At 48.6% G+C, this 138148-nt stretch overlaps 2 protein-coding genes, 2 long non-coding RNA genes and 2 pseudogenes across 5 annotated transcripts; 4 read left to right on the top strand and 2 right to left on the bottom strand.

Moving 5' to 3' along the window:
• Positions 1 to 18514: 18514 nt before the first annotated feature.
• On the top strand, positions 18515 to 20106 carry LOC144148917 (uncharacterized). The gene is made up of 3 exons (XR_013318104.1): positions 18515 to 18653; positions 19475 to 19628; positions 20074 to 20106. It is a non-coding gene; the product is annotated as an uncharacterized LOC144148917 (long non-coding RNA).
• Positions 20107 to 35501: 15395 nt separating this feature from the next.
• On the top strand, positions 35502 to 39875 carry LOC144149721 (uncharacterized; annotated as a pseudogene).
• On the bottom strand, positions 38351 to 45874 carry LOC144149720 (actin maturation protease-like; annotated as a pseudogene). Its single transcript, XR_013318350.1, has 2 exons — positions 45784 to 45874; positions 38351 to 42955 (listed from the first exon to the last, which is right to left on the bottom strand). The product of XR_013318350.1 is annotated as an actin maturation protease-like (transcript).
• Positions 45875 to 49776: 3902 nt separating this feature from the next.
• Positions 49777 to 55560, bottom strand: LOC144148866 (uncharacterized). The gene is made up of 3 exons (XR_013318085.1): positions 55230 to 55560; positions 52004 to 52061; positions 49777 to 49913 (listed from the first exon to the last, which is right to left on the bottom strand). It is a non-coding gene; the product is annotated as an uncharacterized LOC144148866 (long non-coding RNA).
• Positions 55561 to 55779: 219 nt separating this feature from the next.
• LOC144148713 (structure-specific endonuclease subunit MUS81-like) lies at positions 55780 to 118257 on the top strand. The gene is made up of 12 exons (XM_077680232.1): positions 55780 to 56126; positions 62120 to 62192; positions 66829 to 67130; positions 70564 to 70656; positions 71992 to 72080; positions 75193 to 75414; positions 80151 to 80367; positions 94750 to 94866; positions 101389 to 101562; positions 105542 to 105645; positions 113291 to 113359; positions 117945 to 118257. Exons 1-12 carry the CDS (start codon positions 55989 to 55991, stop codon positions 118009 to 118011), a joined length of 1665 nt encoding a protein of 554 aa, XP_077536358.1. The 5' UTR covers positions 55780 to 55988; the 3' UTR covers positions 118012 to 118257.
• Positions 118258 to 118400: 143 nt separating this feature from the next.
• On the top strand, positions 118401 to 122219 carry LOC144149719 (uncharacterized). Its single transcript, XM_077681375.1, has 3 exons — positions 118401 to 118609; positions 119749 to 119934; positions 122114 to 122219. The coding sequence occupies exons 1-3, from the start codon at positions 118401 to 118403 to the stop codon at positions 122217 to 122219; spliced, it is 501 nt and encodes a 166-aa protein (XP_077537501.1).
• Positions 122220 to 138148: the final 15929 nt, after the last annotated feature.

Below are 138148 nucleotides of genomic sequence, written 5' to 3'. Positions count from 1 at the left end.
ACCTACATTTTTTTTCTTAGATCAACCAAACGACCTTAAGTACATGATGCTAACAATGAATCCAGTACTACTAAATGCTCCCAGTACATGTTAAGTGCACGTGAAAAAAGTGAAAAATTCTTCTTCAATTTCTTGATACAAAACGAAAACTAGTGTTTATTAATAAGCTATTTGCCAACACAGCCTACGCATCACAAACTTTTCCCTGACTGTTCCCACTATACCTGCTTCCAAACTGCCCCTATTGCCATATTATATGAAGTTGAGGTTTAATGGCGCAGCAACCTTTCGGTTATAATGCGCCAAACACAAGGTAAGAACTAAGAAGATATCAATGTCAGTTAAAAGATTTGCTCAAAGTATCATAAATATAGAAATGATTATTTTTAAAAACAGTTCCGTGAGATGAAGTAGCTACAACTGGTGTAAAAAGCCAGTGTCTCTGAAAAATTCAAGAACTTTAGTCAAAGGTACCATTGGTTCATCACCAAGTAAAAGCATTGGGTGCAAGGGTATACAAAAGATGTATAAAGCTCTAAAATGTCTAATGGACAACTTATTAGGATATGTAGTACAGTAAGAGGTTCTCTGCAGTGCTCGCGAATGGGTTCCTGTTCCTTTTTCAAAAGGAAGCCATGCGTCAGCACGGTAACCTATACACAGCCGGCACAAAATAACCTCGAAGAAACGATCTCGTTGTCTACAACTTTTCCATTCAGATACGTAAGGTTTGATTAGATGTAGTTTATTTCTGGTTTGTTTATCCCATTCAGGCTGCCAGTACAACTTCATTGACTTTCGTATGCTGTTTCGAAGGTCCTGGTAGGGAAGCTTTAACTCTGTTATTTCAAGATGCTTGGTCTCGTATGCTGCTTTATCAGCGGTTTCATTTTCTGGGATGCCGATATGGCTTGGTACCCAACAAAGGACAACTCTGATCCCTGCTAATGTAAGGCAGCACAGTCGGTTTTTAAGCTCACCTACAGCTGCATTCTTTGAAGGGACAAGGGAGGTTACAGCATTAATGGCACTCAAAGAATCTGTAAAAATGGCCGCTTTTTGTACTCCCTTTGCTACATCTTCAACAGCTGAGGTTATACCAAGAATTTCCGTAGTAAAAACGCTACTCTCATCAGCAATCCTCTTTGCTACTGTCACCGGTGGATTGAAAACAGCAAAACCTGCATGACAGGAGGTTTTTGAGCCATCAGTAAAGTATTGACAATAGTTACTGTACTTGTCTTTAAGTTCGTGAAATTCTTGGCGCAAAATTTGGTGTGGAAATGTCTTTTTGTCGTATTTTAACAAGGATAGATCACATCTGACGGCCCTGTGGTACCAGGGGGCCACAGCGTCAGAAAAACTCAGAAGGTTTGACGGGCACATCTTGAACGAATACCGAGACATGTATTCCTCCAAACGAAGGGCAGGAGGGCGGACCACTCTGGGCTTGTTTGCATACAGTTTCTTGTACCTATTCTCAAACACTTCACCAGCACAGGGATGGTCCTTTATACATGCTGTTTGGCTACATATACTCCACGTAAGTATACTTGACGGTACTCCAGGGGCCATTCATTGCACTCAACGTAGAGACTGTCGATGGGTGAGGTGCGATATGCACCCGAGTCAAGTCTGAGGCCCAGATTGTGTACTGGGTCGAGTGAGGTGAGGACAAGCTGGCGGGCTTACCCATACACGATACAGCCATAATCAAGACGAGACCGAACCACCGAGCCATAAATTCTTAGCATACATGTGCAGTCTGCACCCCATGACTTGTGCAACAAAATTTTCACTATGTTCAACGTTTTCATGCAGGTCATTTTGAGCTTCTTTATGAGCTCCAAATGTCAATTTCGAGACAAATGTGACACCTAAGAATATGTGCTCGCGGTGTACTGGAACGGGTACATCCTTGATTTTTATATCAGGGTTGGGATGCATACCTCGTTTTCGTGTAAAGCACACACATGCACATTTCTTGGGAGAAAAGCGAAAACCATTTTCATCCGCCCATCGTTGTAACCGATTTACCGCAGTTTGGACCTGCCTTTCACAGATCGAGAGGTTACAGGAGCGAAAAGCGATCTGCAAGTCATCCACATAAAGGGAGTACATGACTGGCCGGGGAATAACCTTTGCAAAGAATTTATCTTGATGGCAAAAAGGGTCACAGCCATATTATATCAGTATACTTACCACACTCCACCATTTCCTTTGGACCTGTGCTACTTTTGCCTTTTATGAAAATGTCACCCTCCTTTCAACAACCGTAGAAATCTTTATGTCATAGATCCCCATCAACAAGATCCAGACAGACTTCACAAAGCAGCTATTTATTCACTTAAAAACAGCATAGTTTCAGCACTGTGGATACCAATACCACTCCCAAGACTTAAAAAAAACAATAAACAAACACAATTTATCACAGTGTGCATGACAAACTATACTTTCAAAGCTCATGCTCTCTTCACTGCATTTAAAGTCGTGCCTACTTTCCTAATTATCCACTCCTCATCTGAGGCTTTCCCTCATTAACAGTATAACAGTACTACTGCTAATTGCTGGTGACTATCTTTACTGTGCGATCATTACAGCCTTCTGATGGACCATACATGCTTTGCACTGCACTGCACTTACAAACGCAATCCAACAACACCCTGCACTATGCACTAGAGCAACTGGTGGCATATGCAGGAATTTATTTCGAGAGGTACGGAATCCGTTTTCCCCAAATTGGAAAGAGAGGAGGGAGGAGGTTAACAAAAGAAAAGAAGGAACTCAGGAGAAAAATCATTAACAAGAAACTCAAACTCAAAATTCTTCAGGCACTGCACTGTGCATAAAAAATTATGAAAAAAATACCAAGAATCAACAAACTCAAGATTAATACATATTCCACTGAAACTTATATTGCTTACGTGGTTTGAAAGCGATAACCAGCATTGCAAGACAAATCCAACACGAGCACTGTTTATTTCCTTTCCATGGCTGCAGCCATTTTGGTACCATTCATGTTGATGCTGACAACAGCGGTGACGATGACAGCGACTACGGTCACTTATTGTCTTTGATGAGACGCCCAAGGCTACCACTTTCAGAGTAAACAAACTTTGGGAAATAAATGTAAAGTTAAATCTGGATGTAACTAAGTTGATAAAAGTTCGCAATTTTTCGTTACATGCACGTTTCGTGAATGAAGCAGAAACGAAACAAATATGATAGACATCAGTGAAAGTGAACTCGCCCTTCAAAAAAATTATTCCACAGTGAAAAACTGCGCAAGTTGCACCTACTGCTTTCACAACAGCTTAAGCACTATACTCGGTTATGGAGTTAATACACTTATAAACGACTCCAGTTACGACAAACAAACTGCGTGAGAAAAGGCAGACGATATCACGCATTCATATCAATCCCTTTCCAAACGTGCGCGCCCCTTGACATCCAGGTCCTTCGCTTAGGCAGAGTGATACCATACATGAGCTATTGCTGTTCTTTACTTCTTCCCAAGTATAGTAGGCGCTCCAATCTCATATGCAACACCCAGCATGGTTTCAGAAAAGGACGAAGCGTGATACCTTGCTCTCCGTCCTGCACCACGACCTGAGTAGCACCCTCGATAGCTCCAAAGAAGCCGATGTTCTTTCCCTGGATTTCTCCAGTGCATTCGACAGCATTAACCACAACCTCCTCATCACCAAGCTGCCAGGTTTTGGCATAACTGGGACGACCCTGCAATGGATAACAGCCTTCCTCACAAACCGCCGCCAGCAGGTCCACTACCGGGGTGCTACTGGTCAGTGGCACAATGTGAAAACGAGCGTGCCTCAGGGATCCGTGATTGGGCCACTCCTATTTAACCTGTACGTCAACAACCTTGCATCCGAACTTCAATCAAACATTCTAAGAGACGCTGACGACCACATACTTTACCGCACTATCCATACCACCAAAGACCGGCAGATCTTGCAGTCCGACCTCATCATGATTTCCAGATGGAATGATCGTAATGGCCCGTTCCTCAACCCACGCAAGTCACTATACCTTCGAATATCTCGCAAACGAACACCGGCGGACGTGTCCTACATGGCCAATGGCACACGCCTGCAGGAGGTCACCGAGACTGAGCTCCTTGGGGTCTGTTTTGATCGAAGCCTGTCTTTCAGACCTCACGTAGACTATGTCTGCAAAAGAGCTAACAGGCTAAGGGGGTTCATAACCCGAACGTCAAGGGCCATGTCACACCATGCCTTCTGTGCGCTGTTCACAGCCCTTGTACTTCCGGTCCTGGAATACTGTTCCACCGTCTGGAGCCCCCACCAGATTGACCTCCAAAAGCGGCTCGAGTCGGTTCAACGGAAAGCGTCGAAGACAGCGCTTTATATCAAGGACCGGGCAACCAAACTTCCCTACGAGAGGCGGCTGCAGACCCTGAGGTGGTCTCGACTTGACGGACGCAGACTATTCTCCAGGCGGGTACTCCTCTACAAGTTTCTGCACTGCAACTGTCCCATCCTGGAGGGTTACCTGCGGTGTTCAAGATGGGACCCACTGAGAATCGAGAAGTGCCTCGCACCCACCACCAGTGCCTCCTACTCCCTCTTCATCCAAGCCCCTGAGCTATGGAACTCCTTGCCAGTCGACGCTAGGAGGGCCCAAAGTGTCGGGGAATTCAAAGACTTGGTGCGGTACAGAGATATGTGACCAACAGCTCTGCACCTCCCCTCACCCGTATATACTACTGTATATATAACTATAACTCCCCTCATCTGTATATATGTTATTATAATCGTTTTCACATGTCCTACATATTAATATACAGCTGAGGAGGCAGCCAGCACTCTGGTGTACGGGCTCCTGCCTTTTGGCTGCCTCTGGCTCTCAGCTATATGGAAGTTATGCCAATATGCCAAAGAGGCGAGATAACTTACCCTGTATTCACAAACAAAACTTAGGTATCACTTTTGCCATATGCTGAAAGGGCGCCGTTTTGCGAATTTCATGCTCTTTCCCACGCTCAAAATTGTTGAGAGGGTGTTAGTTCGGATACTGCACCGGGCAGCCACATTCTCCTTTCTTGCAGGCTGACACGGCATTTAAAATTGTGATTTCAACTTGAACAGACAAAACTTTTTGTTTTCTGGCAACAGAACTCAGTGCCAATCGATACCACAGATAGCCATGAAGACGCGCCATTACACACTGATAGGCGGACTTAGGACCTCTAAACTTAATTCTCGAACCTACACTGAACTCACACAAAAGGCTCGGTCGGATACAGTGCAGGTGAAAAAAAAGTGAAGAGCAGTTACTTTTCCCAACTGCTGTGGTGACACTCTACACAACCAAAACCAGAAGTGGCTGCTACATTGCTGCATTAACCACGGGATAGCACTAGTGCTCCGTTCATCATCATCATCGTGACAAATTTCGTTTTGAGGAGAGAGTAGATGTTTTCGTAGCTGCTGGCTTCACACAGTAGTGCTGGAATTCGCTAAATTAGTGCATTTCTCCGGCCGATTTTTGAGTAAAAGTGATAAAAGCAAGGACTGATGAGCTTAGTGACTCCGTTATATCGAGGTTAACCCGTACACGACTTCTTCACATGCAGGGCGAAAAACATGGGCTTCAGTAAAGTTGGCAATGGGGAATAAAAAAACTTTGTTAAATACAGGAATCCCTTACACAGGTTCTTTACATCTATGTTTAACTGTACTCTACAGCACCTTTGGTTTGTTTCATTCATGTTCGGTTTTTCCTCGTAAATATTGCACAATGGCTGGTAGTGAGATCCGACACGAAAGCCACAAGATGCTGCTGTGTATAGCTTACAACATACGACACCCTGGATCGAAAATATAGGCGGGTGTCATGAGCAACCCCTTGAAAACCAGGTTTCGGTTTCAAAAAAAATGAACAAGATAGGAGAAGCCCGGACCCAAACAACAGGGGCCAGTCCTGAGAAGGGTCAATTGTGAACAGAAGATGTCAAGAGACAGGAGCCGAGGGAGTGCCCACCACAGAGCATGCAAAGGAAGATTGCGATGGTCGGAGACAAATGTGAGCTTTCTGGCAGAGAACTAATAGCTGACATTGCTTCTCGTACAGCCTCTAAGTTCACATATGGAACAAAAGCAACGATGGCAGATGCTGTCCACTGTGCCACTGGGTACGAGGAAAAGGCCCCGCCCTGTCTACCCAGACACAGTACACCCTGCACGCGCCAATATCCATGACATCCTGAAAGGCAATTCTGAAGGAATAATGGACATCCTCTCAATAGAATGGTCTGCGTAGTTGGACAGCTCACTGAGTGCTCTATTCTGGAGATAACAAGTAGAGGTGTTGAGGTGTGCACTGCAGTTGTGCTCACCAATGTGAGGCTGAAAATGTGGTGTCAAAGGACCAGAAGACAGGGCTACCTGTCGGGTGCTGCAAAGATGACCTCCATTACAATGAGGACAGCACACGTCTCATCACGCAAGTCACTGGACAGTCTATGGTGCGTTCTTTTACATCAGGAAGGCCCGTTCAGGCTGGGGAAACTGACACCACTGACAGGGAGGGAAGCTCTGCAACGAATGCCACATGCACGTGGAGATTAAAAACAAGCAACAGGGACCTAGCACCACACCCACGGAAGGCTGATGGAACAAAACCCACATAGATGCCAGAGCAGGCCTAATCGGCATCAAATGGAATTGGTTCGGCTTGTTGCGGAATTCCTAGAGAACAACCTGGCAAAGTAATGGCCCGCCCCTTAGGATGCACCTGCAACGGAAACACCGATGGCCAAAGGAGCCCACCACCACCCCCATCTTTTCAGCAGGCCACAGACACCCCCGTGGAGCCCCCAACCAAACAGAGCGGATACATTCTGGAAAGGGAGTGAGCAGCTCCTACTGACCTTCAGAAACACTGAGCACGGAAGTGTTACCGGCGACACTGCACAACGGAAACAGTAAACACTGGCTTGCTAAACATGCATGGAGCGAGGAAAGCATCAAAGTGGGAAGAGTTGTATGAAATTCTTGACCAGGAGGCCATTGAAATCCACTCTGTAGCTGAACTGTACCTACCCAGCTCTGAGGAGTCTGCAATACACAGCAATTGAAACTAGACCGGCTGTGAGAAGGAAGTTGATTGCAGAGGTGGAGGGGTGGGCGCGTTGTGGCGACACAGCAATGCATGGGCATGATAAGAAGGATCAGGCCGGGAACATCTATGCATCGCCGGAAATATCTTCAATATACTCACGATCGTTGGTGTTGTATACAGTACAACCCGCTGTTACGTTCCTCACCGTTGCATTTTCCTGGCTGTTACATTGTTTATCATCGGTCCTGGCATAGCTCCCATAGGATATAATGTATTGTGAACCCTGCTGTAACATCGCAACTGTGGGCCCGTTCCCGTATATGCATCGCAACCTGACACTTTGACACTGCTTGGGCACCGCCATTTTGGATTTTGATGAGTCTTGGCCCTCTTTGTTACTGAACTGGCTACAAGAAGCCGCAAGCAAGTTGCAGAGGCCATCACTAGATGGACTGTTGTGATCGTTCAAGAGCACCACCCAGTCGAAAAACACAACAGGAATTTCTGTCGCACAACAGAAATTTCTGTCGCACGACAGGGATTTCTGTCGCACGACAAGGATTTCTGTTAGGACTACAGGATGATCTGTCGTGCGACAGGAATTTCTGTAGTACAACTACAGAAAATCTGTCGTACGACAGGCATTTCTGTCGCGCGACAAGGATTTCTGTTGAGACTACAGGATGGTCTGTCGTGCGACAGGAATTTCTGTCGTACGACAGGCATTTCCGTCCCACAACTGGAATTTCTTTTGGGAATGCAGGATGGTCTGTTGTGAGACAGGAATCTCTGTAGTATGACCACAGAATGTCTGTCGTACGACAGAAATTCATGCAGTACAACACACATATCTATCATGCGACAGACATTGTGTAGTCCCACTACAAAAACCTTTGTAGTCGAACTACAAAATGTCTGTCGCATGAGACATTTCTGTTGTACTACAGAAATTTCTGTTGTGCAACACCCTGTACGCAATACACAAATTACCTGTTGCACCACAAACTGTCCTTCAGCCGCTACATCTAGCATTCCGTAATTACTATTATTATCTGCCGTGCGACAGACCATTTTGTAGTCCCTGCATATTTTTATTGTGTGAAAGATAATTTTAATAGATTCATTGCAAAAGTGTCACATGACAGACCGTTCAGTATTGCAACAAAACGCCGAGCTGGAAAACAGCAACGCGGGGACCGCATTTTCCAGAATTAGGAGAGCGATGGAATACGCGGGAGACAACGGAAAGCACTGGAAAACGCCGCACTGAACGACAGCAACGCGGGGAGGTTGCTGGAGAGCATCGAATAACACGGGGACATTGCCGTTGGGGACAGGGCTTCAGCCAGGACGAACGGGATAGCATGAACAGAATAGTACGGGAAAGTGTGGTGCCGCTGCTTGGCTGGACTTGGGAATGCCGCGCGGGGGTGGACTGGTTGTATTCGAGCGCCGCAATTGACGCAGACACTGCGAAACTTGGTGTTTGCGGCCCGTGCGGTGCCGCAAATTCCCATTTTTTTAGCGTGCGCTCCACGGAAACAATGGTGCGTGCAAGTGACGGTCATCTCGTTCAATTGCATTGCAAGCGTCTGTTGTAATGAACGTTTGTTGCATTGCTGCCAGTAGCATTGTGGCCGTGTTAAAAAAAAAACCGTCGCTACAAATTTCCAATTAACAACGCAACTTAGCACAAATCACTCTAATGTTGGAACATCTAAGCGTAGCCCCATAACCAAAAAAATGGATACATAAAGAACTTCGCAAATTCCTCGGCTTCTTTGAGTGAATTGCAATTGCATATATTGTACTGTGGACAATCTTTGATAAAACAATGAGGCAATAAGGGTAGCCCGTCGGCAAAACGGACGCATAAAGGACAATCAAGACGTGCTTTTTGAAGACGTGGTGTAATAATTGCAGTGCACATTCTGACATGTATTTCGGGGTGTCCTTGAGAGCACCATTGTTTCAATCTGCGTGCGGTTTTATTTTTTTAGCGAGCAATTTGTTTATTTTAACGCGAACCATGTGAACAATCAAGCCTAAATAGTTAAAATAAGATTTTAAAACCAGCTAACTAGTTGCCGCTACATGTGTGAAAAAAAAAAAAAAGAAACGGCGCCAGTGAACCGGTTGCATTACCAAGATGTGTTAAAAATAAATATAGAAAGAAAGAAAACGCAGGCCTTCGCTCTAGCCCGGCCCTTCGGAAGAAGTTCGGGGAAGCATCGTCACCCCTGAAGGCATGTCGCGCGACAGCACTCGCGGTGTGGGGAGACCACAATACGAAGAAATGGGAAGGGTACGGAGGGGTCGCGTTAACAAGTTCTCGTGAACGGCCGGTTCCCTCCTTACCCTTCTTTTGTTCCCTCCTACTTATCGTCTTTCCGTCAAAATTTGGCGGTGGCTGCGTGGCCGAGTGGCTCGTTCACATTTAACATCGGCGCTTTGCCTAGCTGAAGTTACGCGTAACTTTTTGAAAAAACGTGCATCTTATGTCTCCGCGAAGTATCAGCAGCAGCATTTGAAGCTTCGGAAGCTGTGGTAAAAGCAAGATTAGTGGTCCGGATTTCAAGCATCTCGAAGTGAGGACTCCTATTCGCCGCGAGCTCGACATGTAGGTGGCGACAGCGTCGCGCTGCTAGTGTGGATGCTCCGCTGAGCGGTCCGTAAGAATGCACACTGTGGGCGCGCTTCGTGCTTTTTTCTCGCCGTATGTGCGTACGAAAGGTGCAAACAAGAGTGGTATGCTGTAGTTCGGTTCCTCAACGTTCAATGTATAGCGGCAGTCAGTTTTCATTACTACGCCAAAAAAAGCGACGGCTCATCGGGAATCTCAGAATGGCCGTAATTGTGACAATGAACTTGTACGCTGTGGCTCGTAGCAAGCTCGATCTTTCCAGACTATGGCTTTGAACCTTCAATAAAAGCATAAATAGAAACAAATCAGGAAGCCTCGATCTCTGAAAGTCAGTTTACAACGGCAATCTCAATCGCTTTCACTGGTAGCATGACGCATTCTTGCATTTGTGGGGTGCCCTGAAATGGTAACACTACTTAACTGCCCCAAAATTCTTTCTAAGAGCCTACGATATTTTTGTGTGTTCAAAGGGCAACATAAAATTACTGAATTTTGATCAGCGCAGAGATATAAATGTAACCGCTCTAACGGGTCTTTTAAATTAAATTTTAGCGACTCTGAGGGAAGGTTTGATGAATAACGGTTTCAGATCATTTATTTACGGCTTTCGTCGCAAGTGAACTTGCGACTTGAATTGTCAACGCACGCAGTACAGTCAACATCTCATGTTTAGCTAGGTTTTCGCAAAGTGACAAGCAGGTTTACAGTGTGCAAACCAAGCTTCTGGGACCTCACAGTGAGCACAAATTTTCTGTTACGGCTGCTGTGCTGACCATTTCCGTTCCTTTTAAAATCTAACAGGTGCCTGCAACAGCGAGATGTGTTTGCATTCTTGCGTATAAGGTCGCTTACGAACCCTAAAGATGGCAATAAATGAAGTTGCGCTGTTGCAGATGTAGTAAAACATTTCCTTTCTATTTCTCGTTGCGAATCAGCGCAACGGATTCCCGGTAACTACTTTGTTTTGTAAACTGAATATCGCCTTTGTCTTGGTATTTAATTCTTGAGGATTGGTTAAAAAATGAAAATCTGTGCGTTTCTTTTTTTTTTTTCGGGAAGAGAAGGGGGGATTCCTGCCAACGTTGCAAGAGCAGAGAGAAGAGAACGCATGTAACGCGAAAAGCCAAACTATGGTTATCAGTATTACTTACAATCGAAACTACACTAGGCGTTGTGTTCTGTAGCGGTGAAAAAGCAGCACTTTAACACGTATTTTCAAAATTAATTAACCCCCCCTTTGGTCCGAGATTGTCCAGGAATTGCGGCTCGCCTTTTTCAAAAATGTATTGAAAGCAAGCATTGCGGGAAAAAATTAAAAAAAAAACAGCGAGTCATGGCACACACCCCTCACACATGTGGGCAACAACATGCATTATATTACGCGTTTTCTCCTCTTTCTTTAAAATTAGGTCCACCTTAAGAGGTTAAGACGTGACCATATAAGCATTTGGTTATGCTGAGTGAGACACGTTTCTGGACAACGTGATTCATGCCGGATTTGAAAATGATATATATGAAAATGACACGTACACGAGATGCCACATGACAGACGCAAACTCACAACTGCTTACTTTTACCGAAAAATCCCCCCTAAATACTCTTGCGCATCCATAGAAAATATTTTAAATAATACGTAAAATTACCAACTCGATGCAGTTGAATGAATGTTTATTCCTCCTCCTCAGTGTAAACAACGACTGTCCAAAAATGGTATTTATTTTAGAAATATACGGGAAGGACACGATCACACAGGCGCTTGCTGGTGTAAAATACGTGTCCAGTAATGTATGGGCGATAGCGCACGGGTCATGTGCAGTGTAAATGTTTTTGTTTGTTTCTTATTTCTATAAGGACACAGCGCAGTTTTACAAGGGTGTGGAATTTGCACGCGTATGCACAGGTCTTGTTGCTTCTTACCCGTTTCGCGTACTAAACTTTTATCCTTTAAATAATCACTACGCCACCTTCAAAAAGCACCCTTGGACATTCCCGAAACGGCAGACGACTGCACTCAACAATCGGAAAAGTGCAAGGTGTGGAAGCAATGTTCACACTCAAGCGAAGATGACCACGGCGAAGATGTTTCGTGGAATTAAACCAGCGCATTAACCCTCAACGGCCGCTGACTATTGCGTTTCTAGAGGAAATGCGCAAGCAGAAGTAACTATGTCATTGCTTACTGCCAAACGAGCACACATATTGGTTGTTTTGTCGTGTGCAGCACGCGTCTTGCACCGCACGCTACGTGAAAAAGCAGACGACGCGAGAGCGCCATCCACACTAGGAGCGGTTCGTCCCGCCGCCGCCAGGGGCCGACTCTGTTCGCGCTCGGGGCGAATAGCGACGACTAACCGTGGTGCTTGGGATTATTGGCACATTGATGCGAGTGAATACGACGAATTTCGCAGGCAGTGTGATTTCGCATACGTGCGATGTGCTTCGACAATCGACTGAACTTGCAATGACCCCTGCGTGACTTCGGCAGGTATCGTGCGTGCATACTCTTCGAGATAGTGCAGCACCACAGAGACGTGCGCTTTTCGCGACAGGATACACTGCCACGTTTTGCTGTGCGAATGCATTGTCAACGGATCAAGGTTCACCAAGGCAAGCATTCCAGCTAAAGATTGACTTTCCATTTTAATTCTCTCACGTTGTCCCGCGTTTTGCTGTTTAAATAAATCAGGTTCAAGAAATATTTGTTTGCTTGTGTTTTAATGGTCCTAACTGATATAATGAACGAATTTTCGAACGGGTATTGTCCATGCTCGTTTAATAGTTTTTTTCTATCCGGGAGAATAAATTTGCTTTCATGAACAGATTGAGCGTCATTGACGGAACGCGATGATGGGACGCGATTTGGCCGTGCTTCAGAAGCACGGCCAAATCAGCTGAAAAGTGCCCAAATGAGTCTAGCTAAATTTTGTAGCGCTACTTAGGTGTCCCTGAAGGAAGGACGTCTGTATTTCTTGTTAACAGCTACGCGGGTTTGTAATTACACGGCTATTAAAGAAAAAAGGCCTAGCGTGAGCATCGGCCACGCTATTCGCTGGAGACCGCGTGGTCTCCGGCGTGTTCTAGCGTTGCGTTCCAGCGGCTGCCGGATCCACGAGTTTCCGCGTGTGCACGAGTTTCCGCGACAGCACATGCATCAGGCATGTGGAATCTGCGTAACATCAAACTTTTGTATTGCATGCATGAATGTACCACTTGTTGCATTGCTTACATTGCCTTTTGGTACAGCTTTCTGAAATCAGTTATTCACTAAAAACAATTTTAAGCTTGTTCCAGAAAGGCAAGAATTCCCCCAAATGCTTGTTTGTTGGTAATATTTTTATTGAAATTGCTATGCATATCCTGCATACTTCAGGTACTTAATAGAAAAAAACATCACGGGAAGTAAATTTCTTATGCAAAACAAGTTGAAATTCGAGACATGACAGGATTTACTACGAAAACAGACATTACAGGATTTACTACAGACTGCAGAACAGGATTTACTACAGACTACAGAACATAATTTACTACAGACTACATGACAGGATTTACGACAAACTACAAGACAGGATTTACTACAGACTACAGGACAGGATTTACTACAGACTACAGGACAGGATTTACTACAGACTACAGGACAGGGTTTACTACAGACTACAGGACAGGATTTACTACACACTACAGAATGTCCAATTCCCTCACAGGATCATTCTGTCGTATTTTTCTGTTGTGTTTTTCGACTGGGCACTCACGCACGACGTGCAGTCTGTCTAGCCACGGCACATCGATCGTCCGCCAAGTGAAGGGTGCCGGCCTGCGGATGCTAAGCCTTTCGGATATGGCACCTCCCTGGCCGAGAGGACCCCGGCGAGAGAACGAGCGACTGAGAGGAGACTCCTCCTCTCCACAACCTGTCTCTCGTGTTGGTTTCTTCCGCACACCCGGAGAATATCCCTCCTCCCCTTCCTTCCTTCCTGTTCCCGGAAGATGAGCCGACGACGGGCAGCTACTTCGGCAAACTCGGGCAGTGCCGAGGATGCCAGCGAGTGGCAACGTTGGAAGCGCAAGTCGCGGAGTGTATGGTAGCACTGGCACAGAGGGCATGGCGCGGGGCTTGCGAGCAACTCGATAGCAGCATCGCTGACATTGAGGCACAGTTTTAAAAGCTCGAGGTGCCTCTTGGACCAGGCTGGACCCCAGTACGGCGAGAGAAAGCCTCGTCTCCTCTGGTTACAGCTCAAGCGCAACGGGATATGCAAGCGGATGCGACCCCCCCAAGATCCAAAGCAAGCCACACCTTAGAGTGCCTTAGAAGAACCCATAGAGTTTCTTACAATATAACTAGAGGGGAAACTGGCGCTGCGATCGTACGCCTCAATGGGCGTGATGGGTAATTGTGGATTCGGATTGGCGCTTGATGGCTCCTGAAACTTACTATGGATTGCAGGCAGTTTCGTTTTCGTTTTGGATTTGCATGAACGCATTTGCCTAGGCGGGGTGTTGGGAGGAGTGATCAAAATACGTTTCTCCTTGAACTGCATGCCTCGCGTGCACTGACGCCGCCCTGAGTGGAATGTTTACAACCAGAGTTGCGAATTGGGTGGGTTATCAATGCATTGCCGCACAGCGAGCACGAAAACACAAATGACGGCGCTCTGTGCGGCGAAGTTGTCTGCTAATTAGGAGTTGCGGCGCTCTCATTCGGCACAGCAATGTATTGTCGAAGCTGACGACGGTTGCGAATCGCTTGGAACAGCCAAACCTTCCGTGCGAACGCCGGCTCCTACTGCGTAGAACAGCAGCACCGGCGGCTGATAGGAACGCAGCTTGATGTATGTCACTATAACTTCTCAAAAGGTATTCGGTTTCTTTTTTCTTATGAGCATAAAAATTATCTTACTATTACAAACCACCAGCGCCGAAACTTTTACAAGTAGTTTTTAAAAAAAGTCCGCGTCCTGCTGTAGTTGGCGAAAAATGGCAAACCTGCTCCACAAACCTTCTCGACTCCGCGTCTGCTTTTTATTTAAACGCGCCGTTTTATTTCGTACAAAACCGTTTTTCGTCACTAACTTTTTTGTTCGCCATGTAATTTGTAAACGGAGAACCGGGCAGTAAGAGCTTTTTTGTCAAAAAACACAATTTGCGCAGCCATAAGCCCGTTTCGATCCTACGCAATCCGGTTCCAAAACTACCCATCATTCCCATTGAAGCGTAAGCGCCGCTGCCATGTTCGCGTTGACACTAGCGCCAGTTTCCCCTCTAGTTATTTGTATGAAACTCTATGAGAAGAACCCACGCAAGGGAGCGGCGATAGGGACAGGGTAGGGCAGCAGCAGCAGAGTGCGTCGTCGGGCAATCGGCCGGTGATTGTAGTGTGTCGGGTCTTGACTAGATGGCGCCACGGCGACCATCATGATGAGGTTTTAGTCGATTCGGTGTGGCCCTGCTGCTACCGCTCAGCCTTGCAGCCCAGTTTCACTGCCTCGCGCGGGATTTTTGATTTTCCGGTATGGCTTCGATGACGGACGTTCCACTAAACACTTCTAGAGCAGCAAAATGGTGAGTGTCTGCAGCATACTACCCCAGAAAGACACCGTGGCCAGGCAGTAGGCCTAGGTGCGGCGCCACGAATCGAGGAGCACTGCATTTGGGGAGCCGGCTTTCTCCCAAAACCAGTCCTCGCCGTTCCCCCGCAAACCTGTTTCCCGTGCCGCCGTCTCCGTGCGCCTGCGGATCGGCGCTCTCAGAGAAATGGTGAAAACTACGACGTGGGAGGATGATGACGCGCCGCAGGTGCAGTGCGACCAGTGCCGCAGGTGGGCGTACCTTGATGAAACAGGCTTCAGGACTCTCCGGGATGCCCGAACGACAGGAAGCTTCGTCTGCAACATTTGTTCCTCTAGCGCTGCTCTGGCCCGTAAAGTGGAGGCCGCGGAGAAGGAGGCAACCGAGCTCAGGAGAGTGGTAATGCAACTGCAAGAACAAGTTCTGCAGTTGACCGCCCAGTCCCGCCTCTCCGTAGACAACAGTTCTGAGGCGGAGGCGACGATTTCCAAAGGGGACCCGAGGCATGAGACACCGGATATCCTACAGTCACCGGATCACACATCGCGCAGTGGTCGTGCCGATCGGGGGGTGCGATAGGGTGAAGTGACACCTACGGAAGCTCCCAACACTCTTGACGTCTCTGCGGGGCCTTCTCTTGTGCCGGCCGCGGACAAACCTGATGGAGATGTAATGGAAACCCCAGTCGTCGAGCAGCCTGTTCCCCTTGTTCTACCTGCGCAAGATGACTCGGCTACTGGATGCCTGCACTGTTCACAGATAGGCGGCCGAGAGTCGCAGAGCCACAATGATGCCGGTGCAAAAATCGATGCCAGCTCTGTGTCACCCCTGTCACCGGCATCCAAGCAACAGCCGCAGGAAGGAACGCCCTCTTCCCAACAAAACCGAGCATCGAGGTCGCATCCAGGCCCTGGTGACAAGTGTATCTTCCCTGCTCAGAGTGTCGACCATGAGGTCACCATTGTCGGGGACGGAAACGTCGGCGCGATTGCGGCATCTGTACAAAGAGCGATCGAGCTGCCTAAAGCAGTGGGGTGTATGTACCGGAAAGGGAACAGCTCAGTGGCAACAGCCATGGAATCCATTGCCAGGTACGACCGCAAAGCTCGGCCAATTCAGCGATGCTACGTTGTACACGTCGGGCTCACCGAAGTGATGAAAGGCCAGCCCGAGCAGGTGACGTGTGCACTGGATGGCGGCACAGACCGCTCGACCAGGTTGCTGGTATGCTCCATACCTGATGTCACCAATCAGGGCGAAGAGGTACGGGCCGCCGTCATGCTTGCTAATGCCCAGCTGCGAAAGTGGTGCAAGCGAGCCCGACATAGGTTCGTCAACCTGAACAAAGGCTGGGTCGCCACGATGTGGGAAAAAGAGGGCGTGCGCTACAGTCCTCAAGGAATCAGCTTCGTCGCTGAAAGGATCTGTGAAGCTACTCAAGGTTTTTTAGGTCATCGATTCCACCGTGGCCGCACAACGGCTCAGAAACCGCAGTCTTCGCAAGACTCCAAAACGCCGAGGAAGCATCGCAAGTCCCTTGCGTCACCAGTGCACAGGGCAACGCAAAACGACCACAGCGTCAACGCACCACCCCACCCCCAGCACCAAGTAGAGTACCAGGCTACTCCCCTCTGGCCACTGGCGTTCCCTTGGGAAAGGTCACCGCCCCCCACCCCTTTTGCACCTGTGACATTACGGGTTCCCCATGGGTTAGGGACAATACCCCGGCCCCATCCTCCTCCTCCTGCCCAACATTTACCTCTACCGCAGTTGTGGCCAACACCCTCGCAGCTAACGGGTCCACCCAGTGCGGGCTTCAACCTGTTCCGACTGGTCGGCGACTTCGTTCGCCACCACATGGCCCAACAGTGCGGGCAGTGATCAATTAAGCTGCAGCGAACCCACCGCAGTCGTCGACGCGCACATCGTAGGTGTGGAAGAGTAGGCTTCCTGAATATGAACGGTGCCCGGCATACCCAGAAATGGGCAGAACTGTATCGTGCTCTTGAGGAGGAAGGCACGTCTGTTTATGCAGTAGCAGAGACGCACTTCCGTGATGAAGAGCAACCGCCCATTCACCAGGACTGGTGCTGGACAGGCCAGAATAGGTCGGGAAATGATCGCAAAGGTGGAGGTGTGGGCTTGCTTTGGCGACGCGGCCTCCGGTGGAAACGTCAGTATGGGGAGTGCCGTGACCACCTGTGGGCCGTTGGTGAAATTTTGGGTGTACCTACGGCAGTGTGCGTCTTGTACCTGTATGTTGTATCAACGCACCAGGCAGCTAATGCGGAACTGCTCGCCTGCGTTTTAAATGATGCAAGAAAATGGGCCAAGGACCAAGAAATAATCATTATAGGCGATTTCAATGGTCACGTAACTGAACTGGATGGATTCACCGATGCAAATGGCAGGTTGATGTTTCAGTTGGCGGACGACTTGCAGTTAGCAATCGCCAACCTTGGTCAACGTTGTCAAGGGCAAATCACCTGGTGTGCGCGTGGCAGTGCTACAACCATTGATTATGCGTTGGTGTCTCCCCGTCTCACTGGCCTTCTCCAAATGTTCTGTATTGACGAGCCTGGCGTGCACAGCCTGGGGAGCGATCACAACCGCCTGTTGCTTCACTTCGCGCATGGTGGCCAGAAGAGGTGCGACTACTTTCCACGTGCCACCGCGGGTACGCACCTGCCAGACCGGGCCATGGAGACAGTCACCGCAGAGTTTGAGACCAGCCACCGAAGAAGCGAGGCAGCTACGTATCATGACTTTGTGGCAGTCCTACACTGTAAAAACTGGCCGTCACTTTTACGGCCAAGTGACCGTGATTTTTGACAGGAAGTCGACGTAAATGGTGAAGACTGTTGTTTCGCCGTCAACTCGATGGGAGAGGGAATAGAACAAGGAGCGAAAGGAAACAAACAAACTGACTTCAGTAATACAGCACTCCGATTGGCCGCCCAAGGCGGCTCTCGCAGTCGCCGGTGGGGCCTTTTGCTTTTTCTCTTGTTCGACGCCGGATTGTCGAAGAACGCTTCCTTTGTAGGGGACCCTTCCGAGAGGCACCGCTCCCTGTTGCTGGGGGGAGTGGGGGTCCTTCCAGGGACGCTTCCTTTGTCTCCTGTCGCGGCGGCCGCCGCCGCCCGCGCGATCGGGGGAGGAGGAAGGAAGGGACATTTTCTTCTGTTTTCGGAAAGCGTCTGGGTTGCCCTCCTTTCCCATGTCGGGGGCTCACACATACTTCTTTGAAACTGCGACGGAGCAAACGTCTCTTTTCTGGTCTCCTTCAGCAAGCAGCCATGCGCGCGGAGCTGCAGCAACAGAGCAAGTGCATCTGATAGCGGTAAGTGAACGATTTACAGCATCAAGAGATTTTTCCTTGCAAAAAAAAATAATAACTAAAATCTGCGAACGCCATAATTGTGAAGCAAGTTCAAGTGTGCAGAGTATATTGGCTCGAATACTATGAGGACCGTCGTGTCAGAAACTGGAACCGTGTTTCTGCATCTGTAGCTTGAACAGGGCAGCACGCTCGTCGGTGCGAGCGGTCGGCGAGGGATAACTGCGCCGTGAGAACGATGACCACCATCGCGCCGGCCGCTGCACGGCCAGGAGCTTTTACTTTTTCTAGCACTTTTAATTGCCCCAAAACAGGAAACGCGTTTGCGTTTTGATGAGTTTTGTCTCCAACTGACACAGTTTCGAAATGTCGACTTGGCAAGAAATGGACGGGAATAGACAGCGGTTGATTTCGGCACCGCAGTAGGCGGGCATTTTGTTAAGTGCACGACGAGTATGTATTGTTGTAATATAATTTTGCGCGAAACAACGCTTTTGATCGTGCCCGCGCACCTGCCGAAACTCGGTAATAAGCAATGACTTGTCGCTTGTTCACGCCGCAGCACTGTTTCTGAAAGTTGGGGTGGGGAAGGGTAGGGGGCTGTCGACTCTTTCATCGGGTCGTGCAAAGGGCAGAAAGCGAGCAGACTAACGACTGCTTAAACTTTACGGGCCAAAAGCTTCTGGACACATGTAAACTCTGCGCGTCTTTTTTTCTCGTGCGTCGCCTTCTTGTCCAAAGTACGTATAACTGTTACTCGCGATCGTTGCATCGCTCCTTCAACTGCGACGGTACGTAAGTGCAGTAATTTTGTCGCCATGCAGGCTCGAAGATGGGTGGACTCCAGCGGGTCTTCATAGCAGTCGACGGCACCACAATACTGTGAAGCAGGAAGTGTCACCCGTCATCGTGGATTCTTCATGTTCAACGTCTGTTACCGACACGGCCACCCTCACTCTGACGATTGAGTTTGCAAAGGTAAATGAGTGTGGAACAACTTCATCTCGATAACGGTTAAAGTTTTATTATCTTTCTCATCGTTGCGGCCACGTACTAAAGAAAGCTACTGTGACTTTCTGGCAGCTTCCTTTGTTCTGTGGTGACACGGCGCAACGTGGCTTATTGAAATGTGGTTGTTATTTTTTATCTTTTTACGCCAGTTTTATGCACATACTACGTATACCAAACTTTTTCCATTTAACTTTTGCACAGCTAGTATTCTTAAAAAGTTGCTGTCTTCCTAAAGCTAACGGAAAAGATGCTGTTTCGATTGGATTAACATATTGTCATATTTGTTAGCATTGTCCACCACCTGCTTTTGCGTAGGTTGATCCCTTTTTGTTGTCTATTATATGTAATTTTGTCCAAATACCATTAATATCATGTTCCACCTAATCACAATACCAACTGTTCTATTTTTCAGGTGCTGTGGCCAATGGCTTTTCAGGAAATCAACAGGAAAGCTACAAGTCTGCTGTGCATTCCTGCATCCATTCTGCTATGTACCATTCTGCAGCAATAAATACGTGAGCACTGAAGCTAATCGTCGTAGCATCTTTTATCAGTTACTGCCCGCAGAATGTGAAAATTGGGCAGTTCAGCCGAAGACTACATTTTACTTAAATTTGACGTCTAAATGACGGTTTGCTGTGAAACACTCAGGCCGTCATATTGACGGGCCATTTGTATTTCATATTGACAAGGAAACGTCAAAATGACGTAATGAAAAAACGTCAGCCCGTCATTTTGACGACAAATTTGTATTTCAGGATGACAAGTAAGACGTCAAAATGACTAAAAACGCCATCATTTGGTATTGACGACCACCCGTCAATTTGACAGCCAACCGCTTGGAAATAGAGCTGCCAGAACTTTTCCGTCATTTTGACCAAATTTTTTTTACAGTGTACGCTCCATTATGCAGCAGCACATGAGCAGGGCACGCGGATCCAACCAACCAAAGCTGAATCGTTGGTGGCAAGCACGTCGCGCTGCAAACCGTGACCACCGTAGTGCAGTCAAAGCAGGCGACGCCGAGGCGTCAATAACGACTTGGCAACACTACCTGACGCTCAAACGCAGGGTGCAAGCATTAGTGCAGTCTAAGCTTGCCGAGCATAACCTGCGCTTGCTGTAGTCTATGCGGGAAGAGGGAAAGGCTACATCCCAAAAGTTCTGGAGCTATGTTAAGAACTTAGACCGAAAAGACGAGCCCCCGCAGCAACTCAGGGATTCCGTGACGGTACAAGTTCCCAATATCAAAGAGCACCTGAATCAGCACTTCACTCGCTTGTTCGGCTCCATAGATGCTGATTCCATCAATGTCGCACCAGCTGCAGATGAAGTAGTCATGGGTACCGGCCCCTTGTTAACCCCGCATGAGGTTGATTTAGAAGCATCGCAACTCCGCTGGGCGTTCTCCAGCATAACAGTCGACCGTGTCTTGGCTCGACTCAGCTCGCGTACGGCCACCGGACCGGATGGCTTACCAGCGCGACTATTGAAGTGCTTCGGGCCAGCGACACGAGAACAGCTGGCGGTGCTGTTTACCGGCATTCTGGAGGGTGAACCCATTCCTGAAGAGTGGCATCACGGACGGAAGACGCTTATACCCAAGCAAGGTGGTCAAGCCGATAACCTGGAAGACTGTCGACCCCTCACATTTACCAGCGCCATGTACCGCATCTTCATGGGCGCCCTCAAGGATTGGCTGAGCGGGTGGGCCGAGTCCAAACGGCTCCTGACCGAACTTCAGAACGGGTTTCGTCCAGGCCGTCGTCTAGACGATAACCTGTTTATACTAACACAGTTAGCCGCAAACGCGATCAGGGAGCAGCGCTCTTTAATGTACTGCTTTCTGGACGTGGAAAAGGCGTAAGACACTGTCCCCCATGCCCCCCTTTTCCAGAAACTCAGTCGTCTCGGGCTTCCGGAAACGCTGCTGCGGACAGTCCAACGAGTTTATGAGGTCAACACCATCAGAGCGCACTTTGGTCAGACTCAGTCAGACCAAATCCCTGTAACTAGGGGCCTCCATCAAGGGTGTCCGCTCTCTCCACTTCTGTATATCTTGTATGCCACAAGTATTGAGCGAAAACTGCTCCAATGCGGTCTCGGTTTTCGGCTCAGGTACAGCACCACTGGGGCGGACGAGCAATACCGCCTGCCAGGGCTTGCATTTGCCGATGATCTGGTACTTATGGCAGAGTGCTCGCAGGAATTGCAGACCCTGCTGGACATCTGCTTCGCTGAGGTAACACAGCTTGGACTCCGGTTCAGCGCCAAGAAGTCTGCGGTTCTTACCTTCGCGGGAACCAGCGGAGACGCAGCAGTTACCCTCGGCAGGGAAGAAATCAGCATGTGTTCGTCTTATAAGTACCTCGGCATAGTGCTTTCTGCCGGTGCTTCTATGCACTCACACCACGAGGCAAAGGTGCATCAGTCTGCCGTTCGTGGCCAGTGCATTCTTCGCCGCCGAAGCTTGTGGGGCTGCAACCGTTTCCTGATGGTGCGTGACCTGTGGAAGTTGGTGCACGTACCGGCTCTCACGTTCGCGAATGCTGTGGTGTGCCTCTCAACGTCCACTCGGCAATGGCTCGAGAGACAGCAGCGCGCAGTGGGACACACCGCTGTAGGATGTCACCGGTATGTGGCCAATGAAGCGGTTCAGGGAGACCTCGGCTGGTCGTCCTTTGAAGCAAGTGAGGCGGCTAGTAAGCTGTCGTACCGCGGTCGCCTCCAGTTCATGCATCGGGAGCGCTGGGCGCGACGCATGTTCAAGTATCTGGCGGCGACTTGCATCCGCACAAATTGGGCACGCCGCGTGTACTTCTTGGAGAAGAAGTATGGCTTCTTTCGCGAGCCTGTTTCTGTGGACACTGCCACAGCCTGGACACCTGACACGTGCCGTTGAGTGCGTGAGGAAGAGGAGGCGATGTGGCAGCGTGCTGTGCGGGAAAAGCCCACTCTAGCGGTTTATGCGCAGCACAAGACCTCGATCGGTGGCTGCCAGCTGTACGACAACAGCTTGGGGAGTGCGCTGCTCTTCGAGCCTCGTGCGGGAGCCCTCCGTGCTCTCGTGCGCCAGAAAACGTTCGATGACCAGGTGGCCAGTGTGGTGTGCCGTGCTTGTGGCGAGGGGGACGAGTCTGCCGAACACTTGATCTTAAGCTGTGCAGGTCTCGGACACTGTGACAATATCCGCGAAAGTGGTCCGCCTCCGACCCTGCAGGAAGCTCTCGGCTTCGGGGACGCCGACGGTGTGGTGGACGTGCGCACTGTTGCGCGTACAAAGCGCCACCTGGAACGCTGGTGTGCGACGGCAGCCCAGGGACGTTAATTGTACATTCTGAGATTCTTCGTTATGTTATGCTTTTTTGCTTTTTTCTTGGTTTCTCGTATGTGGCTGAGTGTTGTCAAGTGTTTCTTTTTGGTGTGCCATATGTTTGTGTCTCGTTCAGACCGCGTTATTGTCGTTATGTTTGTCATGCATTTCTCTTTCTGTTTGCCCTGGCTAGCGTGTGCGCGGCACACCCGCCCGATTCAAAAGGTACAGCCAAAATATCATCATCATCACTTAGGTTTCAACCATCACAACCCACAGACGATACCGCCAACAGCGCCATGTGTACAAGTGCGGGCGCTGTAGTAACCAGGACGAAGCGCCACCTAACACACTGGTGGACAATGATACGCAGCTGTCCGAGAACATAGGACTCTGCCCTGTGATCGGACTGTTGCTTGTTCGTTTTTTTTTTTATTTGTTCATCTTTTTTTGTATTGGGTGGGGTAAATCGCATGGAGTAGGGTTCTGTGGGGGTACGCATTTGTCTGTAGTCCTTGAAGGGTGGTGGCTTCTGCTCTTGTTAACTGGGAATACTGGGAATGCAGAGTCGGGAAGGTTCTTCAACCTTGACGGTACCAGATGAGATTAATCACACCTTGAACGCCACACTGCGAGTAGCTTGGATGGTTTCGTTGTTTGCCCAATGCCTGATGTGGCAACGAAGGGCGCAGAGATAAGAGCGGCAATGCCACTTGCCAATGCAAGGATCAGAAAGTGGTGCAGGCTTACGACGCGGTGTTGGAAAAGGATGGCCTGTACAGCCTCGAGCGCGCTAGCTTTGCGGCAGCCAAGATGGCTCCAGTAACACTCCCCTTTTTTAGGCAAACAGCGGCAGAATCAGCGAAAGCCAGAAGAATCGAGGTCAGAGACACCACTGGTCTGACAGGCACCCAGGAATGGGACCATGGGGCTAATGAGTGCGTCCACACCGCACCCTTCTCTGCCTCAGTCACTGGCACTGCTGCAGCCTTCTCAGCCAACCCTCCCACCGCAGGGTAGAGCACCACGGACACCGGTTAATGGGACACTGCTGGTGCAACATCTTCGGGTACCACCACCGCCAGTGTCGATAGTACCGGGGGTACAAGCACCCATGTCCTTCTGGAGGGCCCCAGCTACAGTCCCAGTGGGAAACGGTGGGGTGGAGGGAATGAACCAGTCGAGCATCGAGGCCAAGCCCATGGGGAACACACCAGAGGGAGCCGTGATAGCCGACACTCCGCCTCCTTAAACTATGTGCTGCCAATATTGGTTTAGGAAGTGTAATTCTGTGTTTGTATTCTGCTTGGTTGGAACAGTTTCACCTGGCCAGCAGTTCGGTTGTCACTGGTGCAGTTGCCAGGAAAATCAAGGCTAATAAGAAGCCCACCCTTGTGGTTAAAGATACAGAACAGGCCATTTTGGGGAACATACTTGTTACGAGGAGCGTGATGGGGGCCATTGCTCCAAGTAACAAGTGCTTCGGCAAGATGGCAAAGGAGGATCCACCGACACAAAAAAGATTGATCTGATTGCTGGTAGGGAAGCTGGTAGTGTATACATGCATACATGCATACACGACCTCACTTCAACATTAAGGGTTTGGGATTGCCGCACCATTCTTTAATAATGTTACAGTATACAATCACGAAAAAAAGCCTATCACAGGGGAATCCAGTAGCCTGAGTCATGAATCACAGTTAAGATAAGCACAATATATCTACTGGCACTTTCAGAGTAACGCTATGACAATTTGTTTTTGCAGGGGCTCGTCTTAATTTTTCACTGCACTTTTCTTTGCAGCAAATCACAAGTAATCATACTGAAAAGGTGTTATGCATGTGCTCTAAACGATGAGCCCCTCCGTTACAACGTAGCCACACAAAGAATGGTTCACTACATCCTGGGGTCGCATGTGAATTCTAATCATGTCTTGTTTTGACTCTTGCAGCAACGCTGAATCACTGGGGGCAAGTGGAAGGTGGAGACATGCAGCCCACCCTGTCGATCCCCATGAAGGTCCTGGCTGCAAGATCCAGGTTGTGATTAGGTCTCGCAAAAGGGTGCAGAGTCTACTTCCAACATCATCAGAGGCCCTCATCTGTTCAAGGCCCCGATCTGTTCTAGGTGCAACAAATGTGTGCAAAAACAAGAACCGACCGGCCTTTGTGCAGTTCTTGGCTAGTGGCAACAGTAGTGGCTGGAATAAGTTGCTGCTGGTACCCAAGTGTAACCAGCAGCAATTGGTTCCAACTCGGACCCATAGCAACTGTTCCCAACTGGAACCAGCTGCTACTGGTCCCACCTGGGATTTGGCGAATAAGTCAGTTCAGGTGGGACCAGTTGAAACCAGTTAGCATTTTGTCGTCTGAGACAGGTTCGTGGGAAAAGAAGCCATTCAAAGTGCTATGGGCTGGCCTTCGTTGGAGGCCCGTGAAGCCCAAAGGAAGATCGCCAATGAGTGACGACTTCGGCGCATGGAGGACACCGAATGGGCTCGCCGCGTATTTCGGTTCGTCCATTGCACCGGCATCTGGAAGCAATGGTGCGCCCGCCTCCATGTTCTTCGGTGAAAATTTGTTTTTTCTGCACACCCTATCGAGGAGCTGCCTGAGCTGATAGGTACATGCCAAGGAAGTTCAAGTGCGGGTACGGGAGGCAGAGACCGCCGATTGGAGACTGGCCATGGGCAAAAAAAGGCCCCTTGCAGTTGTACTGCGACAACAACAACCACAATGGCACGGACAACAAGCTGCTCTTTCAGGCCCAAGCAGGTGCACTGCGTACATCGACGTGCCAAAGCTGGTACGAGACTTCACCTGAAAACGTTCAGGCTGCGAGGTGCAGAGTGTGAGCTGCAGCGGAGGAGACACTCGAGCACATCGTGCTCTCATTGTGCACATTGTGCACAATGTGCACATTGTAGTCATTACAGCCGAAGCACCACGCTGGGGCAACTCTGCCAGAGGCACTGGGGTTCGTCGCGACAGGCGCCGCCGCCGCCGGCCACAGCACTGCGTTGCAGGCGACATTAGAGAGGCTGGCAGCACTGGGGCAAGAAGACACGCCAGCAAGACTGACTGCGCGTCAGGATTGTGCGGGCTGTGTCGTCGTGACCGGCCTTGTGCATTCGCGTTTCGTGTGTGCAGCCTGGCGACTTTTCTGGTTCCCTTAGGCTTTAGTGGCTTTGTGTTCGGCCACTAGTTATGTAGAAGTATGTGTGTGTATCATCTATACCCTCGTCAGACCCCATGTGCATTAAAATGCACATTTTCTTCTGCCTCGGATCTGAATTTCGCGGAGCTGCTGCAGCAAAGAATGCGTGCGTGATCGCACCCCCTGTCATGCGCTGCCATCTGGCCACAAATACTGGAAGCGCATCACAGAGGGAGCACCGTTCTGCCGTTTGGCCTTCGATTCAATGCCCAGAAAACCACAGTTGTTCAGTTGGCCGGGAAGGTGGCAGAAGGGAGAACCGCCGCGGCAGCGGGGCAGTGCAGACTTGTCTCGCATGAGCTCCGTCGTTATCTTAGTAAATTGGACTTCTAGGAGGCGCAGTTTTGAAATTCTCATGGCGATCTCATTGCCAAACCTGCTCCTGCACCCAGGAATACAAGTATTTCGAGGGCCCAGGACGAGAAAGACCATCCTTCGTACTTCGCAGACCACGCCGGCGCACGCAGCTTGGCTAGATCCCGACGTTAGCGCGCGCCGGTGCCGGCCGCGCCGTGAAAGCCACGACGCTCCAGCAGCTGATCGACCAAGAACCCCAAGCGTCTCAAGGGACTTCAACGAAGACGAACGGCAGACTTCCGCCTTTTTCTCAACAACAAGCACCAGCGCACGCTATGCAGGAGAACAACGACGATGCCGGCGGCTGGGAACAAGCACTCAGCCGCCGCACAAAACAGCGCATGAAGAAAGAAGCACGAGGAACCCTTGAGCGGGAAGCACCTGATAAAGACGGAAACAACGACCCTGCAAGTAAGCAAGGCAATTTTCAAGAACAAACCTTCAAGAGAAGACTCCCTCCCCTGCCACAAGACAACTTCAAAATAATCATCAGGCCGAGGAAAGGACTCCCTCTGAAGACCTTTTCAACACTCGAGATAACCCAGGCCGTAGCAAATGCGTGCCCGGGAGGATTGAACAACCTGAGTGAAGCGATTGTTCGCCCCGATGGGGCTCAAACATAATCATTGTCAGCACGCCGAGCGAAGAGGCTGCGAACGAGCTTCGGAGAATCAACTTCCTGAGATTCGGCAGCATCACGTATGACGCAACATCATACGTGGCTAATCGTCTACAGATTTCCACCGGGAACACCATCGGAAGACCTTATGAGAGGCTTGAAAGTGCGGACGCTGAACACTAAAATAATCCAAGCCCGCACGCTGGGGCAATCGAAAACTGCACTGCTGACTTTCGAAGGTGATACGGTTCCGCGGGCAGTGTACTTCCACGGTGGTGAACTTTTGTGCTACCACTACAGAAAGACGCGGCAAGCCTGCCAGAACTGCATGACGGCAGGACACCGGTCAGATGTCTGCCCTACGCCACATGTCAGCAAATGCCCCCAATGCGGCACTGATAACCCAGCCCCGGAACACCCCTGCTCCCCAAAGTGTGCTCTCTGTGGTGAAGAGGGCCACGTAACTGGCACAAAGGATTGCAAGAAGAAGTTTCGAAATTCAAGGATACCCCCAGGCAACATCACCAAAGGGAAGAAGGCAAAAAAAACCCAACCAGCCCAGATGGTTTTCGGAGGAGTGGCCAACTCTGGACGAAGCCACCGACCCACCAGTGCGGAACAACACCGAGCAGGCGACAATCTCCTCAGGGAATGAAGCCCCCACAGGGAACAAGACCACCAAAGACCGAGTGGCCTCCCAGGAGTGCAAGCAAGAAGGCAACAGCCAAAAGTAGCTGCCTCCCTACAGAACACAAACACTAAAATTGACTCTTTACAATCCAAACAGGATAAGGTAATTGAAGAATTACGAGCCCAGCTAGCTAGACAGAACAACGAAATCGAAAACCTCCGAAGACAGCTGTCTGAAAAAGAAAAACGTAGCTAAAGCCCGCACAAAAGTCCAGCCATAAGCACGTGCGCCTTTACCCCAAAGGACATGCCTGCCCCAATACCGCAACCCCCAGTTCCCCCCCCAGCTGCTAAACGATCCCAGCAGCATAGGACTCTTCCTAGCACAAATGGAACAAGCTCTGAACAATACGACGGACCAAATACAGCAAGCTCTCCTCAACATGGTGAAACCAGCAGAACAGAAACAGCATAACGAGGCAAAGAGAAAACTCGAACAACTAAACCCAAGAGGAAGTAAACAACAAGCACTCGATGCACAGATAGAAGACCCTGCGGCAGACATCTCAGACAAAAATGAAGCACCGTAAAAAGGCCCCTAAATCAGAACAATTAGAGATATGGCAATGGAACTGCAGAAGCATACGCAACAAGAAATGTTCCCTAGAACAATACATACAAAGCAAAGAAGAGAAGCCCGAAATCCTATGCCTGCAGGAAGTGGAATATATGACGAATATATTAGGTTACACCCGCATGGATATAATGAAAGACGTACGAGCGGCGATACAGTTAAACCTCGATATAACGAAGTCGTAAAAATCGGCACTATGCTTCGTTATAATGAAATTTCGTTGCATCGAAATTCGGTACCTACCAAAACAATCACTCCTTTATTTCCTCTGGAACTAGTCCGTGACCTTCTTTCACCCGCACCCACTTGTCGCTGGCATCCATGTTGATGCACAGAAGAGCCGTGATATGCAGCTTACTCTGCTTAACGCCGTGGCACCGATCCCCTTTCAGTGCTAGCGTCCTATTCGGCAGCATCTGATAAAAAAATCCTTTTTTGTCCGCATTGTAGACTTCCGATGGCTGGTATCACGTCAATATTTTCGGCATTTCCTTCTCCAGCCAAGTAGCGGCTTCAGGCGCGTCGGCCGATGTTGACCTGCCACATTTTGCAGAGCCGAGAATCACGTCCTTAGCTTTTAAAATTGTTGACAGCGTACTTTGTGATATCGCGAATCGAGTTGCAACGTCTCTCTTCTTTTCCCCTTTCAAAACGGCTTCCAGGATCGCCGCTTTTTGCTCAAGCAAAATAGCTTTCCACTTACAGCCCCTCATGGCGGCGTCGCACGCGGGAAACAAAAGCGGCGAGAGAACGCACCAGGCGATGCGAAGGCACGAGAAAGAGGGAGGCCACTTTGGGTGCTTTGGGTCGCAGCAAAGGAGCATGTGGGGAGGAGGTATGCAGCGTCGCGGCAGCTCGGCCGAATCCTGCACCGGGTGAACGACCGACTCGCGGAGACGGCGTAGGCGTTGCTACGATTCGTTGGATTTGAAACTTCAGCCATCGCGAGTCCTGATTGGAGCGATTCAAACTTCTCGCGGCTCAAACGAACTTCCGGGGGTATAGAAACCCGCCCGGAGGCACTTATGACTTATCGTCGGCATTCTTCGGTGGCACTTTTCAGAGGCACTGAGTGGAGAGGTGCTGTCGCCTTTGTACGAGCCATATAACGTTTGCTTACCCTTGTACATACTGCATATAAATGTTGCTTTAACTTATCGTCGACTCGAGAACTTCCTCGCTCTGCTCTACGCCGCGTCGATAGCGGACGGATCAAGGCAACGTCGCTACACCGGTGGCTGCGCTCGGATGGCCAGTCGCAAGAGTGGTGGCTGCGGTGAGCGGGCCCAGTCCTAACAGCGGAGACAGCGTCAGGATGGCTGATAACCAACATCGGAGACAAGATGGGATGCGAGTCGCAACCTTGGTGGCTGCGGTGGGATGCCCATTCGCAACAGCGGGAGGATTTCGCTGCTTCTCCCTTGCTTGACGCACGCCCTGGGAGGCCCGGCCGCATGGGTTACTCGCGGCCAAGTCGCTCGCACTGCCAACGCTTTCCCCTCAGACGTCGTCACGGGGAAATTGTCCTTGTGGGTAAATTTTCTTCAAGTTCAGAGACTTTGTTGTAATGAAATTACAGCAACATTTGCTTCGTTATATCGAGATAAAATATACATGGTTTCCAATGAGAATTAAGTTGTGTGTGCCTTGTAACTTCGTTATATCGAGAATTTCATTATATTGAAGTTCGTTATATCGAGGTTTAACTGTATTAACGTTGTGGGCCTCGTTTCGTCCAAATGAAAGAACTGGCTGCTCGACCTTTTGAAAAACGAAAACATTGATGTAGCCCTGTTGCAGGAGACTAAATTAACATCTCTTGAAGATAACCAAAATTTCGTCCGCCTATTCGGCCTTAAATTCTGGTGCTTCCACACCCTAACCCCAGCCCGAGCAGCGGTACAGCCATCTTAATCTGGAAAAACCCTTTCTTGAAAGTTGTCGACTGTGAGCTGGCGCAAAACGGGCGTTTCTGCATTGTGGACGTCCTCGTGGGGAAAGAGCTGGTGTGGTTTGTGTGTATTTATGCCCCTAATGAGGCAGCAGCTCGCTCCGCTCTTTTTACCACTCTACGGCCTTACCTGCGAGCGTCTGGGACAGTTTTCTTTGAGGACGACTTTAACTGTGTGTTGCGGGCCAATGACCGAGCAGGGAGTGGCGGTGGCGTCGACGCATTGTCCCGTGTATGAAGTGCAGTCTTACGGGACAGCGACCTGTCCGACGTGGCCTTGGGGCGCAGCTGGCCAACCAAACGCTACACACGCTGGCAAGGCTCGTCCCATGCGCGTCTGGATCGTATTTACGTCTCGGGAGACGGCGTTTCACGAGTGTCTGAATACACCGTCACTCCCATTTCGTTTAGCGACTGCGGCCTTGTAACATGCACAGTGGCCTTCGAGACATATAGTGCAAAGCAGATCTCTGGTATGCGATGGCTAATGAATTCCACTGTGCTTAAAAATGAGACAATCATCGAAAAGGTTCAAAGGGAAATCAAAGCACTGCGGTCTGGAACTATTGACTTGGAAAAGTGGGAAACTTTCAAAGCAAAATAAAAAAGTTTTACAATCACTATAGGGCGTGATGAGGCCGCCCGAAAAAAAGAAAAGAGGCGCAGCCTCACCGACACCCTCTGCGCGCTCATTGAGGCAGAGGAAGAGAGGCCGGGGGAGTTCAGAGAGGATGTTCAGTTAATTAAAGAAGAGCTCCGGGGAGAGCTGGAAAAAGTTACTGGGGTGCTGTGGTACTGAGCAGGGAACAAAGGGTAGAGTTTGAAGCAAGACCGTTGAAGCTCTTTGCAGCCTTCGAAAGGGAGCATACGGCGCGCAAAACAATCACGGAGGTCAAACACCCTGCGGGCATTGCAACAGGCAGAGAAGAAGAAGCTAAAGCCTTTGCGGACTACTACGCCGATCTATTCTCCCTGTGAATGGTCCCTGATACAATCCTAGCAGATGTTCCTAATGAAATGCCCAAAATTACTGAAGAAAGTAAAGAGGCAATCAACACCCCCATAACAAGCGGAAATCGAGCGCACCATCAAGAACCTGCCACGAAACAAATCTCCAGGGCCGGATGGCATCATTTCAGAGTTCTATGTGGCCTTTAGAAAGGAGCTGAGTCCCATCCTGGCCATTGTTTTTGAAGAGATAAGAAAACAAAAACGCCTACCGCCCTCCATGCGCACGAGCCACTTAGCCTTAATTTCCAAAAAAATATCCAGCAATTCCGTACCCGATGTCGCTGATTATCGGCCAATCAGCCTCCTCACAACAGATTATAAGATCCTTGCCCGAATTCTGGCCGGACGACTGGAGAGCGCACTGAGCCCAGTGGTAGGTCCGCACCAGACGTGCGGGTTCAAAGGGTGGTCCATCAACTCCAACCTACATCACATGAGGGTAGCCTGTGAGGCAGCAGAATCGGTCTTTCTACCTCTGGCCATTGTTCAGCCTGACCTCAGGAAGCCATTTGACCAGGTGGACCACCAATTCTTACTTGATCTCCTCCAACACTGCGACATCGGGGAAACAATGATCGAGTGGATCAAACTATGCTACAAGGACAATTCTACCAGCGTTGTTATAAATGTGGCGGTGGGCGCGCCCATAGACATCCTTTGGTCCGTACGCCAAGGCTGCCCCATGTCACCCATCTTATTCACACTTTACCTTGAGCCACTTTGCCGTATGACTCTTGCACCTAAGGTCATAAATGGCCTCACGCCGGGAAGTGAGGAGCTACGTGTTCTCGCATACGCCGACGATGTGGCCTTCGTTTGTACAGTCTAATCCCGCTACAACGAAGTCTGCTTCAACGAAATTTCCGCTTCAACGAAATATTTCCATTTCCCCGTCAGCTAGCCATAGAAGTCAATGCAACAAAGTCCTCGCCACAACGAACCATTTGTCTGGCTTGCTTTCGCTTCAACGAAATTTTCGATGAATTGGGCTGGGTTTGAACAATTATTTTACAATAAAATAAGCATAGCACCAGCTATCTGTAACTTTTTAAACATTCAGGACGCTTAGTTTCACCGAAAACATGCGCGGTGCGCCCACACCGCCACCCAAAACAAAACAACAAAAAAACGCATAGGCCGACGCCATTGTTTGATGGTGATAACGATGTGGCTGGCCGTCTTTACATGAGGCACAGGCCCGGTTCGCCAAGCCGGAGCTACAGCCAATCTGTATCCAATTGAAATCGCACGAATGTGCTCCGCTGCTGGCGCGGCGCCGTCATGTATGCCATGGAGATGTATGCATTGTGAGTCGTGAGCAGCTGTCCTTGCCGTTTTCCTTCTACCATTCTTCATAGCCAAGAGCAAAAATCATGTTTGCGTGTTTGGTCTTGAAGCCAAGTCATCCTATCTTAGTCGCGAGCGTGCGGTCATGTTTAATGCAAGCGCGTGCGTCTTGCCTGCCAAGGTCAGTAGCTGCCGTGCCCTGTCATAGGATAAGATAACGGCACTGCTCCTGCCACAAGCGAGAGGAGGCCTTCCGACGGCCCAGCAGCTATCTGCAAGTAATCATCTCGGTGGGCACGCCTTGTTGAGCAGCAATACGTTTTGCGTCTGCATTTCTTCACCCCCCTCTGTAATGCGTTCTTTGCGTGCAGTGAACACAGATAACCATTGGTATGTTTGTTATCCGAAAAAACATGACGTTATTGCGCGTCACTCCTTTTTCTAAACATTGTTTTTTTGCTGCCAATGATGCGGAAACATACGGGGCTATTTTTCGGGCCTTTCCGTGGTGTGTTGGAGCGGATTTCGCCTCAACAAATTTTCGCTTCAACGAAATTTTTCGCGCGTCCCGTGAATTTCGTTGTAGCGGGATTCGACTGTACACAAAGATCACAAGTGGGCGAAGTGATCAGGCTACTGAATCAGTTCTGCCGCTTTTCAGGAGCAGAGCTAAACCTACTCAAGTCGAGGGGTGCCTGGTAGGGTGAATGGGCCTCCAACCCAAGTTGCCTATTTGGAATGGCCTGGGAAGAGGAGATGTCCAGTTACCTGGGCGTCAATCTCAACCAAAGCGCCGCAGTCACACAACGATGGAAACCCAAGCTGTCAGCGGCAGAAAGAAAGCGGCAATCGTGGAGACACAGACACAGCGCTCTGTTCACGAGGGCCCATGTATGCAACGCAATAGCATACCCCGCGGTGCTGTATGGAGCCCGCATAACCACCATTGACACAGGCTCCCTGAACAAGCTGCACCGGTCCTGGGTGGTGTTCCTCTGGCGTTCCACGTACGAACCCATGCGCCGCTCAAACCTCTTTTGGAGCCTAGAAAGGGGTGGGTTGGGTCTCGTCAACGTGGAGCTTAATTAAACTGACAGTCCAGCGACTGCTGTACTTTCTGGAGCGAAGGGACTCGTTCCTCCGGGCAGCCACGCAGAGTCTAGGTGCCAGACATTTGGCACCGTGGATCGTTACCACAGCACGCCCCTGCTTCGGCGCACACGCCACTGGATTCTATAAGGAAGTTGCGCTAGCCCTAGCCCTGCTCGAGCAGCATTTTTCTTGGGAGTACCTACTCAAAGCAAAGTCCCGGAAACTATACTGAGACCTCACGGAGAAGGTCCTGCCGCCCCCTCTCTACAGACAACCCCAAACTCCTGAGGACGTATGGAAACGGGTAAGAAGACTCCCTGTGCCCACAGGTTCAAGACTTTTTCTTCCGCCTCCGCATGGGAGTGCTGCCGGCGAAGGCACGTTTGGAGGATAGAGGTTTCTTTCTCCATGGCGGCGCGGGATGCCTTCTCCGCGGAAAGCGGGAAACGGCCGAACACGTCCTTATTGAGTGCAACACCGCAGACATATTCTGGGACGAGCTACAGACCAACGTTCCTAGATCTTGCCAGTTCTCAAACTGCGGAGCTCCGCCTGACGCCTTTTGGGGGGCGTTCACGACGGAGTTTGCCCGACGAGGCGCCGGACCCGGACGGCCGGATGACTGGCGTGGGCAGCGAGCGGCGGTGTGTTTGGCTTGCGCGAGTACTACTGTGTACAGTTGAACCCCTTTATAAGAGACACGTACTGGGGAGCAGTTTCTGTCTCTTATACGAGATGTCTCTTATAAGCATGGAACCATGTTTTCACTTACTAATCAGACCCTAGTTCAATGTGGGCACCGTATGACTAAAATAAGCTCAAAAGAACGCTACAGCATGTTTCAGAAGATTCATTCTAATTAATGTTTGGCCCCAGAATTTATGAAACTTTTTTTGCTTCATGACTGTATTTACACTGTTTTTTACAACCGATTCTACAAGCTTTTTTTTCTTTCCTTGTTTGTGGAAGATGAATCGTAGATGTTGAGTTCACAAGCCTGATGAATAGCCAGAGCGCACAGCTTCTTCCGCTGTGTGCTCAGGCTATTCATTACGCTTGCAGGACTCAACGTCTGCAGTGCTTCTTGATTGGGAGCTACGCGAGTGGGAGAGCCCGCAGGTGTGATCGCGCTCTATCCAATGGTTGGCAGCAAGCTTCAACCACTTCTGTCAGTTGCATTTCCATTGGCAGGGATTCTCATTGTCATTTCATAGCTGACTGAACTAGAGATGGGCGAATATTCGGTATTGTCGAATATTCGATCGAATAGCTCTCTATTCGTTATTCGCTTCGATCCGAATGCAGATATTCGATATTTTCGAATTATTCGATGCGCCCGAATAGGCAGCTAAAAGCCAAGCTTTTCGGTCAAGCTTTCCGAGAGTTACCCCAGGCTTGGCTCAAGACCCACCAAAACGGACATTTCTATTATCAGTGCCGGCACTGCCGAGTTGCTGCCTTGCCTAGAGGTTCGACGAAGCTCTCGGCCGCCAGCACACTTTAGGTTAAAAAAAAAAGGCGGCACTGAAAGGACACCGCTCCGAACATAGCGGCACCAAGCCAGCAGACTTGTACAGGCCGCCATTTTGAATAGGCATGCCGCCATTTTGAATAGGCTCGCTCAGTGCAGCAGTACGCCGCACTAAGCGAGCCTATTCAAAATGGCGGCCAGCCACTTGCGCTTTACTTGGCTACGGCCGAGGATACTAGTGGCTACAATACTTCTTTTTTTTGCGGAGCTTCTAGGCGGCGCTTAACTCTGCGAGTTTCTAGGTGGCGCTTAAACTTGTGAATGAGCAGCCGGCGGAAACTGCTGCACCTAGAGCATGTGGCGCAACAGGCATTTCTTCATGAAAACTTGTGAATACAGCAAAGGAAAGCTGTGTGTGAGATTTTGCAATAAATGTTCAACTGGTAATAGTTTTACACAATGCTATGCCAGCGTGAGTTCTAATTATTAGAAAAAATTGTGTACATTAGTCAGGTCACAAGTTGCTCATTTGTCTTTGTGATTTGCAATGTGTACTATTCGAACTATTCGATTCGAAATTATTCGACCAAATCACCATTCGCTTCGAATTCGCTTCGAACCTCAAAATCTATATTCGCCCATCCCTAGACTGAACCCCTTTGTGTTTGCTGAAATTATAATAAATAGTGACTGCAGGCGTCTGTCGTCCACCTGTGTTTCCACAATGGAAGCAACTGCAATTAGTGACTGGTGGCACTGCATCTGAAGTTAAAATGCTTGTTACAAGCGAGATTATTGATTAAACTTCAAGGCTGACTTGTCCCTTATAACCAATCTTCTACATTCAATGTCTGTTATAAAAGAGGTCGATTTAATGGGAAAGATAGGGCAGCCAACCATGTGGGTGAATAGTGTCTCTTATACCCATTTGTCTTTTACATCAATGTCTCTTATAACGAGGTTCAGCTGTACCCACACATTTTGTGCCCCATGCCGGCAACTGCATGAACCATGCCACGCTGTTTCGTGCCCGGGTGTAAAAGCGGGTACGATTCCGTTCAATCTGCTAGTGAGAAGAGACATTTTTTCAAGCCACCCCGAGGCGCTGAACGCCATGCACTATGGCAGGGAGCAGTGCCCAGGCTGGACAGAGAGCTTTCGAGCACGTGTTCTGTGTGTGACCTTCACTTCCACGATGAGGACATCTCGAAAGTCTTCGAGCACAATATTTGCGGTGAGGTGGTAGCGATACCGCGCGACAAATGGGCACTGAAAGACGACGCCATGCCTTGGCTGTTTCCGAATTGCCTGAGCTACCTTTCCAAACCGACACGGAAACGCAAAGCACCTGCTCGCAGACTCTCCCCAGCGAAAAGCAAGCGCCGTAAAGGGAAAGGAGAGCAGTCGATTCAAGAAGTCAGTGATGGCAAAGTCGAAACAGAGAACAGCGTGTCGACGGATAATACTGAGCCTTTATTTGGCATGCTAACTAGCTTGGCCAAAGAGAAACAGAAGATTGACGGTTGGTCTGTTGACGTTGCTCAACAAACGGCGCTGTTGTACAAGCTCAGCATAAGAAATAAGATTCCCCGTGTGGAAACGTCCGTGGCGCTGTCTGAGGACCTCAATGTGACTGTTTGCGCAAATGGTCGACTTGTGCCTCACAGTGTCTACGCTGGGGAGCCGAGCATTGCACTAAAGTCGTTTGATGACTTAAAATGCTTCATGCATTACGTTGATAAGCTTTAAGCTGTGCCAGGGATGCCCCGCTGAAAAGTACCCGAAAATCGTTTCATCAGTGGTGGCCACAAAAGAAGGTGAAACGTGGAGACACAACACCTGCACTGTATTGAGCTTTAATGCGACATGTGCTCAATGTCGGACCTTGGAGAAGCTTTTTCTGCAGCGAACAAAGAACCAAAAAGACTGCAAGAAAAGAAAGCAGAGGATCTGCTTGAAGTCGATGCTACGCAAAGCAATCCGTGCAACCTCACGGCGAGAAAAAATGAAAGAAGAACTTGTTTTAATGAAGAGGCAGCTGAGTGCAGTTACGGAGGCAACAATTGACAGCACTCTTAGGGTTCTTCCTTCCAGGCAGCAGTTGGCCTTCAAGACAGCTGTCATGGCAGCGAAAGCAAAACCAAAAAAATGGTCGGCGATATGATGCGGAGTGGCTAATGACCTGTTTACTACTGCACATGTCAAGCCCGAAGGCCTACACTTTGATCACTGACATGCAGCTGCTACCGCTACCATCAAAGGCTCACCTTCGCCAGATTATAAAGGGCATTCCGTGCAAGTACGGTTTTAATCAAGTAGCGCTCAGCAGCATCAAAGGCCACTTCTCGGACAAAAGCCACCTCAGACGGCAGGGAGTCTTGTTCTTCGATGAGGTGAAGTTAAAGCAGGGTGTCTCCTTCAACAAGGACTCATGCAAGATGGATGGTTTTGTTGATTACAGCGAGGTTGCAGCCCCAAGCTCCAACCAACTTGCTGACATGCATTGGTTCTGATGTTTGTTCCAATGTTCGAAGACTGGGTGCAACCAGTCGCAAGCTTTGCGACAAGGGGAGCAGCTCCTGGAAAAGTCCTGGCAGAAGTTGTCATGAGTGTTGTTCTCGAACTTCACAAGAACAACGCGTCAGTGCTGGCTGTGATCAGTGACGGGGCTGGCAACAACAAATCCATGTGGAGCCAGTTTGGAGTTTCAGGAAAACTGGACGCACCTCACCACTTCATTGAACATCCGTGGGAGCCATCTCAGAATATCTACTTCCTATGTGATGTGCCACACATCGTCAAGTGTGTGAGGAATCACCTGAGGAAACACACCTACGGAATGGTAAAGAAAAAAGCATGCGTGAATGCTCGGTACAGTTTAACAGTTTGGTTTTATTACTTCCAGGCTGGAAACCTTCGCATCAACTTCCAGCATTACGTGACGCTGTACGAAACAGAGAAAAATAAGCACGTACGAGTTGTGCCAAAACTCACTGAGGCACATGTTGCCCCTGACAATCTACGCAAAATGAGCGTCAGGCTAGCTACACAGGTAGACTTCGTTTTTGTGAAAGCATGCTATGTTTTTATTTTGTGTTCTTATACGTGGAAATGATGCAATGTTTTTTTCTATAGCTCTTCAGCCGTGGGACAGCTGTTGGATTACGCGTCTACAGGGAGGCAAAAGTCGCTGGATTGGAAGAATCAGAAGACGCTGAGACCTTTACTAGAATGCTGAACGATGTCTTCGACGCACCGAACACGAAGCTTCCTTCCCGAGGAATCAGGCGCAATTCCAAGGAGATACAGGCAAGCAACCCAACCACTTTTCGTGGAGCCTAGTCGTACCAGTATATATACCATCGCTTGGCTTCATTATTTATTCAATAATTTTTTTGTTACCGTAAAAGCCCGCGTATAGACCGGGGTTTCGTTCTAAATTTTAGGATGCGAAATTCCGGCCGCGTACTATATGCGGATCCCAAAAATTTTCGACTCGAATTCACAGTTTTGGTTTCGGTTTCGGCATTGGCCGGTGCTATCATCATCATCAGGTGTCTGCGCGCTTCTGCATTAGGTAGCGTTGGTGGCGTTAGTCCTAGAGACCTACAGGTACAGGCGTGCAGCAGTGCCCATGGCAATCACTTGGCGCACATCACGAAGACCGCGATTTTACTTCTGTGATTTTACGCCATGTCAGGACCACGCAGGCAGTACTCGGCTGCCTTTAAAAGAAAAGTTATTTCTGCTGCCGAAACCATTGGCAACTGAACTGTGGAGCGGCAGTTCGACGTGAACGAGCGGAGCATTCGTGGTTGGAGGAAGCAGAAGGAAGCCCTTTTTGTATGCAGTGGCTAGAGAAAGAGTTTCCGGGGACCAAAAAATGGAGCGTTTCCTGACATGGAACGGGAACTGACAGGCTTTGTTTGGGAGCAATGAGCTGCACATCTCGCTGTGAACATCGAGCTGCTGCAAGCAAAGGCAAGGGAGATCGCTCGAGGCAAAGGCATTCAGCGGGTGGTCTTCGAAACAAGGAAGCATTGGGCGTCTCGCTTCATGCGCCGCGCTGGGTTCTCCCTACGTCGGCGTACGTCGGTCTCGCAGAAGCTGCCAGAAAGCTACGAAGAGCTGCTTGCGGCCTTTCAGAGGCACGGATTTCATGGCGAAAGGCAGTCCCCTTTCAGCTGGGCCAGATCGGCAACGCTGACCAGACGCCGGTTGTACCTCGATATGCCCTCAGCTCTAACGGTGCATCAAAAAGGCTCCAGGCAAGTTACCGTGCGATCAAGTGGGAACGAGAAAATGAGGGTAACTGCAATTGTTCCAGATGGCAGATGGTCGCAAGCTGCCACCCTACGTGGTGTTTAAACGAAAGACGCTGCCGAAGAGGGAGACGTTCCCAAAAAATGTTGTCGTCTGCTGCCACGACAAGGGGTGGATGGACGAATCGCTAGTGGTGGACTCGATCAAGTCCGTGTGGTGTCGACGGCCTGGAGCCCTGCTGGGGCTCCCATCGATGCTTGTGCTCGACGTGTTTCGGTGTCATCTCGCGGACTCTGTGAAGCGACTGCTGCGCGACTCCCGCACCGAGCTCGTCGTCATCCCGGGAGGGATTCCAGCTGCAGCAACTTGATGTGTGTCTTAATAAGCCATTCAAGGCTTACCACATCAGGCACCTGTATATGGAGTGGATGAGGTCTGGAGAGCCAGAAGTGACCCCTGCCGGACAGCTCAAACGGGCCTCGCCAGCTCTGCTCTGCTCATGGATCGCCGAGGCGTGGGCCTGCATTCCCGAGGCGCTCGTTTGTCGTGCCTTCAAAAAGTGCTAGATCTCAGACGCGCTTGATGGCACGGAGGATGAGGTGCTGCGGGAGGACCTTTCCGACAAGGGAGCTTTGGAAGAGAGTGCGCCAGACGAGGACGACGAATATTCAAGTGTGTAAATAACTGCATTTTTCCCTGTTCCTCGAACTATATTCGTGCGAAAACGTTTTTTCTCGCATTTGCTATCCCCGAATTACACCTCGGACTACCGTATAATGCGGAATATAGGTCGAGATTTTTTACAGAAAAATTTGCCGAAAAGTCACCCCTCGACCTATATTGCAGTCATTTGGCAGTTGTCATTTGGCGACCGGGCAGCCCATCGAGCCCATCCAAACCCCAAAGGCACCATCGCCACCACCATCAATCGGACGCGACGACATCTTTGTTTTGTCGCTTCTCTCCATGCTTCTCTGCTCTCGCTGTCGGCGAATGTGTGCGTGCTATTTTCTTCTGGCTCAAAATGAGTTTAGGCACTTGGTGCCAGTTCACAGCAGCAGTTAAAAGGAAAGTTGGGGGTTTTCCAAGGCCAACGACGTGTCCGCCTTGCGCCAGTTCGGTATCACCAAAAGAAGTGTTGCTAGCGGCGTTAGCTTTCGGTATGAAACGCTCGGAAGACCTCGCTTCATGGGCGCTGCTCTGTGTACCTGTGCTGCTGTACAAAGGGGGCGAATTTCGTCCGCTAGCGTCGTGCGATGTCTCTACGAATGGATACCCCAAGATGTTTGCTGACTGCCTGCACAGACTGGCTGTCGCTACGGTCTGCACACGAGGGTCCCATGCTTTGCGCTCGCTTCACGATGACATGGTCTTGCGAGTGTTGAAGAAGTGCTGCAGAAGCAATTCCCTGGACTGCAACGAGGTCGACCTGCTGTGTGGGCGACAGCGAGCCAGAAGCAGTCGTCTGACGATACTTCAGACAGTTTTAAATGAGTAATCTGAGACGAAACAAGTTATAGACTCAATAAAACAATGGTTGGTACCTAATTTTTTTTTTGCATTTTTCGGCTACAAGTTAAGGGGGTCGACCTATATTCCGCATTATACGGTATATGCGGGTCCGAACTATATGCAGGTATTCGGAAATACCTTATGAAGACAACACCATCGACGATGCAGTGCCCGACATGCAGTGCAAAACTTCAACTGCCTACAGCCACAACTACTACGGCTTGCCAACCATGTGAAGCAGCATCTGCCCGCTGTTGAAGAGTACCGGGAGATTTCTGCAGGTGTGCCTGGGACAGATCAGTCAATGCTACTCTGCTGTGCTGAGCCAGTGTTGGAAAAGAAGACTGCAGCTCTGCATAACAAGATGGCTGCCATGGTAAAACTGGGGGTTTCAAGAACAGGCTGTCAGGAACTACTACCTATCACCGTGCACTACATTTTCACGCGCTTGTATGACGACACATGGAAGAAGGCGAAGGCTGAACTCCACAGTGTTTTTCAAGGAGGAACAACAGCTCTCGCCTTTACCATCGATATGTGGACATTGTGTGCAAAGAAAGCTACGTGAGCTTCACTTGCCACTTTGTGACACCCACTTTTCAAATGGAGCGATTCCCACCCAACACTCACTACATGGCTGTCAGCCACAGCACCGGGAAGATGGCAGAATTGCTTGGTGAGATGTGCAACGAATGGGAGACACCCGACGACTGGCAAAAGTACATTGCAACAGATAACGGGTGTAACATCCGTGCTGAGGTCAGGAGGCTCCAATGGGCATCGCTCACACCCTGCAGCAGCTAGCTGTCAATGACGTGGCAATATCCTGCACACAAGCTTCTACTGATTGTTTGTGCAAAAAGGCTAGGCAGATTATTGGCCATGAGGCAAACGACGACAACTAAACTGAGAACTTATCTGCAACCAATGTTCTTGTTGTGTCTAAGGTCCAGCTATCCAGTGTTATCCACGGTTTGTGAGGCTAATACCATCAGAGGAAGCAAGTGCGGAAGTAGTTAAAGCTAAAGATCTTGCCGCGTTTGTGAGTGTGCAGAAAGGGGGCCATCCTTTCCCCCTCCTACAATGCACTACCGCCTCCACCTGTGGTTTAAAAGTCACCTCTACAAGGAAGAAAGATGTACTATGCAGTGCACACGGAAAAAGAAACTGCAGCCTCTAAACTAAACTGAATGGCATGAAGTGCTAGAAAGCACTGTGGGAAGTTTTGGAATCAACTTTTCAGTCCATTGTTAGTGGGCTAACAACACTCCATGGGCCCAGTAGGGAAAGAAGCGGGTATTCCGAATCCTCATTTCAGATGGACACGCACATGCCACAACCTCTGCAAATCACACAAGTGACATGCCAAGCATCAAAACACAAACCCACCAAACATCTAAGGCCGTGCATCACAGTCAGTTAACCTCATTCTAGTCTACTCATCAAACACAAAGAAACTAACTCTCCGTTGAACTTGCATGAGCACTTTCTCTTAACCTACGCCCACTTCTCTGCTGAACAGGGAGTCTCTACTACTGCCACTACCACCACCCCAGTCCAATGGAACCAGAGCAGTCCAATCCCCCCCTACGCCAGCAGCAGCACCTGACCAGCCAGTCCTTCGGCCACTCCGCCGGCCGGCACCACGAACTGTGCCGCCTCGTGCCTCGGCCCCACGTGGGCCAGGTTCCGGTTGCTGTCCAGGAGCCGGTCCAGGCCCCACAGGCCCATGTGCCTGCTCTTCCCCTGGCTGCCACAGACAAACACCACCGCGTCCGCACGACCCAGGGCCAGGGGGGAGGAGGAGCTCCCTTGGGCTGCCTGATGCGGGGAGGCCGACCTTGACGTGGTACAGCCGCTCGCACTCACAGTCCTGCTCCAGCAGGGACTCCAAGGGGGGATCCTGCAGGCAGGATGACTCCACAACCAGGCAGATCCCTGGAAGGGGAGGAGGCCAGGCACTCTGAATGCCAGAGCGCCGACTCAAAGGAGTGACAAGGAACTGATTCCTGTATCAACAGACTTGGTAAAAACACCGCATATGATGACACCTCTGTCCCTTTTTCCTGTACCTCCTCCTTCCCCTCTCTAACTAATCTGTGACCACTTTGGACTTGGGTTTATGAAACCCCTAGCACACACTGTGACCAAGACACTGGGTCACTGCGAAGGAGGAGTTTGTAGTGGGCAAATACAGTGCAGTCAGTGTGCGCTGTTGTTGGGCTTGCTGCTGGCCATGATTCTGTTGCCTTGGAAAAGTCTGGAATGTGAGATGAGACACAAGAGAGCAACAGAGCACGCCATGCAGCCGTAATTGCACCATGCGTGTGCATGGTCTTCAAAGAATTAAAAGTTTATAGAGTGTGAAACGTTGCAGCGGTAGTGACTTCACCACGAGGCAAGCCACAGTGGAGGTTTACAGGTTACTTTGGGCTGCCCACCATTGCTTCAAGGGGTGTGGCACTCGCACAGGAAATTACTCTGTACTTTCTGTTCACTCTGAACAGCATTACTAATAACAAAACCGAGAAAGTGTGCCGAAAGGTTTCTTTCTATAAAGAAAAACGTGCCCTCATGGCGTGATGGTATCATCACAGCTTGCCAACCCATTGCTTCTGGGCCCCTTCCTTGTGCTTGCAACTCAAGAATTTTGCCCCCCCCCCCCCCCCCCACCTCCTTGCTCCCCTCCCAACCCCCCCTCTGACAGTGCAATCTTTCCCTGGCCCCCAGACCTGGATACCCAGCTCAACCTGATGACCTGAGCAAGCACAGCCAGGCGAAGCCAAGGAATCACAGACTGGGGATGCCTTTCATCCAGCGAGGCCCATACATACGCCTCTGCTCGATGAATAAAGAAGTTATTCTCTCTCCCTCTTACCTGCAAACATACTCACCCCACAAGACTTCCAGAAGAGCACGCTATGCCTGATATAATGTGTAAAAAGTCTTGGTACTGAAATTGAGGCATACACATGGTGATAAACCTGCCTGGTTGGCAAACTAGCCTCACCAGTGTGCAGTGTCAATGCCTTCTTATTAAGAAAGCCTTATCGTAGTCTCAACCAGTGCAAAGGTCGAGAAAATTACTGTTACCCTGGTGTCCTCCATAGAAAGGCCAGAAAGATTACAAGTAGAAAGCAGAAAGGTAAACTTTCAGCATCATTTCATTAAAAATAGGGTGTGTCAGTATGTAGCTGGGCTTTCATATCTATACAGTGTTGACCAGGGCAGTTTGAAGCAGCAGTTATCAGGATGTGAAAAGGGAGGCACAGGCCGGAGGTGTCCTGATGTCAAGGAGATAGGAGGACACGACCTAAAGCACTTTGCTCTTGCCGTTAGCCGCATGTCACCGGTGCATTGCGGGAAAGCCTGCTCTCCCTACAGGACGAAGCCAGTGCGTGTTTGCAGTGGCCGATCATACGCACTCAAAAGGTGATACGTCCACTGCCCAACTAGTTTTAACTCATTCCGAAGAATATATTTCCCATCCATGTTTGTGGGCCATTCTTCATTGTGCACAAGGCTTACCCAACTTCACCCATCTGAGTCCACCGAAACAACACTCCGTTTACGCCTCCACGCTTTGAAACACTTCCAAAATGTGCGTTTAAAGTTTTCAAATACCGCTATCCAACCCAGGGTCGAACCAAATATCATTGTATTTGCTTCTATATTTGAAAGTTTTGAATATTCTCACACCCCTAATAGATAGGGTCAATGGGCATGTAGTTATGTGGATCTTGTCACTTCACTATAAAAAGATGTTTAATAAATCCAAGCGCGGTGTGTTCAGGTTTAAAAGTAATTTCCACTTAATTTCTTTAATTTAAGTAATTTCCACACTTAATTTCCCTTGAAAAAAAAATGCACCAATCCTAACATGCCCCTAACCTGCAAACACCTGCTATCTCGTAAAAAATATCACACCACTTCAATTGAACCAGCAATGGCGGCTCTTACGTAATTGCTCTTCACATTAATGACTTCAATGGGCTAATAATTAACGCTTGGCCACTGAAAGGTCCAGCATCATGTGGCACAGGTGATCAATAAATGTACACCACTCCACACACGGAAAATCTATGCAGTTTCATCATACCAGGCTAGACTAACTCAACTTACACCAGAATGGTGTGATCTCATTAAAAAAATAAAATAAAATAATAATAATTATAAATAAAAATAAAAAAATAGATAGAACCTTTTGCTGATTGGAAGTTAAGAGCTTCATTCCACAAACAACTGTGTGCGACTGCAGCCGAAAGGGTAATTGCGATTACTATAAATATATAGGAGGAACCACATTCAATGCAACTCTGACCTTCGGGGAGATTTTGCAGTGAGATCAACTTGCGTGCATTTTTGGAAACCAATCTCTCGTCATAAAGCACAGGGACAAGACAAAGCAAGTGGCTTTTTGTACCACATATTCTTGAAGTGTAACTTGTTTATTTGTTTGTTAGGAAACAAATAAGCTGCGATGCTTGCAATTCGTTCTTTTTTTTTTTTAATTGCTCGCAGACCTACCCAACTCTTACTTTTTTTAAACTCGTGAAAAACCAAGAATAGGCAACACAGAGGCCGCAATTTCATCACAGTCTTGTTACAAATGCCTTTTTCACCCCTACGACTGCTGAGGTGCTCTTCACCAGGCATTTCTGTTCATATTTTAGCAGTTATGACTCTACAGGACAGGATCGAGACGAAATTCCACATTTCACACAGTTATGAGGAAATTCCTTAAGAAGTAGCGAAGCATCCCCTACCATGAAGGACGGCCCAGTGTGCTGTGTGCCCGGACTTGAGGCACGGTTCAAAGTTTCCATCCGAGTCATAGCTGGGGGTTGGGGTCAGGAAAACGAGCAGAATTGGACATCACAATTGCCTGTATGGTAGAAGGGAGCAGCGTGACCAAAAACACTGTGCAGCGGTCTACCTACAGGACTGCAACTTTGTACAAACCAGAGTGCACCAGAGAGGAGAGTTGTCGCAATGCCCCCACAAGAAACGCCACAAAAGTGAAGCCACAAATGGGCCCAGTCATTTAACTTAATCAGCCTCCTCGAGGTGGATGAAGTCATGTGCATGATTTGAAAATTGAAGCTCTATTGTGGCTTTAAAGGCCACACAAAGGCAAGAGCTTAAAATACAGCCTAGCAGCACAACATTCCTCGTTTACATGCTACAGAATAAGCTTTGGTTTTTCCAGGTGGTGGTGTATTAACACTCCCTTCCTCTCTTGGTGTTGCTGTTGGCGCCGTGCGCAAAAAAATACCTTCCTTCCCAATCAATTTCACAAGGGATTGGTTTGTGTTTTCACAGGGTCAGACAAGCTTTGCAAGCACCTCCATTCCCTACTAGTAGGAGAGGGGTGGGTTTCTTCCTTCACAAATTTCGACAACATTTTATTCCACTGTGGCAGAGGACAAATGTTAAGTTCTTTCGCTTCCTTTCCCTGTTCTGAGAGCTTGTGCAATAATCAAACACAGTTAGAACCAGAAAACCTTGTGCCCTCGGCAACGTAAGCTAAGGGAACTCAGTTCCTGCAAAAACCTCATTCCGCTCCACCCGAGCAGGCCATACTTTGGGTAGCTCCAGCGTTTTCAGCCCCCCACCTGACATAGCAGGGTCAATACGCAAGGGTGCAGGGTTTGTGTTTGGTGGGGTGCCCTGAGTACAGGCTTCTCAAAAGTCTAGCATGGAGGCGGAATTAAGGATTTAAAGTGCATTATTCCTGTCACCCCAAGTTTCCCGACTGCTCTATCGGCAGCAACTCGCCACAACCCAGTACTATCTACAATTGGTTCTGCACAGGAGACGGCCTGTCGTCGGTTCAATGAACGATCAATGATCCGTTGGCAAAAGTGCTTTTACAGCTGAACCTCGTTATAAGAGACACTGATGTAAGAGACAAATGGGTATAAGAGACACTATTCACCCACATGGTTGGCTGCCCTATCTTTCCCATTAAATTGACCTCTTTTATAACAGACATTGGATGTAGAAGATTGGTTATAAGGGACAAGTCATCCTTGAAGTTTAATCAATAATCTCGCTTATAACACACATTTTAACTTCAGATGCAGTGTCACCAGTCACTAATTGCAGTTGCTTCCATTGTGGAAACACAGGTGGACGACAGACAGGTGCAGTCGCTATTTATTATAACTTCAGCAAACACAAAGTGGTTCAGTCAGCTATGAAATGACAATGAGAAGCCCTGCCAATGGAAATGCAACTGACGGAAGTAGTTGAAGCTTACTGCCATTCATTGGATGGAGCGCGATCACACATGCGGACTCTCCTACTCACATAGCTCCCAATCAAGAAGCACTGCAGACATTGAGTCCTGCAAGCGTAATGAATAGCCTGACCACACAGCGGAAGAAGCTGTGCGCTCTGGTTATTCATCAGGCTTGTGAACCCAACATCTACGATTCATCTTCCACAAACAAGGAAAGGAAAAAAAGCTTGTAGAATCGGTTGTAAAAAACAGTGTAAATACAGTCATGAAGCAAACGAAGTTTCATAAATTCTGGGACCAAGCAATAATTAGAATGAATCTTTTGAAACATGCTGTAGCGTTCTTTTGAGCTTATTTTAGTCATACGGTGCCCACATTGAACTAGGGTCTGAGTAGCAAGTGAAAACATGGTACCCTGCTCATAAGAGACATCTCGTATAGGAGACAAACTACTCCCCGGTACGTGTCTATTATAAAGGGGTTCAACTGTACTAGTGCAAATCTTGCTAATCAAGTGGCTTCACCCCGGTGCACGAATGCTTTAAATGTCTTTGACTTGTCATTTCGGACTGCCCAGAACTGCTCGAACTGATAGCTATGTGCCGTTATATTTTACCTCGCCCTACAATGCGCCATTGAGGAAGCCCTCCTGCACTGTCCACACCACACTGCTCAGAACTATTCCGGACACGGAGACTGGCAGATCACTTGCACCACCAGTTCACCACCGAGTACCACGTTGTCACCTTTTAGTACAGTGCAGTGGGACAAGGACTCAGTGGACTTCAAAGGCACCCTGCTTCAGCCCTTGTGAGCTCTAGCTAGCTGCCAACTCCACCTCAAAACGACTCCAACGAGTTCAACATTGCTTAGCTGCATTGCTTACCAGCGAGCGAAACCCCACAATTAGATTACACTGATTCAGATGTGGAGCACAGCACCCGCCAATAAACCTGTAATTGCTGGTAGAAAAGGAATTCCAGGGAACAATAGCTACCTCGGACAGATGGTTAGTGCTGACCCCAACCACGAGAGAGAGATCTGGCGCAGAATTGGCATGGGTTGGACAGCAGTCGGCGAGCACTCCCCAAACACCGAAGAGTGAGCTACCTCAGGCACTCACACGAAAACTGTACAACCAGTGCATGTTGCTGGTGATAAAATATGGAGCTGAAACTTGGGGCCTCAGTAAGCAACTAGGGAGAAAAGTGAGGTCGGCTTGACAGGCGATGGAACGAGCAGTGTCAGGGACAGGAAACGAGTGACCTGGACGAGGGAACAAGCTAGAGTAGGAGATGTCATAGTCCAAGTAAAGAGAAAGAAATGGACTTGGGCTGGCCAGCTAGTGGGACGAAACGATAACCGGTGGACAATTAGGCTCACAGAGTGGATACCAAGAGGTGGGTATAGAAGAAGGGGAAGGCCAATGACACGATGGGGGGATGGAACACGGAACTTCGGTGGCCAACACTGGACTCAAGGCGGCGCAGGACCGCAGCTGCTGGAAGCCGTTGGGAGAAGCCTTCACCCAGCAGTGGGCATGAGCAGGCTGTTGATGATGATGACTGTTACCCCCCTTCAATGATTCAAAAGCAACCATGCCATTCTGCAGAGCTTGATTACATGGAGACAGCTGCCACACATCAAAAACTTTTTCTTTGCTTGGGCCGGGTACGAAATGTCCCATTTGACCACTGGCGATGCTCTCACTTCTGCACAGTAGCACAAACACGTTCTATCTCTCTATCTTTCTCACTAACCTTCAAAAGTCAACAGCACTTTCCAAATAGGTAGCAAAATGCCTTTTAAACAGCAGAAAATTAAACCTTCAATGTCTTTCCCCTCCTTTTGAGAATACGCCACTAAAGCGCAGCTACATTGAAGCTGTAACCTCGTGGTGAAATTTGAGTTTCACCCGAAGGTCAACCTTACCCTTAACGGAACATCAAAGGCTGAATGTGCACAGCTTCTTGTTGTAGCCAGGAAAATCGCCGCTTTAACACCTCTTTCAGCTTTTGACGACTGCAAACAACACTCCATTTGTTTCGAAATAGCAAAGTACACTAGGCATTTTCCTTTACTGACCATCAGATTCTATTCCTTTGATTCTATTCTATTCTATTTTCAGATTCTATTATTTATTGATCCTCAGATTCTATTCCAACGTAACAAAAAAAGGAGAAAAAAAGCGCTTCATGAAGTGCGCCAACTAGCGCTGAACAAGTGGCAAAGCACTACGAACTGCTGCCACCTATGCTTAGGATGATTCGTTTGGTACCTGCCCATTTACGCCAGCCAGCACAGGAGATGAGGGGAAGCTAATTTCAACCTCCTCCTCCTTTCCAAAAAAACAACTCGCATAAAGAAAATGCGAGCTAAGCGAGAAAATTTCACTTTTGCATGCCTGACAGCAAATGGCAAAAAAGCGGCGTTCTCAGATAAACCATTCGAAGCAAGTCTGCCGAGCACAATTCTCATAGCAGCAGAAGTTTACAGGCCAAACGCAGCGGGAGTTGTAGCTGAAAGGATACGGCACGAGCACAGGCTTCCCACGGACCAAGTGGTTGATGATCTCTGCTCTGTGGTCATCGCGAATGAGCCTGGCTTGGCAGCCTTCCACGCAAGCCTCGGCCAAGGTCTTCATGTTCCCAGCTGCAAGAGGGAACGCGGACACAGCTGTGAAGCCTGCAAGTAGGCTTTTGCACTGCAAAAGTTAACTGACCCTGCCGCAAGCTGGCATCACGTGTACTAATGCGTAGCATTCTCTGCCGAGCACCCCCATAGCCGGGACCGTGTAACGCCCTGCATTTCCACAAAAATGCCAATATCGTGGAAGTTCCACTTGCAATCATCATAATAGTGTAAATTGAGATAACTGCTCGCTCGAAATTTCTAAACACTAAAAAATAGCAAAAATATAAAAAGATTACACAAAAGGGCGAAATGTGTAATGCTCTGCATTAATTACCCCAATAATGCAGATTTAGCAAAAGTTCCGCCTGTAATCGTTATAATAGTGTAAATGGACATAATTGGCCAGACTGGCTTTAGCAAAACCCAAAAATTTGGCTGTACAGAAGTCACACTCAAGACAGGCTGCATAAGAATGGTACGCATTAGTAGACGATTCCCTAAATTCCTAGAGAATTTTTGTTCTGGACACACGAGGTGGTGCCACACTACAACTGTGATCAAGGCTGCCAAGACGCCCCCAGGTTTGCCAGAGGGGCAGATCGCTTTACTGCAGAACAGTATATGTCTAACCCCCCCCAGTCTTCATTCCAGTGAAGCGGCTTTACTTTTCTCCACTGCCGACCCCTCTTTCACAACTGTTTTTGCCGGTGTCCTTCACGTTTAAGCACGCACACATAAGCGGTCGCCGGGTTATATGTGTGCGTACAGATAGTGGAGGGAGGAAGGGGGGGAACTGCACGCAAGGCTATGCGTTTCACGCCCTCACTGACGACGTGTACGTATTGTGCTGGCTTACATGTCGACGTCAAACAGCCGAATGCAACCTGTCTGGTGTGTGCCTGGGCGAGCTGATTGGGATTGGGTAAGTTCACAGACAGTAAGATGCCTACGGCACGGGAGGAAGACACACAGCGCCCCGTTTGTTCACTAGAACAAATCTCGAGTCCTACCAAGTTTCACTCAGCGAAAAGGATTCACGAGGCATGCTTAATCGAAAATTACCAACAAACAAACATGCTTGGTATCACACGCTCCGTCGAATGCGCCCAGCTTCGCAGACCACCCATCCTCACAGAATGGAAAGGCACTGATTTTTTATTTCTTTTCTAAGTAAGCGGGTATGTGCCATCCTTGTTCTCAGTGTTAAATAAAACAAACCACAAAATGCGACCCTTGTGTGAAGTTTGAGTGCGAACAGAGGAGCAGTTTCCTCAGGAAAGATTTCAGAAGATGCCCCTTTAGCCATGTAACACCTTGAATAAGCAGACAATGACTGCGAGAAGAGGCAGTGGCCCTATGACCATTGTCAACCCTATGACCATTGCCCTATGACCCTACGAAATTGAAGCAAGGTTTAACAAAAGCTGACCATTGCCCTATGACCCTACGAAATTGAAGCAAGGCTTAACAAAAGTTGTACTGAGAGAACGCGCACAAGATTGTTTGCAAGCTGGACAGTGCCTCTAAAACGTGTGCTCAGCAGGGGCCTCCTCCCATACACTGGTTTCACAACTGTGCATGCCTCCCTCCCTGTTTCTCTCAGAAAACCACTTGGACGTCGGTGCTCCACCAGTCACGTTTCATTATTCACCATTTGTGGCATCACAGATCGTTTTTCAGCTTTCGGCATTCTCAACATCCCTCAGCAACCACGGCCACCACAACTGGTACTAGAAGGATTGCACTCTTACTTCAGAAGACGGCCTGCTGCCCCAGCACAACAAGCAGAGAGCTAGATAAGGTGCTTTTTCTTGAACTTTCACAGCTTGGCTTGGCTTGTGTTAGCAGCAATTTTAGCCTTTTGGCAAACTGTGGATGCATGCAACGTACACAAGCATTAAAGGCACGCACACACACACATACGAGTTTGGGAACATGTTAGCCACCGTGTTAGTGGAAAGCACCGTAACTGGGGTTCACTCTTTGGGTTTGCACGAAGGCCTGCACCTTTGCCGAGTGAAGTAGAAACTCTTCCAACCTGAGAACATCTCCCCTTTCTTGGTGAACCGAAGCGACTTGGCCGCTTCGAAAAGTGTGTCGACACTCACTGGGTGGCCGTCCCGGGGGAGCAGTTGAGAGGCCATGCTGAGAGCGACCAGCCCGCATCTGAAACAGATGAGGGGGTCGGTGTTTGCCACCCTGCAAAACGACAGGTGGACCAATAAGAGAATTACAAACTACTACCAGGATGCTCTTCTGGCCATGGCTGGGGTGGTCAGTTTGTTCATAGTACATGGATGGTGAGTGTAAACTGAACTCCCGACCTTCCGAATGAATGCAAAAGGCCAGCCAATCACTCAGTTGTCACCATTCTTACTGATTAAAAGGCGTACTACAAGTCATCAAAAAACCCCACTGTCTAGCGTTGCATCCAGACGTACCTATAACCATTGTTAAAATTACATCCAGACAAAATTCCAACCAACGGTAGAGTTACACCCAGACGAAACCCTGCTTTACTGAAATACAAAATATTCGAGAGGCGCATTTTGGTTTGTCCAGTCTTTTCACTAGATGGCACTGGCTGTCTAGCAAGCAAGACTTTCACTTTTGATTTCAGTGCAGAAGTGATGCATCTCTCAAATAAGCAAACTAGGCTGGTGTGAACACTTGTATATATGTATTTGTAAAGGATTTGCACAATGGTTCTTAATCCCGTGGACCATGAAGTGGCAAGTCCCATAGGAACGTTAACAGGTAAGTTTCCCTTTAAAGACACTACTGTAGCCCCAAAACAAAAGGATCCGCACTTCTGGGACATAACTGAATGGTTCCATATTAAAACAAATGAGGACAAATGAGTGAGCGCTGTGTCCGCGTTACTAATAAACAGGGAATGTGATTTCTCGTCTGGTAGCAGAACGTAACCAGTTGTCGTGTGTAGTGCACTGCTGTTGGAATTGCAGGCAGCGTTTTAAAATGCAACTGCCCCCTTTCGTCACAACATGTGATCACATCACTGTTCAGGTTCTCGTATAAACGCGTGTTACTTCTTTCAGTTGCGAGTTCGGCTTCCCTTCCTCCTCCTGCCTACAGTCCTTGTATACTGCTGACAGCTACCGGCGTTACGAGCGGGATTATGAAAAAACACTGAGGAACCCAGGCATGTGCAAGCCATTGTTTCTTCTCATTTTCTTGGCAGGCAGTGGTCATCTTGGCCATGTTTGTGGGTGTGGAAATAAAAGAAGCCAACTCATGAATACCATCATTGTGGGTAATTACTCTCTCAAAAATGACGCACAAAGCGTCGAGCCACACCTGAGGCCTTGCCACTTCACATGTTTGCGCATGCGTGCCAAAACTTTACACCCCTGATTACGATCGTCTGTATAAAAGAACCACGCCAAACGCGAGATCAACGCTCCACTTATTATTGGCCTGAGAACTCCAAAAACAGGCATTTGCCACTGTCGTGGGGAGGGCCTGTTAATGTCAAACCTGGCCTCCCCAAAACAAAGAAGCATCCGCAATATCTTTCACATGCCTAGCTGCCACAGTGACATCCACTAATCTAGCTGATCATGCTGCATATATCAAAGGCCACACATTCGTGTGTTCTTGCTAACTGCTTTGAATTCTGTACGTGCACCAAGAAGCCCAAGTTGCCATATTTCCACAACTTAGAGCAAGAGTGCGTACAACGTAACCACCAAATCTTGGGAGCTTCAGGCCCTTACGTTAAAACGGGCTCCTCATACAAGTTTCAGCCCACAAGGACAGTAATTCGAAGGGGCCTATGCAACCTGTATGGTCTAGACTAGTGGGTGGCAGCTGCAGCGCGCTGTATCAGCCTTTCTTTTTTAATTTTGAGAAATTTTGCATTCGCTTTCATTTGTGCGCCTCGGTTGGCCTGTAACTGCTCAGGTTTTCAGGGTAGCATTCAATAATTGGGTAACTGCACCGAGTTGGGCTTCAGAATTACATTACGTGGTCACAAACCCTGGCTTCACTCTACGTTTTTTGTGACCACAAGTGCTTGAAGACACTGTAGTCGTTGAAATTGCATGGTACCATTACATGGCGTGACAGTAGTGTTTCGATTATCCTTAGAATTGGTTCGAATGGTTAAGTGGGGTTACGTTAAGTGATTTGCAAGCATAGTTTTTATTCTTTGCTTTTCGATAGCATCCCATAACGGGATCCCTGCGTTCATTTAAAGATTGGTAGCATTCAATAATATACTTATGTTGGCTTCCATTACTGAAGCGTTACTTCAGCTATGTGCAACAGCGCTTTAAGGCACATTCCCACTGGCGATGCGCCTCGTCGCGCGACTAAAAGCGACGTCGCAAAGCTACGAGCCGGCCGTCGCTTTTCGGCGTTTTGCGACGGCGGAGCCGATCGCTCTCGGTCCGAATTCCCTCGTCGCGCGACGGCCCCGCAAAACCGGTAAGCCAATCATGGCCGCGGAGTAGGCTGACGTAGCCGGAAACGAAACGGTTCTTTACATCCGGTATGCAAACGCTGCGGGTGAGGACGAGCCGCCGCCGCTGGCTCGGCCAGGCGCTTGGCCCGCTGTCGCTGTACCCGCCGGGTCGGGCCGGCAAGCAACTTCCCGTGTGCATCGGTTCTTTGGTCAGTGGCTTCAGCGTGCGCGTGCACTAATCAACGAATAGCGTGGAACTCATCAGTGTGGAGAAGCGTGTATGGATTGTAAATAGAGCTAGGTGGACAGCGAGACGGTAGGTTGACTTGCAGCCTCTTCGTCTATCGGCGACTGGTAAACACGCGTAGAGTTCAGAGGCGTCAGAACGTTGCGCATGTGAAAAGAAGCGACATTTGTGGGCCGTGATGCGGGTGTTGTGGCGTGAAAGCAAGCGTGTGCATTTCTTCGTGCAATAATATGTTGAAAAGAGCCTTCGTGAGTTTGTTATTTTCTGCTCCTCCCGCAACCCGCAAATGCTTTCGGCATTGCTCCAGGTTAGTAGCATGTGTTTTAGTTTGATTTCTACCTGCTTTTGTCGCGTATTCTTTGACTTCGAATGGTTGACGCACCAACGAGGTCGTATGTACAAGTCGGGAAGCAGCTGCGCTGAACGCAGTCGCATCATCGCTCATCGCAAGTGCGAACACCACCTCAACGCCTCATCGCGCGACGCGCGCCGTCGCGCGACGAGACAAATCGCCAGTGGGAATGTGCCTTTAGACGGACGTTCTGCGGCTGTCATAATCCCGTCTAGAACGATGGCTCGAGAATAACTTCACTGCACACGTTAGCTACTCTTCCGTTCGGGCGTAAGGCTACCCACAGCGTTGACAAATGCGCAGTCTTACTGGGGTCCACTTTGGAGCACTGGCTTTAACGACGACACTTTCGACACCACGACAGCGTCGTGATGGCCCGCTGTCATCCAATGGAATCGACGGTGGAGCACGTTGCGAACCGACGTCTCGGCGTTGTCCAAGCTGTTCCCGCTTCGGCGCTCGTTAGCTTGTTTGCGAGCTGGTTGTAAGGGTGGAGGTGGTGGTGGCGGAGGAACAAGCGCAGGTGTTTCCATTGTCCAAAGCGGCACCAGCCAAATGAAAAACACTCCTCTAACCAACAACTTTCACAGCACAAGAGCAACAAGAGCAGGTAGCACGCTTGTTTACACGTGTTTGCTTTGTTTTTCTTTTCGCTGTCAATGGTGATGTTCCTGGCGATGGTAAGCCGATAAAACCCTAAAACAGCCATACTTTGTTTCGCAAAACTCTAAAATCTAGTTAAAAACATTTGTTAAAGATTTCTGAACTAACAAAAAGCTTTAAATTAGCAAACTAAAGTATTCCTAAATAGATTTTGATAGATTAGTCGGAGTTTTTTTGAGCCGAGTCGAGCCAATCTCGAGTCGTTGTTCCCGCGCAACACAAACGGTTCATCCTAAAATGAGCAAACTTTTATGAACAACTTTCTTGCCATCAAGTCCCCTAAAGCGTAAATGTTTCAGTATAAGCATGATATGCAGTAAGTGCGCTGCTACCCTGGGTTAGCCCGAAGCGAGATCAGCTGTCATCGCGTCCTGAGCCGACAATCGCGCAAGAGAAGGCAACAGCATGGCCAAGGCCGCGACGCGGGTTCGCCGCATCACGAAGAAGAATCCCGACCCGAACCCTCTGTTCACGAAATGGCTGCAGGAGTGGAAGGACGCCGCCGTGGCGCACAACAGCAAAGCACAGCACGTCTACGGCAAGGTTCGGTTTGCGGGAAAACCCCGCGTGCGTCAAACTACTGTCTGCGCTGCTACTGCGCGACTAGGGATTAAAAGGGGCCCTGAAAGGCATTTTGAGCACACTAAATGAACTAGCGCAATCGCTAGATTGGGTCGCCAACGTCACCTGTGCCAAGTATTACTCTTTTACGCGCAGCGGAAAGCTCACACTTTTGTTGCAAAGTTTGTCGCTTTTTTCTCACCCTTTCCTTCGTGTTTTTGGACGCCGCCATCTTCACATGTCTACATCATCGATTCCCAGATGTTCGTCATGAGCTAGACATCCTGCTATTGGGCGGCTTTTTCACGCACTTCCGGCAAAGAGATGAGTCGTCTGCTCAGCGTCGGCTCGCCGGTTGATCTGCCAGCGGAGTGCCGGAGTGCTTTGACATTTTACGACAAACGAAACAAGTGTAAACAAACGCTTAACCGTTTGTATTGAATGCAACACGGCCATAACACGACGTGGATTTTATCTTACGTGAGTACGTACCATAAAGAAAGTCCCGTGGCACTTCTTTGGTGCAATCGCAGAGAACGCCCTGAGCCGAATGCCCGGGTTTGACGCGTATATTTTATTCAACTTCAAAACAATCCAGAGATGCGTTTCGAACGAACGCAACGTCACAACATGCGTTGCAAGTCTGAACCGCGATTGACAGACGATGAGTTGCCTCCTCCTGCCCGTCGTAAATTCGGCACTCAACTCACACCCGGTTTGCGGGGACGAGCAGCAAGTCACAACTCTGGCGCGCAAGCGATAAGGCTTTTAGCCAGGCACACTGCACATACCCCATGCAAGGTTGAGTGGTACGTCGTTCGAGAAAGATAATCCAGACCATGGGAAGCACTATCCACCCGCAGAAGTACAATGTCGCATTTCATCGTGAAACGAACGCGTCCACAACACACAGGAGGCGATGCACACACACACACACAGCTTCGGTCGCTGCATTGGCTTAGCTGCAAGCTTCGTTCGGACAATCAGCGATGCTACGACGATACAGAGCTGCGTGAGGACGACGTGCTAACCACTTCACGTATTTAAAAACACAAGGGCAAAGAACTAGGTTCATCGGAAGCAAAAAATCTTTCCTCCATTATAGTGCCTGAAATATACTGGCTAGTGTGCCGAGGGCGGGCTCCAGGCGGGCGCCGGGAGCGATGGACGCGGCCGTCTGCCGCTTGGGGCGCTGCCGTGCGGGAGTGTGCGCGTTCATCCGGCCCGAGCAGATCGCGCGGTTACCTCCGAGCTGCGTAGCAGACGGCAGCGGCAGAACTTTCCATTCCCGCTTGCGACGAAAGCGAGCGAAAGCGACGGGAATTCTGTCGCGCAACCAAAATTTGTCCCGACCATTCGAGAAAAACGATCGTCGCGCGACAAAGCGACGGAATTCCTGCCGCTCTCACTCGCTTTCGTCGCAAGTGCGAACGGGCCTTTATGCGCAATCTCCGCCCCACATAAAACAAGCTCTTGCTTGTCGCCTGAGCATACGGATGATATCTGACTACGTTACACTGTGCTTGCCAGTGTATTTAAACGATGTCACTAGGTTTGAAACGTACGCGCGCGGCGTGCAGCTTTGTAAACGCAAGCGGTTTCACATACGCACGCTATTTTGCTGCTAATAGAGTTTTAGTACAGCGTTTGTGGCCTTTGCATACGCTAAACGCTAAATTTTTGCGTCCCGCTACGTGACACCGCGATGGGAGTTTTAGTAGAGCGTCTCATCAGTTTTGCGTAGCGACACACTAATGCATACGGCGCCATCTGTCAAATGTTTTCCGAAATGTCTCGCCAGCTGATCTGCTAGCGGAGTGCCGGAGTGTTTGGACATTTCACGACTATCCAAACAAGTGCAAACAAACGCTTTCCCGTCAGTGTTGAATGCAACACATGGGTGCAGCTTGTCAGAACACGGGTTCTCGCTGATCGAGTGCAGCGTTGGTTTGCTCTTCGCCTTCACGTTCATCGCCGCTGATAAAGCGATCCGATCCGGCGCGTTTTGTGCACGGGTTCTGTGTCGTTTGAAAATGTCTTTTTTCACATGCCGCCGGTAGTAGGAATTACAACCACCGCAAAATAACACCCGGCACCAGCGGGGCCACATCTGAGACCGCACTTTTTTGGATAAACAGTGCGCGGTGCACCAAAGGGAACGAGCGCACGATTCTCCCTACGCGGCTGCGAGTTCGCCGCCGATACCAACTGCAGCCCTGCAGCTACGTACACCGCGAAAGGGCAAGGCCAGGCCGCACACATGCGGCCAGGTCATTCGTTCGCTTTTCCAGCCTGTGTCCATGGTGTCTACAGAGATGAAAAAGCCGAAAGAGCTGGCCCGTAGCAGACGGCAGTCTGTGGGAGCGCAATAGCGGAAGTACGTCACCGCTGAGGAGCGGAGCATCATGGGAGGGGAGGCCAACAGCGAAGAAACAGTTGAAAGGAGGAGGAAATACGGCGCGACGATAATTCGCGGATTTTGATATACGATTTCTCAGCTAATACTCATCGCTTTAACAAAATTCTTGCAGGAGGAGATTGCTAATACATTGCTTTATTTGGTTACATGTACATCCATGCATCGGCGGAAGGCATTTCAGGACCCCTTTAAATGGGCACTGGAAGTGACTGAACAGAACGCTCAAAAGAACGGCACCGTCTTGTCAAGCCGCTCTCTTGGCGTGCCAAAAAAGAAATAAAAAAAAGGTTAATGATCTTGTCAGTAGATCGAGAATTTAAAAGGCACTTTTTAAACAAACGTATGCGTACAGGAGAACATTGGAGGTTGCAGAGGAAAGCAGTTATCTAGGACCTTTGATGAAGGCAGTTCCAAATTGCGAGAAAGAAATTAGTTCAGAAATATACGCTGGTTGGGGTGCTTGCTTCCTGGTTCCTGGAAGCACCGCACCTGCCCGTGTTTTAACTCTCACCCCAAGAAGCCATGTGCTGTTTTGGTTTATGTTGTTTCCAGGTAGTGTTGCGTTTTGTTGTTGTTGCTGCTGATACCGAGTAGTGACCTTTGTATTCTTCTCTTGCCCCTCCTGCTAGGGCCAATCTGTCCTGCAGTATTTTGAAATAAATAAATAAGAGCACAGGTGTTCAATTGCGTCAGGATAGGTATAAAGAAGCCTCTGCTGTTTCGAAAGGGAAAGGTTTGTAAGTGTCATTGGTTGTTGGACGGGCAGACTTGTTGGGAGTGAGAGTAGGACATGGGAACGAGAGTGTTGTTAACTGGGGAAGCCAGAGAGTATTTTTGCTGTCATTCGATTGCGTTGCAATGATTTTTGGGGTCATAATCACAGTTTCGAGGGGTTCATCTGGCTTGGGATACGGCTGTGGGAGACGTCCATGCTGCCAGATGAGCTCATTTTCATGCATTCTGCATAGCTGGCTGGGTGATAATTTCGAGTTTGGCATTTTTGATCGTGTTTGTTGGCAGTGAATATGTTCTAGTTTGTTCTATAGGTGTATCCTGAGGTTGGGCCAGTGCTGTTTGAAAGGCAATCTGAGAGCTTCACAGTGCAGAAACGAGCCAGGGACAACAAGAAGAGGCACTACAAACAAGTGCTGACTTCTTACTAATTTTAATGGAAAGAAGACCTACCCTTAAATATACATTCTATCCTAACATCACGGCAGATAGCATAGCTGCTGAACAGCTTTGTAGGCAATAGACAAATTACAACCCGCTGTCGGCAGACGTAGAAGCAACCAAAATGACGACAAACAGGTCAGTCCTGGGAATATTCACGATTGGGTGCCTGAATAGCTTATCTCATTTTTTCGATAATACAGTGGACGAGGCTGATACTCGCTTATCTCCTTCGCTTCCTATTACAGCTATTTCGATGATTCCTCGGGTTAGTAGATGACCATGACAGCTGACAACAAGACGCTCATCCCACAATGGTTTGCAACCTGCCTGGTCACACGATCGACAATGCCAGCTGAGATGCGCCTGTAAACCGTGCTGCACCTGTCATTGATATAACTCTTGGGCAACTTGTGGTCAACTGTAGTGGAAGTCAGTGCTTGTTTGTAGCTCCTCTTCTTGTCATCTCCGGTCCATTGTTGCGCCGTGAAGCTCATGCATTGCCAACTAGCCGGTACCCTCACGCTCTTAGCAATCTGAGAAGCTGCAGAGTTTACGAAGGACTAATGTCACACCAGTAAAAATGCAGTTAGTGTGGGTTGGTGCATCCTGAACGGAAAAAGCAGCTGCACGACGCTGGCAAGAAGAAAAAGCGTCGTCCTGTCATCACATTCTTGTCGTCATCGGGTAGCCAGTGTTTTTCTTCGCAGTATAACCCTCTTCTTAGCAAACTATTCAAATAAATGCGACGCAGTATTTATGGAATGCTTGCATTCTAGCTTGCTAGACTTCCTAGCGAGACTGTCAATTTCTGCCTTTTATGCAGTCATTTTCTTTTGTTCCTTAATGCACAGTCCCTGCCTGACACGCTTCCTAAATTTTCCCCCGCATAAATGTGGTTGCTTCCTTATTTCTAATTTATGTCTTTCTCTTCCAAAACTATTCTTGCAAAAAATTGCACTGCTACTCATAGCGTTTGCAAATGCTCGTTTCACCTGGACCGCTCAGCACAAGCATCTAAATTGGACGTTGCAGAGATGTGGCGATGCTGACGCCACCAGCCATTGGGTAGGCAAAGGAAGCGAACAGTTATAGTGTTTTAGCGTGGTTTCTATCACACTCAGCATGGTTATGGCAGCCCTGGCAGGAATATATTAGGTCCAATTGTACGGGGTGCAAGCTGTCGTAATTTGGGCCGTGAGATGTCATAAGGTGTGCGAAATGAGCAAACAGACGAGAGAGAGAAACAAGAACCTCCCAGAGAGAGCGCCAGTGAGTGGTGGTCGGCCAAAGCCACTGGGTGAAATGCAAGATGCGTGCTTGTACCTACAAGTGTTGAGAACTGTCTTTGAAAAGAAGGGTTAAAATTGGTGAACAGTTGCAGTTTAACCAGGTTGATGCGTATCGGGTGTAACATTTCATTGCTACCTAAAACGAGCAACCGTTAATGCATTGTCAGTGCCAGCTCTGTATCTGCTTTGAAGGGGCCATGAAGACAAAATGCAAGTTTGGTTTATTAGAAGGATAATGTGATAATTTTGTCAGGATAACTATTACATCAACTTTATCGCAAAGTTGAAAGAAAAATTGAGATACTAACGAAAACATGTGAAGCAGTGGTGACTCCACAGCCCCTTTCCGGTGGTTCTCTATGACATCACAGAATCTTGTTTGTGCAACTGACCTACGGCACCGCCTAGAAACATGACCAGGTGATTGTAGTGGGATCTCCAGTTCCATTTGATTTCATCACCTGACTGCCAACGGGCAGCTAACACACTAATAAGTATCGTATTTATTCGATTATAAGATGGTCAAGATTGTAAGGCGAGGGTGCAGTTTGGAGAGTCAAATAAATCGCATATATAAATATATATATATACCCATCTTTGAATATAAGGCGCGGCATGACTTCGAGACTACAGGTTTTGGGAAACAACCTCGCCTCATATTCGAATAAATGTGGTATGTTTTTAGTGCTGGGCTGTGTGACGTCACTCTTGCCCATTTATGTCACTGTAATGTTAAACCTAAATATTTTTCAATATTTTTAGCATTTTTTTTTTTTTTTGGTTAGGAAAACGTCTTGTCACTTGAATATAAGCTGAGTGAGCGACCAAAAGCAAAGACTTTCAGGCTGAACAAAGCTTTATTTGTCTTTAAGGCCCTTTAACTCTTTCCTACTAGTACTCTGTCACTGCATTTGAGTTGCCTTGCTGGTTAGCCAACATGTTCTGTCCACAATCTTTTGCTGTGCATTGTTAAAAACCCCGTTATGCCTCACTGGCCGCAAGAAAATTCCGCACACGAAGCACTCCCCACACCTGCTGGCCCGTGCCACTCGTGAGTGCCGTGCTTTGACTCCCGTGCCCTGCATCCGCAGGCCCTGAAGTCGCTCGGGAAATATCCACTCGTGCTCAAGTCTGGCAAGGAGGCCAAGATACTGGAGTTCTTCGGTAAGTGGCGCCGTTCTCTGTTAGTTGAATTTCTTCCTTGTACAGCTGCGAGGAAAGAAAAGCTTGAGGAACTGTCTCAAACTAGCCAATCCCAGTTTGCTATATAAAGGTTCTAAAGAAAATGAGGTATCTTTTGTTTCAGTGAGAGTATTTTAGTGATTTGATGATGTATAGTGTGGTAATGTTAAAGTCTCTTATCTCCACCATCAAGAGCCACACCGCAGTCCAACGCTCCCGCTGTAGTTGTGCAGTGTTTGATTACATCTCGTTCACTGCAGTTTCATTCGTCCAGCGGATTTTAGCGCTTTCTCAATTACCTGGCTTTGCTTGTGGCACTTCTTGTTTTGTTGGTGCTCAGTGCATGTCAATCTGATGGCACATTGAGTGAAGAAAGAGTGTCCTCGAAGTTCCGTTTTGCTGAATGTTCATTCCTGTTGCGCTATAGGCAAGATTCCTCTTTCACTTGCTCACTTTTGGTTGTGCTTTAGCGTGCCTACTCGTTAAAACTGCTGCTTGTTTATTCTTTCTTTGCATCTATTTTTGTTGTTCACTCCTGCCCAGGGCTGCTTAACAGGGGCTAAGAGTACTGTGTAAATAAATGAATAAATAAATAAACAAATAATTAAGTGCGGTCTGTCTCACTTGTGGCCACTGGGAGGACTAGCTTTTGCCCTTTTTGCCTGCTTCGAGAATCGGGCTCAATAAGGAGCAGAGGGGCGTCTGTGAATTCTTTGGTGCCCAAGTCCACCCTGTATTGCAGGTTAGCAGCTCATCAGGTTACTCATCTGGTTACTCTTACTCATCTGATTACTCACATTGTTACTCATCTGGTGCATGCAGCCGCATTTCGGAATGATGCGTCCGCCACTGCCCGCCGTGGTGGTTCAGTGGCCGTCACAGTGGGTCGTGAAGTGCGGGGTTGTAGTTTCACTTCCCGGGCATTGAAGCTGACCTTGTGTGGACGCGAAAAAAAAAAAGCAGAAATGCTTGTGTGTTGATATTTCAAGGTTCACTTAAGACCTTGAGGTGGTATAAATTAATGCATAGCCACCCACTACGGCGCACAGCATAGCCTGGGTGTAGCCTCAGTGCATGCAGCATGGACTTTGAGTTAATTTCTCAGTCCTTTCCTGTAGCACGCTACCTATGATTTGGCCAGCGTTGAATGAGTGAAGCAATGATTTTTGTTAGTCAAAAACGCACAAGGTAAAGAAGTCTAGTGGAAGCAAGCTAATGTAGTCAACTTGGCTCCACTGGCTGAAGTAGACTGCCTTGTGTACTACAGAAGGAAGACTGGCACAGCGGTCTGGGCATGGTGCACTTTCACGAAACTTTTCCAAGGATGTCAGGTATTATGCAAACAAGCTAAACTAGGTTGGCAATGCACAAATTTAGGGATGGGCGAATATTCGGTATTGTCGAATATTCAATCGAATAGCTCTCTATTCGTTATTCGCTTCGATTCGAATGCAGGTATTCGATATTTTCGAATTATTCGATGCGCCCGAATAGGCAGCTGAAAGCCAAGCTTTTCGGTCAAGCTTTCCGAGAGTTACCCCAGGCTTGGCTCAAGACCCACCGACGCGGACATTTCTATTATCAGTGCCGGCACTGCCGAGTTGCTGCCTTGCCTAGAGGTTCGACGAAACTCTCGGCCGCCAGCACACTTTAGGTTAAAAAAAAAAGGCGGCACTGAAACGACACCGCTCCGAACATCGCGGCACCAAGCCAGCAGACTTGTACAGGCCGCCATTTTGAATAGGCATGCCGCCATTTTGAATAGGCTCGCACAGCGCGGCAGTACGCCGCACTAAGCGAGCCTATTCAAAATGGCGGCCAGCCACTTGCGCTTTGCTTGGCTACGGCCGAGGATACTAGTGGCTACAATACTTCTTTTTTTTAACGGAGCTTCTATAAATAGGCGGCGCTTAAACTTGTAAATGAGCAGCCGGCGGAAACTGCTGCACCTAGAGCATGTGGCGCAACAGGCATTTCTTCATGAAAACTTGTGAATACAGCAAAGGAAAGCTGTGTGTAAGATTTTGCAATAAATGTTCAACTGGTAATAGTTTTACACAATGGTGTGCCTACGTGAGTTCTAATTATTAGAAAAAAATGTGTATATTAGTCAGGTCACAAGTTGCTCATTTGTCTTTGTGATTTGCAATGTGTACTATTCGAACTATTCGATTCGAAATTATTCGACCAAATCACTATTCGCTTCGAATTCGCTTCGAACCTCAAAATCTATATTCGCCCATCCCTACACAAATTAATGTGCATTGTACCCTGGGCCCTCTCAGATGTCAGGCAAACCAGTAGGTGTGGCAGTAGGGTGTTCTGTTCAAACAGTGAGTATTGTTGCTTCTCTCAGCCCCTGCTGAAGGCACGTGGTGGGCCTCACCCGTGCAACCAATTCACCGTTACTGCCGTGGCTGCAGGAGTGGCTGGCTTGCAGCCCAACTCACCCGTGCACTCAGTTTCGTGTGTGCTCTCTTTTTTTGTGTGTGTGTGTGCAATCATCTTTTCCACACAGCTTTGGTGTCATGCAGGAAGGCCAACCTTGCAAAGGTTTGTGTTATGCACAGAAGCCAAGAGTTGAGTGCCTAGGGTCCGAGCCAACCTCCTTCATGAACACCAAGGTTTCGCAGTAGAAATCAAAAAGTCCTGTGTGTAGTGTGTGACAGTGTGTGGGTGGGTGTGTGTGTTGTCAATGGGGGAATCAGTGAATTGACCGGGAGCCTCTAATGACAGCTGTCACCGTCACTAGCGAATTCCCCTTGAGTAGGTATGTGAGAATGCTGCTAGCTTTACGTTCAGCCTTATCATTGGGTAGTTTTAACGTTGAGCCTAGCAGTGTGGCAAGCAACATGAGGTACCATTTGACAATTGGGGACGTTAACCCGCAGCGTTAGGCCTAACGTTGAGCTGTCGCACACTCAAAGGGGACGTCAGGCCACTGTGTCATACCCCGTTCGCAGCCAGTGGTCTCTTGGTACCATCTGATGTTCGGTACTGAGAATAGAGGGCATTTACTCTAAAGAAAATTGAGTGCCCTTCGACTCTGTGAAGAGAGACGGCGAATAAGGATGGGCGCAGTTCAAGGAGCGCACAGAACAAAACACGTTGGTTTGTGATTTGCTGTTGAGCATACTGTCGTGACTTGGCTTTAAGCGCGAAGCATCTGTGTGCCAAAGAAATCCAATCGTTGAGCCGCACAGCAGATAACGAAAGAATTCCTTGTTTATTGTGCTGGCTGATGATATAGTACACCTCTGAACATCACTTGATCTGGCTGAACGGACGCAGTTGGCACCCGCTTATCTGTTGTGGCATTATATGCCAAACGCTGGCAGGCGATAACAGCACACGTACTTCCTAGCAAACAACCTGTCTGAAACTTGGAAATACTGGAGTTTTGTTCCGGCGGACACACAAGGGGGGCCATCTGTTTCCCTCCCATAGAAGCGCATGTACTGACACCACACGTGAATTTATAACTGCACAAGGAACTGCGTAATTGTGAAAAGTTATAGATGGAGTCCTCTTAGCGACTAATTGTCATATAAACCCTTTTGGAATGGTAAAACGAGAGTTAGAGCCGTTTTCTATGACCACACTCCTTTTGTTGACCGCCATGCATCAACAGCAGGCAGGAATTCTGCACATGAATCTCAGCAATATGACAGAATTGTCCTGCCAGTCAATTTCATGTATAATTATTTTTGTTCAATATACCAACATTAGATGCGAGACATACAGTTGGCTTTGCTGCAACATTTTTCGTTGACATGACTGTCTGTGTTTGGAAAAATTTTCAGAAATCAGCCATGGACAGCTTGCCTGTTAAAGGGACCATGAAGACAAGAAAAGAATTTGGTTCAGTTTGAAAGAAGTGGCCATTGCTTACTCACTCAGCTTTGTTGCAGCCACAATTTACGTTTTATTTGCCCCCCCAAAAAAAGCTCACGAAATATTGAGGGCCTTTCAAGTTGCACGCTGCAGTGACGTAATATGGGCAGAGGTGACATTGTGGGCCGTCATTATTAAAGTAAAACCTTCTTACAAGAGACACTCAAGGGAACCAAAAAACGTGTCTCTTGTAACCATGGTCTATTGTATGCAATGTTGCTAACATGGCGGATGTAGGAAAACCAACCAAACCGCTTTCATTAAAATGCCTCTTATAACCAAGTGTCTCTTGTAACTGTGTCTTTTGTAATGAGGTTTTACTGTGTTATGATTGCTGTCATTGTGTTATGTGCACGTGGGCAGTCAGGTGATCAAATCAAATGGGATTGCAGGCCCCAGTGCAATGGCCCAGCTATGTTTTCCAGCGGTTTCTTTGATCGGTGGCCGCCATTTGCACAGACAAGGTTCTATCGACGTCATAGAGAAAGTGCACGAATGTGGCTGCAGAGTCACCACTGCTTCATATGCTTTCTCTAATGGTATCTCCATTATTTGTTTCAAGTTTGTGATAAGAATATTGTCATTGTTATTGGGAAAAAAACCGTCTCTCAAATGAACCAAACCTCTAAACCCTTTAATAGGGAAAACGGCGGTCTAGCAGGGGTGCTGCTTTAGTCCACACCTGTTCGAGCAGTCGCTGATCCAGCCGTGCGGACGCTTTCAGGGGACAAGCTGTGCCAAATGCTGGACAAGAAACTGGAGGAGCACCGGCTGGCCAATCCGAACTGGTGCCCCCCTTCCGTACCGGCCGTGCTGGACTTGACGGACGACGACGACTCGCAGGCCTCCACGAGCCAGGATAATGGAAGCAGCGGCAGTGACAAGCGTGCCAACGGGGCCACAAAGAGGAAAGCGGGGGACAGGGGACCTGCCAAGAAGCGGCCACCGCGCCAGTACGTGCCACTGCCGCGGAGTGGAGCGCACGCCATCTTGGTCACCCTGGGTCGGCGGAGAGCACAGCTGAAGGTGTGTGCAAGCTCTGTGCTGCAGTAGCAGCAGCAGACTGAAGCTAAGGCACTGAGTGAAATGTTAAGGGAGCAGAAGGCCTTGTGTTATTCAAAACGCAGCTAGGCCTCTAACTCTAAGCGAGCTTGTAAAGTGTTGCAGAAAGGGCCGACAAACAAGTTACGTGTGCAGTGGGACCCATTATGGCTTCCTGTGCAGACCAAGAGTGGACATCAAAGGATGTTTGATGTCCTTTGATGTCCACTCTTGCTCTTGCTTTGATGTCCATTCTTGCATTGAAGATACGTTGCGTCGATTCACAGCTGTGGGAAAAACGTGAGCTCTCCACTGCACCCAGAGCGGAAGCAGGGGTCAAAACAGTGGGCAGAGCAAGGTGAAAGTGCTTCAGATTAAGCAAAGACCAGCTTGTGGGCTAGGGATGCAGTGGGCACTGTTTTATCACACATCCAAAGAATAACTCGTATGCGCTGGCAAAAAAACAAAAAAAAAACATGGGAACATTTTGCAATGTTATTGGATTAGTAAAAAAAAAACAGCTCACAAAACAAGAAAACTGGCCCAGAATCAAGTTGTCCTTACTTGAAGCTGCAGACCATTCCACAGAGCAGTTGTAGCAATGGCAAGTCGTCCAAAACTTCACTTTGAGCTGCACCACCACCACGAACATTCTCCAGATTGTGTACCTTTTGTTTTTTGACAAACTTGAAAATCTAGCTGTGTGACGGGAAATTTCATAATGCGGCAATGCTCTCACCATCACATGTATTTCCCCGTCCTGGAAAATTCCTATTTTTACGAAAGGGCTCAAATAGTGGGAACACGGGACCAGATGTGTCGCCCTCAGCAGAGGCAGTATAGGGAGGCCAAATCGATGTCCTTGTTGCAGGGGTGAGAGTGTTGCACTTGACCTCTTAGAATGTGAGGCTGTCCATCCAAATCTACATGAGGGAAATATTGGGCTTCCAAAAGCCCTCGGATTTAAGGGTAGCACAGAGGAAGAAGTTAACTTCAAGGCTGGCGAGGTGATGAAAAGAAGATTAGAATGCTGGCGGACGAAAAGCAGAGAGGGGAATATTGCCTAGGACAGTTACCACCTGTAAAAGGAAAAAAGAAAGTATTTTTGTGCCTGCCCTAAGCAGCGCCAATATTAAACCAAGAGTGTAAAACATAGGTATATTAGTCCTTTTTGGTAAGATGGCATGTCATCACCCCGCTACAAAGGGGAAACCAGTAGCAATCATCATCATCACCACCTCTTGGCGAATGGCTTCCTCAGCCCAGGAAGCATGGGGCAGTGGTTGCGGTTGATAAACGGGGCTCAACAGAGATGTAGAATTAATTTTTCGCACGACACGTTGACATATTGTCGTGCGGCAGCAGGATGAGACGTGAACCGTGGTAGATAACACGGGGCTGTAATGGGCGGCCGTGGTGGCCCCAATGGGGCTGTGCCACATTCCAGGCATTGTCGTCTTCATTCGGGCTTCCATGGTGGAGTGCACCACTGTAGCAACATCTTGTAACAGCAACGTTGACACCATGGCAACGACTGCATCGACTGCGAAACAACGCCACACACCTGTGCGGCGACAATTGGAACAGCAAGTGCATGCGTGCTCTTGGTGTAAGCACTGCTTGAGTGAGAGACAATCAGTGGCGACCAGTGCTGTCCTCATCGAGCAGTTAGAGCTCAACAAAGCCTGTGGTGAAGATGTCCTTTTGTACGCTAACTTGAATAAACCACTGGGATAAATTACAGCCTGCAAAAATTACAGAATTATGGATGTGCCACGAGATCAAAGCTTGTCTGTGAAGCCCCCTGAGAGAAATAATGCCATGGCAGCAAGAAAGAGGAGCACGTGTCTTTCTTGCTCTTTCAGTTGAATGGCCTAAAGAGTCAGGCGTCACTCACACTGCCTTAGCAGCGCTACTCATTTTTCTTGCGATGTGTGAAGAGGTAGTGTGGGCTGAACGTCGCAGTGGGCTTTCCCTTAAGTGGACTCATGCACACACTAAGGTATGTTTGTCTTAAGATAAACCACCGTGAGCAATGCTGCGCAGTCGAGGCAAACTTTGTACAGCCTGGCTTTGATCTGCTTGGCCGTCTGTTCCTTTTAAAAGAATTGTTTCTCCTCTGCCTGGAAATGGCCTCATTCCATTTGTGTGACAAGTGCTGGCGTGCTCACTTTGAATGCACCTCGTACGTAAACTGTGACAGACATCTCAACAGCATCTGTCCTAAGCTAGATTAAAGGCGGCTCGCAAGTCACGACATCGCCACACCAATTGTACTGCCATTTTCCTGGAAATCTGCCAAACTTATCAACTGCCCTTCGTTATGGGCAACTCAAAGCGGGGAGCAGGTGGTAGTCAAGGAACTCGGGAGTCCTCTAGGTGGACCAGGTTTCCGCAAAGGAAAAATTCCCACAGAAAACATTTGTGGTTCTTAACGTAGTGAAACAACTGAGCTTTCTGGTTGGTTCTTTGCTCTTGCCCTTCACACTGCTGGCCTCTCTGCATAGCTGGCCTGGTGGAGTGAGTGGTCATGGGTGCACACCTTGGACCATGGCAAACTCTTCTTCTAGCATCTTGCACAAAAAGTGAAGAACCCCGTGGCTCAGCTGACTGCTTTAGCTGGGTGAATACCTAAGTGGAGACGTGGCTCTTAAAATGTGTTGTTTTAATTTTAAGTAACCTGTGAAAATTGCCAGTCTGGCTGCTTTTTCCCCGCTGATCTCAAGTGTACTGTTATTTTTGTTCCAGTCAGTTATAGTTACCAAGATAATTACAGATAATTAGTAATTCTTGGTGGAACGATAGACAAGACAGTGTTAGTCATAAAACGGTAATCTTTTTATTTTCCAGTACTATGAACCCTGGTGAATGCAATAAGAGAAGCGTTTCTTTGATGCACTGCTTGGAACTACTTTTACAGCTCATTAAACCTTGGTGGCACCAGTGCCAAGAAACCATTTCAAATGCCCATTTCAAACACAAAAGTTTAATGAGCTGTAAAATTAGTTCCAAGTGGTGCATCAAAAAACCACATCTCTCATTGCATTCACCAGGGTTCGTAGTATTGGAAAATATCAACAGTACAGTTGTAGAACTAACACTGTCTTTTTACTGCTCCTCCAAAAATGGCTAATTACCTGTAATTATCTCAGGAACTGTAATTGACTGACTCCAAAAATACCAGCATTCTTGAGATCAGTGGGGAAAAAGCAGCCAGACTGGCAAGTTTCACAGAGTTTACTTGAAAATTAAAAGATGTTGTTTTAACACCAGTGTCCCCCCTCAATTAAAGCACCCAGACAGTGTGTTTCTAGTGACTTTTTGCCCTCCATGCTGTGGTGATGCGGTTGGCAAGTTTATTGGCCCAGGGTTAGGACAGCTGCTCCAACAGCAGTCTGTGCCTTTTCTGTTCTCGCAGGCCAGCTGGACCGGAGCGAGCTGCCACGACTGGATGAGCAAGTCCGACCTCATCATGGCTGCCCAGCCCCTGTGTGACGCGTCCTTCACCCAGGTGGGCCCATCGAGGGGCTGTTTGGGTTGGGGAGGCCGAGAGTTGCTACCTCACCTCTTTCGGGGGTTGAAAACACACTGGTGTGCCCTACGACGGCTTGTGGGGAAGAGCGCTCGAGTTGGTCGCCGATATGTTCTCCGTAGCAATCTAGGTGTGGCATTACTGTTTCTACCGATGGAAGTCAAGAGGTTTGGGCAGCGAGCTGTACAACTCTGGCAGAAACAGCTTAATAATGGCAAGCATTTTGTTTGGCGCAGCTGGCATGACCTTTCTATTTGTCACGATATTTTGTGCAGTAAGCAAAGCACCCAGGGAAATCTCTGCAGAGGAGCAGTGCACTGCAATTCTTGGAAGAGTGTGAAGCTGAGCAGTTGGAGGGAAGCAAGAATGCACCAGAAAGCAGAGGAAGCAGCATTGACAGCAAAAACAGGGCGCCATGCATTATGGTTGCGTGTGGGGTGCTTGTAGCACATCCAAAGCCCGTCCTCTTAGTGCCTTCTAGCATTGGCAGTTCCTCCTAGAGAGCACCCAATTAACAGTGTCATGCAGGACAGGCCTTCGGACCTTTCTAACAACGGATTAAGCAGTGCAGTCATTGTTCATCTCTGCTGATCTTTACCGCTGTGAAAAGAAGGCCCGAAAAAGAGGAAGGACAGAGGGATGCGAGCCCAGCCATGGTGCCTATCTCAGAAGACACGGTGCGCAAACTCACTTCTTCTCTTGCAAGTGAGTAAAGCCTTGCTCGAGTCACAATATAGGTCAAGCACGTGGACCTCCTCTCATGACTGAGTGGAGTGGAAAAAAATCGCCTGCTACACTGAGCAGGTTATAGGGCGGGTGTTAAGTGGGCATGGTGTGACATCTGTGAGCAATGGAACGAAAGATGATGGGTGTAACATTGAGGGACAAGAAGAGAGCGGAGTGGGTCAGGGAATAAACGCATGCTAAGGACATATTGGTAGAAATTAAGAACAAAATGGGCATGTAATGCAAAGGCAAGATAACCGTTGGACATTAAGGGTAACGGAGTGAGTACTTAGAGAAGGCAAGCCAGGCAGGTGGCGGCAGAAAGTTAGGTGGGCAGATGAGATGGAGAAGTCTGCGGGGATACAGTCGTCACAGCTAGCACAGGACCAGGGTAGTTGGAGATTAATGAAAAGGCCTTTGCCCTGCAGTGGGCATAGACAGCCTGATGATGATGATGACAATGTGACAATCATGGGTCCCACACTGTGCAGCTATCTCTCGATGCACAGGGGACAGTTCCCTCTCATTAAAAAGGCAGAAATGTTAAAGTGTTCCCCTCTCTCTTCCCCCTCTTTCCCCTGTGCACAGCCCCTTGCGGACAGCCACTACACGGCGTGGAGCAGCGTGGCCACCCTCATCCGCAGGGGCCTCGTCTCCAAGCAGGGCTGCCCCGCCAGGTACTATATACAGTCCAATCCCGCTACAACGAAGCCCGCTTCAACGAAATTTCCGCTTCAACGAAATATTTCCAATTCCCCGTCAGCTAGCCATAGAAGTCAATGTAACAAAGTCCTCGCCACAACGAACCTTTTTTCTGGCTTGCTTTCGCTTCAACGAAATTTTTGGTGAATTGGGCTGGGTTTGAACAATTATTTTACAAAAAAAAAGCATAGCGCCAGCTATCTGCAACTTTTAAAACATTCAGGACGCTTAGTTTCACCGAAAACATGCGCGGTGCGCCCACACCGCCACAAAAAAAAAAAAAAAAAAAACTCAGGCGGACGACATTGTTTGATGGTGATAACGATGTGGCTGACCGTCTTTACATGAGGCACAGGCCCGGTTCGCCAAGCCGGAGCCGGAGCTACAGCCAATCTGTATCCAATTGAAATTGCACGAATGTGCTCCGCTGCTAGCGCGGCGCCGTGGCGCCGTCATGTGTGCGTTGTGGCTCGTGAGCAGCTGTCCTTGCCGTTTTCTTTCTACCATTCTTCATAGCCAAGAGCAAAAATCATGCTTGCGTGTTTGGTCTTGAAGCCAAGTCATCCTATCTTAGAGAGAGAGAGAGAGAGAAATAACTTTATTATGTTTGTTGGGTAGTTGGACGTGGTGGGTGCCCCTAGTCCAGGGCTCCAGTCTCCAGGGCGCCGGTGGCTGCTCTGGCGATCGTTCGGCACTGCTCGTCGTAGTCGGCGCTAGACAGTGCCTCACTCCACTGCTCCTCTGTTAGAGGGTGTTTGTGAATTTTGTGGCACCCTGCTGCCGTATGTCGCGAGCGCGCGGTCATGTTTAATGCAAGCGCGCGCGTCTTGCCTGCCAAGGTCAGTAGCTGCCGTGCCCTGTCAGAGATAAGATAACGGCACTGTTCCTGCCACAAGCGAGAGGGGGGCTTCCGACGGCCTAGCAGCTATCTGCAAGTAATCAGCTCGGTGGGCGCGCCTTGTTGTGCAGCAATACGTTTTGCGCCTGCATTTCTTCACCCCCCCTCTGTAACGCGTTCTTTGCTTGCAATGAACACAGATAACCATTGGTATGTTTGTTAATAAACATGACGTTATTGCGCGTCACTCATTTTTATAAACATTGTTTTTTTGCTGCCAATGATGCGGAAACATACGGGGCTATTTTTCGGGCCTTTCCGTGGTGTGTTGGGGCGGATTTCGCCTCAACGAATTTTCGCTTCAACGAAATTTTTCGCGCGTCCCGTCAATTTCGTTGTAGCGGGATTCGACTGTATGTGCTCCTGTGGTGGCCGCACGTGTAGAGCCACGGGAGGCGTCTTTTGAGAGGTGCTTGCACCAGGGTGGCTTGTACAGCTGAAACACCAATCCGATTTCTGGCCATGCGGGAGTTATTCACCCACCCGAGTTACTCGGCCGAGTTGCAAGGGCACAGTCCACCGTGTGGGAAAACTGGGAATTGCCAGGGAATTTGGACACGTCTTGAGAAGTCGGGGAATTGTCAGGGAATTCTTCAGCAGTGGGGCTAGGTTATCTAAGGTGTTGATTGGTTACTTCCGTTTGCCAACTGACAACCGCTGCCAACTTTTGACATGCATGCGTGCGCACTGGACAAATGCTGGGTTTTGTGACAAGACCCCCTTACGCATGTCTCCACCCTGCACAAAGCACAAAGTGGCGGGCGCTCGGGACATTGAGGCAACCCAGCATTCACCACCGTACCAAGGCATGATGTCTGCAGCTGCCTGGACGTTGCTGCGAGCAATTTATCATCTATGCTAGAGGGAAATCGGGCAATATAACTAGCACCTTAGAAAGCACTCCAGTGTGTCTAGGATAGCTGCGCTCTGGCAGTGGTGCCATTCGGTACAGCAGGGAAGCGTTCCACTGTTGCTTGGTATGTCTTGTCATCATGCTCAAAAGTTGCGTGGGGCCGTGAAAGCGTAGTTGCCACATTGACTCGAGTTTGCCACACTCTATGAGTTGTAACGTGCACCTGATTTTGGTAACCGGGAAAAAAGAAAACATCAGAAATTTACAAGACAAGCCGTTGTTATAAGTGCGACAGCTTCTTTTTTTTTTTTTAAATCGTGCTAGGATGGCTTTTGCAAACCTGAGGTTGCAACATAATCTCAGGCAAACCACCCATCGGGTGCCCTTCGAAGGAAACCTGGAAAGATAAGAATAAATGATCAGCAAAAGTAGAGCCACTCTAGCAAAAAGGCTGCCAGGGAGCAAGCGGCAGTCTTCTCTAAAAAGGGGCCCATTGCATGGAACTGCGTCCATTTGCTGCCCTTTGCCCTTCGACAGGGGAAAGGGTACACTTGATTTGCACTGCATTGGTGGGCCCGAAGCTGCGACAGTACTACCCTGTGTTTTTGAAATCGTACAAGTCAGAATTTCCCTGCTTCAAGCCATTCAAGAAAGAAGAGAAGTTTGGATGTTGCACCACATGTGCTTGCTGTGCCTCTAGCATGGTGGCAAGCTTGACAACTTCGTCCGCATCGCTTCGAAAAAGCACCAGGGATACGTGCGAACCGCAAACAACCAGCCAAGGCTGACAGATTTTGTGTGCAGTGATAGCGACTCCAGCGTGGTTTCTGTAGAATGCCTCTTCACAGCGTTTTTAGTTGAACGCAACATCCCGCTGAGTGTCGGCGATCGAGCCCAGTGGAATTGTTCATTACTCTTCAAGACTGACGGTTTTCACTTGTGGTCGTGAAAGCGTGAGAATGCTTGTCACAGAACGTTAATCCTTTGAAGCTTTCAAAAAATATGTCTACTGCACCACCCCCCCCCCCCCCCCCTCTCCTCTCCTGGGTTTTACGAATTTTGAGGTCACCAGGTTGGCAGATAGGATAAAAGTAAATACTTAGCACAGTTCTGTTCCGTGCCCCCTACACTTGCTCCTCGGCTTCAACCGAGCAGGGGGCCGCACTCTCCGGATCTGAAGTGGAGTTTCTCAACTGGATGCATAGAAGAACCCTGGTGCAGGGTTTGGCATTTCCCCCACAACCCATGTTGTGCGGGTAGGCCCATTGTTTTAAAATGGGTGTTCCTTTCGATGTCTAGCTTCCGTGTCACCAGGATCTCTGATTCTGTTCTGCAGGTTCAGCCTGACAGACGAAGGAGAGGAGCTTGCCAACCGCATCATGGCTCCCGGAACTCCGTGCGACTCAGCAGCCTCTTCGAGCGATGAGTGCCAGCCACTGCCTCGCTTCTGCGACAGCGACGATGCCACGGCCGGTCTGGCCCCGATGCGGCCTCCGCTGCCTCCCTTGGACACCCTGCGCATCGTCCTACTCGTCGACTGCAGCGAAACCACCGCCAGGTAAGGGAGACAAAAGAATTGCAGCAGTTCCACTCACCATGGAAGCTGTCAAAGGGGGAGCAGTGATTTGCCAAAGGGGCCGTGCCTGGTTTCAGTGTCAGCCTGGCGTTGATACCGAAAGTAGTCAAGAGAGCATGCCGCAGCTCCTGAAAAGCCCTATACAGGGACAGTGGGTTGAGCTTACAATTTGGGGTAATTAATGAGTTGATTCACAATTTTTTTTTTATGTCATTGCGTACTTATTTGTTAGCTATGCAAAGGTCACCCCCAACACTCTGCATATGAATAACGAGTACATCTGTGGCACAGTGAGATTGAAATCAGCTCTGCAGCGTGAACGGCCCAAGTTCAATCTTGACCAGGGGAGGCGGTGATCTTTCCGAAGGCTCTGTTTGGGTCCAGATGTGGTACCTCCGGATGAGGTTGCAACGACAGGCTGGGCTTCTGACGTGCTTTGCACTTAAAAGAAACGAAACTCAACAGCATCATGAGGTTAACGCAAAGAACATAGCTGTATTCAAAAGAGCGGGCAGTTCACACCTCAGTGCACTTTGTTTGGTGAGAAATCATGCTTTCACTAGAGAGGAATGCGCAGTTGAAAGGATGGCTTTCAAATTTCCCGCTTCCTTCCTGTTCTGTAGCTCGGGCCGGGGCTCTGCGATGTGCTTGGCAAGTGAGGCACAGAGGATCAATACACTGAGCCGGTGCCAACAGCCGTCTAATGTAAGCCAGAGGTTGGGAACCGGCACTTGGACGTCGTGAGACCTAGTGTGGCATTTCTTGTTATGAAAGTCTCCTTGCATGACTTGAGCCCACCCTAATCCGTGTTGTGTGTTTGTATTCAAGCTAGCCAGAAAAGTGGTTTTCATCACTATGGAGGCGCAAGACAAGCAGTCTTTGGAGGAGTGCATCTGCAAAGGTGACACCAGTCTTCACTTAACATTGCTGCCAGACAACTACTACAAGGGTGTAACAGCTGCGCCATTGAGTTCCAAACTTGTTTACCCACACCATCCTGCGCCGAACTGCCTCTGTTGCGCCTAACTCGTTTATCAGAGCCTTCCTGCGCCACAGCGCCTGAATTGAGCAGCGACATACGACCGCCATGATGCCCAGCACCCGAAAATTTGGCTCAAGCATCGTGTTTTCAGTTTCATCAAGGCTATAGCGGCTATGGTAGTTGGCTTTGGCTTAGCCCTAAGGCTGCTGGCACAACACGCCTTCTTTGCCTTTTCTTTGCATTTCTTTGTGTTACATTTGCAGGGTTTTGTTTTCTGGTGTGGCCGCTGCACCACAATCAATAGAGAATGGCCAGAAGTAAAATGTTTCTCTGGCTGATAGCATACAGATGGAATAATATTCGGAGGAAAGGTTGTAGTTTGTTGGAGGTGAACATCAATTTAGTCGCCAGTTTTTGGTTATCTTAGCTTTTCTGCCTAGAACATTTTGTAGCTGCATGTATTGAACCAACAGGGTCTTGGGCGCTTTGCCTTCGCTTGTTAATTTGGTTCACCTCTGTTCTGAGGTAATTACTCATTTTGGGCTGTGAACTTTGGGGTTCGCTTTGCTTAGTGAAGGATGGTCCAACTTTAATCGTGTCCTCCAATACGCTCTAGTTACGTATTCTACGGCACAAGTTAGTCTGCACTCGGAACCCTGTGACTGCCCAAGACAAAGCTATGTACAACTTTGCATGCGTTGAAACCATTGTTCGATAGAAAAAAAATCAAGCAAGCATCTTGTTTTACGAAATGCCGCCGTCAGTTCGCACAGACACTGCCATTTACCGGACATGAAAAAGGCCTGTTATCTCATCTCTTTCGACTATACGCGTGAGGTTTGACATTTTAATGGTAATAACGCGGTGCGCTCGCTGGGGCTGAAGGTAGATAACTGCATTTTGTAAATCTCCAGATATAGTAATACAAGAACCGCATTCCTGGTTCACAGTAGGTTGTAGTGCACAGTAGAATGCCTGATATGGTAGGCAGATAAAACTTAATTGGCAAGGGACTTGGGCATAGGCCTGTAGGGAGATTAGGGAGGCACCATAATGCTGTGAAAGTGTGTTACATCTGCTCCAAATGGCATTTGTGGCTACTCCAAGCCTGCTACAAAAGGCACTTTTGCCTGCTCCCAGGACTGCTCCCAAACCCATGTATCCTGTTCCACTCCTTGAAAGGACTAGCGTTTGGGCAACTCGCTCAACTCCATTTCAGCCACAAAAGATGTTTGTTTGCGAGCAAGAAAAAAATGCAACAAGTATTGGAAAACTATCAATTTTCATGCTTTGGTGAGATGATATGGGCAGGAGGGATGTGATAAGGGTCAGCACTAAAAACCTGCTTATCTGTGCGTTAACTGCTGGTTAGCATTCAAGTAGGGGTGTGCGGATATTCGAAACTTCGAATATTCCATTCGAATTTTTTGGTATTCGATTCGATTCGAACGACACTTTTATTGTTCGAAATATTCGAACCACCCAAAATAAAAAAAAAAATCAGAGCGTGTCTGCATCGGTGTTTATTTACAGTGGACTCTCGATGATACGATTCTGGGGGTGCGAATTTCGGGATGATACGAATTCCCGAAAAGTCCCGGCGAAATTGCGTCGTTTGCAATGGGAAAAATTTTGGCTGTTACGAACGGACCTGCGCGGCCCAGCGGAAGATACGAACGAGCCGGCGAGGCACCCGACTGCCGAACGAGCAAGTGACGGCTCTCGCTCCCCTGTTTGTCACACTTTCTCCAGAAACGGCCGGGCTGTTGTTTTCTGCTCGCGGAAACGCTCTGCGCACGCCCAACGCGCTGACACCGCCGCAAAACCACCCCCACGCTGCCCACGCTGCGCGCGGCGCGGCCGGCGGCGTCAACATCGCGTCGGCTCCAGCCGCGAAGTGGCGCGGGCGCTCGAGCGACTGCTTCTAACCGCTCTTTAAAATGCGGCTCAAGGGAGACACGAAGTTGCTTGTGCGGTAAAGGAGCTGATAATGCATGCGAAGACGGTACTATAAAACATTATCCGCGCCGCTAGTGAAAGCGCCCATAAAATATTTGCCGGGGTGTTAAGCCTAACCATCTCCGGCGGAGCCAAGCCGGCTGTCTCGATCTCATCCAGTGCTGTTAACTTAGCGAGAAAGTCGCTAAATTTAGCGTGTTTTCAGTCGTGCTAGCGACAATTCTATCTCTTTGGAGTCTTAGCGACTTTTTTGGAGACTTTGAGAAATTGAATTACAGTGTGCTAAACAGGCATAAAATATTGTGAAACAGGGTAATGCTCGGAACAAGCTTCGAAAAGTGACGCCAAAACAGGATCAAGCCTTTGTGGCGCTGCGATCTTTAGCGTGCAGTGCGGCCGCAGGTGGCCGTCAGTAGCCGTTCCAAGCACTCAGCCAGTCAAAAACTAAAAATCCAGTCAAAAACTAAAAATCTCAGAAAAAAAGTAATCATCATCATCATTGGTTAGCGACTTTTCGTTATAATTGACGACTTTTAGGAAGCATCCTGGCGACTTTGCCCCCCCAAAAGTTAACAGCACTGATCTCATCGCAAGTAGTCAGGCTGCTCCATTCTGCCGCGCGCGTCGTGCGTCATTTTCTGACCGAGGTAGGCGCTACCGCGGGCGCAAAATCGTCGATGTGGGCGTGAAAATACAGCGCTCGCAGAGCTGAGGAGAGCGAATCGCGTGCAAAAACGCACCATGCGGTTCACGCTTGGCTGTTGCGGCGTGTAGCGAGCTTGGGCAGAGCGAGTGAAGAGACGAGCGTGAAGCTTTACGTGCTCCAGAAAGGACTGCTTTGCGACACGGGGGTTAAAAAAAGCAGAAAAAGTCACGAATTTCTTCACGCGAAAGTAGGAAAAGAAATAAACGAAAACTTTTTTCAGCGCTAAATTTTTTGGTCTGTGTTGGTTCATACGAATTTCGGATGATACGAATATTTTTCGCAGTCCCGCGAGATTAGTATCATCAAGATTTTACTGTATCAGCGCGCGGCAATGTGCACGGGCTCGGGCATGGCAGCCACTAGTGTCTCAAGTGAGCGGCTGTTTTCGGTATCTGGTAAAGTGGTGACGAGCAGGAGGTTGTCACTGCTCCCCGAGCATGTCGAGCAGTTAACCTTTCTCCATGTTAACATTTAAGTGAGTGCAGACCTTAATCTGTTGAGTGCAATGGTATTGTGTAATTCCTAATTTTACTTTGTGCGATTTGTTGTGCAATAAAGTTGCAGTTTTTGTGTCTCTAGATGGTAAAAACATTAATTTTACAAAAAACAATAAGTATTCGTATTCGAAAATTATTCGAAAAATATTCGATTCGATTCGAACTTTGTTTTTATTATTCGAATTCGCTTCGAAATTAAAAAATTGATATTCGCACACCCCTACATTCAAGTGATGTGATCTAACCGAACTAGAGGCCCCACCACAATTGTTCAGTCATGTTTCTTGGCAGTGGCTTAGATTGATAGCTGCCAATCGCACAAACAGAATTCTGTGACACCACAGAAAAGTTGTTGGAAACTAGCTGGGCAGTCGCCACTGCTTTGCATGCTTCCTTTGGTACCTCGGTTACGTGTTTGAGGTCAGTGGTAAAACTGGTGTCATTGTTACTTGGGCAAAGTGTGCTTTGTAAAGAACCAGACTTGTAGTGCTTTGTCTTCGCAGCCCCCTTGAACGTAGTGGCCTCTGCTTTGCCCTCCCCATTCATTCCCCGTCCCCCTCACTCTCCTGCACAGCTCGCAGGAGCGATTCCTGTGGGAACTGAGGGAGCTGGGGCTGCCCCACGAGGTGCGCAGACTGACCGTGGGGGACTTTGCCTGGCTCTGCCGCTCCTCCTCCCCCTCGGCCGAGGGAGGGCTGAGGCAAGAGTGGGTGCTGGGCCCCCTGGTGGAGAGGAAGCGCACTGATGACCTGGCCAAGAGCATCATGGACGGCCGCTTCCACGAGCAGAAGGTGCGCCCAGGAACAGCAAGGGGGGCACTGCGCCACCTTGCGGGGTACCTGTTGCGGTTTAAGGCACACCCGCTCGCTCTTTCCTGTGCTGCCACTTCTGGCTAGGAAACCCAGGAAGGAAACCCAGATAAGGAACTAAGCTAGGAAACTAAGGAAGGAAACCCAGCTGTCCAAGCAGTTTGGAGGAGGATACTTGAAGACTTGCATTGTTGCGTTGAGTCGATTACACCCTTGGCAGTAACACGGAAATGCTAGCTAGTTGGTCACACTTCGTAGCTGAAACTTTCACGCATGCTTAAGACGCAGATGAGCAGGTGACACGAAGGCCAGCACAACTGGCACAACTCCCTGTCTTGTGTCTGATGTGCCACCCCAAAATGCGCACCTTGCGTTAGCACACTGCAGTCATGGGAACAACAGGGGTGAGACAGCTGCGCATATTGCGCCTTTTTGATACGATTCCATTTGCCTGCGCCAAGCTGCTCCAAAAGCACGAAAACGGCGAAAATTGCGCCAAACTGCTCCAGAAGAGCCTCAACGGCTCGGATTTTGATGCTCATGTCAGTTTCGGCGGGGACGAAAGCCTCCCGCATCCTGGTCACCGCTTTTATCGTCTGTCAATCGCAAACACAGAAATGGCACAAATAGAAAGACTGAAACGAAGCAAGCGATAGCTTCTAAAACTCGATTCGCTTTCCGACCGGGTTCGCTGAAACGGCCTTCTGGATTAGGCATCGCTGTGGCAACAAACATGGCCGCCGCCTGATATGTCTGCTATACTCGGTTACAACTCAAGAACGGCACCACCTCATGTAGTGTATCACTCCGCCAAAGCGCCGGACCCGTGACGTCAGTGCGCGCGCATTTTGAAAGGGGTTTGCTATGAATGCGTGATATCGTCTGCCTTGTCTCACGCAGTTTGTTTGTCATCACTGGAGTCGTTTATAAGCATATTTAGCCCAAAAAATCACGGGAACGGCTCACGCCATGTTCAAAATATTACCAGTAACGCCCTACTTGCGTCGCGCGGAGAAACATCCGGCTACGGTGATAAGGCACAGCGGCAACTTCCGGTGCCGTTCTTAAGTTGTCACCGAGTATACCAACGCGCTCAGTGCGCATCGCCGATATTTTCCCTGGTTTATTTTGCGCTATCAGCTGGGTTCCAGTCTATTCATTCTATCTGTTGTGGCTCTGAACAGTGACGTTAACGCGGGGATATGGTTTGAGATTGGTGCCAGATTACGGGAAGTTGCGCGGCGCGAAAAAAAAGTTCATTGAAATGTGGGCTCGGGCCTAGGACTTCGGCGTGGTTTGTCCTTGAGTGCGAAACGCGGTGCGCGCGTCTATAATCGGGTTCGTGAAGTGAATTTTTTGGCTCGTTGTGGTGTTATAAAATGCTGAGGTGTTGCTGTGCTTCGAAGCGCTATCGCGAGCCTCGGGGATGGAACGGTCGACACGAAAGTTGCGGGCTGTGCTGCGGCGCCGCGACCTGTTCACGCCGCGACTACACGGTTGCCATAGAACGCGACTATAACACTTGATGTATGCAAAGTGAAATTGAATGCCAGAATCTAGGTGGCTATAGGGCTATAGACAGTAACGCTAGTCAAATGACCATAGGGTGAACCTGCACCCCGGGGGCTGAAACGGGTTATGCTGGTTGGGCTATGCGACCGTTAGCTCGAAGTTGCTCAACTGTAGCCGTGACTACAGCCGTTCGTACAACGCAGCCTGGGATTACAAAAATAATAATTTTAGCATTAAAACGGCAAAAAAAATGCCACAATTGCGGAGCCCTTGAATTTGGTAAGAGTTTTAGCAGTCCGTCTGTTCCGTCGTGTACGTAGTTACCGTGCTGACCGGGACTCGTCTGGGTTAGGTTAGGTTAGGTTAGGTTGGGCATTCGTAGCAGTAGGGGGATTAGTTCCGCGGGCCTGCCTTCGCCCTGTCCGCGCCTCCTCGCCCTTCTGCGCGCGCAGGCGCTGACCGGTCCCGGTCAACCCGGTAACAAAATAACCAACAGAACAGACGGACTGCTAAAATTCTCTAATGTTAATGGCAGTTTTGTTGTCAGTGTTGCGTGCAGCCGCAACGCAATATCACCAGTTAGGAAAAAGGTAGTGCAGTTAGTACTTTGTGATACTCTTAAAAACTCTTTCAGGTACGGCTGTTTCAGTGTTCTGTGTATTCAAAACTGATTTAAATGTCCACTTGACCCTGCAAATTTCTGAAATCATCATTTTTTAGGCTCACAAGACGATGTAATAAATGTCCCTAACTGCTCCAAATCAAGATTCTTCTGCTCCAAAATCGAAATTTTGCTGCTCCGAAAACTGCTCCCAAATCTGTTTGGGCTGTCTCACCCATGGAACAAGAACAGAGGGGTGTTTTACGTCCAATTGAGGATACACAGAAACAGAGGCCAAAGCAGAGCTAGGAGCTTGGAATACGCGGAAAGAAAGCTCGCTTTCGGGCTCTTTTTGTGTATATCCTCAACTGGACGTACACCTCTGTTGTTGTTCCCACGATTGCAGCGCACTAACGCAAGGTGTGCATTTGAGGCGGCCACAGCAGACACAAGACAGGAAGTTTGTCAGTTGCACTCGTCTTTGCGTCGCCTGCTCGACTTCGTCCACATTTAATTAAGCATGCAGAAAAGTTTCACCCATGACACACAGCCTTGGATCCAGCAATCTTCTGTGTCACCACACGGAGCCTTAAAACACACCATACACTATTGTCAATTCTATTTCAGTTGTGCATTTTCTGTTCTCCTCATTTTCGAGGGACCCTGAGTGAAAAACTTTATTAGACGAGAGGCCATGGGGCCCTGGGGGGGTAAGGATGAGGGGAAAAGGGGAAGGTAACAACTCTCACAATGAACACAGTTGCAGTCTTGGCGTCCTAATCACAAAATGAACACATAAAAGTCAGTCAGTGGCACTAAAATGCACAGCTCACACTTAAATGTACAGTTCACACTGTAGACAACGCGGTTCACACTGAAAACATTGCACGCTGCAGTCAGTTCACATTGTAGGTAGAACGGGGAAGTCTACCAGGCCGTTACACTAATTTGTAGAGTCCGTTTTCAAGGGCGTACTCGGTGATTGCTTCTAGTGTGGTGGGATCGTCGCGGACCCGACTAACATGTTCCTGTTCAGTCACAGGGGCGGGACCTAGAGTTAAAAGCTGGTGGCGATTACGGTCGAATGATGGACAAAGCCAAATTAAGTGATAAAGATTTGGTGTGCCTTCACGACTACAGTGGGGGCATCGGCGCAATTCGGATCCTGCTGGAGCTGTCCATTTATAAATAATGTGGGGGGTGTACGCTGCATTCGCATACACTTTATTGGCGAATACTTCCCCGGGACGCGAGAAGCGCTTGAGAGGGGCAAGGATGCCAACAGGAGTTTCTGCCTGTAAGCGCTTGCAGCTTTCCTTTTTGAGGTGACGAAGCTGGAGTTGCCAGTCTGCCTGGAGAGGGGGGACGGGCGTGGCGGGCACCGTGGGAGGTGATTGTAGCCTCTCCCTGGCAGCGTCGTGTGCCATACGGTTGCCTTCTGCGCCTGTAGTGTGTCCTGGAGTCCAAACAATTCGAACTTTGAAGCCTTCAATTTGTAGGTCTCTTATCAATGTGAGAATGTTTGTTGCCGTATTGTTCGGTGAAAACGGACGATTTAACTCTCGGACAGCAACGTAGGAATCCGTGATGATGCGAAATTTCTTCGTGGATAGATGGCCGGAATGGTTATAAATTTGCTGCGTCGCTCCCAGAATTCCTAGAAGTTCTACCTCTTCTACGAGGCCGAATGTGTTAGAAATGTGCCTGGATCCATTCAATTTCGGCAGGTCCGCAGATGTCCAGGCAATGGCCGCCGTCGTTCCATTCAGAGCCGCGTCGGTGTAGATGTCAGCTTCGTCGCATTCCTTGTCATTTGCGAGAGTGCGAACGTATTGTTCGCGTACTTTTCTTTTATCCCGGCGGATCAGGCGTCGACGCAGAATTCCGATGGATGGGCGTTCCCACGGAGGGAATGCTGTCGGCAAATCGGTGCTCTCAGACTGACTATTTAAGTGGTCCCATTTTTGGAGTCTTTTTCCTTGTGGCGAATGGTCCAGATGATATTTGAAGCGTAGTTTTGTCTCTTTGATGAGGTTAGCGAGAGGCGGAAGGGGAACTGCATCGTGTAGAGTGTTTACCCTTGTGAAGGCGGGGAGGCCACTGATCGCACGGAGAAGGTGCCGATTCATTTGGTGGAGGGCGTTCACATGTGAATGCCGTAATTCGTAAACCGGGAAGCCGTACGTGAAGCGCCCATGCGCCACAGCACGGGCGAGCATGGTGCAAGCTGTTTGGTGCGGCCCACCATACTTGTTCGATATCCGGGTAACTAGGTGTAAGGTGGAACGCCAGGTTTTCCTAAGTGAGGCTATCCACTGTTTTGGGCTATTACAGCTGCTGACGGGAACACCCAGCAGTCGAATGGTACCATTGTGGGATTCGAGCAGCGTATCTCCCACTTGAAGGGAGATAATTTGTTCCTTATTTGTGCCACGTTTACCATCCACGCTGAGCAGTTCTGTCTTGGTTGGGGATAGCTGTAGCCGGAACTTGGACAGCGTATGTTCCAAACTTAGGACTGCTGCCTGCAACTCTGTTTGCATAGTTTCTTTGGAGTTGTAATCCTGGGCTTCTGTCCATACCACAATATCGTCCGCATAAAGCGCGAATCGGGCGGCAGTGTCCTGCTCGAGAGTTCGGGCCACACGGTTCATTGCGAGATTAAAAAGGAGAGGAGCCAAAATGGACCCCTGTGGGACTCCTCTATCGAGGTAGAACGTTGTGGGCTGATGTCCTTGAGGGTTAAGACGGATCAGCCTATGCTGTAGAAAGCTGCGTACTTAGGCCTGGGCCTTTTGGCTGGGGAAGGCGAGGGAAAGCTCTTGAAGGTAACCTGACTGGCTGACGTTGTCAAATGCCTTGTGCATGTCTAAGGTGAGGACGTAGTCCGGCAAAGCCTTGCGCGAGGTTCGATTAATAACTCTCCGGAGCAGCCATAGGTAATCGTGGGTAGCAAGATGGGGGCGGAAACCAGTGAGAGCGGGGTGAAACCAATTTGTACTTTCCAAGTGGTGGACGAGTCGATTGTTAATCATACGCTCGATAAGTTTGCATATTACGGGGGTTAGAGCTATGGGCCGAAGATTCTGGGGATTCCGAGGATCTTTACCGGGCTTGGGTATCGGATGAATGATCGTTACCCTCAGGGCGTCAGGTATCTCGCCTGAGTCCCAAGAGTGGTTGGCCAAATGTAGCAGCGCATCGAGGCCGTGCGGCGGAAGGTTTCGGAGGTCCTGCAATTTTACTTGGTCATGGCCAGGAGTAGATTTTGGGTTGCCTTGAGAGATGGCTACTTGCAGTTCCTCTAAAGAGAAGGGAGAATCGAGCTCCGGCACCGGTTGGTCAATGCTTATAATTGGTAAAGGTGGGAGGGTTGAAGGGTCTGTAACGGCGTGTGGAAATAACGTGTGAATGATGGTATCTTCCACTTGCGAGTAGTCCATTTGAAGGCACATCTCATCCAAGATCGGGACGCGCACCTTCGCACGGCCGTTCATGGTACGGAAAACTCCCCAAAGACGAGACAGGCCCGATTCATGCCCGAGATCTTGACAAAAATCGTGCCATTTCTCTCTCTGTAACGTGACCTGATATTCGCGAATAATGCGGTAGTGACGTTTTAGCTGCATTAGGTGATTATGGCGTTTCCCTTGCGTACGGTATCGATTGGTTAGCCGTTCTGCCTTGCGGAGAAGTCCGAACATGTGTGAATCAGGGCAATCCACATCTGCCGTACTGGTTACTTCTTCGCTTGAGAGCAAACGTGCTTGCGTTAATGACGAGATGAATTCCTCAAGGGTAGGTTGAGAGGAGATGTTGAATTGGGAGCGATACGAGGACCAGTTTATCTCACGGTAAGTACGTCTATTGCGGAATTTCTTGCTATTGATTTGAAGCATGATGGGATAATGGTCACTACCCCAGGTGCTGTCTAACGTGCGCCAGGTCTTCACCGCCCCAGGGGTAGCTAGGGTGAGGTCCGGTGTTGTATCGCTTTGAGCGTAGTAAAGGCCAATGCGGGTTGCGACGCCACATTCGTTTCTTAGTTGAAGGGGGCTGTACTCCAGTGTTTGTTCCAGAAGCCGGCCTCGACGGTTTGTGGACGAGTAGCCCCAAAGGGTATTGCGAGCGTTGAAGTCTCCCCCGATAATAATGGGACCGGTGAATCGTAGCGAAAAAAGATAGGGTATCCAGTCATAAAGTGATGGGGGGACGGCACCGGATCTTGGCTTGTAGTATACAGACACAAGCATCACCGATTTGCCTCCTGGCGGCGTAACGAGGACCATAATCACTTCTCTGTCATCATTGCATGCTTGGTCCCAACGATGCTGGACAGCGTGGCAGGATTTGTGGACTAGTACCACTGCTAACCCTGGAGTCGGGCCGTGGGAGGAGCGGGTTTGGCTTGAAATGGAGGGATCTGAAAAGGTGGCGTAATCTAACATTTTGCAAGGACCACGTGTTTCCTGAAGCAGTAACGCCATTGGACGGAGCGTTTTCACTTGGGACTTGAGGAGCGGACCGGTTTGTGAAAAACTACGGCAATTCCACTGTAGTATGCTTCTGTTCGGCGGTAGAGCTGGGGGCAACACTGGACGGCTAATGTTTTTTCTTTCGTTTCGTTTCATTGGAAGGGATCGTTGAGGTCTGGAGAGTTTCAAGTGCTTCCCCCACTTTTCCCATGAACTGACGGAGCTCATCCCTGATAGAAGTGACCTGATCTTGAAGGGAAACTATTTCGCGTGACGCCTTTTGCCATTCCTTGTTCGCTTCAAATTTAAGACGGGCATCTCTTTGAGTAAGCATCTGCTCCGTTATGAATGACGTTGTCGCTGGCGCCTGGGTGGCGTTAGTGGATGGCTTGCGGCGGCTTGTGCGTGAACGGCTGCGGCGTGCCGGGACAGAACTACTTGGCCCACTGGAGGGTGATTGACTGCTAGCTGCGGTCGCTCGGAGGGCGGCCACTTCCTTTTGTAAGGTCGTCATGGCGGCGCGCATTTCGGCGAGGCTGCGACGGAGCTGGGCATTTTCAACTACTAGTGGATGGTTTGAGGGTAAAGGACTAATTGGAGGGGGCGAACGGGATGAGTTGCCGGAGACGGTGGAGGCCCATGTAACTCCTGGCGGTGTAGATCGATCACCGTCGGTCAGGTTATTTTCGAGTGGAGGTTTCTTAGATGAGACTGATCGGTTGCCACGTTCTTCTTTTTTAGGTAAACGCGTAGGGCAGACCTTACTAACCGAGAGGTGTCCTGTTTCTTTACAAATAACACAATATTCTGCAGAGTCACATTCTGCGGTTTCTGGGTGGGGACGGCCGCAATCTTTACATACGCTCGGTGATGGACAAAATTTCGCCATATGCCCAAGACTGTGGCAGTTAAAGCAGACCAGTCGTTTCGGTCTGTATTCTGCCACACGTACTAACTCCATGTAGTACTTGACAGTCTTTGGGAGAGTTGTAGAGTCAAATGTAAGAATTGCACGGTCGGTTTTACCGATTCTTCGGACTTTGAGAATGTCGGCCTGTTCGCATCGCACCCAACTGAGAATAGTCTCGTTACTATCGGCTGGGTCCACTTGGATGACCCCGCGAATGGTGTTCTTGTTGAAAGGGGCCTGCTCAATTACGATTTCTATTCTTTCAAGTTTGCCGTTTTGGCGAAGGATTAGGTGATCTACCTGAGCTAATCGCGTAGCATGCACTGTATCGTAGACAGCGATACGTGCGCTGTTAGCTGCATCGTCAAACGTTACCGAAGCCATTTCGGCCAGTTCAGCATTGGGGGCAGCGCGTCCTATTATTGAGGCAATGGCATGTCGGGGGATGTGTCTAATCCGGAGTTTGGCGAGTGGTTTCAGCTGTAGGGTGTAACGCTGCCGACTCACCCGGTCAGTTTTTGTGGGTCTGTTCTTCTTCGATAGTGGGATGCGTTGCCATCCGTCCTCTTCATCGTTGTCTGTGAGTGGTTCGTCGAGGTCTTGCATCTGCCCATCGTCGTCTTCGGCATCGTCGCAGTTGGCTGCTTTAGAGGCGCCCTTGTACGGCGGAGGTTGATATGGATCGACTGAAGAAGCTCCATGTTCGTATGCTGCGGGGGGCGGTAGCAATGGCTGGTTCATTGTCGGTGCCGCCATGACTGAAGAAGCTCCATGTTCGTATGCTGCCGGGGGTGGCTGGCTCATTGTCGGCGACGGTACGTCTTGGTTCGCTGCAACTGGAAGTGCATCCGTGCCGCTTGTTGTAGCTGCGACCGCTTCGGCAGGTGGTGCGCTACTGGAGCGCAGGAGCCGGAGCTTCAGGCCTAATGGGCGTCCCGCTGGCTTGTAGGGGACTGTTTCTGGCGTTTGCGATGGTCGGGTAACCTTGATTGGCGCAATCTTGGTATCAGTCGATGCAGCACATATTCACGAACAAAAGGATATAAAAATACAGGCTAAACGAGGTAATTTCCGCACACAGGGCGAAAAGAAAACGGGCCGTTTCGGTATATAGCGGCACCCTGTGTTCGTGGTTTGCTTTTTTTATCTGCGAGGCACCGCGAGCACTTGCGATTCATGGGGAAAGTGATAGCAGGACGAGCATTACACCTCCTTGGTTTGCTGCTCCATTGCGGGTGTGGTAAGTGTCCGCCTAGCGCTCCAGTGCTGCCCCTACCCAGTGCACAGTGGGCCTGCCATTGCAATAGGTGTGCCTGAAAAGTGACCTCGGTTCGTGCGACCACACTTCCATTTTGATGGTTTAAAGAAAAAGAGTAACAACTTTTAGGCCCTCTTACCGGAGACTATTGAGGAACTAGACCCGTGCCATGGCTCTGCTGAGAACACCTCTTTAATCCTCTTCTCCTCATGATGATGATCTCTACTTTGGCAAGCGGTCTTCTTTCTTTTCGCAACATCCTCCCGCCCGCGACAGTGATGCATCTACTAAAAAAAGGACTTGAGGGAGTAAACATGCCAGAAACATAAAATTCTAGTCAGTTCAGTAGCTTGGTTCAAATCCGTCAAGCTGTTCGGTCACCGTTCGTCAGCAGCTTAATTTTCCATCGGTGCTTTGACGTCCGATGCTGCTTTCTAATGACGGTCTTCGGTAGTATTTGCGATGAAGGTACAGCGGCCCTCTGTTGTGTTGCAGGGAAGAAAATTCGGGTGGTCTCGCGTCTAGCTGGTCTCGCACATCGTCTTGGTCGGGATCGAGCTTGTCTCGACAGAACTTCCCGTGTCTGAACCCGCCTTGTAAATGTAGAGGAACTAGCTGCACTCCACCTGATGGAATCGGTTTGCAGTTTAGGCGAATGTCCACAAACTCTGCATCTCGTCATTTGCTTGGCAGTCCTTTTCTGTTTCCTAGGCTTGTCCCGAAGTCTTCGCCTCTTGCGCCGGTCCATGTCGGTGTTCATGGCATCACTGTTCGTGATCAGATGCGTCGAAACAACGGGCTTTTGATGATCGTGCACGTACTCTGTAGGTTCTGCTAAGAGTTCTTCCCTCTTAGCGCAGTCTATCCATGACCACGGCGTAGCCTGCGTGGTAGCGCTCAAGTCGCCCGCTGGCTGGGGGATAGTTTCTGTTCTTGTCGTATTCGTTATGAGTAACAGGTCTGCGCACTCAGATACCTTATTACGGGCAGCTGTAGAGGTAATCAACGAGCTCCATGATGGTTGGATGGGTGCGATTTGAGTCGTTGCCGAAGGTCTCTGTGGAAGACTGTTCTTCACGACATGCTGTGTGGTTATCTCTTTCGTGATCAAACTCATCTTGTATATCTTTCACTAAGCAGCCACTTCGCGCGGAAAATCATATACAGTTAAACCTCGATGTAACGAACTTCAATGTAACGAAACCCTCGATGTAACGAACCACGGAATTTTTTGTAGCTTCAAGTGTATGCACACCATGTATTTTCCCCCTCTGTGTAACGAAGTCCCGTTTGCCGGAATTTCAATGTAATGAAGTTTTATGGAGAACGAGGCATGATATTTAAGTTGTAGAAGTAGATTTTGGGAGACGCAAGTGCCGAAATGGGGTCCCAATAAAATGCGATTGGCCGCCCAATGCCGCGGATGCAGCCAGCCACAGAGTCTTTAAGTCCCTTGCCTACAAACTGCGTGGCATGCATACACGGCTGGCGCACTGTTTCTGTCGGAGCTCAATTGTCCACGGCTTAATCGGCATCAGCGTGAACCGCACGCAGCGTTTTCTCCCTGCAAAAACGCAAAACGCGCCTCGCAAGCCACAGGCGCGCTGACGCAGTCGCGGAGACCACCCGCGCGATGCGGGTAGCTCCTGCGACCGCTTCTAACCTCCCGCTGAAACGCAACTCGAGGGGCATATGAGAGGAGCATGCGAGAAAAAAAGCGGATAACGTGGGCGAAATTTTCATTGTAAAACTTGACACGCGCCGCTTACGAAAGCGCCCATCAAATATCCTCCGCGGTGGTAAGCCTAATCGCCTCTGGCGTTGCCGCCGCCGCCGCAAGCCGCCGCTTTGCACTTCGTTCGAGTTCGCTCATGCTTGTTGGGTTTCGTCGTCCCATCAAGCATTTGTGAATCTTCATGAGCCTTGCACGCGCGTTTTTTTTTTTTCTCTCTCTCTCACCGGCGTCCGGCGGTGGGATGTGACTCGCGCTGCGCGCGGCAGTGGGAGGAGCCTTACCAGTTTCGCCATGGTTTCGCCAATGGGGAGGCCCGCACCCTATGGCAGGAGCTTCGAAGCGCTCGGGGATGCCTGCTGGCTAGACGATAAGGCCGCCGCGAAGGATATTTGATGGGCGCTCTCGTAAGCGGCGCGTATGACGTTATACAGTGAAAATTTCGCCCACGTTATCCGCTTTTTTTCTCGCATACCCCTCTCGTTTGCCCCTCGAGTTGCGTTTCAGCAAGCGGTCAGAATCGGTCGCTGGAGCTACCCGCATCGCGCGGGTGGTCTCCGCGGCTGCGTCAGGGCGCCTGTGGCGTGCGGGGCGCGTTTTGCGTTTTTGCAGGGAGAAAACGCTGCGTGCGGTTCACGCTGATGCCCGCGTATACGATTAAGCACCGATAGAAACAGAAACAGTGCGCCGGCCGTGTATGCGCGCCACGTTTTCTTTTTCAGGAAACGCTTCACGGGATGAACACTTCATTATAACCGCGAATTTCAATGTAGCGAAATTTCAATGTAACGAAGTAAATTACGAATTTTACCGACTTCGTTACATCGAGGTTCAACTGTACAAGTATTTGTCAGATTCTTCATAATCCTTTTCGTAGTCTTCGATATAGATCCCGTACCTGTCTGTCAAGATTATTTATGTCGTCCAGCACTTCGGTAAGAGATTCGAGGAGGATTTTAAGCGTACTTATTCTCGGTGTTGGGGATTCCACAAGGTTGTCTGTTGTTCTGACGAGTTTGGTTATCTTCGCACGGAGAGTGCCCCTCAGCTCTCTCAGTTCACGCACGGCCTCCCTGTGCTCAGTAGGCTGAAGGTCCACAGAGAGGGTGTCCTGGATACGGTGCTGGTGCTGTACACTTCCGGGTTCCAAGTGGTTGGTGCAGTGCGTCGAGCAGCCAGCCATGGGGGGCGCCGTTCGAGGGCAAGGCCCACGGGATCAGGACATCAAACGGTTTCCCGGGCCTCGCGCTTCCATTGTGCACAGTGTGCACTTGTGACCCTGGATTGGAGCCTGCTGTGTTGACTTTACCTGCCTCTGAGTGCATCGTTGGCACCCTCTGGCGAGTTGATCGAGCCCTCAGTGGCGCCACTTGCTGGATTGTGGCCTTGGTTCTCATGCTGTAGCTTGTTATCCACGTAGTGCATCGTGTTTGTAGCCACTACCTCCATACCTTGGTCTATCCCTGTTTATATTTTTATTTTTCTCTTTGATGCGTGGATGCACTTTGTGCTTAATAAATCTTAGTTAAACCAGTGGTCGTAGAAGTGGTCATACAAGGGGTCATACCTTGGACTCTGCCTGAACATTCTTAGGTTCTACCTTTTTGAACACAGGCCACCTTTCATGAAACTCTGGGCCCATGGGAAACCTGGCAAAAGAAAAATTGTTGTCTTCCGAGTACGGTATACACTAGCATAAAAGTCGAGGTTTCTACCATAAAAATTTCTAGGGAAGCCCCCACTCTTGCCATAAAGCAGGTGTTGGCCAGTGTTTTCCCTTCACTTCAAGTTAAGGAATCGACCTGTACCTCCACTCAACCTATAATCCACTTTATAAGGTGGGTCTGGAGCATCATCTTCTGCAGCATGCAATGCCCTGGACACGCATACTGCTCCCACTCAGTCATAGAACCTAACAGGGACAAAAAGCTGTATTGGGCTTGGCACATTGAAGAAGAGAAGAGAAACTGCGTACTAAAAGTTCCCCTTGGACTCGTGCCTTGGCCGCCTGCACTTGTTGCTGCCATGTCATTGCTCTTTGCAATCACAGTAATGACATTGTGCACCGCAGATCATTCGGGGCTAGTACTACTATGTTGCCTATGTAAATCCTGCCGGACATACTGAGTGAAGCTTTGGATTCGAAGCAACATTTGAAAAATTGCAGTGCCTTTGTTTATGTTTGTTGACTCTTGTATGTGTTGTGATGAAGAAAGTGGTCTTTAGAGTTCTTGTGGCTGTGTCTGTGCTGGCACCTGTCTACTTTTTTTTTCCCCCATCTGTTTGAAGCATACTGTTGTCCACTTTGCATTTGCTCTGAAGCCAAAAATGCCTATTCATATGTGCCTACAATATGTGAATGATATTTGGCCGTATAAAGCACATCCCCACTGCTTTTGTGAATGGAGGGGCATGAAATTCCTTTGCAGGGCTCTGCCATGTGAGGCCTCTGTTGCCGAGCTCTAGGCATGTGTCAAGCTCGGTAGCAAGCTGCTGCTTAGGACATTAGCATGGGCAAGGCAACATGCCTTCAGCAAGGATCTCGATTCCTAACTTATCGTCGTGTGCAATGCAGGACTGCCCAAAAGTGAGAATGCGTCCCTTCATACTTCACGACACATCACTTATCATCACGATAACCACTGTTCGTATGAGCGGGGTGAAGTTGTCGCTGTTCGTGACAGGGCCACGGAGCAGATGAGTGAACGGTAGACTATGAAATGACACCCACTGGACTACATAAGGTAATTCCGTGCCTCAAGTACTCCCGTCATTAAGTCCCATGTTCTTACCAATACCTTGAAAAGATAGAATTTGCCCAAATTCTTTCTCTCCCCCCCCCCCCTTCCCCCCCGGCCAGTCTTGAAACAGAAAGCGTTCCAAAGTTACACGAGCGCCAGCAACAGCTGTTGGCTACACGCGATTACGAGTTAAAAACAGCCACGGGAGTTGCCGTGTTCCTCGTTTTTGCAACCGGCTGTTCTTCTGCACGGCGCAAGGGGTCCACTGTGGCCAGCATTTCGGGAAGTACAAAAGGAAGCAAGCGTGAAAAGGAAACTGTTCTTGCAAGTGCAAACTTGCAAGTCAAGCTTGGCTGATGACCTGACGTATTCTGTCGAGCGTTCTTTGAAAGGCTGTATGCCTTGACGTTGCGGGTTTGTTGGTTCAGTGAAGCGTAGTCCACTACATGCGCAGTTGTTCTTAACATGAGCCCAAATATCAATCAATCAGTTTATTTCCCATAAATACATCTGGAGGGGCCCATGGGCTAAAAAGCAGACCTAACAGCTTGACGGGGTCCATGAACCCTTACATGGCAGTGGCAGTATGACACAGGGAAATTTCGCACAAACTCTAATATTCCAAATAAGGCATAGGGATAGCTAACCATCTTTTACCCAATGTAATACAAATGAGAGAACACTTTCACTACATCACTTCACAAATATACAATTTCGCAAATACGAATAATTTTCAAATATCCGACTTCATCAGGCTCTGAAGTACCGAAACACCGAGTGTATTAAAAAAAAAAGGAGAACTAGCAAAAGAACTAGCGCGTCGCAAGAACCATTTGTGGTTGAAGGGGTAATATTATTTTACTTTTGTCCATCAACAATTGGTGGTTTCCAGTTTACTCTTTGCTGACAAAACCACTTTTAGCTGTCCTAACGAAAAATTCACTACGAAAGCATATCTATTGAGCATAAATGGCAAGTTGTGTTCTAGTGATCACACCTTGTACTTACTGTAGTTGTATATCAAACCTACGTCAATTTTAGAATTTCAGTGTGAAAGAAGAGAATAAATTGCACGCAAGTGTTCACAGTTCAGTGATTGTGGCCACTGGTGGTTTAGAGTGTGCTGCTTTTCCAGGTGCGGCTGGTGGCCTCTGGTGTTCGGCCCCTGGTCTACCTGGTCGAGGAAGCTGGTGGCAAGGGGAGCCACTGCATCGCTGACTCGGCCCTGGAGCAGGGCGTGCTCAACACCCAGGTGGGGGTCGCTCAATCCCACGTGCACGTTTGGGCAGAGGTGAAGTCGAGGGAGCAGCAGTTGCGACGGCAAAATGGAGACGGGAAGTTGTGAGAGAAAATACCCACACATGGCCAGTTGACGGAAATTTTTTTGTGCAGCACTGCACTTTAAAAGGGGCCATGAAGGCAAAATGTGTGTTTGCTCATAAAAAAGAAAGCTTTGTCAGCATAACAGTGGTGGCAGCCTTATCCCAAATTCCAAAGAAACAGTCTAGGTATCAAAGAAAGCAGATGGAGCAGTGGCAGCTCCCCCGTCACTTTCTGACAATGCCTTTTGACGTCACAGAGGCTTGTCTGGGTGATTTGTGGCCACTGACGTGAGCCACCACAAGGAAGCAGGGCTGGGGCCACTGTACTGGGGTGTCTGCTTTCATTTGGTTGCATCGCTTAAGGGGCTCACCTGTTAATATTCCTATGAGACTTACAACTTCATGACCCACAGACTTAAAAACCATGCAAGCAGCTTTACAAACATTCGGGTGCCCCAGAAAAATGCAGAAAATCTTATGCAGAATTTTCTGTAGGCTGCGCTGTCACGCTAAAATGAATTTGCAAACACAGTTGTTGCGAGCTTTTTTTTACGGAAAAGTCTGGGATCATCGTGGAGGAAGAACGAGCCTTTCCCAAAACAGCTGCAGCTTGTATATTTCCAAAATGCTAAAGCGCACTGCGTACAAATAGCCCTCCTACCCATTCGGGCAAACCGACCTTCGTTTTGTGCTTTCATATCAGTTTTTTTGTTTTTTCATTCCCCCCTCCCCACCCCCGCCTTCAACTTTCAATCTCCCCCAGATTTCTTTTTCACTCATATTATTTTCAGTTTCCCCTGAACACCTTACAGGCCTCCAAAACGTCACCGCATTGATGCAAGAAAAAGCGACACCTTCACCATGAGCTCCCACAACCTTTTCAGTGCACAACAAAAAGCCACACAAAAAGCCCCTGAAGACACAATGACCAGTACTGTTGGCCGCTCTCTCTCCCCTCGAGGAGTAAGTTTGCTGGCCACACCCTCCGTGTGTCGCGGCTATACTGATGCGCCCCCTCTCCAGCAATCGCCCCTTAGTCGCCTTCAGTCGCCCCGTCGTCAAATTAACTCTTCGAGTTGGGCATATCATGCCCATTTCAGACATTCTTTGCTTTCCTCCATTATGAGAGATGAAAATGAATAGGCTGGTTTGGCGAGAGTTGGGACAGTCAAGTTAAAGTTTCCGAGGTCCAGTTCACACAGTGAAGAAGCACAAGTTAGTAGTTACACCCTCTCTATCAAGGGGTTGGTACTGGGTGCCCTGTCCCCTGTTTCCACTTGCTCCGCTCCTTTAGGGGCACCCGTGTAAACGCGATTGTTGGTCAGTTTTTAAGGAGACCCAACACCAAATGCAACGAAGACGAGATTGATAGAGAAAATAATTAATAAAAGGGAAAACTAGCTCGGTCAGCAGGGTTGGGGGCTGCAGAGATAGGATTTACTGTTTGTTTCCGCGCAGTGCGGCCCAAATACAACTCACGAACAAAAAAAATCATATCGTATTAAAATACTAAAGCTAAATTGTCAAAAGAATGCCTGGACATCCCATGCTTGGAAATGTACGTACAGTGAAAAGTCTCCAGATCCTATGCTTTAACTGTGCCTATTTAATAATATATATATATATATATATATATATATATATATATATATACCGTAAAAACCCGCGTATAATACGAGGTTTTTTTCCAAATTGTACTGTGTAAAATTTGTGCCTCGTATTATATGTGGATCCCAAAGTTTTCAGCCGAAAATTTGCACTTTCGGTTTCAGCGGAGGGTGCGCCGTCTTGCGGTGGCGTTAGCTGGCTGCTGCTTCTCTCAGCCGGCGCCATTTTGATTGTTTTGACCACGCGAAGGATCGGCACGTTCACCGCAAGTTTATCACGATGTCAGGTGCACGAAGGCAGTATTCGGCTACAATTAAAAGAAAAGTTATTTTATGTGCCGAGACCGTCAGGAATTGCGCCGCAGGACGGCAGTTCGGCGTCACCGAAGGCAGCGTTCGCGGGTGGAGAAAGCAACTGTTGCTTTGCTGGATAAAATCTGTGTGGTGTCGGCAGCCTGGAGCACTTTTGCGGGTTCCCGTCAGTGCTCGTGTTGGACGCCTTTCGCTGCCACCTGGATGATTCCGTGAAGAAGTTGTTGCGCGAACCCCGCACCAAACTCGTTGTCATTCCAGGTGGAATGACATCCCAGCTGCAACCGCTAGACGTTTGCATCAACAAGCCTTTCAAAGACTGCATCAGGTCCTGCTACCAAGAGTGAATGAGGTCAGGAGACCCGTAAGTGACAGCTACCGGATGGCTGACGCGGGCTTCTCCAGCGGTGCTTTGTGGCTGGATCGCGGATGCGTGGGCCAGCATCCCAGAGGAGCTCGTCAGTCGCTCTTTTAAGAAATGCGGCATCTCGAACGCCCTTGATCACACTGAGGACCACTTTCTGTGGGAAGATATTTCTGACAAGGCGACTTCAGGAGACAGCGGCAGCGAACCTGACGATGTCTGAACGGACGTCGAGAGACAGTGCCAGCGAAAATGAAATTTTTTTTCTGATTTTGATGTCCCATAATTACACCTCGTATTATACGCGGGTCCGTATTATACGCGGGTTTTTACGGTATATATATTTCCGAGGTTTTCTTTACTGCCAACCCTTACATTCTCTTATATATATATATATATATATATATATATATATATATATATATATATATATATACACACACACACACACATACATACATACACGACAGAAATAAGAGCTGCCAACTCTTATTTCTGTGTTATTTTCAACGAGCCCCTCATTATTGCCTATTCTAATTCGCTATATATATATATACGAGAATCCGAATGTAGGGCTCACCGTGTCTCTGCCCCCTTAGGAAAATGATAACTCTACGCCTATGGTGCTGGGCGATTTTAGTGGGGCCCCTAGTTCTGTTTGACCGTATCACTTGAATGTTGAGTCGTGGTTAACACACAGATGATGGTGTGCTGGCCCATAGTACATCACTCATGCCCATGTTACATTGTTGTGGTGGAAAATTTGAAAGTTTCGTACTGTATTTACACAATTGTAAGTCGACTCGAATGTAGGTCGACCCCTCAAAATTGCATCTCTCAAAAAAAAAAAAAAAATGCGAGCGCCGCCTAGAAAATCGTGTTACAGAGAAGCTCTTCCGTCTACCCACACGGCGGCTCTACCATCAATTTGACAAGAGCCGTGCGCTCGCGGTATGCGCGGTAGATATTAAAAAAGAAAAGCTTTTGTATAAGCACCCGGAATAACCATGCGCTGTGGGTTGAGCAGGAAGAACACATTCGCTGCGAGATGACAACCATTGAAGCAACCGGCACCGGCCACTGCCGCGCGATATCAAAACAAACAACATGGTGGATGACAGAAGCGGCCGCGAGCGATTTACTTTTGAGCGACCCATCGCATTTAGAAGTGTACTGAACAATGTGACATGATTTGGGCTATGTTAGCACCACTCATTGAATCAAGGAATTCGCTAATACTCATTTTGTTTACAGTTGAACCCCTTTATAAGAGACACGTACCGGGGAGCAGTTTCTGTCTCTTATATAAGATGTCTCTTATAAGCAGGGTGCCATGTTTTTACCAACTGATCAACCCATGTGGGCACCGTATGTGGGCACCGTATGACTCAAATAAGCTCAAAAGAACGCTACAGCATGTTGAAAAAGATTCATTCTAATTAATGTTTGGCCCAAGCATTTATGAAACTTTGTTTGCATCATGACTGTCTTTACACTGTTTTTTACAACCAATTCTACAAGCTTTTTTTCCTTTCCTTGTTTGTGGAAGATGAATCGTAGATGTTGAGTTCACAAGCCTGATCAATAGCCAGAGCGCACAGCTTCTTCCGCTGTGTGCTCAGGCTATTCATTACGCTTGCAGGACTCAACATCTGCAGTGCTTCTTGATTGGGAGTACGCGAGTGGGAGAGCCCTCATGTGTGATCGCGCTCCATTCAATGGACGGCAGTAAGCTTCAACCACTTCTGTAAGTTGCATTTTCATTGGCAGGGCTTCTCATTGTCATTTCATAGCTGACTGAACCACTTTGTGTTTGCTGAAGTTATAATAAATAGCGACTGCAAGTGTCTGTCGTCCACCTGTGCTTCCAGGATGGAAGCAACTGCAATTAGTGACTGGTGGCACTGCGTCTGAAGTTAAAATGTCTGTTACAAGCGAGATTATTGATTAAACTTCAAGGATAACTTGTCCCTTATAACCAAATCTTCTACATCCGATGTCTGTTATAAAAGAGGTCGATTTAATGGGAGAGATAGGGCAGCCAACCATGCGGGTGAATAGTGTCTCTTATACCCATTTGTCTCTTACATCAGTGTCTCTTATAATGAGGTTCAACTGTATTAGAGACGAATAAAACGCTTTTTGACGCGTTTTTGCACACGGTTCGTGCGAGTCGGCGTTGTGCGGGCGACTTTTCACGCCCGCGTCGATGATTCCGTGCGCGCGGCAGCTTCTACTACTTTTAAGTTCTACCAGTTTTACCTCGGTATGATGCATGACGAGCGCGTCCGTAGGAGGCGCCTGACGACTTGCCCCAATGGGGAGGCGCGCTCTTCATGGTGGCAGTTTGATAGCGCTCGGGACAGCCGGTGGCGCCGCCGGAGATGTTTAGGCTTATCACGATGGCGGATATTTCATTGGCGCTTTCCCTCGCGGCGCGGATAATGCTTTATAGTGTCGTTTTCGACCACATTATCAGATCCCTTCCTGCACAAACGTCCTCGTTTGTGCCTTCAGTGATATCTTTGGGAGCGGTTAGAAGCGGTCGCTGGAGCTATGCGCACCTCTTCGCGGCTGGTGACGCCGCCATGTTGCCGCCGTCGCCGTAGCTCGCAGCATGCGCGTGGTATTTGCGGCAGCGTCAGCGCGGCGCATTTTCACGAGCAGAAAACGCCTCATGCGGTTCACACTTTGGACCATAACCATGGGAACGAGGGTGCAAAGCTGTCCCCACCTTGTAGCACCCCCGATTTCTCGTTTCTCTTGCCGTTACTAGCGGTAGACGGTTCGGCTTCGATTCTAAGTCGACCCCCCGACATTGGATTGTCAAATTTGAAAAAAGGGGTCGACCTACAATCGTGTAAATACGGTAGCATTTCTTGCTTCTGTTTGGTTAGAAAAGTGTCCCTTGTGGCTGGAATGGAGCCAGCGGGCTCACCAAAGGCCAGTTCTTTCAGAGAGAACAAAGGTGCATTGTGTTTTCATAACGCCTTTGATTAAAGCAGTGGCTAAGGTGGTGTGCTAGGGTGCCCAAGGGCGCTGGTTCCATTCCCAGCAGCAGTGGCCACTTTAGAAATGGAGGCGAAAACTGAACATTCCCATGTTGACATTCGGCACACCAAAAGGATCCCAAGACGATTGAAATTAATCCAGAGCCCTCCACTGTGGCAAGTCTCGTAGGCCTGGTTTAACTTTGGCACATTAACACTTCCCTGCCCACAGAAAAAGCAGTGGTTTGGGGCAGTCTAGCAAGCAATTTTTTTCCTATCGAAAAAATAATGCAACATATGAGTATGGTATTACATTGCAGAAGAGTAAATGTCCTTCGCAGTGATAGCTGTTTCAAACAGGAATTCCTATTGGAAAAAAGAAAGAGAAGAAAAGCTGTGGAGAGAAGTTGTGGGGCAAACACAAAAAAGAAAGCAACAACAGTGTGGTTGCTCCACATATAAACAACACACAAAAGCTTTAAAATATGCATTTTGTACATATAGTATAAGTGCAAAACCCCTGCAAATATCAAGCGTCTATCTTTACAATTTCCTGACTAAAAGAAAAAGTTTCAACACTAGTGGCTTTCGTGTTTCTGTGCAAAGCAGTTCCTCGAAGCATAGGTTGGCCACACATGCATCGCAGGAAACGTTGGTTTTCTGCTCCACTCTTTTTCGTTCGTAGCAGAATTCATAGTTTCGATACTTTTGCATTTTCTGGAGCTTGCGTTGAACAGGAGTATCAGGTTCTGTGTCGGTATGGTGCATTGTCGCTTTCGGTGCTGAAATCCAATGACAAAACGCTTTCTGCAGAGTCATTGCTGCCAATATAATTCAAAAGGCTGTGTGTAGAATCATCCAAGTTGCTAAAAATGTGGCGTTTCCACGGCACCATAGCCTACAATGTCGACACCGGCAGTGCTTTGAAAAAATCTGGTGCGCAGAAGAAAAATAAACCAAAGAGGATGTGGGTGTCCGTACAACTGGGTACATGGCGACAGCTCTCAGGGAGCACTCGGAAAGCGTAAATTCGAATGGGGAAAGCGTCAAAATTTGAACTTGAAAGGGTTGGTAGTCTATACTGCTGATTTGATTAGTCGTGTGCAGGATAGAGTTAAACCCCCAAAATTTCAAACAACAAAACAAAAACCCCTCTCTCTTTCCACCTCCCCCTGGCAGGTGTCGGAGGGCTTTGTGGTGCAGCGCACGCGCGACCCCCGGGACACGGCCTGCTTCCTGGGCATCGTGACGTGCCACCTGCAGGCCAAGCTGGCCGCCGCCACCTCCCCGGCCGACCTGCTCGAGGGGAGGCCCACCTGGGAGGAGTTCAACGCCGGCGGCCTCAAGAGCAGGGTGAGGAGATGGGCAGAACAGCCCGTCTGGCACTGGAGTGAGACATCTAAGCCTTGGGATTATGTGTGCATCCAGCGCGATAAGAAAAGACAAAAAACAAAAAAAAACAAAAAGGACCTATGGAGCACCAGCACACAGCACTTCACGATCAAGAAAGACAAGAAGATCCTTGCAAAATGCAGTGGGACCCCAGTAATACGACTTTCGAGGGACCATGCGAAAGCGTTGTATGACCGGGGTGCGGATAAATGCCGGCCGTGTAGACATTCTCACGTGACAGGTGGGTTAAGAACTTATTTAGACTGCTGTATTTAGGGCGTGATTTGCAAATCAATCCCAAGCTTAAAAAAAAAAACAAATGCCTACTGTGTGCTCCATCCCACTACACGGTGTCCAAGCTAGCTTGCAGCCAAGCGCACGCACTACGCGACTTCCGTGCCATCCGGCGCTGTTTGTAGCCCGCCAGCCTTGTGCGAGAGATAAGGCTGGCGTGGTCGAGGAACCTGAGAGGGGAAAAGGCGAGAGTGTGAAACTGCCAAGGCCAAGTGAAACGAATAATGGGACGAGGCAACTGTGAAAAAAAACCTGCAAAGAGAGGAGCGGAGTGACACTGGCGCTTTGAAAGGCGCTGCGAAGCAGAGAGCAGAGATAAAGGGAGAGAGAGGGCCGTGAAAAGCAGAAACTTGGATCAAGCATTTGAGGAAAGCGGGTGTTCAGTCATCCCCATGGGGTTGCATCGTATGTAGTTTTGCGTTCATCGGCGGCTTGATGGGTGCTTAAAATTTGCGGTTTGGCGGCTGCCTGAACTTTTACTTGTTGGGGTTGGCGCGCTGGGATACTGCTGCCATGTGGGGCCGACAAAGGTTGACTCCCGCTCGCGAATACTGGCCTGCTTGCTTGCATCTGTTCAGCAAGTGGTCTGGCCCGCCTCCGGACTTTTGCATATCAAGCAGTATCAAATGAGCGGTAAGAATAAAGAAAGGTCGAGACAAGGTGGTGAAGCGGTGTAAAATATGGGGAAAATGCCGGTTTATCCACACCAGGGCCCATCATATGAAGCGGACCGTATGCACCCGTGCATCATATCGTCGGGGGTTTTATTGCATTGTTTGTTTAAGGAGTTTGCCGGCACCGCAGTGATCCGTCGTATGAAGCGGGCCGTCGTAAGTCCAGCAGACGTATCAGCGGGGCTCCACTGTAGTTGGACTTGTGCACCTCCTGCAGCCATTGGATGAAAGCTTCACAAACTTCATACTTGTGCACCGGCCGACTCACACGGGAGCAGCGCAAGGCACTCTCGAACACAGGTTTCATCTCGTTTCATCTTTGGCTGGTCCGCACCACCAGTGTCTCTCATCTGCTGTTATCATGTTTCAGCTTAGGCTGTCCACGACTGTACATGAAACAGGCTTTGTTATGAGCAGTAATTTGTGACGAGTGTGGACAATTTGCTCTGAGTGCACTGCTGTCAGGACGGGGAAACACTAGGTGAAGCAGCTTTGTTACAAGGAAGGCTTACGGCTTACGGCATTTTGAGAAGTTCTGAGGACCAACCACCACCACCCTGTACGTCATGGAATCGAGACCAAAACGGTTGATAAGCTGGTGCAGTGTGTTCCTCTTTACTGTTTGGGGCAAAGGTCCCCAGGCAGCCTCCTCAACGTGTGGTGAAAGCGCCAATGTCGGGATATTCGTAAAATTACAGTTCTCTAAAGTTTCAAGGATGTCTAAATTGTTCGAAGAAACACGTTGCAGTTGCCGATGTTATTTTTATGCATGTTTCTTGGTGCAGGTTTGCTCAGAATGACTGCAGTGGGATTTTCATTGATGTGTTCCAGTTCATTGCTTCTTCCGGCATCGGTTACGTGGGGGAAGTTCACAATGAGTGCAATTTGTCGAGATTTAGTGCAAGTGCTGGTAGTGTAGTATGTAGGGGTGTGCGAATATTCGAAACTTCGAATATTCGATTCGAATTTTTCGGTATTCGATTCGATTCGAACGACACTTTTATGGTTCGAAATATTCGAACCATCCAAAACTAAAAAAAAAAAATTCGAGCGTGTCTCAGCAGCAAAGTCGCGAAGCATATACACGGCGAACGTTACGTGCTTTCGCAGACTGTATCGGTGTTGTTTTCTGCTCGCGAAAACGCTCTGCGCACGCCCAACGCGCGCTGACACCGCCGGGAAACCACCCCCGCGCTGCGCGCGTCGTGGACGGCGGCGTCAACATGGCGTCGGCTCCAGCCGCGAAGTGGCGCGGGCGCTCGAGCGACCGTTTCTAACCGCTCTTTAAAATGCGGCTCAAGGGAGGCACAAAGTTGCTTGTGCGGTAGAGGAGCTGATAATGCATGCGAAAACGGTACTATAAAACATCATCCGCGCCGCTAGAAAGCGCCCGTAAAATATTTGCCGGGGTGCTAAGCCTAACCATCTCCGGCGGCGCCAAGCCGGCTGTCTCGATCTCATCGCAAGTAGTCAGGCTCCTCCGTTCTGCCGCGCGCGTCGTGCGTCATTTTCTGACCGTGGTAGGCGCTTCCGCGGGCGCGAAATCGTCGATGCGGGCGTGAAAATACAGTGCTCGCAGAGCCGAGGCGAGCGAATCGCGTGCAGCCACTAGTGTCTCAAGTGAGCGGCTGCTTTCGGTATCTGGTGGAGTCGTGACTAGGGTTGCCACCTTTCCCCGAAAAAAAAAACCGGCCCTTCACGGGGGGAGGGGGGGGGGTGAAGGGGGGGGGGCGCGGTTTACAGAATATTTGTGTTGGAAAAAAGACGCCATGTTTTTGAAATGAAGTGCCGTGTACTGTAGAGTTTTCTTCGAGAGGAATCAACATAACCTTTGCACTGAAAGTGATTGAGAGATTGGTTATTGCTCGCTTCACTGAAACGTAACCGCAATTGCTGACGGCGGCGGCAGCATTTTCTTTTGTTCCTCCCTTAGGCCCCCCTCCATCTGAGGCACCGTGCTCGCCCGCGTATTTTCACTGCTCGCGTGTCTTTGCGCAGCTTGTCGACACGTATTTAACGTCACAGTTGTTGAATTGACGCTTATAAAACGCCAAAGCGGACATAATCACGGCACGAAGGCCGAAAAACCGGTCAATGACGGCCGGTTTTAAGTATGGACCGGCAACTGGCCCGCTGTTTAAAAAACCGGTAGGGCCGGTCCAAAACCTGGCAGGTGGCAACCCTAGTCGTGACAAGCAGGAGGATGTCACTGCTCCCCTAACATGTCGAGCAGTTAACCTTTCTCCATGTTGACATTTAAGTGAGTGCAGACCTTAACTGCCTTAACCTGTTGAGTGCAATGGTATTGTGTAATTTCTAATTTTACTTTGTATGATTTGTTGTGCAATAAAGTCGCAGTTTTTGTGTCTCTAGATGGTGAAAACTTTAATTTTACAAAAAAAAAAATAAGTATTCGTATTCGAAAAATATTCGAGAAATATTCGATTCGATTCGAACCTTGTTTTTATTATTCGAATTCGCTTCGAAACTAAAAAATTGATATTCGCACACCCCTAGTAGTATGTTTTCTCAGATTTTCATTTACGCTCCTCTGAAAACCTTATTCACATGTCAGTGCAAAGGCTGTACTGTACCAATTTTTATTGCATTACCTTCAAAAATGCACAGTCCTCATTGGTGTTCATTGAACGGATCGAGGAAAGGGGAAAAGGGCTAATATAAAGAGAGGAGGCATGTTACAAGGCCACCTGCCATCGTATTCCACCTTCCCTGTTCAGTTCCTGAAGAGAGGAAGAGAAAGTTTACAACTCTGATGGCCATATTCTCATTTGGTCCTCCACTCCGTGGGTTCCCTCAACTCGGCTGAGTGGAGTACACTGTAGTGCTTTTATGAGTGAAAACAACTTTCGAGGACGTCCTCCATGGGAGGCCCGAGTGGAGGAGGGATTCAGAATGCGGGGGCTGAGTCTCCTTCCCCTCCCCTCCCTCCTCCCTTAACATTCTCTCCCCAGGGCCTCCAGGTGCGGGAGATGCTGGCCCTGAGCCTGCTCCAGGTCAAGGGCCTTTCGCTGGACCGCGTGATGCCCCTGGTAGAGAGGTACCCGACGCCGGCAAGGTCAGGCTGCTGCCGCTTACCTCGTGACACACTTTTCATGCTTTCCTCTCAACCGTGTATGTGGTATCTGATTGATTGTAGGGTTTAACACACTGTCGCAACGCAGGCGATCAGGCGTACCGTAGTGGAAGGGTCCGGGTTAATTTTGACCGCCTGGGGATGTTTAACTCTTTCGGGACTGCCCGAAAAAGTGATGAAAAAGTGAGGTCTCGCTACAAATTTTTTATTACATAAAGCAAAGGCACCATCCTACCTTAGCATATACCAAAATGCACCTAATTATATGTTCTTTGACATACAATACCAAGTTTTACTTCAACACTGCCGATAGAACCATGAAAAAATCCTAAAGTAAGAACTTCGTAAAACAACTACAGAAAAAGATAGAAAACTAAATATAAAAATATTAAAAAAGAATAAAATTATTTCAGGATATACAAAATCTAACACAATGCTTTGTTTCTTCATTGGAAAAGTTTGATGCGGCTAGGTGTAACTGGTTTTTTGTTTTGTGCGTGATCTCTTTGGCACTAGGGCCATGGCTACGTCATCGCCCAGGTACACGCCGGGCTCTTGTCTCGGCCAAAACTTGATCCGTTTCTGCGCTGGTGGCAGGAGATCACCACCATAGGTAGTTAACACCCTAGCGAATAAATATAAACCAGCCAGAACATAGTTCGAGCGCACATACCTACTCCAGAGCCAATTGAAACCGAAACCAACACCCACCTTTGAGTGCGATTTGATGTTCCAGGCTGATCGACACCCGAATCCTCACTCGAGCTGAAATCCGATCTCTAAAGCCGCATTTCGACTCTCCACGGCCACTCTCATCGTTAAAATCTACAGTAGAAGGCGAAGATATGCGAGCCGAGACGAGGCGGATTTCTTATCGCGCTCGCACGAGTATGACGCCATGTTTGTTTACATTCGAAACCATTGCCCGTCAGAATAAAATATCTGACGCGTTGCCGCCTGGCGATAAAAAAAGAAACTTCACAAAAAAGAAAACTCCAGTTTTCAGACTATCTCCTAGATGTCGCTAGGTGTTCCATCGAGCGAAAATTTGTATTCTGCAGGCTCGCGAAACCATCGATCATATGTGATCGATGGCCTATGGAGCGGTCCCGAAAGAGTTAACGTGCGCCGAAATCTCGTACACACAGGCGTTTTTGCTTTTCGCCTCCGTCAGAAAAGCGGCCGCCACGGCCGGGAATCGAACCTGCGACCTCGTGCTCAGCAGTGCAACGCCTTAGCCACTGAGCCACCGTGGCGGGTTATGTGCGTGGTGTCTCTGCGTGTGTGCCTGTGTGGCCAGTGGCTGTAGCTGTGAGTCCAGCCATAGCCACAGCATTCTGACTGCTCCAGCGTGCCCTTCATTAGTGCCACCGACCTCCCAACTGCTGGGAGATCCTTTTGTGGGTGCGGTTCGTTGGTGTTTCTGGCCGGTGCTGCTGCCACTTCTCCTGCGTGCAAGCAGGACTCCTTGAAATATGCAGTGTCAAGACAAAAATTGTCAGGGACAGTGTCCAAAGCAAGAAACAGTTGTGGCTTTCAGGTGCTTGTTTTTTCCTTTCTTCCTTTTGTTCGGTCCCCCCTTGCGTCCAGTATACAGTTAAACCTCGATGTAACGAAGTCGGTAAAATTCGTAATTTACTTCGTTACTCCGAAATTTCGCTACATTGAAATTCGCGGTTACAGTCGAATCCCGCTACAACGAAATTGACTGGACGTGCAAAAAATTTCGTTGAAGTGAAAATTTGTTGAGGCGAAATCTGCCCCAACACAGCACGGAAGGGCAAGAAAAATAGCCCCGGATATTTCCGCATCATTGGCAGCATAATACAGTTAAACCTCGCTATAACGAAATTGAAGGGGCACCGCGATTTGCTCGTTATAGCCAGTATTTCGTTATAGCCGTAACCGACATTTACTGCAAATATTATGCATTGTAGTTACCTAAAACAAAAAGCGGGCGAAATAGCATCTTGCTGTACGGCGATAGTCAGTAAAATAAACACATTCCGGAGGTAAAAAGGAAAAGTCACGAACCTACTTTATTGCAGTTCAAAACTCGTATTTCAAACAGACTTGGCTACGAAGTCTGTAACTGGACATTGACGCACCTTCCTGATGCGAGCGATGGCTCCCTCAGCTGCGGCCGCTACGTTCACGCCATCTTTGCCGCCCTCGTGCGCGCCAAAGTAGCGACGCAGCACGTCCACCGCATCTATACGTCCCTCCGACGCCGTCCTTCTTTTCAAGCCATGTGCAACAGCGCTGACGATGGAATCTCGGTTGCTCACGATGGTGGACAGCGTACTCGTCCACACGTCAAAGTCTCTTGCCACCTTACCACGGAGTGCACCTTACTTTCCTTCGCGCCCGATGCGACGGCTTTTATCATAGCCGTCTTCTGTTCAAGCGTGATAGTCTTCCGCTTCCCGCCTGTCGCACTCGCGCTGTTGGAATCACGCCGGCAGTACGATAAGATAATGCTGAAGACTGCCAAAACCCACGCACACACAACTACGCAGCGACGTCGGCGATACGAACAGGGGAGGAGGGGTGGGGGAGGAAGGCGACGCACCCGCGCGCGCCGTGTGCATTGGGGTTCTTCTCGGGCTCACCGCGGATAGTCCGCGGATTCCCCGAAGCCATAGGAATACGTGGGAAAATCGAACGTCGGACTGCTTCTCGGGGAACCCCCGGGGAGTCCGACACTGTAAATCGAAGGGCCCCATTGTCTGCATGGCGTGCGCAGCGAGAGGAGGAGGGGGGGGGGGGGCTTCGCGGGCGCAGAGCGTCCGCATGGCGCGCCAGCCAGCTTAGCGTGTGTGGCGGGAGTTTTGAACTGCTAATACAGTTGCCGCGTCACGCACTGTCTCAAATCCGCTTTGTGCACTGTTGTAAAATTAGCTCAAAATTTGATTTCTCAACGAAATTTGTTCGTTATATCCCGTAACGGGGAAATTTTACCTCGTTAAAACGAGGTTTTAAATACATTGGTTTCTATGGGGACTTTCAAGGGGAATTACGATTTGCTCGTTATATCCATTATTTCGTTATAGCCCGTCTCGTTATAACGAGGTTTAACTGTACAATGTTTAGAAAAAGGAGTGACGCGCAGTAACCTCATGTTTATTCCGATAACAAACATGCCAATGGTTATCTGTTTTTTTGCTAGCACGCAAAGAGCGTGATACTGAGGAGGAAGTGCTTTCAAAGTGTATTGCTGTACAACAAGGTGTTTCCACCGAGCTGATTAGTTGCCGAGAGCTGCTAGGCGGTTGGAAGCCCCCCTCGCTTCTGACAGGAAAGGCGCGGTTATCTTATCCTCTGACTAGGCACGGCAGCAACTGACCTTGGCAGGCAAGCCACGCGCGCTTGCATTTATTGCGACCGCACGCTCGCGGTTAAGAAACTAAGGATGATGGGGATTCAAGGCTAAACACGAAAACATTTATGGTTTTGACTTTGAAGAATTGCAGAAGGAAAACTGCTAGGACAGCTGCTCACAACACGTACTTGACGGCGCTGCACCAGCACCTAGCAGAACACATTCGCGTGATTTCAACTGGATACAGATTAGCTGTAGCTCCGGCTTGGCGAACCTGGCTGCACCTCATGTAAAGATGGCCCGCCACATCGTTATCACCATCAAACAATGGCGTCCACCTATGAGTTTATTTTTGTTTTGGGTGCGAGTGTGGGTGCACCGTGCATGTTTTTGGTGAAACTAAGCGTCCTGAATGTATAAAAAGTTACAGATAGCTGGCGCTATGCTTATTTTATTGTAAAATAATTGTTCAAACCCAGCCGCAGTCAGCGAAAATTTCGTTGAAGCGAAAGCAAGCCAGACAAATGGTTCGTTGTGGTGAGGACTTTCTTCCATTGACTTCTGTGGCTAGCTGACGGGGAATTGGAAATATTTCGTTCAAGCGGAAATTTCGTTGAAGCGGACTTCATTGTAGCGGGATTAGACTGCATAATGAAGTGTTCATCGCGTGAAGCATTTCCTGTAAGCTAAAACGCGGCACGCATACACGGCTGGCGCACTGTTTCTGTTTCTCTCAGAGCTTAATCGTCTATGTGGGCATCAGCATGAACCGCATGGTGCGTTTTCTCCCCGCAAAAACGCGCTCCGCAAGCCACAGGCACGCTGACGCAGCCGCGGAGACCACCCGCAAGATGCGCGTAGCTCTAGCGACCGCTTCTAATCGCTCGCTGAAACGCAACTCGAGGGGCAAACGAGAGGGGCATGCAAAAAAAAAAAAGGCGGGTAACGCGGGCGAAATATTCACTGTAAACCGTCATACGCGCCGCTTACGAAAGCGCCCATCAAATATCCTCCGCCGTGGTAAGCCTAATCGTCTCTGGTGGGGCCAGCCGGCACCCCCGAGCACTTCGAAGCTCCCACCATATGGTGCGCGCCTCTCCATTGGCGAAAATCGTCAGGCCTCCCACTGCTGCGCGCAGCGCGAGTCGATTTCTGGCAGATTTCCGGTGCGCAATCGCAGACGTGGGCGTGAAAAAAAAAAAAAACGCGTGCGCAAGGCTCATAAAGATTCACAAATGCTTGCTGGAAAGATGAAACCCAACAAGCATGAGCGAACTCGAACGAAGAGCAAAGCGGGAGCATGCGGCGGTGGCGGCCCCGCCAGAGACGATTAGGCTTACCGCCGCAGAGGATATTTGATGGGCGCTTTCGTAAGCGGCACGCATGACGTTTTACAGCGAAAATTTTGCCCATGTTATCCGCTTTTTTTTTTTCTCGCATGCCCCTCTCGTTTGCCCGTCGAGTTGCGTTTCAGCGAGCGGTTAGAAGCAGTCACTGGGTGTACCGGCATCACGCTTGTTGCTTGCGGGGCGCGTTTTTGCGGGTAGAAAACGCTCCATGCGGTTCATGCTGAAGCCCGCGTAGACGATTAAGCTCCGAAAGAAACAGAAACAGTGCGCCAGCCGTGTATGCGCACCACGCAGTTTGTAGGCAACGAGCTCGCTCACGACTCCATGGCTCGCTGCATCCGTGGCATTGGGCGGCCTGTGCCGCTGTTCGCATTTTATTGACACCTCATTTCGGCACTTGCATCTCTACAAATCCAGTTCAACCCTAGTTCTCCATGAAACTTCGTTACATTGAAATCTCAGCAAACGGGACTTCGTTACACAGAGGGTGAAAATACATGGCGTGCATACACTTGAGGGTACAAAAAATTCCGTCGTTCGTTATATCAGAGTCCTTCAATGCTTTTCTGGTCACGAAACTCCTGCCGAAGTTTCATTCAGGGACAAAAGCTGCCGCTAGGATCGCCCCTGTTAACGTGAAGGCTTCGCCGGCGGTCGACGACGCTTGCTGGCCGGCTGTTTCTCCGGCGGCACACGCCTACTTTCCTCTGCTCTTCATTTCCACCAGTAAAAATGCGAGCGAAGTTTTTGAGACAGTTTTTGAGTCAGTCAGTTGTTTTTAAGTCAGTTGTCCCGTAGCTCAGCTGTGAAACTAAGGCAAGACCACGGGTGTTACCGAGGCGCATATGTTGCAGTGTTCGTTCGTTCCGGCAAGCACCGCTACGTTCTCGCTTCGAAAAGGCGGACATCTGGCGTTTTCAATTTTTGACTAGCCTTTGCAGCCGCCTGCATGATTTGAGTGAACTAGCGCCAGAATTAAATCTGTATTCAGCCCTGGGCGCGACATGCTGCGCTGAGCAAATAGGTGTGCAAACGTACAGCACGTTGGGTTAGCGCTGTGTTTGCGCTATTTTATAGCGCCTAATAATGTAAAACAATAATAGAGATTCGTAAAGTTAGCGTGGACAGCAAGGAAAAAAAACGCTCACGAAATGGAAGCAGAATAATGGACGCGTGGAGGGGCCAAGGTAGGAGTAAATGCTACAGTTTTGAGCTACTTTCTCTGCTGTTCTCATAGGCATAGGGTGTCAACTGATAAAAACTCGCCCGCTCAGTGCCTGTCACACCCCTCCCACCCAAACGGCAAGTTAAAAAAAAAAAGATTGATTGATTATGAGGTTTAACGTGCCGACGCTACACAGGCAATGGGACGCGCGCCGTAGTGTAGTGCTCCGGATTAATTTTAAGCACTCAGGTATCTTTAACTTGCGCCGAAATCTCGAACACACAAGCGTTTTCTCTTTTCCCCTCCATCAGAAAAGCGGCTGGGAACCCGCGTCCTTGGGCTTATCAGCACAATGCCTTAGCCCCTGGGGAAGCACGGCGGGCAAGTAAAAAAAAATATATGCAGGCAAAGATGGCCATGCTCCGCTTTCCAAATTCAAAATATCTGGTAGGATAACCAAAATCACAGTAGCTGCAGTCCCATCTTTGTGCGGCGACGAAACGCGACGACGTTTAGCAGACGGATTTTCTCGTTGTGAGCGCGATCGTGGCTTGGGCTTCGTAAGATACGCCGGCAGGTTTTCAAATATCCGGGGCGACGCGGAGCTTGAGCTTCTCGCGCTGCAGAAGCACAGGTTGTCCACTTATTTCGAACTCATCGGCTCGAATAATGTCCGTGGGGTCGAAATATTTCCCGAACACACGAACGACCTTCGACTCGAAGCTGAAAGCGTCCGTCTCCTGTCGTGGAATGGCTCGCTTCCACCTGTCGCGTTGTTCGCGGTCGCTTGGGAGGCAGAACAACGAAGCCTTTTCCGTTGTATTCCGATAGCCAGAGCGGCAACCAGGTACACAGCACGTCAGAGGCATGGTAGTTCACATAGTTTCCCTTCGTGATGAGTTTAGAAAGCTATATCACACAACAAACACCAGCAAGCTCTCGCTCCAACGCACTGGAAGTACGGCCGCCGCCGTCCAAGCCGCCTTCACCGGACTCGTAGCGCCACCGCGCGGGAGCGTTGGTCCCCATATGAAGCTCTCCCATAGCGTGACGGAGAAGTTTCGTGACCAGAAAAGCATTGAAGGACTCTGGTTATATCGAGGTTTTTGTTGCATTGAAGTTCGTTACATCGAGGTTTCACTGTACCCAAGGAAAAGTTGCGGAGTCGCTCAGTGTGACAGGATCCAAGACTAGCTCCTTTTTCAACTCGAGGTGCTTCATTAAAAGAGTTTAAAAGGAGGCCTGCTCGAATTTTAAACATTTCACGCACTCGCCTGTCACATTTAGTGAAAACTTTTGTGCGGCGGCCATGCTGCTGATATTGGGATGTAACAAAATTTTTAATCTTGGTTCTCTGTCAACTAATTACAACAGTCACCGGAATGCAAGCACTATTTCTTTGTTTTTCTTTTTTTGCTGGTAACATGGAAGCACATGCAATGGAGTTGGCTGATTGCTGCATGGTTATGTGGTGGGTAGGGAAATCGAAAATTCCCGAATGTTTGTAGGCTTGTCCTTTAAGATTCTTGCAGACACACTTAATTCTCTAGTGTACACAGGTCATGCTTTGTGCGGCATTATTTCAGTTCAAAAAAAGAATAAACTGATACTATGTTAGAAATTGATAAAAGTATAGGTAAGTGTTGAGTGATTACAATTAATATTGCTTGCCCACAAAGGTTTCACGTAGCTGTAAGAACAACTGTGGCCTGGATTACATCTGTAATCGTTCACATATATTCTGCAGAGCTTTGCAGCTGCCCTACTGCTTGCATTTTTTGCCATGTGCAGGTTGTTTGGGGCCTTTGACAAAGCAGCCTCTGACCCCCGGGGCAGGACAGCATTCCTCAAGGATTGTGGGTGGGTGCTCAGTGGCCTGTTTCCTGCACACATTTGTGCTTCAGCTTTCGTGCAACGTTGTGTGCTTAACTTCAGCAGGTATGTGAGCAGGTGTCCCGTACCCCCCCCAAAAAAAAAAGAACGAAAGAAAAGCACAGCTCCCCTGTCTTGAGGAAATTATTGCTCATAGAATAGGTTAAGTATAGCATGCACCTTGTTCAATGATAAAGGTAACAACTCTCTGGTGTGTCTAGCATCACTTTGCGTGTACATAACACCGGCAGCTAACCTCTTTGTGTAGGTAGTTGTGGAACTCTAGGCTTGCTTGGGTGTTGGTTTGTGCAAGTGCGAACAGTCTTTGCAGGCTCAAGACAATAGTTGGCCACGAAAATCATTTCCATGTGAGGTGTTGTTTGGCAGGAACAAGTGAAAACTTTCACATTTGAGCGGGCACATATTTGTCACCACTTGCAATAGACAATCGAACCTTTGCAATGTGACCCAAGTTGCCACAGATGCTGGGTTGTTGCGAACGAAAGCAGAGCGTTCACCCTAGTTATAGCATGGGTAGCAGCGATCCACCACTGATCAAATGTGTTTGGACTCCAAACTTTGTTAGAGTGTAGTATTCGCAAGTGTCCTTGACTAGCCCGGGACCCAGTTCCCGTGCCAGTTCCCAAACGAAGGGATCCAGATAGTCGGTGTGAAAGTGGGCCCTGTTGCGTTTAGCAGTTCCGAGTTGTGCCACATTTTAGTCAATTGCACGGCAATTTACCTAGCTTGTTTCTGTGCTGTCCAAGCATGTCTTTTTTGTCAAAGATTGGGCCGCCACGCTTGACCGTGGAACACTTTCCGGATCTGCCATGTCTTCTGTGTCGCATGGTGGGGTGGATCGGTTAGTGCAAAGCCTCAATCACCAAATGATGGCATGTGAGAACAAAATCTGGAATTAAGCACCCAATGACTTGTTTTTTGTTCTCAACACCCCAAGCTGTGCCTCGGTTCTCAGGTGGTCATTCCGTCCAAGATGGCCTGGCAACCAACCCTTCCGTAGCCAAAAATGGTTTCTATTGGTCTTATAAATACGCACCTTGGTATGTACCATCGCTCTTCTTGGGGCTAAACAAAAAAGACCAGAAAATGCAACCTGTGTATGAAGTTGTTGTAATACCCCCTACTTGCAGAGGTATCTTGGGCAACACATTACGAAATGGCCTATGAACTCACTCGTTCGAGTCAGTCAGGAGAAGCTGAATCAATCAATTACTTAGAATGCAAGCACTCGGACAATTGATTTCAAAAGATCTCTGCCTGTAATCAGTGTCCTGCGCGTGTATTCTCAAAAACACAAGCGTTATGTACTGCAGGAGTATTTTGCACAACATTTTATCGACGTGAGTGTATGCTGCCTTCACAGACTATTCCATGCTTGGCTCAGCTAAGCTGTCTACCACTTTTTTATCGCGAAACCTTGTGTGCCGTGAAAGAACCTAATTTTTCAGCCATAAATTTTTACCAGATGGGCACCTTGTGAATGAAGTTTGGGGCTTTAAAAGGAATCAACAGCCTTGGAAGCCTACTGCCTTTGATGCCCTGCAAAATCGTATGCACAGGGCTTAGCCGCCACTTTCCTTCAGAAGGTCCGTCTTCCAGATATTCTGGTTCCGGAGGACGTTCTTTAGGGGCACCTTTTTATACTCTCATGTGTAGTTAAAACACCAGCTACAACCAAATGAGCAAAAACACCTGGCTTACATGAAAGCAAGCAGCTCTTGGAACAAGGGCTGTGCCAACAAGCCATAAATTGCCACGAGTTCTCGCCTACTTTGGTGTTTATCTTTCGTGCTGAGACAATCTCTACTGCATGAATGAAGCTGCTCAGATTTGCCATTGTGCCTAGGACCAAACGCTTCTGCAGAATTTTTTCCCCACTGTGAAAATGTTTCTGAATCCAACCTTGAAAAAAGAACTGCAGGCAAACGTAGCCAGAAGCCACCATTTAACCATAAAAATCTTTGAGAATACCTAAGCACTTTTTCTTAAGGGTTGTGAATGAAGAAGCATTTTGCCCGGTTGCTGAACACCTGTGCAGGTGTGTGGGAAATATGAGGTTTAGGAGCACCATTGAAGCAGCAGCTGTGCGCCGTCGCCATAAACAAAGTGCAAACACCTAAACGGCTGCGCTCAAATTTTGCACTGGGAAGTATTGTAATGGTCAGCAGCCAATTTCCTTCTTAGTTCAATTTCTTTCTTAGTTCAGTGGGCCACTTAATTCCTTCATGTTGATAACCCAGGAGGTTTCCTTTGAGCCATAGAGTTTCTTACAATATAACTAGAGGGGAAACTGGCGCTGCGATCGTACGCCTCAATGGGCGTGATGGGTAATTGTGGATTCGGATTGGCGCTTGATGGCTCCTGAAACTTACTATGGATTGCAGGCAGTTTCGTTTTCGTTTTTGATTTGCATGAACGCATTTGCCTAGGCGGGGTGTTGGGAGGAGTGATCAAAATACGTTTCTCCTTGAACTGCATGCCTCGCGTGCACTGACACCGCCCTGAGTGGAATGTTTACAACCAGAGTTGCGAATTGGGTGGGTTATCAATGCATTGCCGCACAGCGAGCACGAAAACACAAATGACGGCGCTCTGTGCGGCGAAGTTGTCTGCTAATTAGGAGTTGCGGCGCTCTCATTCGGCAGAGCAATGTATTGTCGAAGCTGACGACGGTTGCGAATCGCTTGGAACAGCCAAACCTTCCGTGCGAACGCCGGCTCCTACGGCGTAGAACAGCAGCACCGGCGGCTGATAGGAACGCAGCTTGATGTATGTCACTATATAACTTCTCCAAAGGTAATCGGTTTCTTTTTTCTTATGAGCACAAAATTATCTTACTATTACAAACCACCAGCGCCGAAACTTTTACAAGTAGTTTTTAAAAAAGTCCGCGTCCTGCTGTACTTGGCGAAAAATGGCAAACCTGCTCCACAAACCTTCTCGACTCCGCGTCTGCTTTTTATTTAAACGCGCCGTTTTATTTCGTACAAAACCGGTTTTTCGTCACTAACTTTTTTGTTTGCCATGTAATTTGTAAACGGAGAACCGGGCAGTAAGAGCTTTTTTGTCAAAAAGCACAATTTGCGCAGCCATAAGCCCGTTTTGATCCTACGCAATCCGGTTCCAAAACTAGCCATCATTCCCATTGAAGCGTAAGCGCCGCTGCCATGTTCGCGTTGACACTAGCGCCAGTTTCCCCTCTAGTTATATTGTAAGAAACTCTATGCTTTGAGCCGCTAAAAGTCACAGAAGACCCCTGTGAGTCAGCACATCAACTGATATTTGTCTCAACAATCAGTGCTTCTCTGTGGTAGCATGTGTTTGAAGCAGTGCAAGAAGCAAGGAAGATGGAACTACCTAGTTGTCGCAGCAAAATTTTACACTCAAGAAAAATATAAATTTTTTGCATCCCCTAAAGTCCCGAAGTTTCCCAATTCGCAAACATTAGAGTTGTAGTACATGCGAATGACAGATTTTACAGTGTGCTTAGTTCTAGGAAGACTTTGGTTGATGCATAGCTCCGAGAAAGTCTCCGATCCTTAACTTTTTTCCGTCGGCCCAATGTACCCTTCGTGCTTGCGTTGCGGGGCAGACCAACAAGCATAGCAGACCGCGGCTGTATTTTGCTGCTGGATGAGTTTATAGCGAATTCGCGTGTGCCACTAGTGGGCGCGTTTTTATGGAGGAGCATTTGTCGTTGCCATCGCATTCTGTGTTCTCGCTTATTTCTTCAAAAAAAATGATATCCCGTGCTTTTGAGCTGTTAGCCCTTAGTGTTTATTTTTTCTGTAATGTCGTTTCTCCGCTTAATTTACTAGTTCTTGCAATGTTGAGGAATTAAAGCGAGGACCACCGCAGCTTATTAAAACACAAACGTGCGTAGAAGTGAACACGCCCTCGTGTGTGTGCTTGCTGAGATTGAAAGGGACCAGATGTGCAGCTGAGCTGGACGCAGGGCATACAGGCCCCACAAGAAACAAGCAGCCACCCTGAGATGGAAAGAAAGCTGAGTTGAGCGGCAAGGTAGCAGTAGCGCTCACTGTATGCCATCAATTATCACACTGCTGCCCCCTCTTCCTTATAACGTGTGGTCAGTCATATTTTGAATCTACCAAAATTAAGGTATGAACATTTTGTTTGGGAGCTACGTTTGAGGTCTATTGGATTCAGGTACTGTTGAGGTCTTTTGTGCCATGCTAATTAGGAAAAACCAGACAAATCATTCAGAAATTCATGGAATGCATCCGTGGGATTTTGACGTTTTGTAATTGCTTGAACGAAAAAAAAAAAGGGCAGAAGCACTGACACCTGTGGTAATTCATAGCCCAAACAGTCATTTCTTTGTTCTAAGATGCGTGTGAAACATGAGATGGTTGTTTCAGCTTGATTGATTGGTTGAACTGCATAATGATTAATGCAAGAAACGTCATTCCAATGATTCCTTAGTTACATGCATTGAAACCACAGGGAATAGGGGAACACTTTGCCCTGTAGTTTTTCCATATCCCATCGTCAACGTGTGACGTGATGCAGAGGATAAAATTCTGCGCAGAATCACCGGCAAGGCCCTGCACGAGAAGCTCTGGACGCTGTACGGGAGTTCGCAACCACTGCTCTGAGACGACAGGCCAATGGTGGAATGTCTAAGGGAACAGGTGAAGGACAAGAAATTGGATTGCAACAGCAGCGGCACTGCTACAAACACTCTTCCAGAGGTGGTCAGCATGCAGGCATGCTGTACATATATAAATTTTCTCATCAATGAGAGAGCCAGCTGTGTGAAGTTTGGCCCCTGCCTCTGGCTGTCCTGTGTTGTTCGTTTTTGTTTGGCAGGAATGCTGGAAATAAAGTTGCTGTGGAGGCATGGAAAGTGAATAGACCCTATGCGAAATTGCTTGGTGATCTAGCAACACTGATGTAAAACGAGACCGTCGGCCTGATTGGTACGGGCGCCGATCAGGAAGTCTCGTATTGTTTACTGTGGAAGAGTAGGTGACGGTAACGCGGTATGGCTCAAACTGGACAGTGTTTTCCGGCTCTCGACCGCGGATTGTGCACGAAGGACTTGCCTGCGCTGCCGACTGTGTCTGAAGACTCATACCACTCGGGGTGCCGCGCCAAAGACCCATCCGAGCGGCAGCGGAGCAGGGCATGCCGCCTAGCCACCGAGGCGCATTGCTCGCCTTCATCGGTGCGGACAAACACGTGCGACTCGCAGTAAGTAAATCCTTCTTTGTTTTTACTTGACGCGAGTTAACCGGTATGAGCATTTGTAGAGCACTTTGTTCATCGTTGTTTACCACGCAAATGCGTAGCGGCGACCCTGTTGCAGTAACCCTGAAAGAGGAGAGCGACAATCGCCAGACCGTACCGCTAGTGGGTGGATTAGGTATTTTCAAATGCTGTACATGGAATTTACGGGATGATTTTTGGCGAAGATGTTTACGGAAAGGTTGCAGCCGTTTTCCGTGACGGTCGTCCGCCCGCGCATTTGCCGCAAAGCAATCGTGCTTTGCGGCGAAGTCAACTACAAAAGCGCACGTACGCCTTGGATTTTCTTTTTTTGTGTGTGTTCATTTATTGGGCATGTTCTGCGCAAAAATCTGTTTGTGTGTCTTTCTTCTCCTTTTTTGGTGGTGGGGTGGTTGTGTTTGTTTCTAAAGCGCATGTTTTTGGTGTGCACAAATAGATAATACAGTAAAACGTCGTCAGCTCGAACTCACTGAACTAGATTTTTTTTTAATTCGATTGGTCATCGGTATAGCCCGAATGTTTACCTGTTTATCTCGAAAGATTCTGGAAGTGAGTTCCAGATAATCATATTATTGCTTGCTTAAGTTATGACGAACACGATTATGCGGGTACTGGTATCATTACCCACGCTGAGGTTTTTAAATGTTAAACTACCTTCTCTTGAAAAATGCATTAACAAAGCATGCAGAGATACTTGCACGCTTGAACTTGACAAACAATTTTGACATCATTGCTGTTTGAGGTGTAAATTATTGCCCTTGCAACAGTGTTAAGCAAGACACAAAATCTGGTCATTTTGAGTCTGTTCCTTGCGGCCACTTCTTTCTGCTCTGTCCCTTTACCATAAACTGTAGCGGACTAATCTCGGAAAAAAGAGTGTCGCGCTGTGCCAATGTTTCATGTATATATGTTCCCGCTTTTTGTCAATAAACTCAGTTGATAGTCAGCACTGTGTCCGTGTTTCCTTCCTAAGTCCTATCGTTTTTGTTCAAGCTGAAATTTCAAGTCGATATGGAAAACCAACTCGCCCAAACCCAAGCAATTCTGGACTAGTCCTGTTTTTCCCTGGGTGTTATTTACTGATACTCTCTCTGTTCTTGCAGGTTGGGCCTCATCCATGTGCTCAGCAGCTGCTTTTGCTCCCAGAAGAAAAGTGGCCGGCCCTATGTTGTGTGCCTCACCTTTGAGACGGACAGTGGGGCGATTGGGGAGGCATCGTGCGAGTGCCCGGCGGGTTGCAGTGGAGCATGGAGTCACATCCTGGCTGCTGTGCACCTACTCGCCCCCTTGCAAGCCGAAGGTTTTAAGAGGCGCCACCGGAGCTTGCGTGCTCTGAGCTGCCACAACAGTGGGGACGTCCGAGACAGCAGGGCATCAAGCCAGCGAGTGTCCAAAACATTGACTGGAGAAGCCCGCCATAAAATGGCCCCTCCCTTCCCTTGCCAATGCGTCTGTTCGATGCAGGTCGAGTACAGGAGCAATGCGAGCAGCAACAAAGTTCCGTGCAGGCGCTTGGGAGAAAACTTGGTAGCCTTGGGAATTAGTTTTTTGCCCCAGTTGTGCTGGCCTCCCGCTCCTCCTTCTCCCCCCCTCCCTCCCCCCCCCCCCCCCCCCCCCAGTGACAGAAACAAGGACTGGCATGGCACCTGAAGGGTCACCTATGAGCTACCAGCAACCATTCATGCCACATTTCGCCGTGGTCATCTCGCAAGCACGCAGAGGCTGGGCAACGTCGTGTTTACTAGACCGCGACATGCAGGGGTGCGCGAATGCTTCTTTTTGTTCCATTTATATCCACAGTTATATCCACAAAAACGCAAAAGCACTCAAGCTGATGCGCGGCGGCCTGATGCAACTGTGGCCGTTTTCTTTTTTTCTTTTTGAATAAAACTTGAAAATTGTCTCAGCTACCTACATCAATGGCCACTATCATTACGTCGGAGGCATGCATGCAGCATGTGACAAACTAGAGGAGTGAGTGTGTATTTTAGTCGCAAAATATTCGACAGTAAATACATCGTTGCTGGAATGACAATGGGCACCAAGTTAACTTGACGTAACAACAAACCTTTCAGCCCGGCAAATCGGGAACCAAGTGCAAATGCTCGAATTTCCCACCGTTAGATCATCATAAAACAGAGTTCGCCACTTCAGCAACGAAACGCGGCTAAACGCAACGTAAAGAAACCAACAACACACTCCCATACCGTGCGTGCCCGCCACAGAGGAAATTTTCAACCGCGCCGTGACGGCGTAGTGCGGCAAGAAAAGTTTGTTTACAGCCCTAGGTAAGATAAAAGCTCGTGTAGGGGCTAAGCGGTACCATTTAACAATGTAATGAAGCGGGCGCAGAGCCACAGGGACGAGTAAAGAAACAGCCTAATTTTGGCAACGTGTGGTACTGTTTTCCCGGTCGAGCGCCGCTGTTAGTCGCGTGAATAGGCGGCGCACGCTCAGGCTTCATTTAGAATACAAAGGCTGGACAACAGAACTCCAACACAGCTGTATTTTTCATACGGACAGCAACTACGGAACCCCGCGCTTAGCGAACCAACGACAAATATTCGCTCCAAGCGCACCACGCCCAGCGTGTCAAAAAGGTTGCTCGCGCCGGCACAGTTCGCGTCACAAAGTTCGTTCAAAAGCGTGGAACTTCACGTACCTTTTCTCCATTTGAACCGGTATTTCCGCATTGCGTGCTCTGCGGCACGAAGCAATGCTCCGGCATTGTAGTCCATCACCAAGAGCGGTCAATGCCCGCCTTCTATGTTTTGCTAATTGGTTTCGGTTTCAAACGACCGTACCAAAATGGCGGATCTAGTTACCGGAGTCGACGTGAGATGGCGGGGCGCATTTTGCATAGGGTCTATTGCGTTTGTTTTTGTGCATTGTGTTTCTTTCCAGAACGTCTCTATTTTGGTGTGTGTGTGTTTGATAGAGAGGGAAGGACTTTACTCCCGGTCAGAACAAGACCTGTTGCTATTCTTCTGCCAGAAGAACCGTGGGCAGCCGATCAACGAGGGCCGCCAATGCCAACCACACCCACCATTTGGGAGGAGGAGGGTTACGGTAATGAGGGGACCATTATCCTGTGGGACAGTAGAAAAGCATGTGATCAAGATGGGTCGGAGCCGACAGGATGGGTCTGAGCGAGTGGTCTAGCGAGAATTGTATTTATACACCACCGGGAAAATAAAAGGAAAGAGACTGTGCCAGACGCCCAGATAATATCTTAGTCGTCTTTCTGAATGTATAAATTCCGGTGTGTGTTCTGACACCAAAACACCCCCCCTGGCTACACCCCCCCTGGCTACACCCTTAGTCTGGGCGGTAACCATAGAGGTAGTAGAGCCATGCTGGAGTGGTGAGGGTGGCATTTCTGGGGTGGATGGGGAACTATGGGGTGGTGGATGGGTCTGTAACAAGTGCCGGAGGTGTTGGTACTGTTGTTGGAGGGTCCTCTTGTAGAAATATGCCTTGTCTGCCGTGGGCGCAGAAGGCCAAGGAATCGCCGGCGCCCGGTAGTAATCTTGGCAGTCAGCTGGGGAACCAGCTGCTGGTGATCCCCGAGTGACTGAGGCAGGGAAGAGGATGGAGAACTTCAGAGGTCAATCAGGTCATCATGGACATCTGGGACTCCGTTGCCGCTAAGAGCTCAGATCGCCGCCATGGAGTCGGAGGGAATGCGATAGTGGGGACAATGGGGTGGGAAAGCTAGCTCTCTAGTTGCGTGAATGATTACCTCCAGTTCCAGGGTCAGTGGGGCCAAACATAGTGACAAGCAGTGGATCCGCAAATGGGGTGATGTGCCGCGTCAACATAGCATGGGCCAGTGTCCAGAGGGAAGGGGTCGTGGTAGTGTGTGCAGGCTTGCCGTCTTGCCTCGTGAAAGTGTGGGGTCATGCTGAAGGGAATGGGGGCACAGCGCAGGTTTCTGGGGTGAGAGGAGAAAGGAAGGGAATGGGCCGGACTTCCACCCTCTGCCAGCAGCCAATGGCCTTGCGCAGAGTCGAGCAGACGGCCCAGCTGTCGATCCCTGTGAAGGAGCAAAACATGAGGAAGAGAAAGAAAGGCATCTGGGCGGTATAATTTCTCTGCAGAGGCGTCTATTGCGAGGTGCAGGGCAGATTTGCAAACTGTGTTAAGGGCAGAGTGAACACTGCATTTTTGCCTGTGTTAAGGTACAGTATGGGAGAGAGTACGAAATTTTCTTCAGGCTGTGTGGATGCAGCCTCAACAAAATTTAAATGTGTGAATGCAGCCTGAAGAAGAAGAAGAAGAAACACCTTTATTTTGGAGCAGAGTTAGTTGACGATGGTGGCCGCCGTTTTGGCGGCGACCGCAGCCGCCCGGGCGACCAGTGAAGCTTGAGCCTCCTGGTCTGGGCAGCGCAACGCCTCCTCCCACTGCTCACATGAGGTTATTTTTGGATAGGGATCTTGCGGGCATCCCCACAGAAGGCGCTGAAGTGTGCCGAGGGACTGGCAGGCAGTACAGTCAGGTGAAAGGTATAGTGCTGGCTGAATTAGGTGTAATTTAGCGGGATTGGGAAATGTGTTTGTCTGTAAAAGACGCCATGTATGTTCTTGCTGGATGGTGAGTTGTGTGTGTGTGCCAGGGCCCGGTATACGCGGCGAGAGAGGTGGTAGTGGGTGGTAATTTCATTGTAGGTGATCATCCGGTCTCTAGCGGATCTGGCGCCGTGGTAGGGGAATGAGCTGGGCCCAGCTCGGATGGTGAGTTCTCGAGCCATACTGTGGGCAACTTCATTCCCCTCCAGGCCAGTATGCGCCGGAGCCCAGATGATTTCTACGGGGGACGTTGGGGGTGCTTGTTGGAGAATTTTGAGTGCCTGAACGCAGCTGTGCATTCGAGGATACCACATCGGTTGACCACTGGTTGGGCCAAGCGAGTATCTTTGTGGCATGTTGTGATAGTGCACTCTATGACACGAGGGAAGGCGGAATGGTCTTGGAGGGAAAGCCCAGGATCCGGTAAGATGAAGCACGGGGAATGGGGGACCTGTAAGCAACAAGAGGGGGTTGACAGAGAGTCGATGTTTACTGGCGGAAAGCAGGAGCAGCTCTGATTTCTCTGCAGCTGCTTGCAGGCCTGAATAGGCAGAGGGTCAAGAAATGAGGTGAAGGCCAGATTGCAAAGTCTATTCCACCTCTACTGGGGATGCACGAGTGCACCACAGTGTGGTGTCATCGGTGAAGAGAACTTTAATATTGAGAAGTTTAATACTAATTGCGGTTCAACTTCGATGTCACGAACTTCAATGTAACAAACCACGCAAGTTTTTGTAACTTCAAGTGTATGCACCATGCATTTTCACCCTCTGTAGAACGAAGTCCCGCTTGCCGGAATTTCAATGTAACGAACTTTCATGAAGAACTAGGCACGAAATTTTAGTTGCAGAGGTATATTTTGGAGACGCAAGCGCGTAAATGGGGTCTCAATAAAACGCGAAGGGCAACACAGGACGCCCATGCGGCGAGCCACGGAATCTGTGAGCGAGCCCCTTGCCTACAAGCTGCGTGGCGTGCGTATACACGACTGGCGCACTGTTTCTGTCGGAGCTTAATCGTCAGGACACGTGGGTCTACACGGGCTTCAGCGTGAACCGCGTGGAGCGTAATCTCCCCGCAAAAACGCAAAATGCGCCCCGCAAGCCACAGGCGCGCTGGCGAAGCCGCAGAGACCACCCCCGTGATGTGGGTAGCTCCAGCGACCGCTTCAAACCGCTCGCTGATACGCAACTCTTGGGGCAAACGAGAGGGGCACGCGAGAAGAAAAAAAGCGGATAACGTGGGCGAAATTTTCACAGTAGAACGTCATACGCGCCGCTTACGAAATTTCCCACCAAATATCCTGCGCGGTGGTAAGCCTAATCGCCTCTGGCGGGGCCTTGTAGAACCAAGGACCTTTGTTCTACAAACGTTGGGCGATGCCGCCGCCGCCGCCGCATGCTGCCGCTTTGCCCTTCGTTCGAGTTCGTTCATGCTCGTTGGGTTTCATCGTTCCAGCAAACATTTGTGCGCGCGCGTTTTTTTTTTTTTTTTTCACACCCTTGCGCGTGCGTTTTTTTCACACTCGCGTATGCCATTGTGCGCTGGCGGCGGCTTCTGCCTCAGCCAGTGACTCGCGCTGCACGCGGCAGTGGGAGGAGCCTCACCAGTTTCGCCAATGAGGAGGCGTGCACCGAATGGCGGGAGCTTCGAAGCGCTCGGGGATGCCGGCTTACCAGGCGATTAGGCTTACCGCCGCAGAGGATATTTTATGGGCGCTTTCGGAAGCGGTTCGTATGACGTTTTCCAGCGAAAATTTCGCGGACGTTATCCGCCTTTTTTTCTCGCACGCTCCTCTCGTTTGCCCCTCGAGTTGCGTTTCAGCGAGCGTTTAGAAAGCGGTCGCTGGAGCTACCCGCATCGCGCGGGCGGTCTCCGCGGCTGCGTCAGCGTGCCTGTGGCTTGTAGGGCGCATTTTTACGAGGAGAAAACGCTCCATGTGGTTCACGCTAATGTCCGCGTAGACGATTAAGCTCCGATAGAAACAGAAACAGTGCGCCAGCCGCGTATGCGCGCCACGTTTTCTTTTGCAGGAAACGCTTCACGCGATGTATAACCGCGAATTTCAATGTGGCGAGATTTCAATGTAACAAAGTAAATTACGAATTTTACCGACTTCGCTACATCGAGGTTTAACTGTACCAAGTTCCTTCGCCAGAATAATTTGGGTAACTTTTTGCAACTTACCAGAATATCATTCAAAGCAATTCCCTGTTGTGCAACGTCCTTTTTTTTTATAAACACACGGATGTTTTTCATTTTCGTAGTATCTGTGCATGCATTCGGACTGACAGCGCAAAAAAATAAAAGTATAGTAGTTGAATTTAACGGAAATTGGGTGGACCTAGGTCCAGATGGGAATTTAACCCGGTATATTCGTAATGCAAGATAAGCTTGCATTTCCAGTGCCTCAATGGCTCGAGATGACTAAAAGTGGACCCACAGAATGCATTGGGGCCTTCGACTTGGAGGCGTGTACGGCAGACGTGTACTGAGGCCTATAGGAGTCGTTTGAGCACGCTGAACACAGAAGCGGCAAGCGGGCAAGCATCAAAGGGCATTCCAGCTAAGTGTATTTTTTTCTTGGCCATGTCAGTGCGGGTATGTGGTGGCTCGACGTAGCAGCGCCATAATGTCACATCCGCTGAAACCTGCAATGCTACAGCGCTTTCCCAACTGATGACACATTAACAGTGCGAACGTTGGCCGATGCATTTGTTGAGCCCTATAGCTCTTGATGGCAACATTGTTCAGTTTAAAATATCTGGCCTTTCGTAGCCCATTCAGCTCTTTCCAGCCACAAAAGATATTTTTAACTGGAAAAACAAATGCAACATATGTTTAAATATTTTCAAACTTCACGCTACAGTGATGTGTTAGCCCCAGGAGTGACGTAATAGGGGCCACCACAAAAATACAGTTTTCAGTGCTTAAACTGCATGTTAACAATCTAGTGACACGACCAAGCGGAACTTTAGGCCTCACTACAAGTGCCCTGTCGTGTTTTTTGGCAGTGGCTTTGGCTGGTGTCCTCCCATTGCCCAAACAATATTCTGCGACATCCTGGAGAAATCGTCGGAATGGCGCCTGGTAGTCACCTCAGCTTCGTGTTGTCTTTGACATCTCCATTGTTCGTATGAAGCTCACGATAAAATCAGCATTGGGTTAGCCGGACGTAGCGATTTAATTATTAACGACCCAAAAGTGGTGTTTTGTACCCTTCACATACAGTTGCTTTGACACAGGATGCATGTTGTAAGGCTCAGTGCTACAGCTACGTAAGGTTAGGCTTACAATTAAGCCTAACTAGGGTGACTGGCCAAAGCTGTCACTAATGGCAACATAGAGAATGAAAAGACGCAAAGGAAAGCCAGTGGCTAAGGCGTTGTGCTGTTGAACTCAAGCTTGACGCGAGTGCGTTTCCCGCTGTGCTGGCCATTTCCCTGATGGGCGTGAAAAGTCACCTTACCTACGATTCAGCCACACGACTGAAAGTTGCAAGAATTGTTGAAAGAGAATTCTCAAAAGTCAACACCTTTACAAACTAAGAAATCTCGCGGCACGGTTCACACTTGTCAGCTTTGTTAGCAAAAATAAAACAGGCGTATTTGAGGCAAAAGATAAATGCATAGCTATTTCAACGGGTCTTCTTTTAATTGGAAATAGATGGGCGCCTCACATTTGCAATAGCAATTGATTTCAATGAAATTCGTGAAAGACATTTTACCTAAATAATCTAAAATGTCTCATGCTCGAGCCTCGCGTTCATGGCTTGAGCAGCCAGCCCAACAGAAATAGAAGGTCTCAAAAGATGGCGGGCCAGAAGTGCGGTCTCAAAAAAGTTGCATTGAAGTGATCAGATACGTCTTCATTTCACCGTGTGGTGAGCGCCATAGGAGGGAAGAGCGTGACAGGTGGCCGGGGGAGAGATGGGAGGCATTTGCGTGGCAGGGGCGGCAGAACGCTCATCTGTGGACGACACATCCAGCGAAGTGGGCAGATGCGCGGGCAATTTTTTTAAGTACATACGGTAGTCTTTCTTGGGCAACCTAAATTTGAAAATTTCGGTCTGTTTGTATATGCCATGTCTCTGAATGTGTGAAAGTAAATGTGCATTTATGCCTTCGATAATATGCTGAAAGGGCCCATTTGATGTTATTTTTGGCTCCTCCTGCAACTCGCAGTGCTCACGGCACTGTTTCATGCCAGCAGCATGTGTATTACAGACTTTTTTTACCTGTTCTTGCGGCACTAGTGTGATAGATCTGTATCTTCAAGCGCAACCGTTTGTTGAAAGCACAAAGAAAGGGCTTTGTAATCTTACCACTTGAGACACGTACATTGCTTTCCGCATACACATTGCCGCTGAGTAATGCAAGAGTTGATGACGATATAATGTTTTTCGCTGCTTGGAATTCGCTCGTTTGACTGCGTTTTCTCTCTCTCTCCGTCTGTGCTGTACTCGTGTGGATGACCAGCCCTCGGTACTGTTTACTCTAAGCTCGCTCTGTGGAACACCCCGTGCTATGGAACACTTCCGAAGGGGCCATCTCTCGCTACAGCCAAGATCAATCCTTATGTTGAAGGTCATGCAAACTTCGCATCCTTTCCATGAGGACTTTGACTTGCAGCAAATAACCTGAAACAGCTATAGAACGCCTTGTAAAATGCACCGCCTCCTACGGAAGCGTTACATTCGCTTACGAAGGAGCCGTTTATGTAGCGGATGGTTTGCGCGCGACTCTAGCGCCGCTTCTCGCCGCCGCTTAAACTCCGGGTCGGTGGATGTCGCGACCGGCCGTTCAGCGCACGTAAAAACACACGCGCTGCGTCCGGTTCGACGTTCTGTGGCGGGAGTTTTTTAAGAAACATGGTTATAATTGCAAGTTGCAGGGTCTCAAAGGATCAAAATGCTGCAGACAAGAATTAGTGGCAACGCCGCTACTGCTTCGCGAAGGTCAGCAACAATCGCGAAAGGCAGCCTGCCACCGTTGTGTACAGGTTTCTCGCTCGGGCTGCCGCTGGAGAATAAGCGTCGCAATAAATGGTTTTAGCAGTAAGAAAAGTCAAGGAAGTAAGAAAGTCATGACATTTTTTGTCAGTGGAAGGAGTAAAATTATGAGTACGATTACCGTTTATGCGCAGCGCAGACACGAAGGGCCGTAAAACTAAAACGTTTGCTTTCAGTGTTCATACAATGGCATCACGCGCTACGATGAATCGCATGCCGTCGTAGTAGTTGCATAACACAAGGTATTACCGCTTCCGCCACTATTGTTTTATCAGCAGTAACCTTTTTTAACGACATTCACGGCACCGAATGGATACCAAAAGGCAGCACAAGAATATTTGCATTCACAGCACTTCGCGGGTGATGCCAAAAGCAATGTCAAGACGCTCAATACGCATTCCGCTTACTGCCCTACTTTGTTCCCCGAAGTCTACATAGTTCAGCCACGCATTCCAAGCGAGAGCGTGGAAAGCTATCAAAGGCAAGGTTGCTATCACTCGCGCTGACTTCTTTAATACCTCATCAGAGTGGTTTCTTGGGCGAGTTGGTCATTCATCGTGTAAGTAAGCGCAAAATGAACAAGGACGAACGAAGTGGACGGGACACGGCGCTACTATCAACTCATTTTATTTTCACTATGATGTCCGATTTTATACGGGAAGATACACAGCTAGTTAAAGAAAGGAGGAAAGGGGGGAGGAGCACAGGCAAGTACAAAAAAAAAACAAAAAAGTGAAGGATGACATTTCAAACGGTCGCGTTACAAATGCACTTTTGCACGGTAAAATCTAATGATTTGATAAGTATTGCAGTTCTTTCTTTGTCAATGCTAAAGAAGCTTTGCTAACGCAGTTGTCTTTTAAGGAAACTATCTGGTGGGCCTCGATGATCTCTCGTGTCAACTGATCCTCGTGTCGAGCTACAACCCTAGTCTTATCAAAAAGTGGCTTACACTCACAATCTCTGCAGTCTCTGCAGTGTATGCCCAGATGTCCTTTAATCTTATTATCTACATTATTCCTGTCTTCTCTAAGCCGATCGTTTAAGCAACGACCCGACTGTCCGACGTACTGCCTGCCACACGGTAGAGGTATAGAATAAACTGTGCCTACTGAGCAATTCACGAACCGGTCCCGATGCTGCGTTGCGCACTTGCCTTTCTTTTTTTCTTTTCCATCGACTCTGTTCATTAGCTTCGACAATTTGTTGGGAGCAGAGAAGACAATGTTAGCGTTGACGCGCTTTCCTATTTTCTTAAGATTGTGCGAAATACCATGTAGGTACGGCACGACAGCGCACTTCAACTTTTCTCTTTCTTTCTCCCTGGGTTCCACGTCTGGCTTGTTCCTAGGCTGTTTAAGCATCTTATCCGCGACCGACAACAAAAGAAATGGAGGGTACCCGGCAGATGTTAGACGTACTGTCTGTTTTCTGAAACTATCTTCCACGACATGGGAGCAAGATTTCATCAGCGCGTTGGTAAAACAATGCCTAGCGATCCCACGTTTGGTCAGCTTTGAGTGTGCCGACTGAAAAGGCAGAATCGGTTTCTGGCTACGCGGATCATACTCCCAACAGACGTGATTGGCACCGAACGAGAGCCTGAGGTCGAGGAATTTTATGGACCACTCACTTGGAGTTTCATGTGTCAGAACAAGAGGGGCGAGACACTGTCGAAACTGTGACAAAACACTGGTTACGGTGGACGTGAAAGCACTACGCCCACAGTCTAGGAGCACAAGAAAGTCGTCGACATATCGGCACACCTTAACGACGGCCGACCGCTCTAAGCGAGGAGCTAGGAGCCTGTCCAGTGAGCCTAGGTACAAGTCGCTCAGGATGGGAGCTAAGCACGACCCTATGCAAATGCCTTTTCTCTGAATATAAACTCTGCCCTCCCATGTCGCGTACGTGGAATTCAGGTAGAAATAAAGCATTTCCAGGAAGCTGCTTGTCGAGATTCCACACGCGTTCTGGAAGCGTACGGCATCATAGCGGTCAATGCAATCCTCCAGGCAACGGAGCAGATTATCGTGCAGTATGGAATAGTATAAGTCTTTCACATCAACCGAGAAAGCAACAAGTTCTTTGTGGTCATTTTCTTTCAAAAAGCTAATGACGTCCTCCGAGCGTCTTATAAGAAACGGATCTTCGATTGCCAATATTTCCAGCTTTTCTTTGAGAAAAAGCGCGAAAGGTTTCTGCCAAGTATCCCTCTCGGAAACAATAACCCTAAGGGGCCAGTCAATCGTATGCGTCTTCATTGAAAAAAACATTCTTAAACCAACGCTTGGTCTTTTACCAACACTCTGGGCCAATAGGTTTAGATTTAGTTTTTCACACAGTTTCTTGGCCTCTGTTCCGACACGCGACAGGCACACATTGCTTTTCATCTGAAAGGAAGCATCTATTGCATCCTGCGCTTTTGCACGATACAAGGAAGTAGGCAAAACGGCGAAACCGCCCTCTTTGTCGGCCGCTAGCAGCGCGAGCGAGTGCTCCCTCAGGAAGGAAGCAGTGCGTGCTAAAGGCAGGCTCCTGGGAGCGTGACCATGCTGAGACAACACATCAGTTCCTTCCGAAACACAGCGCTCAACGTCAGAGTCATGTGCCAACCTAGCAACTTGTCTCACCATCGCGACCTTCTCCGGGGCTGACTTCCTTGGCTGCACTGCGAACTTGGGTCCCAGGCTGAGCACGCACTCGACGTCCTTCGGCAGGGAGACACCGTCCAACGTATGCACCTTGTTTCTTGCCAGCTGGGGCTTCTTGGGGACGAGGGTCCTCAGTCGGTGCAGTGTCGAATCCCAGATGAACTCCGTTGTCCTGTGGGTGATTTTTGAGTATTCAGCCCATAGAGCCCTAGTACGCATTCCGCCTGCTGAGCCCTTGAGCTGTAGGTACAGGCAGTCCTTGTAGATGCGTGATTGTCGTTGCCATTCCGACCTGAGGATCTTGCAAATTCTTGTCCCGTGGCGTCGAGATGGATCGAAGCCTTGGAATAAAATGTTCACTTCCGGTGGCAAAATGTTATGTCGAATGCAGAAACCAAGTGCCCGTGCACGGCATTCACACATGGCGATGAGCGCGACAAGAGAGCAAGGCTTTAAGGAAAAACAGTCGAAAGGGCCCCTTGTACTAGAAATATACTTCATCAGAGTAGTTTCTTGGGCGACTTGGTCATTCATCGTGTAAGTAGGCGCAAAAAGAACAAGGACGAACGAAGTGGACGGGACACGGCGCTACTATCAACTCATTTTATTTTCACTGTGACCACAAAGAACTTGTTGCTTTCTCGGTTGACGTGAAAGACTTATACTATTCCATACCGCACGATAATCTGCTCCGTTGCCTGGAGGATTGCATTGACCGCTCACTGTAAACGCAAACTAGCCGGAAATGGAGTTTTAATCAAGTAATGTGCCCTGAAAAGTACCTATAGCAAAAAATGTACTCCCTAGGCATGATCTAAAAAAGTGGACGAACCTCCACGGTAGTACCGTTGCCCATCCGTGTTGAAAAAGGGAGGATTTAGAACGACTTAACACAATTAGTGAGATGGCGTTCGGTTCCTTGTAAACTACCACGTCCACAATAAACTCCCCATCTGAGGTAATCATCTCAAGCGGGCGGTCGCCATGTTAGTCTTGTGTTGTTTCCGTGTATCAGCACTTCAACCGTGGCCTAATGCTAATTAGAACGAGTAACCAGGACGCGATGGTCGCATGCAGCTACAAAACCGATACCGTACGTATACCCATATAGATGCTTCACCCAGCGCGATCACAGGCAGACAGCGCGGCCGTGTTGTTTCAATCTGTTTATTTTGGCGATAGGTGTTGTCAAACTGTGCTGCTTACGAAGAGACAGTTCTCGTCGTTGCAAACAATTGCAATGTTCATCTGCTTCGCTTGCTTGCGCATACATAGACGATTTAAATTCTCGTGCCAGCGCGCCAACGCACCCGACTGCAGCGACTCAACTTGCCCTGGCGGCACGACTGGCTGCCCGGATGTAAACAACCTCCGTGCTATCAACGCAGCGCGGCCGGTGACTCGGTGCGGCCGGAGCTTCAAGCCTCGCCTTGGGCCGTCGTTTTTTCTTATTTGTGAAGGACTAGTAGTGCCATTTGGTGGAAAGATTTTCATGTGCCCCTGTCACACGAGGAACGGCCGCAAACAGCATTTGGATACGGCGACAGTTGTGGACAGCTCGCTGGTAAGTGGTCTGTCATCAGTCGATGCGTTTGTCAAACGTTTTGATAGGGTTAACAGCGAAGTACCCGGGTACCCGTGCCGCTCACAGCACGTACACGCACGGGCAAGGAAAAAAGCGCACACTCGTATTATTTTACTTGTTTGTGGGTTTCGGGGTATGCATTCGCATTCTTTTGTAGGCCGGTTTGTAACAGGGCATTCGAGATAAAATCGTTTGTCGCGCGCGGCGTCGTTTCAAAGCAACGTGACGGTTACTTCGTGCTGGCGAAAATCAGCGCAGTCAGACGCAAGCGGGAAGGAAGGTAGAGAGATCGGGAAAGAGGGCGCTAATATATAAAAGAAAGCGTAATGCGAGACGATAGATAGAACGCAACCCGCCTGCGTTTCTCCGAACTTCAGGACAGAGCCGCAACGGGTACGTTGTCACAAACTCGAGCGTACGACGTCTAAAAGTACCGTATATTTTTTTCATTTTTCAACGTGACCTGAGCCACTTATCTTCTCATTGCCGCGCATGCAGACCTGATTGTGTCCCTGTGTTTGAGCGCACAGCCATCCTTTTCCGACACAAGAACCAGCAAACGCGAGAAATTGTAGAAGCCAGCCACATCAGAAAAGCTGGTTCCGAATGTATCAGTCATCCCTCTATCGCCCTGCTTAATCGAGAAGTCGCATATTTCACACACATTGAGCGCTATTTCGATGCCTCTTCTGGGCATGCGTGTTGGGGGTGGGAGGGGGGTCTTAATCCATGTATGATGCGGTTATCTTTGCTGATTTTTCGCCTTTCGTGCGCCTAAAAGTTCGTTTTGTAGTTTTGTTGTTACGGTTTTTTAGTATTTGCGTCTGAGTGCGCCGAGAACTGTGACGCATTGGGGGCGCGGCAATTGGGCGCTTGGGCATTTAAAGCTTTGAATTGTGCAATAATAAACTAGTTGCGAGTCTGCGCTTGTGCCGTCTTCATGTGTTCTTGTCCTCGTTAATTTGCGCGCAGTTTGTTTTTCGAGATGCATCGTTACCAACTCGCCCAACTCTCAACCCTTTTACAGATCCTATACTCCGTAAAAATGAGTATTTTCAACGTTTCACGTTGAAAATACTCACAGTAACACACTTTGCACCACACGGAGGAACCATCGGTTGCAGTGATGAGACATAAGGGTAACTTGTTAAAGGGTCATTGAAGGCAACCAGCAAGTTGGTTTCAAACGGAAGTCGGACCTCCGCATAGCCATTTCAGCATTGATTTAGTGCCAAGATGCCTTAAGTGCTGAGAAATCGCTGTTCAAATGCTCATCAAACCTGACGCAAACACGACTGCAGTCGCTGTTTGCATCAGGATAAACCGGAAGCAAGTGAAGCAGCGGTGATTAATAGCAGTATACAAGCAACTGAATACAACATTACCATGTACCAAGCAGTTTGCTCAGTTTCGTTCAAATCGCTCATGCTTCCCCAAACTCCCCTGTCATTTGCCGTTCGAGATCACTAAGCAAAATGTTTCTCCATTGGACCTGTGATCAGTATTTACGCTTCACTGAAGAAAAACATTGGCCTTTTGAGGCCCCGCAATTTTTGGCGTCGAACTATTTTCTCGTGCGTAGCTCGCATGCTCCCTTGGAAAGCGGTACTGCCGCCCCAAGTATGGACGAATAGCACCATCCAGCGGCAGCCAAGAAAGAAGTTGCGCGCGTCAGGCCATTTAAGCCCTTCTGGTGAAACCGTGTTTTTGCTAGTTTCAACCTTATTTTAAAAAAAAGCCAGGTGTAAGAGGGGTAAATAGTGTTCTCCGTGAGCTAATCTATCAACCTAGATAGACTTGCATTTTAACTTCACTGTCATTTAAAATTGTGCTCGAGTATATTGTGCGGAAGTAATATCTTTTTTATTGCTGCAAAAGCCACGATGGTTAATGTACTGGCACTTGGTTTTATGAAGCCTTTGCATTCTTAATTTAAATACTGAAATTCGCAGGGAACCTGGCCTAACAATTTTATTACTGTACCGAATTATTAAGTTCATTTAACCATAGTGTCCGTTTTGAATTTTACATGTGGGTTTTTTTTTCTTTTTTGCTTTTTCATGCAGATGTTCCTTTGACTCACTGCCTGTATTCCGTGAACGGGGAAGTTAGCCTCCGCATCGATGGCCAGAGTGTCTTGACTGCATCATCTTTACTGGGAGGTCTGTGTAGTCTGTTTGCATCGTTCTGGGTTTTCAACATTCAATTTTCCAAGAAGGCACACAGAGCTCTAATGTTTGTGGAACATGCCTTTTTGGACCATGCCAGCACCAAACCACGTGTGAAGGATTTAAAACTAATTAACTTTTATCGCATCAATATCCCTCACTAATATTTATTTGTTTTCAATCCTGTAATCATTGGATAGTAGTCTAAAAGAATTGCGTATTATGATTCCGACTTTTTCTTTTTTCTTTTTTTTTACTGAACAGGGGATATTTGATATGGGCCCTTCTGTATGCTGATAATACAGCTATCTTTTAGTGAAGCAATAATATTAACGAACTAATTTAACTTGAAACAATTATCTAAATAATGTTGGCAACAGGTTCCAAATGAATCAGCTAAAAATTATCCGAAAAACACGAATTACATGGCTTTTTCTGCTCACTCTAAAGAAGCTGTCGCGATACCACCCATTCTGTTCTATATCCTTGCAATTAACCCCCCAGACTCGGTCACTTTTCTTGGCGCATTTGTGTCTTTATCAAAACGCACTGGTATTTTCCCCGGCCTATTTCTCGTTCTTTACTCATTTATCCATAGCCATCTCATTGCTGTCTGTCTCCTACATCATTTATCTCTTGTGCCTTTAACATCTACAAAATGCTCGTTACCTTTCAATATCCAATTGTTACACAGCTCTCGCTCATTTCACCACCAATTGAAAAATTTTGTTGTTGTTGTAAGCCACTGAAACCATTTTTTTTCACTTTGTGTACTGAGTACTGATGCGTACTGATAAGTACTCACGCGTTCTCAATCGTCTAGTATTATATAATGTCACTTACCATGCCGTTGTGTTTGTGCCTATATGTTTTTCGCATATTTCCAGTTCTCGTAGTAATATTGTTTCTACAGTTTGTTCAACTAGCACACAGCTCGCTCATTTCACCACCAACTGAATTTTTTTTGTTGTTGTAAACCATTGCAACCATTTTTTTTTTCACTTTGTGTACTGAGTACTGATGCGTACTGATAAGTTCTGATAAGTACTGACGCGTTCTCGATCCGCTAGTATTATATAATGATTTCACTTACCATGCGGTTGTGTTTGCGCCTATCTTTGTTTTTCGCGTATTTCCAGTTCTTGTAGTAATATTAATTCTACGGTTTGTGCAACTAGCATTGTATTGTTGTCTTCCATTCCTAACTGGCGTGTTATTTAGCAATGTTATTTGTGCTTTCTTATAGGAGGTCGCCCTAAGTTTTTATTTCGGAACCTCCTTGTGTACACCATGTACCATATAAACTTGTATGCGAAAGTTCGTTTGAAATAAACCCGAAACCGAGAAAAACCGTGTGAAATCAGTACTCCCGCAGGGAACTAGAAACTCTCCCTTGTGGCCTTGAAAAAACGCCTTACGGAAGGCCTACAGAACCGCCCCAACTTTCCCAAAACTCCATTCAAAAGAAATATATGCTTCCCTTGAACCTCCTAAAAGCTCCCCTCGCGAGGCCTACAAAACTCCCCAAGCTTTCGTAAAACTCCATGCAAAAGAAGTAAATGCTTCCCTTGAACCTCCTAAAAACGCCCCTAAAATAACATGAGTACTTCCCAAGGGAGACATAATAGGCTCCTATTCAACCGCCTAAAAAGTCCATAAACATCACTTAAAAACGCCTTCAGGAAGTAAAGAATACTCCATTTTAATCTCCTTAAATTCTCCCAAACATTTCTTAACACTCCCTAACTACCTCCTTTCTATCACCTAAAAACGCCCTGTTTTGAGGAGGTAAACAAAACCTCCCTGTTCCATGTAGTAAAAAAACTCCTACAAGGAGGATCACTAGAGGACAGGCGAAAAAGAACCTCTAGGGAGTATATGGGAGGAAAAAAAGTTTAGAGTGTATGATGCCGTACGCTTCCAGAATGCGTGTGGAATCTCGATAAGCAGCTTCCTGGAAATGCTTTCCTTCTACCTGAATTCCACGTACGCGACATGGGAGGGCAGAGTTTATATTCAGAGAAAAGGCATTTGCATAGGGTCGTGCTTAGCTCCCATCCTGAGCGACTTGTACCTAGGCTCACTGGACAGGCTCCTAGCTCCTCGCTTAGAGCGGTCGGCCGTCGTTAAGGTGTGCCGATATGTCGACGACTTTCTTGTGCTCCTAGACTGTGGGCGTAGTGCTTTCACGTCCACCGTAACCAGTGTTTTGTCACAGTTTCGACAGTGTCTCGCCCCTCTTGTTCTGACACATGAAACTCCAAGTGAGTGGTCCATAAAATTCCTCGACCTCAGGCTCTCGTTCGGTGCCAATCACGTCTGTTGGGAGTATGATCCGCGTAGCCAGAAACCGATTCTGCCTTTTCAGTCGGCACACTCAAAGCTGACCAAACGTGGGATCGCTAGGCATTGTTTTACCAACGCGCTGATGAAATCTTGCTCCCATGTCGTGGAAGATAGTTTCAGAAAACAGACAGTACGTCTAACATCTGCCGGGTACCCTCCATTTCTTTTGTTGTCGGTCGCGGATAAGATGCTTAAACAGCCTAGGAACAAGCCAGACGTGGAACCCAGGGAGAAAGAAAGAGAAAAGTTGAAGTGCGCTGTCGTGCCGTACCTACATGGTATTTCGCACAATCTTAAGAAAATAGGAAAGCGCGTCAACGCTAACATTGTCTTCTCTGCTCCCAACAAATTGTCGAAGCTAATGAACAGAGTCGATGGAAAAGAAAAAAAGAAAGGCAAGTGCGCAACGCAGCATCGGGACCGGTTCGTGAATTGCTCAGTAGGCACAGTTTATTCTATACCTCTACCGTGTGGCAGGCAGTACGTCGGACAGTCGGGTCGTTGCTTAAACGATCGGCTTAGAGAAGACAGGAATAATGTAGATAATAAGATTAAAGGACATCTGGGCATACACTGCAGAGACTGCAGAGATTGTGAGTGTAAGCCACTTTTTGATAAGACTAGGGTTGTAGCTCGACACGAGGATCAGTTGACACGAGAGATCATCGAGGCCCACCAGATAGTTTCCTTAAAAGACAACTGCGTTAGCAAAGCTTCTTTAGCATTGACAAAGAAAGAACTGCAATACTTATCAAATCATTAGATTTTACCGTGCAAAAGTGCATTTGTAACGCGACCGTTTGAAATGTCATCCTTCACTTTTTTGTTTTTTTTGTACTTGCCTGTGCTCCTCCCCCCTTTCCTCCTTTCTTTAACTAGCTGTGTATCTTCCCGTATAAAATCGGACATCATAGTGAAAATAAAATGAGTTGATACTAGCGCCGTGTCCCGTCCACTTCGTTCGTCCTTGTTCATTTTGCGCTTACTTACACGAAGTTCTTTAATACGTTTTGCGTACTATGAAAGTTGAGGTTATTAGTGTTTAAGCAGAGGATGGGGGGGAGGGGATCCGGACAGTTTATCGAACGCCATTTTATCGAAGCCGTTTTATCGAACGCCGTTTTATCGACGGACGTTTTATCGAAGCCGTTTTATCGAAATTGTTTTT

This window comes from Haemaphysalis longicornis, unplaced genomic scaffold (genome assembly GCF_048455015.1).
Source record: "Haemaphysalis longicornis isolate Haplotype H1 unplaced genomic scaffold, Haemaphysalis longicornis Haplotype H1 scaffold_8, whole genome shotgun sequence".
NCBI lineage: Eukaryota > Metazoa > Arthropoda > Arachnida > Ixodida > Ixodidae > Haemaphysalis > Haemaphysalis longicornis.
Note: the sequence above shows the minus strand (reverse complement) of the source record. Positions and strands in the feature narration are given on the sequence as shown.

What these genes read in the sequence shown, in the direction of transcription:
- LOC144148713 (XM_077680232.1), top strand. Translation starts at nt 55,989, where the DNA reads ATGGCCAAGGCCGCGACGCGGGTTCGCCGCATCACGAAGAAGAATCCC. An exon ending in CACAGCACGTCTACGGCAAG is followed by an intron (nt 56,127 to 62,119) that starts GTTCGGTTTGCG and finishes CTGCATCCGCAG; the next exon opens with GCCCTGAAGTCGCTCGGGAA. An exon ending in AAGCAGGGCTGCCCCGCCAG is followed by an intron (nt 72,081 to 75,192) that starts GTACTATATACA and finishes TCTGTTCTGCAG; the next exon opens with GTTCAGCCTGACAGACGAAG.
- LOC144149719 (XM_077681375.1), top strand. Translation starts at nt 118,401, where the DNA reads ATGGCTCAAACTGGACAGTGTTTTCCGGCTCTCGACCGCGGATTGTGC. An exon ending in ACAAACACGTGCGACTCGCA is followed by an intron (nt 118,610 to 119,748) that starts GTAAGTAAATCC and finishes CTGTTCTTGCAG; the next exon opens with GTTGGGCCTCATCCATGTGC. An exon ending in GTGCACCTACTCGCCCCCTT is followed by an intron (nt 119,935 to 122,113) that starts GCAAGCCGAAGG and finishes GTCCTCTTGTAG; the next exon opens with AAATATGCCTTGTCTGCCGT.